The following is a 144,179-nucleotide window of genomic DNA, read 5'->3' on the forward strand; positions in this document are numbered from 1 at the left end:
GCTTACATGTGACTATGTGAGCTACTGCTATGTGTTAGTTCTTTCACATTCTAGTGATCATCACTACAGCACCTAAATTTATATTCAAGCCTTTTTATAAACTAATGACCAACCTTGGCCAGCCGTCTAATCTAAAATCTGTTACTGGAAAAGAATGAGTGAGCGTAAATACTTCTTAATTGTGCAAGGATCAATTGCAAATGAAATGTTATTAATGAGGTAGTATAGATGCAACTCTCTTCTGACAGGTAGTTCAGCAAGATGCTTTTCTCTGATAATTGTGACTGTACCTTAATTTTAATGTTTGGATTTGGTAATATTGATATGATCGTATTGTTAATAATCTTATTTTCTTTGTGAGTGGTACATTTTTAAATACATTTAGCTTTTTTAAAACTGGATTTCTTCCTCAATGCACCGGTTTATGATTATAGATCTGGTGGATTAGTGGCAGCTTAAAAAACATAGGAGCATAAGTTTTAAAGTGGGTTGGTTATGTGGTAACACACAGAACCATACTATCATAGCTTTTATAGGCGCCCCTCACAATAATGTGCAAACTTCCTCAACCATGTATTCATGTGAAGCCTTCCTTAATAATCTATTTCTAGAATTTCAACCAAAATAGCAATTATCAAGTAGAATTATACTCTTTTGGTTGCTAACACTTTATTGTTTGTTAATAATTATAAAAAATTATACCTAATTCCTCTAAAATTATTAAATAATTATGATCTTAGTATAATAATATAATTTGGATATTTACACGAGGCCCCTGCCTTGCACGGGTAGTATGGCTTAAGTAGAGAGGGTAGGAAGATAAAGCCACAATCTTAAGTTCCTTAAAAAAAAAGAGGCCATAATTTTATGGGACTGTCCCTGGCTAACCGCACTAGCACCATTCACTGAGGTTCATCCATTTTGAACAGAGTAAGATTATGAAATAGCTCAAACTTAAGCTTAACTTATTGGGTTTTATATCAAGTAGGCTACTCATCTCGCTGAAAAGTCTCAAGTAAAACATAGGTCTTCATGACGAGTCGATGACTCATTTAAAAGACTAAATCACTATAAAATATCCCTATGTTCTACTTAAGACTTTTTGGCGAGATGAATGGCCTACTTGATATAAAACTCTTAAATTATTACGCAAATGAGAGATCAAAAATCTTATCGAATCTTATCTAATCTTATAATAGTCAGTGTCAATTTGCACTTCCCTGAACCACGGTTCATAAAAGTTAGATATTATGAATCCCTAAAGCCAAGACGATAATACTTATAGATTTAGGGATAATCTATTCATAATGCTGAGTCAGGTTCAACCAATAAGAAGATAGATCGTATAATGTCATATATAAAAGGTGGGCACCATGAAGATCAGTAGATCTCGACGAGTGAATAAAAATTCTAAAAAGGACTAGATTAGACAGCTATACCAATGGTGATCATATACTGTGTTATTGAATTTTATAGTAGGTAGAGTGATACATATATTAAGAAAATTAAATATTTGTAAAAAATACATATATTAAGAAAATTAAATATTTAAAATTGTTTTCATGCATTTATTTTTTGTATATTGGAACTGATAGTGAAGGGGTAAATATGGAAAGATATGCATAAATATACATTGTAATTAGAATGAGACAACTATTTAGAGACAAAATTTTTCTGCAAATGTAACAACTAAAAAGGATGAAGGGAGTACCGTATTTAGATGGGAGATTCGGGAGCCAAAATTATTTAGAGTAACATTTTGATATACAATGGTTAAAATTTAAATATATCCTGGTGTCCTAAATAATATCACGTTCTTGTGAAATTTCGAATTTGGTTATATTTTTCTTAAATATTGAAACAGCTGGTTCATAGTTGGTTAATTTTATAAAAAATGAAGGTGGCATTTGTTGTATTTTTTATGGTTATAGACTTATAGCGTATATTTGTTATAGGTGAGTTTCTATTAGTTCTCATCACATTATTAATAATGGTCTTTTCCATGCACAAAAATCTCTATCAGTTAAAATTAAACTAAATAAAAGGTAGTCTTTAGGATGTGTCCCATGGACACATACTCGAAAGTCGAAAAACCATCCTAATTATAAGAATCACTGAATGCATTTATGTAAGTCCTAGGTTGCGATTGTATTTGATTAATCATTTATGTCTTTACCAAACTCGAAGAATCGTCGACATGATTTTTCTTAAAATATTTTAAATATATGTAAAAAAAATTAGAAAAAGTTAAATGGATCCGGATATCCGATCCGTGATCCGCGATCTTAATGGATTCGGATATGGATCGGCCTGTAAAAAATCCGGCCCCAATCCGAATCTGAATCCGAATTCGATAAAATAAACAGATATGGATATGGATTTAAGCTGATCCAATCCGAACCCGATCCGTTGACGGCCCTAACCTCACCCGATTACGAGTACCCTTGCCTAGTTCAACCAATGAAAGCAAACAAGGAGATGGATATGAACAATGATAATATTTTTTTTATTTGTTAGGCCACACCGGATATTTGATATTTGGATGTTATTATGGAGTATTTATGCTTCATTTGAAGTTATTATTCTATTATATTTTATTTAAATTATGATGTTGATGTGTTTAGTTATATAATATAAATATTGTATAACAATTTAGTGGTTTTTATATATTTAACCTATTATATAATTATCATACATATTTTTATAATAAATATAATCATTAAAATATTCATTAAAATATTTAAATTTTATCATAAATATAGGTGTATGTTAGTCATCTAACTTTTATTTGATTTTTAATTAGTAAAGCTATTACACAATTATATATATATATATATATATATATATATATTATAATAAATATATTCATTAAACTATTTAATTTTTATTGTAAATGTATAACTATACATGTCTAATTTTATTGACTTTTAATTAATTAAGCTATTACACATTATTACACGCGCGCGCACACACATATATTTAATATAAATATAATCATTAAACTATTTAACTTTTACCATACATACATATATATATATAACGCAGGCGAGTCGTCACGGCGACGTGACGAACGAGTGAGACGTCGCGTTTACGTGACGACACGTGCGGCCGAGACGATACTGAGTCTCATTCTAAAATTAAATCTCGTTAACATCTCCCTTAGTCTTGCGAGTCTCGTACCGAGACGGTTTTGAGGCAAGATGATGCGTACGAACTCGTTTGTCTAGCCATCTTTAAATATAAAATTAAGTATAAATGTTGTTATAATTGAAAGCATGCAGGTGAGAAAATCAATATTTAAAATAGTATTGACCAATAAAATAGTGTATTTAAAAATTTGGTGAGTGAAATATACTTATATATAAATAGTTTGATGTTATTTTGAATCCATTAACATAGAAATTTTATTTTAGCATCACAACTTACTTTTTTATCACTGTCATTAGACTTGCTCTTATACGTTGGATCTAGAAAATATGTATGCATACGTTCTTCAATGACTTGTCAACCTTTTATCTGGTTGAATGATTTGTCAACCGTTTATCTGGTTGAATGACTTGTCAACCTTTTATCCGATGGGACGTGGAATTATAGTGCATAGAACTGTTGTGGGAGGAATTGATTCAACACCCCAGAATTATATGCCTTAATTAAAGAGATATCCGGGAAATAGTCACAAAAGTTACACGTGCCTCTCTTTAGAGTGTAGAAATCATGAAAAAGTCTCTTTTACAAGGTGATACATACCCTATTTATAGAGATCAAGCCTAATGTAGTTCTTGAGATAAATATTTCCATGTGATAAATCATTATCCCAACTGATGAGGGATAAACCAGCCATTGATTGAGATAAATCAGCCTTCTTTAGTAGTTATCCATGGAATCCCACTCCAAGTAGGCCACTTGAAGTCTTGATATTTGATATATATCCGATTATATACATGAGATATGGATATTTGTATGAATTATCCTCAAACTAGGAGTATTTGTTCCTTAATTCATGGATAAAGGACGGCTATACCACTCCAAATGTATCTCCAATTCAACCTCGTAGAATGAAGAAAGATGAGTCCTAGCATAACTCTGCTAGGCTTCTGCCTAAGCGGATACATCCTGGTCAGTTGCATCCCCTTAGCTGCAGCCCTGCAGCTACAACCTGGAGTGCACCCGGTGTTAACCCTAACAGGAGTAGCCCCTAGAACTCCTCCAAATGAAGCCTCGCCTTGATGAAACCCTCTTTATATCTTCGAGACAAGCATGCAAGCCCTCTCATATGACCTTAGGGGTTCATGATGTGTGATATTTATAATCATATTTTTCCTCATATTTTAGTTACTTTTGCATGAAATTGGATTTTATTTAACATATATTTTCATGTTTTCTTGTAGGAAATAAAGAATTCTTATAATAGAAGGAATGGAGCAAAAAGTGCATTATTTGAAATCATTTCTAGCAAAATTCGGATTTTGGGATAGATTGTGTTGTGTTCATTGTTTTGATCATAACCGAAGTTCTACAAGTCCGTTTTGGGCCCGCAAACAGTCGTTGGAAAGCTTGCGAGAAGACGTTTAATTCAAGTAAGATTTCAGAATTTATTGAAAGTCCAATCAGCCCATAAAATGGCCAGAAGCAGAAAGTTCAAATTTTCTACTTTAGACTCCTATTCTATTTAGGAAACTCCTTTGTATTATTATTATTATTATATTCAAAATATAGTATAGATTAGGATAGTTCAGTTATAGTTAGTTTATAATATAATGGGCCTGGAAGTTACAGTGATAAATAGTTAGTATAGACACGTAGAACAGATACAAAACCAGAAAACAGAGAAGAGGAGAAGAAACAAGAGGACACTTGGAGAAAGACAACAACATTTGGGAGATTGAAGATTGAAGTCACATCACAACGAGTTTTATCTTTCTTTCATCTTCCTTATTTCATTGTTGTGTCATTATTTGAGATGTTGAATTAATGTTATTCTGGACCTTGATGGATTCTTGAGTTATATATAAGTGTTCTTGATTCTTAAATTTTGTGTTTGTATAATTGATTATATATGTCGGTTTGTGTGTAATGCTTCTCAAAGAGTACTTTGAGATTGATTTGGTAATCTTGGTGATGCTTGGAAGAGACAACCTTGATTAGACCGGACCAATATAACTTGGGATTAACATATTGTTAATTTGTGTTTAGGATAAGAATATACCTGATTACCCCAAGTAGTCAATTTAGGGCTATGTGTTAATGCTACTCATGGATTTAAATTCTGCATGGGATATGAGAGTTAATCTTGTGAGTTAGAGTCACAAAAGATACGGAAGGTCCTTGTGAATATATATGCACCCTAGACTAGAGGTTTTAACATGAAAGTAGAGATGATGGAAGTTACTTGTAAACTCAAGATGAAGTTGAAGGCCTAGATATTTTAAATCTTGTTTCATTCTTAAGCTTGTGTGTATTTTTGTATTAGGAGTAGTTTGTGATAAAAATTTCAACATAGTTTATAACTTGGATTGAGAGAAAGCTAGTGATTGGTAATTAGCAGTTTAAATTAGTCCTTGTGGAGACGAATTAATATACTACTTGTTATGATACGTGCACTTGCGTTAAGGTTGCAAAATCGCTAACAGTTCACCCTACCCAGGTGAAGCCCAACATCTTCTAACAAACAGTCCAAGCAAACCCAAATAAGATAATGGGCTATAAAATAAGCCCATGGGATTTTATGGCACAATAGGAGCATATGGCACGGGTAGGGGAGAGAGATATACGGATCGGTGCGGTTTTTAGGATAAAACTACAACCGAAACTGCAAATCTTCGATTTTTAAAATTGAAAATCGCAACCAAACCGCCAGATCGATTTCAAAAAATCTCCGTTTCGGTTTCGATTTTAAACCGCAATAAATATAAATAAGGAAAATACTTCCAATTTGATTCAATGGGCTCGGGAATTCATATATAACTTAAGTGACACAATAAAAGATTTTTGGATTCTTTTATTAACAGATTTTTTTATCGGATTCCATTCGACTCGTCGTTGGAAATTTTTTATAATTGGATTTCAAGCTAATAACTTCTATTTTTTACTTCCTTTCTTCTTTGTTTCGGGTCGAAAATAAAAGAGTTGAGTAAATCAAAAATTCAAAAGGGGTTCATGGCCAAGGGGAAAGATGTCTAAATAACGGTTATTTTGAAATGTACCGATTATGTTTGAAACGGTGTTAATAAGGTATCAACGGTATTTCCAGATATATTACTGAAAAGAATCGTCACAACACGCCCAATCGCTTGATTTCAATGTATACTTAAAATTTAATAATGAACTACATTGTTATATTATCGATTGTAAACAAAATTAGATTACAGTTAAACTTATGTATTTTGTGGTGATCATGATGGAAGTAGATTTGCGACTCATTTATGGTGAGACTAAAAGAAAGTGAAAGTGTTCGGTGTAGGAACTCGTTCGGATAAAACAATTTGGTGATACTAAAAGAAAGTGAAAGAGTTCGGTGGAGGAACTCGTTCGGATAAAATAATTTTAACAAAATAACCTCAGTACACTTCAACTCATTTCCCAGTAACTTTCATTGCTTCCATTTTACTTTGTTCATGCATATTATATATAAATAATTATATGAATTATGATATATATACATATATACATACATATATAATATTTAGTTTATGTAATGGTTTGTTCAGTTTTTTCCAATCTGATTTTGGCCTAAAACCGAAACCGCAACTGTTATAATCAATTCAGTTTTTAAATTTTCAATTTCTGATCGGTTCGATTTTACGTATACGGTTTTTATCGATTATCATCGATTTCATTTCGATGTCTTGCTCAGCCCTTAGACACGGGGAACCACATGGTTGCATTTTGAGACGAGAAGAGACGCCTTATATTATTATAAGGTATAAAATGTATAATTGGTTGAATAATTTTTTGCCTATCTATAATTAACAAAATAGTATTTAAAACTAGATATTTAATTAATCGAATTGCGTTACGAGTGACATTATTCAGATTCTTTCACCACAGATCAAAGTAGTAACAATCCAGTGAAAGGCTTCTTTTTTTTTTTTTTGATAAAAGTGAAAGGCTTCTTAAAAAATATATAGATTTATTTAAACAAAGAGATAATTGAGCAATTTTTCCACGAAACATTCAAGAAGCTGCACTGAAGTCTGGCATTTTTAGCCGCGCAAATATAATTATTTTGCAAAAATTTAAAGTAATCTGATATTGAACTAAGGCTAAACTCTTCACTCTTTAGCATCCCACTCGAAAGGAAGGAGAGAAAATACAGTCACAAAAGAAACATGCAAAAAAAATAAAAAAAAATGAGAACATATGCAAAGAAAAGAAGCCTTAAATCTTACTAGGCAGATTAAAACACCAATAAATATAGATATAAGTTAGGTCTATCAACTGCCACATGCAATTTACACATGAACAAAGACAACAAGTCTTAAACTCAGCTCAATAAGTTAAAGACGAATAAATATAGATACATAAGTTAAGTTTTCAACAAGTCCCAGTTTCAACCAAAGGTTCTAATCTTGTTTCATATGCCATGGTGGATGACCAAATACCAGTTTCTCTTTATGCCATGGTGGACGACCAACACAATATCCATCAGAAGGATGAAGTTTCTGACCAATCAGACAAAACATACAACCATGGTTGAATTCTGCATCAAGTGCATAGTCAATATTATATAACTTGATCATTCCGACGTACTCATCATCATAAATTCAACACAACATGCAAAAGATATAAGCATATATGATATATTATGTGATGGAAAAAGTAGAAAACTTGACGAGAGAAAAGTAATATGGAGACTAAAACATATGGGAATATTCATTATTGAAACTTGATAAGCGGTGGGTGTGGTTAGAGTGTCAATTATTGAAGAGATTGGCTATAATTTTTACTAAATTTTTAGCTATTACACATTATTACACACACACACACACGGATATATATATATATATATATATATATATATATATATATATATATATATATATATAAGATAAATATAATAATTAAACTATTTAACTTTTATCATAAATATACAACGTAGGCGAGTCAGACGAGTCGTCACGACGCTCCGAGACGAACGAGCGAGACATCGCGTTTACGTTATTTTGGAATGTATCGGGTGTGTTCGAAACGGTGTTAATAAGGTATCAACGGGTATTTCCGGATAGGTTACTGAAAAGAATCATCACAACATGCCTAATCGATTGATTTCAATGTATACTTAAAATTTAATAATGAACTAGATTGTTATATTATCGATCGTAAACAAAAAAATATCACATTAAAACTTATGTATTTTGTGGGGATCATGATGGAAGTAGATTAGCGACTCATTTATAGTGATACTAAAAGAAAGTGAAAGTGCCTGGTGGAGGAACTCGTTCGGATAAAACAATTTTAACAATATAACCTTAAGCACATTTCAACCCATTTCACAGTAACTTCCATTGCATCCATTTTACTTTGTTCATGCATATTATATACTAGCTTAAAACCCGTGCAATGCACGGGCGGTTATGATATTTATTATTTTATCGTATATATTTCAGATTTAACTAATTTTATTGAAATTAAAATTATGATAGAATAATGTGATTAAATAAAAATTTTATTTAACGGCTGAATAAATTCTTAATAGTTAAATCCGTCAAATAACTAATTTAAAATAAAGTCATGTATATATTTTAATAAGAATGTTACAATATATTATATTTTTTATACGTTATAATTTAAGAAGACACATAAACCTAGATATAAACAACCCAATCAACATTTTAATATCTTGTTATTAATAATATAGAACCAATCCTTAAAATAGAATCATAGAAGTATAAAACATATTGTAAGCTAAGAGTATCTCCACCCACTAAAAGCCCTCGGCTAAAAGGTGTCTGGCATACTTAAAATAAAAGAATTTAGTCAACAGCTCAATAAATGCAACTCCAACTCTCCAACCATGATCAGCTGTTGTCTATAAATTTAGCCAATCTCCTATGGATGACTAAATTTGTTGAACCTCTACAGGTCTGCAGGAAATCTGTAGCAAGATTGCACATCATTTATTACCTTATTGAACTGATATATTCTATTTTAACAATCTAAAATATTAATAACATGCTATTTTTAAAATATAGCCAACCAATATAGTGAATACCATTGAAGCAAAATGTCTTACAGGTTCAACAAATATTACATAATCTCTTAAAGGTCACACTTAGCCAACGATTATAGCCAACGCTGTTGGAGATGCTCTAAAGGGAAGTGTACTCATCCATAACACTAACCTAATTTTTAGTTTTGTGGTTTAATAGACAATAAAAACTATATCACAATATGTTATAAAATAAGGAGGTCCATGAATCGAATATGAACCAGTTTATCAAACTCGACCGATCAACTGAACTTTTCATGTTTCTGTTTTAATAGTACTTTTAAATTTAGATCAGTAGAGTATTTAAAGTAACGTTAATATATTTTGATCGACAAATATCACCATTTATTTAATAATAATATTATATTTTTAGATATATGTCGCCCGTATTAATCGTAGAAGATCAATTTTTTCAGTAAGTAAATCTTAGAAAAGATTATGTGTTTTAGTTAAAAAGGTAATTACTATTGCTCGATGTTATTTTAGAAAATTGAGTTTTTTTAGTTAGAAAATATAAAAAAAAATAATTAGTTATATAGATAGGCTTGTATTTCGACCTAAACATAAAAAGAATAATTAGTTATGTCGATAGGCCCGTATTCGATCCAATTATTGACATACTAAACTTTCAATGTTTCGATTTTAATAGCATAGTGAACTTAAAAAAGATAACGTATTTTAGTTAAAAATGTAATAACTATATCGTTCGATGTTATTTTTGAAAATTGAGTTTTTTTAGTTAGAAAATATAAAAAAGATAACATATTATAGTAAAAAGGAATAATTAGTTATATAAATAGGCCTTATTTCGGCTCAAAGTTAAAAAAATAATTAGTTATATAGATAGGCCCGTATTTCGACCCAAATATCGACAATGTTTCGGTTTAAAAGTATGGTATACATCTCGGCCCAATGTTAAAAGAATAATTAATTATACAGATAAGCCCGTACTTTGGCCCAAGTACCGACCGACCGAACTTTTAGTGTTTCGGCTTTAAAGTATAGTATAGATAAATAGTTATATGAATTATCATATATATACATAAATAATATTTAGTTTAATAATTGGTTTAGTTCGATTTTTTCCAATCAGGTTTGGCCGAAAACCGAATCAGCAACTATTATAATCGATTCAGGTTTTAAATTTTCAATTTCAGGTCGGTTCGATTCTATGTAATACGGGTTTTTATCAATTCTCATCGATTTCAGTACGATTTCTTGAGAGGAGACGCCTTATATTATTATAAGGTATATAATGTATAATTGGTTGTATAATATTTTACCCATCTATAATTAACAAAATAGTATTCCCTTTGTCACATTTAATTCTATACGTTTCTTTTTTACTGCTCGACACGCACTTCAATCCTCTTATAAAATATAGTTCTATAACTTATTTTTAAAATTTTCTTTTTCTGAATAAAAATATAACATTCAAACTTTTATTCAGAAAAGAAAAATATTAAAAATAATTTATAGAACTATACTTTAAGGAGCATTAAAGTCCGTGCCGCATCCCCGTCCCCCATTGTATACAACTCAGGGGGGGCGGAGGGAGTATTTAAAACTAGATATTTAATTAATCTAATTGTGTTCCGAGTGAGATTATTCAGATTTTTTCACCGCATATCAAAGTCGTAACAATCCGGTGAAGGGCTTCTTAAAAAATATTTAGATTTATTTAAACAGAAAGATTGTTTTCCACGAAAAATTCAAGAATCCACTACACCATATATTGGATTCAACAACACTTTTTTCAGTGTTACAAGCAAAAGTGTAGCCTTACATGCTTTAAAATTGACCAAAATTGATCTATGGCTACACTATTTTTTATTGTTACCATTAATATGAATAAATGTTACCATACACATGATTCGATATCTATGGCTACACTGAACCCGGTGTAGCTTTTGCTCCTTATAAAAAGTGTAACTAAAGTGATGAAAAATAGGCGGGCAGATAATATTTGTGAAGGCGGGTTAATTAAAATTTTCACTTCAGCAGGTTAATAAATATTTTGACAACTCCCACAATTCACTCTTACACTCTTAAAAACCACTCTTTCACAACTCACGTACATCTCTCTCGCACATCCCTCTCTTACAGCTCTCAACAGCCCACAACTCGATCTCTCTCATATCTCGCTCACAACTCTCTCTCGCTCACTTCTCAACCAACAAGGTTCAACGAGGTATCCCAAACAATGAGTTGTAAAAGGGGGTTCAATTAATTAGGGTTCCTCGGCAACGATTTCAATTTGGGTTCTTCATTAACGGGTTCAATCGACGGTTCTACAATGATGTTATCTGAAGTAGCTAGAGTTCTTCAATGACGGGTTTTGAATTAGGGTTCTTGAGTATTTGATAATTGGGGGTCTTCAGGTATTCTTCTTTAATTACTAAATTGTTGCTTTGAATTGAGGTTTTGAATGTTTAGTTAATTACAGTCATGCTTAATTGGGGCTTTGAATTGGGGTTTGGAATGTTCTGTTAGTTAGAGTCATGTTTAATTGTAGTTTGAATGTTTTGTTAATATGAATTACTGTTAATTGTACATGCCTAGTTGGGGTTTAGTAATCATGCTTCAAATGGTTGTCTCCCCTGTTTTAGTTAACTACATGTCTCAATTCAATTATACATGCCTAATTCGGGTTTAGTAATTTGGTTCCAAATATTGCTTACAGACTATGCGAGATGGCTCAGATAAAAACATTATACATATTGATTTGTTCTTCCTCATCAACATTTTGTAGATAAAGAACCGGCTATCATTAACTCATGGGCAATTTAGTATGAGCAGTAATAAATTTGTGCTTCAAATTATTTACATTGGACAAGTAAAAACTTGCTAAAAATATATTTATCCACATGTGTATGTATGTTTTCAATATCCTTATGTAGTTCTGGTAAAGTAATATGAAGTTCCAGTGACTTGAAATATCTTATTATTGAAGGTAGGACATTTGCACCACATATTACTTGGGATTTTTTGAAAGAAAGTTTTGCACTGACTGAATTACCAAGACAACCTGGATTTTTGTAGAATTGTTCTTGTTCCTATCATCTGAACCTGATCAAATATGTTCATTGGATTTGAGTAGGTTAATAATTTCTGCTCCACGCTATATCAAAATTTTCGCTCTATTTGATTATGTTTTTGTTATATTAACATCTTCGAATGAAACTATGTCACATTAAAATCTTTAGCCCTTGGTTTTTATTGTCCTTCATAACTATGTTCTTATGATTATTTCTTAATTTTGTCCAATCTTGTTGCTTGCAGAGATACATGCCTCTTATATCTATCATTCATCTTCAGTTGTCTAGAAATCAGTTTTAACACGTCGCGGGCATGAAGTATAATGGAGGACTTAAGGAGCTCATACACATGAGTCTATTGGAGATATCTAACTACCACTGTACATTAACAGATAATACCTAGTTACTTTTGAATGCTACTTAAGTTGGTTATTCCATAGTATTTAGTTCTTGGATACTTGGTTTATGTATTAAGATACTTGGAAGTTATTATGAATTGTTTCTATGTATACTGGGAGACTTGACATGTTTTAATGGAAAACAATTATTTTAAATATCATGTTTTGTCTTTTTTATTAAAAGTGTTGGTAATTTTCTTGCAAAAATGTAGCCATTGACACCAAACTATTAAGCTGTATGTGTTGGCAAAAGAATAAAAGAGCGTAGCCAAAAATGTATGTAAGTCTACAACAACATTGTTCTTGGTGTAACTATAAAGAAAATAGTGTTAGCATAAATCTATAGTAACATAAAAATCGGTGTAGCCACAGAGCCCAAGGTGTTGGCATTAGGGGTCTATAACTACACTTTTAGTGGTGTTGCCATAAACAACAAAAAGTGTTGCCCCAGACCCCTATGGTAGCGGCCATTTTTGTAACACCCCCTGATTTGGTCAAAGTGTAGCCATAGCCTGTTTTTTTGCTTTTAGCGACAGTTTTTGGGCTTTTGAACACATTTTTTCAGGTGTTGCTGAAAGCCATATATGGTGTAGTGATCTACACTTGAATCTACCTTCAAGAATCTACATTATTTTACAAAAATTTAAAGTAATCTGATATTGAACAAAGGCTAAACTCTTCATTCTTTATCATCCATTAAAAAGGAAGAAAGAAAGAAAATACAGTCACAAAAGAAACTTGCATGGGGAATAGAGAATATATGCAACGAGAAGCCTAATCTTGATAGGCAGATTAAAACACCAATAGATATAGATATAAGTTAAGTCTATCAACTGCCACATGCAATTATGTAATTACACATGAACAAAGACAAAAGGTCTTAAACTCAGCTCAATAAGCTAAAGACGAATAAATATAGATACATAAGTTATGTTTTCAGCAAGTCACAGTTTCAACCAATGGTTCTAATCTTGTTTCATATGCCATGGTGGATGCCAAAATTGCAGTTTCTCTTTATGCCATGGTGGACGACCAACACAATATCCATCAGAAGGATGAAAATTCTGACCAAGTGGGCAAAAAATACAACCATGGTTGAATCCTGCATCAAGTGCGTAGTCAATATTATATAACTTGATCATTCCGACGTACTCATAATCATAAATTCAACACGACATGCAAAAGATATAAAAGCATATATGATATATTATGTGATGGAAAAAGTAGAAAACTTCACGAGAGAAAAGATTTATGGAGACTAAAACATATGGGAATATTAATTATTGAAACTTGACAAGAGGTAGGTGTGGTTGGAGTTTCAATTATTGAAGAGTTTGGCTATAATTTTTATTTATGGTATGCCGACTAAATTTTTAGCTAAGGGCTCCTCATGGTTGGAGATGCTCTAATGCCTATATTATTTATATTTTCAGACCATTTTTGTTGGAAAGGATTACAATCACGGGATAACTAGTTAACTACAGTATTTTCTTTATATTTAAGGGATTACAATCCCATGAGATTGTAATACAATCACTTTTTTCGACACATTTTCATCATATTATAATCAATTCTCTCACAAGATATTATAATGACATAGAGATGGATTATTACAATAAATGAGATATGAACTCATCAGATTATAATACCTTAAAATTGAGGTAAATAGTGTAACAATTCGGAAATTATGATCCTTTCAAACAAATATGGATCGAGGGTGCTTACACGTTTTTGCTTGTTGGTGAAGATACATTAGTTTAACATAGATTGTGATCTCGATGTCATCTAGTAACTTTTTATCTATATAGCTATACTACAGTTGCATATCTTAGTATTACACTGTTACCATATACACATGATATATTTTTATGTTTTGTTTGTGCAAAAATAATATGGAAGTTGCTTGAATTCGATTGTAATATGTGCCTTACCAGGATCATCGCTAGGCTGAAATGTAGAACAGTACGTGACATGAGTTCCCCCTGAATCTAGATCTCTAAAGAGTTCACCAAAGAAGTGGGTTGGAGAGACATTCCAGTCAGCTTTCCTTGGTTTAGCAATGAAGCTGACATGAAACCATAAGTGGGCACACTCAGAGTCAGGGTGTTGTAATCTCGAACAACTGCTATATAAGACTCTCAGAATCTCAAACTCAGCATCATCCTGTAAACAAAAGGTAAAATTAGAAATGTTGGAGCATAAGCGGTTGATATAAATATGAAAGCGAGCAAATGAGGATACCTGGCTCTTTTCATAGAACTCCAAAGCCATCTTTGCATGTGTAAGATTCATTTGCTCATCGAGTTCAGCTAAGCTGTTTTCCCCGAAAAATTATTTTGTAAATCACAATAACAGCTGAACAGAAGCTAGTAATAACTTTAAAAAATAATGTAAAATTTTAAGTATTCTTAGGCACCTCAGGATTTATTTGATGCTAGAAGCTGTAATTTCTCCTTTATTTTTACCACTTGTGATTGCAAAAGTACAAATATAGATAAATCATTGAAGGAATATGCCACAAAGTTTCTATTACTACTCTTGATTTGGTTCATTCCCAAATGACTCGCCAGATATGACAGATCAAATTCTGTCCAAAAACGAATGTTGAGCTATGGACAATATTTGAAACCCTAACTATTTATGGAGCAATTAATTATACATTAAAAAACTCTGCTACAGGCCTTGTAACAAATAAGGAATTCATCTGTAATCATGCCATGGAATTTGATTCCAAACCCTAACAATTAGTGAAGCAAAATTATATATTAATTAGAAAAATTACCAAGATACACCTCTTATATGCTTGACTCTCATGCGCTTGACTTGGCATTGCTCGGACCCTTCACCAATCTCTCCTTTAGAGGAAGCATCAGTAAATCTTTGCAACCTTTAATTGCACAGCAACAAATGAAATGAAAAGACAAAAAATTATGAGGAATATATAAAGCAAAAGCTTTTTAGAGCACAACAAGAAGATAACGTCAAAAGCTAGTCATGCTAAAGGATGACAACAAGGTTTAATTGACATGAATTCATGACAGCTTGGGGAGTAATCTTTCACAATGTTACCAATCGTTATTTATTAACTAATCAGGAATTCATCTTTAGTCGGACCATGATATTTGATTCGCGAAAAACCAAAAAACTACTCCCTCCGTTTCATAATACATTTCCACTTTTGAACAAATCACACATATTAAGAAAAACTAACTTTTGTAGAAAAACTTCATTTATTATTGTATTTATTGCATTGACCAAGTATAATATGTGGGATATATTTGATCAAGGAAATATAATTTAGTAAGATGTGGTATAAACTTCATCTTGGAAATACAACTATTGACTACATTGCATTGAAAGTTGAAATGGGACAACTAATTTGAAAAAAAAATTAGTTATCAATAGTGGACATGTAATATGAAACGGAGGGAGTAATAGTGAAGCAGAATTAATTATAAATTAGAAACTCTCTTATGCTTGAGTTGGTGTCACTAGTAGCCTCTTTGAGCAGCGTCAGTTTTCTTTGGTCCCTTTAATTGCAGAACAAAGCAAATAAAAACCAGAGACTGGTGCTAAAGATGTTATGTGAAAGCTTTTAAAAGCAGAAGAATAGGAAGAAGATATCGATCCCTACAACCAATTCATACCCAAAAAAAAGAAGCAACAAGGTCTAACTGGCATGAATTCTCAAGTAAAAAATTCACAATGTCATCAATAAATATTATCAAGTAGGTGAGGATTACATCTGCAATCAGGCTCCTTCCATTGCATTTGAATCACAAAAGATCTAAAGCCTTACAAATAAGGTGAAGCAATTGGTTATAGATTAAAAACTTTACCCAGCGAAAGACTCCTCCTTGACTCTTCTCTTGCGCTTGACCCGGTGACGGTCAGAGCCTCCAGCCATATCTCCTTGAGAGACATCAGTTTCTTTTTCCAACCTTTGATTGAAGAACAAAGAAAATTGTAAAGCGGAAGCAAAAAACAACAAAACCTACAAGGATACAACCTAGTCAAAACAGAGATAGATCATAGATGTATATCTAAAAGGCAGGTGGTGGTAAAATTGAATTGCATATAAAGAGGAATAGATAGCAATTGCTGGAAGCAGTAGATAAGGTCAAGACACGATTTTGATTTGCAACACTAAAGATCAAAAAGTTGAAATTTAACCTAGCGGCATGCTTATTCTTCTTCTTCTTCTTGTTGAAGCTCTTACAGTCAGAGCTTCCTTGTGATGGATCGACTCCTCCTTCCACCCTTGAATTGCAGAGCAGAACAGTAATGGTCATAACAACAATAAGGTCAAATTCACCAAGTACATGAGGAGAAGCAATTAGATTTATAAATTAAACAATTTTCCAAGAGACAGACTCAGCATCAGTTCCTATTTGCAACCTTGAATTGAAAGAACAAAAAAGGACTTACAGTAAAACCTCGATATATGTATACGCTGAAATTTTTATTCATTAATCAAGTCGAGAAAAAGAATGCATTGTCTCTATCTATATGTTAGGACTAAGAAAAATTATTCATTTGGCGAGGTTATTAGTTTATCGAATATTCAATTATTGAGTATCTACTGAACAATCAGTTTTACCTAGAGGCGCTATGCTTCATCTTCTTCTTATCGACTCTCTTGCGCTTGACTTCGGGGCTTCCTCTTTTCACCCTTGAATTGCAGAGTAGAACAGTTAGTTCAATTGAAGAAAAGCTTTTGAAAACACATGAAATCAAATTAAAGCAAAGCATACGATTTCTCTTGTTCAGATTCACTTCCTTCCATCTCCCAATTTTAGCCTATAGATATCAGAGGGGGAAACAAAACCTGTTATCTTAAGTTTTAATTCTAGAGTTAATTAAAACTACAGACACAAAAAAAATACAATAATATAACACGAATCAAATCTATATGAAAATACGTACATAAAACACATGCATAAACATAATCGGCGAAAGAGAGGGAGAGGGAGCGATATAACTAAATTGGAGAGAGTCGAGAGTAGACCTGGCAATTCGTGCGGATCGTGTACTTTCGTGTCGTGTACCTTTTCGTGTCGTGTACTCAAAGGCCAAACACAAAACCGACCCGTTTAGCGTTCGTGTATTTTCGTGTCGTGTATCTCCGTTTTCGTGTCGTTCTAGTGTCGTGTTTCGTGTAAAATCGAATTTAAATATAAATATAAATAAATATATAAGTTAATGTAAATATTAGATTTCTAGGCAAAAAATTTACAAAATAGTAAGAAATATATATATTTAAATCATTTACACTTAAAATATTATAAACTATGTATTATTTTAAAAGAAAATATACATATATTTATTATAAATATCCATATTTATAATTAAATATTAATATTTAACTATTAAATTATATTTATTTCGTGTACTTCGTGTCTTGTCGTGTATCCGAAGGGTAAACACAAAATCGACACGACATCTCAGTCGTGTACTTCGTGTCGTGTACCTTTTCGTGTCGTGTACTCAAAATGCAAACACAAACACTAAATTTTCGTGTCGTGTATTCGTGTCGTGTGAAAATTTGTCTGGTCTAGTCGAGAGCAATATTGAACGAGAGAGATGAGCTGCTGAGAGAGCCTTTCTACCTAAATTAATGACAAGTGTTGGCCACGCCCGAGGGCTCCGAGGTAAATATGTATAATGGTTGGCTATATTGATTGGCTAAACTCATTATGTAAATTTTTTGCTAAGGGAACATGTATGTGCTCTAAGAGCACCTCCAACGCCGTTGGCTATAATTGTTGGTTAAATTGGACCTGTAAGATATTATGTAAAATTTGTTGAACCTGTAAGACATTTTGCTTCAATGGTACTGGCTATATTGGTTGGCTATAATTTAAAAATAGTATTTTATTAATATTTTATATTGTTAAAATAGAATATATCAGTTCGATATGGTAATAAATGATGTCCAATCTTCCTACACCTTTAGAGGTTCGACAAATTTAGCCATCAATAGGAGGTTGGCTAAATTTATAGACAACGGCTGAGCATGGTTGGAGTTGAGTTTTTGGAGTTGCTGGCTAAATTTTTTTATTTTAAGTATGCCAACTCACCTTTTAGCCAAGGGTTTTAGATGGTTGGAGATGCTCTAATGGGATTATCTATAATTTTGCCTATGTAAAATTATACATAAGAGCTCACTTGGTTCGATAAATATAGCCAACCAAATGTGGTTGGCTATATATTTTGCTAAAGTGATGGATGGTTGGGTTTCTATAATTTTTAGATAATCTCTATAAATGCCATCTAGACGCCACCTAGATGCCACATGAGAAATTTTAGCTAAGAGTTTTTGGGGTTGGAGATGCTCTAAGCAGTTGGATTAAATATTCGTACTTTAATAAAAAAAAAGGTAGTTTAAGTCTATTAGAGCATCTACAAGAAATTCTTCATTTAGGCTCCTAACTTGAGATTTGAGGAGGGAGAGTAAAAATGTTGCTCCAACAAACTCTTAGTGGCTCTTTAAATCACTAAAAGCCTCTTGTTTCTCACTCCTCTCTCCTCAAAGTTAAAAGCCACCACATTGCTCTTAACTTATTTTTTCACAATAAAAAAATACTTCTTTCCCTCTCTTTTGTTATAGTGGAGCCCAATATATGAATAAAATATGAAATAAAGAAGCGATGTAGAGAGTATTGTTGGAGTTTACACTCTTAACTTTGTCCTAAATCGCTAAGAGCCACATTTTTTATATTATATTTAGGAGCTAACAAGGAGGCTCTTGGAGATGCTCTTATAGCATGTAGCCCTTACATAGCCATCACTTCAAAAAATGTCACTCCAACCATACCAAGCCCTTATCTATAATTATAATAATTATAGCCAACCTTTTATGGATGACTAAATTTGTCGAACCTCTACAGGTCTATAAGAAATCTGTAGGATGATGACACATCATTTATTACCATATTAAATTGATATATTCTGTTTATAACAATCAAAATATTAATAACATACTATTTTTAAATTATAGCCGATCAATATAGCCAATACCATCAAAGCACAACGTCTTACGGATTTAACAAATTTTACATAATGTCTTACAGGTCTAATTTACCCAACTATTATGGCAACACCGTTGGAGATTCTCTTAGTTATTAAAGAGCAATGCTAGCTGCACAAAATTATGTACAGAATATTTGTACATAATGATGTGACAATTGATGTGATGAGTTTTAATTGGTGTTATTAAGAAAAATATAGGGGGTCCATTCCAATTAAAACCAGCACATGTCATTGTGTACAAAATTTTGTATATATTTATCTGCACCAAGCACTTTCCATTATATATTGATCAGTTTTAATAACGGTAATTTTTTCATATTTTAGTGCATGGCGTAAAATCCGCGTAAGACACAATTTTCTAGTTTAAATTACACTTAAAATTCGTTGTTTATTTTATTTAATGATTTTAAATTTAAAGTTAATTTGTTTTTTATAAATATAATTGTCAATTTTCTACTTTTGTAATCAAAAAAGTAATATAACTTGACATGTGAAATTATTGACAAAATTTACAAATCAGATATAACTCACATGAACAAATTTCATATGCTCTTTCCATTTAAGCTATTTTTTATTTATCTTAAACTTAAAGATGAACATTTACTTTTGCTATTGTAATAGTTGAAATATAATCGCATTTTGTTTTAAGTTGACGATGAATTTTTTTTGAAGTGAAGTTGGTGGTGAATTAAAAATTAAATAAAGAGTGATGTTAGAGTAACTAAAATAGGTTCCAAAAGACAAGTCTGACTGTTTTGATTCGTGATATTGATGTACATGCAAGGACGGTCCACTATATTTATGAAAATTGATTCAATCGCAAAATGACAACTCATCTTTTGGAATATTTTTTTATACCTCTTGCATTATTCTTTAATACATGGCATGTCTATAAATCAAGATAAAAACTCGTATCATTTGATCACGAATGTTCCGATTTTATGTTCAATTAGGAATATGTAATACTTGATTAGGTAGAAACACTTTAATTATTTCCGTCTTGTATTTTGTTATAAAATTGTAGCTAATCAACGGATGACATACTTAATTGTAGCATTCGTTAATCAATTTACCCAGCAACGAATAATGTGGTGCTGTAACAAAACATGTAGTATCTTTAGTAATGTATAAGCATAATTACTAGAACTGTATATTGTTCGAGACTCACACTCGAAATTTTCTCTAGTATGTTGTGTTACTTGGTTTTTAGCTTGTTTAAAACAAGGTAAATAAATAAATGCAAAATAGATTTTCAAGTTTGCTAAGTTAAGCTTCATGTTAATGATAAAGAAATTTTAAATACGCAGGAACAGAGAAAAACCTATTGAGCTGCATATAAAGTGTTGAAAAAAATTGCAAGGTTGTCTAAACCCTTCTAAATCCAAAAAACAATTTTAATAGATATAATTCATAGACACGAGTTAGAAGAAAACAAAACATGTCACATGATTTAGCAACTGAGCTGGTTTAAGGATACACCACTCCAAAGCTAACTATAATCATTTTGAAATCAATTAACGACATTTCAGTTACGTGGACAATATATTATAATTAATTTCAAGATGTAAAGAATAGCTCAAGATAATGTATGATTAAAGCATGCAACCAAATATACAACCCACGGTATGGTAGTTAAAAAAGTCGGTACATTTGTAAAGCATTATGGGACATCCACACTCTCGTTAAGCAAAAGCGACCACAAAATATTTGGTAAACATTTATTCTATAAAAACTTATAAAATGACACAAAAATATAAGAACATTATTTCAAAATACAAGAGGAACTTCAACACTTTCTTTCGACCGCATCAAATGTAATCCTTCCAAATCTACTTCGCCCCTCACCCAAACCGTAGTTGTCAAGATACTTCCAGTAACTGACCAAATTGTTGTTTATCTTCCATTTTTTCCAACCAGTGACAAGTACAGGATGGATCAAGGCTGTGCGCGCACCTTACATTTTCAATACCAAAATGATAGCACAGAAAACATAATATTAATATTAATATTATGATTATTTACCGTTTCACAACATAAACTAGTCATGTTCAATACCAAAATGATAACACATAAAAAAAAAAAATTAATATTTATATTATGCAGTTATTTACCGTTCAAAACATAAACAAGTCATGTTCAACTTAATTAAAATGTTCAATACCAAAATGATAACACATAAAACAAATTTTAATATTCATATTATGAAATTATTTACCATTTTACAACATAAAAAAGTCGTGTTCACTTTGATTAGAATGTTCAATACCCAAATGATAACACAAAAAACAAAAATTTAATATTCAAATTATGTAATTTTTTACCGTTTCATAAAAATCCGTCTCTAACCCAAATTTTCATTAAAAAAAAAGGAAGAACCCTCGGATTATCATCACTAGGTCCGTCATCATCGGCAATAATAAGGACTAGAGACCGGGGAATGTAAGAAAGCCGAAAAAAATTATAAACTGCATTAGGCTCATCCATGGGAGCAGTACAATCAATATCATACTGAATACTCAGCCTTGTAGTCCCGTGACATGGATTCAACTTCCACCTATGAATTCTAAGTCTCGACTCCATGCAATTAATTAGCGAATGGTGAAGGCAATAATCACCTGTATCTGAAAATAATAAAAACATAATCAAATATCTAAGAGGGTTTTTACCCGCATGCATTTTAATGCTCTTAGAAAACATAATTTTGTAGTAGAAGAGAGGCAATCTGGATCCTAAATGGCATGAATGCTTTGTAGGAATGTAGATATTATTTTTGTAATTATAAGATAATCCTATTTTATATGAGTTAATTATGAATTATTGAATAAAATAGGATATAATGATATAGTGGCTCATTGATTCACTATATCCATTCCCTTGAATATCCAGGAGAGGTCAAAAAATGACGCTTCCGCTCACGAAGGAGCCCATTGAGTTTCTAGTGGCCCTTGAAATGATACATAATCCACCTCCTTTCTCCATATTTCATCATTTTTTTCTCCATGTTTCATCATCTTTTTCAGGGTTCTCGGAAAACGAATTGAAACTTGTTCGCCATTCTCTTTTTCACCATTCTCTTCAAAAGACTCGCCATTTTTCTGCACAAATACAAGGAATTTTTTAAGAGGGAGAATGGAGAGTATGTTCGATAAAAGACAAACTTACCGGTACAGCTTGCATCAATGGTTAATCTAGCCAAGTATAAAATAAAACACACACAAAGAGAGAGAACCGAACTGGGTATACAAATTATAGTTGATTATAACGTACCTTTGTTGATTGTTTCAATTCATACTCTTGCTTCAAAAATTCTCTTAGCTCAAAAGTTTCGTCAATAGTGAATTTGTATTACCATAATATAATAGGAGATCGAACAGATTTTACATACACGAAGGCAATAGGTCGATTTATTACCGAATACGTAAAAATATTATTTACACGATGAATTGAAACCTCATCTGGGCGCTCAAGCTCGAACTTTCGTTTTCAATGGCGTCTTCCTTGTCTACTTCTACAAATGTGTTTGAACAAGTCCAACAATACCCTAAATTGATATCTTAAATCAAAATTTAAAGTATTTGAATCAAACGAGTGGTACAACAATCTCCTAGTGGTGCCTTAAAAGACTAGGACACCTAACAAGTGCCTTATTTTTGAGGCACTACTATGCATGTCCTAAACCATTTCTATCAATAGAAAATTAGCTTTTTTCTATTTCAAAACATCTCTTTCCTCTCTCCTTTTCATTTCCTTCCGATAATAATTCAAATATAATACTATTTAATAATAATGCACGAGCATGTTATTGGAGTTGATATATTTAAATGATGTCTTAAATAACTGGGACATTAATTTTTTATTATGTTTGTGAGGCACCTACAAGGACATTATTGGACTTGCTCTCAGTGGCGCTTCTTATAATTCCTATGATTCTGAAAAATTAAAATGTGCATGTGATATGTATGATTCAGTGCATCAAAGATCGGATTCTTTTTTTGAATTATCTCTTTCATCTACATTTTATCTATCTAATGCTATATGTTGCTTAATATTTGATCTTTGAGCTTAAAATTAATATTACTAAAATAAGAGTTAAATCAGATAATAAATTTATTCAATTGAAATTCTAACAAATCAGTATGGATATTTTAAACACCAATATAGATACATAAGTTAAGTCTATCAATCATCATTTGCAATTTAGACCAATAAATATAAATACATAAGTTAAGTTTTTAACAAATAACAGTTTAGACCAATGATTCTAATCTTGTTCCTGGACTATAAATACCAGCCATAGTCAGGATGCCCACTCAATTAAACATAAGTGAAGCTTTCGGTCTCAGACTTAATTAATTTTATATCAAATATTAGGGAAGTAATAGGGAAGTGGTGATGGGAGTGGAGCATATAGTGATAATGGAATGCTCGGAAGAAAGATGGTGTGAGGTGGGACAGGATGATGACAGACGTATTTGGGGAGGAGCTGCTAGATTGAGAAGTGGGTGTTGGTGGCGTGTGTGGCTGGTGATGGAAGTTGTGTTTGGTACAGAGGCGTCTTCAGGGGGAGTCTTCCCATCTATTTGCCTAGGGCCTCCATCCATACAGGGGCCTCCTATATATATAGTCCTTTAACTTTAGGCCCATGTAATAAAATAAAAAATAGATAAAAGCCCAATAAAATATAATGTTTTTTAATATTTTAAATCACTTTAAGTCTTTAATATATCCAAAAAGGTAGAAAACCTAATACGCTCAATTGAGCAGATATAGAACCAGAGCAGCAAGCCAGCAAAGGTAATATATAGTGATCTCTTCAATTCTTCTCTACTTTGAGATTTTTAATTCAAAATTAATTTTCTATAATAGATACTACATATTTTTGATTCTTTGTAGTATATTACTAGGGCCTCCGAAATCCTGGAGACGCCCCTGGTTTGGTGGTGCCAGAAAGTAATCACTAGATATTATTATGCTAATTAAGGATGTTTTTGGTTTATTATTTTTTATATTTAATCATATATATGTGTGTGGGTGGGTGGGTGCTAGTGATCAAATACAGAGCAATTCTTAAATACAAACTAAAAACCTCTCATATTACCCTACCTACTAACTCCACTTTCATCTCTTTCAGCAACCTCATTTTCATCTCTCTCCTCCCTCAACTCGCTACTCTTGCCACCATTGTCCATTCATCCCACTGTCTTTGATTTCATCATCATCATCATCAATTGATATGCTCCTTCCTCTACCCCGTCACCACTTCCATCCTCCGTACTTTTTCCACCATTACCACATACGTCATTTTCATTCCCGTCCTCTATCTTTTTGCAACGACCACTCTTTCATTTTGAATGACTCGAGCTTTTTCGTTGATTTTAACGTTGTTATAATTTTGATATAACTGTTGATATAGTTACAGAAATTGATGATTCCTGGTATACAAATTAGTGATTTTCGCTATAGAAAATAGTGATTTTCGCTATAGAAATTAGTGATTTGATGAATTTAGTGATTCTAGTATAGATATTTAGTGATATAAGTCTTCTTGTTGTTCAATTTTTGTGTTTTCTTGAGTAATTCTGTTTTCTTCATCATTTTCATTAGTGTTTGTATTCTCTGACTGGTGGAAACTTGTCTTGTGAAACTTCATTCTTTTTACTTTGCTCAGCCACCACTTCGTCAAACTTCTGGCTTCTCAATCATCCCAATCATCATATTGATTATCAATTTTTTTTTACAAAAGATTGAATTAAAGATGAAAAATATATTCATTAAAGAAGATGATGAATGGTCAATGGAGAGAGTGGGTTTCTGTTAATACTTAATCACTGTGTATGTATAGTGTGTGTATCGCATTTTATTTAATATAAAAAAGCACGAGATGTTAGCAGTAGTGGTAAAAATAGTGGGCTATAGTTTGTAGTTTGTAGATTAAGTTAGTTTGTAGTGGAACAAGACTCTGCGTGTGTGTGATTTATATAATTAATAATAGATTTATTTGTAATTTGTACCCCTTAAATTTTAGCTAAATTCACCCCACATCTAGTAATTTTATGATTAGCATCCCCATTTTAAAACACGCTACATTTAACAACCTCTAGTCATTTTTCCATCATGTTTTAACCATTAGTGTTGGCCAAACACGGGTATTTTAAGACCATTTATGACAAAATGAAGGAATGAAGTTCTTAGTTGTGTTGCTTAAGAAAATGATCTTCTACTACTACTAGACGATTTCAAAGAGCACCAAAATGTAACTATTGCAAAGAAATGGGTCATAACTACAAGACATGGAGCGCAAAGGTAACCGTTTATGTATGTCTGCAGTCTTCGTCTAATGTTCAAATTTTCTCACACTTGCTTCTTTTTTCTTTTCTTTTTTTTTTTGAAAGTTGATAACATGAATAAGAAAAAACAAGCTACCCTTAAGAACAAAGAAGCTGAAAGGAGTAAAAAAATTTGTGGAAACTAATTTTTGTATTGCAGTCAAAATTTAACTGAGAATAGCATTACATTCTTGTCTTTACAAAAAGTAGCATAACATTACATTCTTGTCAAGAAATACATGAATTACTTTGTCTACAATATCATGTTGATTACATATGATATACTAGATGAACCAAGAACAATGAGAATTCCCAGTTTTCTTATTAACTGTTTTGCCCATGCTAATTCCATGGTAGCTTTTTCTTCTTCCAATTGTTAAGTCTTCACAGCAAACCTGGAACAATCAGTTAAGCTCAAGCACATAAAGGCTCTTTCTCTAATTTACAAATGATTTAAAATAAAATGTGACTTTGAGGGCTACACATATAACTTCAAATATGTAAATATAAGAGTTGGGCAAATTTCCCGAATACAAATATTGGAAAGTTTGAAGTTCCGTGCATGATCAGATTCGTGGGCGTCTCTTTCGCTGTCTTTGGACTTCCATTTCATTCATCCAGTCAGAAAGCCTCAAGAGGCCTTTGTAACCAAAATATGCTATAGCAATCAGCGAAATGATGAACACAGCTAGCAGAAATACCCGCTTTATAGTCGCAAACATGTTCTGTTCAAATGAAAAGCTGATGTTATTAAGCAAGCAAATGAAGATTGTTATTGCCGATTCATACTTCTTACATTTAAAGTCTAGTACGAAGCTGGTGTTGGTAGGCAAGGAAATGAAGACTCTTATTGCGATTCATACTTGTTACAACTATGAGTTTAGTACGAACCTGCAGTCTTGAAACTTTCTGGCCTTCCTCTAATCGTGCACGCCTTCTTCTACGTTTTGGCAAGTTTTTCTCGGGTTCTTCCTTCTGGTAAATTATTGACATGGTTAGATCAGTGCCTAATTACATTAATGGATCATCATGATATGTACACAACTTCACACTACAAAACAGCACTTTTATTACCTGCCTATAAAGGTCCAAAACAATAAATGTACTACACTTTTCTGAGTAGGATGCAAGACTAGAAGGCAGATGTACATATTATGATGATTATTCGATTCTAATTTGTATATCAATATCAGGTATGAGTAGTAAATTCCGAAGTTCAGAGAATTCTTGACACCCTTTTTTTAGAAAAATAATTCAAAAATAATCATGAGCACGCATGAACTATCAAAATCAAGGCATCACTACTAATTAAAGTAATTACCGAGTTGGTTGTCCAATATTGATTTTAAGATATTGATCAATATAAATTTGAGGGAATAAATGCAATCACAGATCAGTAAAAAGCAGGGCAACAACGGCAGAGTTAACATTCTGACACTGAACTTAAAAAGTATAGTGTATAACTTATCCTTAGCCAAAGCAACAAAGGAGGCAATTTACCAAGAGTATTTACCAAAGTGCTTACCTCAAGAACTTCCGATTTACGGAATTTTAATTCTGAATCAGCAGGAGTTACTTTTTTTCTGCAATCTGAATTGCAAGGAAGAAGTCCCAATCCAAACTGAGATTTAGGAATTTCTTTTGGATCACGATCATCATGGCAATAAGCCATTTGTACATCCTTACACAACCACTCCTTTTTCAATGTTTGACACCCGCAACGAACAGTAACCTTGCAATCAAAATTGATTATGAGAGAACTTTTAAATATTCAACTATTTTTCATGGAAGACCTGTACTCTTTTCATGGAAGACATTCTGCCAAATAATTGTACTAGTTCTACGATTTTGGAGGCTCTTTCTAGAATTATGTTCTGTCTTACATCCCAAAGTTGCTACATATGCATAAAAGCTGAGGATGCAAAACCTTAGCTATTCCAATTATCTTTTAACTCTAGTTATCTTCTGTTTCCTCTAACTTTCAGTTTACGCAATTTCCATAATACATAGATCTATATAGATGTCTATAATGCATAGATCCAAATAAATATCGAAAAGTATAGATCCAAATAAATTTCAATAACACTTAGACCCAAATAGACTGATATAAATTTTTGCATAGCATCCAATATATATTAAGAACCATTGATCGAGACACTATTTTTTCCAACATTCTTTGACTTTCGGTAAGGAAAAATATTAATTCTTTTCTGCTTAAAAATGTCAGGACCACTAAATACTGAAAACCTGGCATAGCAGTAGGCACACAAAATATGATCATATATGACTATTCAAAAGAACTTATTGGCCTGAAAGTAAGAGTGTAGACAGATTTTCTCTATACTACGAGGTAGTCTCATACTGTGTTTTATTGATTATAATGTTGAATATTTAATACTGTACTGTGATGCAAAGGCTTTGGTTGAAAATATACAGAAACAGAAACAGTGGAGCATCTTCTAATAGGATCTTCCACAACATAGAAGGCCAATACATGATGTAAGATAGAGACAGAGACCTAATTTAATGAAATATTTATACTGTACAGAAACAGAATATAGATTACTGGTGTATTTACCATTTATCTATTTACTACACACAAATTAAACTAGAGGCATATGCAGCAATTCAAAAAAAGAACTCACAAGTATATTTTATATTACCTTTTTCACGCACTTTTCAGGTGATGGGCACTGACCAGGATGACAGGTTTCTGGGCACAGATGTGTACAGTTAGGTAATTTTCTGCATAAGAAATTGAAATGTGGATTTGTTAGTCCGTAGAGAAGTACTGGCATGTGCTTTTAATGGAGCGAAACTTCTTTTCATACAGATGGTAGCAAAGTGCCCGTAATATAGAGTCGAAGGGCTTAGAGCATCTCAAATGGCAATACGTGTAATGTTGGCTATAATACATAAGGGAAATAGTAAATAATCCAACAGGGTTGGCTATAGTAATGAATAATGATTAGGTAACTTTTTACCTGAAGAGAAGATTGGTTCAACAAATATAGCCAATAAAATATGATTGTCTATATGTTTTGCTAAGGGGTTGGGGGGTTGGTGGGTTGGAATGTGTTTTTTTACATATGCTCTAAAACATGTGCCACCTAGATATTTTACCTGAGGATTTACTCCCATTGGAGATGCTCTTAAGTAGCATGGCATAACTAGTTCATTTATAATTGATTGATGAATAATAGATGCAAAAAAGAGACCTGATAACAGTGTGATGATACAGTTCTCAATATAATTTTCGGTGACATTTAGCATGTAAACTAAAACTTGGCATTTTTGATGGTCGGCCTCCAACCTAAATGCCCAGTTAAACCATTTGAGGGACCACGGACATCATAGATTGATAGAAGAAAGAGAATAACTTCAATATTATCTATTTATCTTTACTTCTCTGCAAGAGTCGGACACAAGTATGAATCCAATAGTAGGTTTATTAATGAAGAAGGTAATAGATTAGAATTCTGGAATACAAGTTCCAAAATTTGAAATTAGTAGGGACTCGTCACATTAGTGTGAAATACAGTTTTATTTATTCGTCATTTTAAAGATAGTATCTATTCCTTAAGTCTGTTGCAATTATATATAATTATTCACAACAGACAATTGAGAGGAATAATTGAAAACAGGATGTCTACAGGTCATCGTTTGGTTCACTGAGTGGTATCGGGTTAAGGTGGTACTGGGTTGAAGTATCATTCCTGATAATATGTGTTTGCTTGAGTGATGGAATCAAAATATTTGAGTTAAAATATCTGTGAGTCATATTGGATTAAAATCCATGCCTAAACCCTTGTCATCTTGACATCAAAAAAGAAGAGTTTAGGTTACAGGCAATAGAAAATAAGTCAGTAGATTACGAATAGTCGAATATGCAGCATTCAAGTACCCTTATCCCAACATCAGTCTTCATGATTTATCAATAACCTCATCCTATCTCTTGATAATAAGTATTAAAGAAAGACAGGAATCTACATGAAAATAAAAAAGCAATTAATTTCATCTCAAGATTACCAGTCAGAATGGAAGTTATTACCTGTGGCAGGGTCCACCACATGAACGAACTTTCAGTTGCTCACTTTCAGACAAGCTATTGTAGTATATGCACTCAAATACATGGACCATAGACCCACAGTGACATGAACGCTTGATCAGCACTTTGCATGGAGGACACTCTTTGCCATGACATTTTAATGGGCAATGATGTGAGCATGCAGGGATCCTATCCTGAATAAACGAAGCCAGGAGGTAAAGCGGCAGTGAGTATGTCAATCTATAATTCAAGTATAACCAGTTATGGCTGAAGCAGCACTCAGAATTCTCGTCTGAAGAGAGTAGGGCCATAAACCAGTATTGAATAAAATGATATTGATTAATAGTAAAAATAGCAGGGCATTATTAGAGAAAGTGGCTGTACTATGCTGATTTATTTTATAAAACAATAAGTATTATGCATCATATTAGTTTAGCAGGCAAATCATACATTGTCTTCATACAAAATTTAAGGTGCATTTAGGCATCGCCCTCTCTGCATTCCTGATTTAAACTGGAATTAGCAGGTCAAATCAAGAAGTTACAGTATGTTTGTGAAATTTTGCATGTTGCAGCAGTGCACACTTCAGCTCATGAATTAATTATACACAAATGATGAGTAACATCTAGCTAGTTACTAGATTAATAACAACTAGCAAAATGAATGTCTGCGCAAGAAGATTTCTATGAGAGACGATTGGACCAATTGCGTTGCTAATGTAAGTGCAAGAGGATTATGTAGTGTATGCATGACAAATGTGACTGCCCTACATTTTCACTTATTTAATATAATACCATTCAATTCACATTAGTAAAAACCCTTGAAAAGGCTTAGAACACTTTTATCAGAACTGATAGAACCCATATCCTTGTGGATTTGACTCGTATCTGCTAGTGACAGACATTTTGCACTTATGGTTATATATGTAAAAAAATTCTGACAAACTAATTACACTAGCTAAGATGGGAAGAAAACCCACAACTAGCTAGGTAGATGCAGGGGAATATATGATGCAGCAGCACAAAAAACAGAAGTGCACGCCCTAACTAAACCTCCCGGATCAGAAGTACATTTTTACGACTACTCAAGATTGTTAAAAAGACCTATTAATTTTCCAATACCCCGGTCTATCAGCTCCTTTTATAAAATAGCCATTTTTATACAACATTCTAAGCAGAATACAGATTTCTAACCTTTTGGCAAGGAAGGTCACAATCTTCACAAGACTCGCCTCTTTCAGGTACAGGAGATTGGTTCTTTAATGCATGGCAAATTTTAGTACAATAATGATTTCCGCAACGTAGAAGATTGCCACACAGATTGTCACAACTGAACTCTCTTCTATCTGAGCATACCATCTGTGTAGATAGATAGCAGACGGTTAATATCAAAATATCTATTTATATGTATAGAAATAGCTCTGCAAGTTGAATCTATATTTGAAAGATCAGAAAACTAATACATATGTGCGTGCGTGTGTGTGTGTGTACATGCCCTTGCTCAAAGAAGAACATCCTTGAAAGAACAAAGAACACTATAGAATCGAATATAGAATCTCATCTAAAATTTGAATTAAATTCTCATATTGAGCTAATTAACCGTTTATTATGAATTATAATAGTTCTAACATTTTTAACAATAAATATAGATTAAAAATAACATGATTCTATGTAAAATTAAGGGTGCCAAACTTATATAAACGATTTTATTTCAGATTCTATAATATTTTATATCAATAATTTGGATGAGCTTGGAGGCTAGATTTCATTTATTAAGTTTAAGTGGTGTTTAACTATGTAAATATAATCTTAACAAATCATTTTTTTATGAAAGATGAAGTATTATGATAGGTTCTTTGTTCTTTTTTTAAGGTGTTTTTATGGAGTGCGACCCGTATATATATTGTTCAAAGTTACACAGTGCCACTCCCCCAACCCACAGTATATAAATAAAAATAGAATAATAAACGTTATATATACCAAACAATATCAAAAACAAAAAGAACTAAGCTATACACATCCGATTACAACACACAAGTATTTGTATAACAAGCATACATCTAAAACAAAAAAAAATAATAACCGATTAATAAAATTAAAAAAATATAATAATTTTGAATATGATTAAATGGAGTTTACCAAACTTTTTTAAGAATATAAATAAGAAAAAATTTCATAAATATTGAATTATAAATAATTAAATATCAAGATAATCATGCATTGCACAGGATTTAAGCTAGTCATCACAAACGTTGAAAAATACCATCCTTTCGGCTCCAACATGACGGCCACGACATGACCGCCAAACAAGTTCAGGGCATGGAGGGCAGGGCAACCCAGGTGTGCTTTCACTGGGACGAATATACTTTTTTGACTTCGGCTTCAATGTAAATTCAGGATTTGGAGGAGGTTTAGGACCATGACAGCTACATAGAATATAAGACCAAATAGTACAAAATCAGATGACAGCATACACACCAAGTGGTAAATTAGCATACAAACACACAAACCTTAAATTGCACTTATGGCCACATGGGTATTTTTCTTCACATATCAAACGACAAGGAGGGCAGGCTCCATAATGGCATCTGTGCGGCTGGAGAATGATTCATATAAAAAAATATATGAGACTTGGCTTATGGAAGGCATGAGATGAAGGCTTCATAATATAGGAAAAAATGTGATGCATAGAACAAAAATTCAGGAACATAAACTTGAGGATTAACAGCAAATCCACTACAACAGTGTCAAAATCTACGGTGATTCAACCACAAGAGAAGTACTACCCCTAGAATTTTCGAATTTGAAAAACGAGAGCATATGATGATCGCAAACCATTAAGAAAAAGAATCCAACTCAAATATTCAATTTAGTAAGCTATCGTAGACGATATAAGATTACAGTACTATATAAAAAAAAAGTACTCATAATCTATTTTTTCTTCTAAAAGCAATCCACTATCCGACTACCATAAATAAAGTAACAACTGATTTATTTACTCTACTAGCGGAACCTATAATATTTTTAATATAATTATGTCTAAATATCAAGATACAAAACAATTAGCTTTACGTTTATAACAACAAGATAATAAAAATATTTTATTTCATTAATCCACACCACAGTGCAAGCTAGTATATATCTACCGGTTACAGGAGATTCTGAACACCAAGTAATATCAACATACTGTAACAGCATTACTTAGAAATAAATTTGGCAAAACCCATGAAATTGCTAACTCATTTGCAAGGGATTTCAATGTCTGAGTGACTGAATTTTGGGAGGCATGCTGTTGTATCATGTATGATGCAGTAAGAAATACTACCTTGCGATTCAATCCATGCCTACACATAGAAGCAATGCGACATAGTTTACGACATTTAGGAGGCTTTTGTTCTTTTTCAGTGCCACAAGGAACCTGACACAAAATTGAGGATGACATGAATTAGTTTCAAGAAGTAACATGGTGTCATAAAGAAGCACATTCTTTAGCTTGACTCCGCGATAACTAACTACATTACATGTATATTTTTTTGCAAATATATAGTATGACTCTACCTCTTACAGTATTTTTTTAATTTATTTACTTTCAACTGTCTGTCTCTACTTAATGTCAACATACTAGACATTTGTGTTTATGCTGCATGGAAGAACTAATTACTTTGTAAATATTTAGTCGAAGAACCATGGACGGGTGCAGGTCCATAGTGGGAAAAAAACATGGGTTTTAACATATACAATGATAGAATGTCTCAAATATAGGGAGATTTAGCATATATAAAAATATTGTAAATATATTTGATGTTAAATACAGTATAAATCCGATAATAAACGTGCATTCTTTTTCTAATACATAGGCTGAATAACTTCAAGTTAAAATTTATCCATGAAAATTAATCACCTAAAGAAATTAATATATTATGTAATTCTAAAATATATGTGATAATTAAAGTAAAATTTTCATGTTGTGAAAGCGAATACTAAATGTTTCATAAACATTATTACTTTTGCCCTATGATCAATACTTTAGGGGTTTTTTTGGACTGTTTTCAACACCAATTCCAAGTATAAGTCATAGATCAAAAGATTAATACATACTGGACAGATAAGAAAAAGAGAAGCTCATAATTATTACATAGTTCTGTATGTGAAATAATGAAAATAATCACATAAGATTTACAGTTGGTCTATTTGGATAAGATAAAAAGAGAAAGCTTTGAAAGTTACAGATTATGTCACCGCCACAACCCTGCACACCCTCTTCTCCAAATACGTGGTACACACACAACATGACACACCCTATATGCAACTCAGCCATCCGATATGTGGCTAACCCTATATTCAACATAATCACTAATGAGTTTATAGTTAACATACCTCAAAGTGTGTCTCACCACAGAAACATGAAATCTTCACCATCACAGGACAAGGTGCACAAGAACCTCTACAAAAGTAAATAACAATCATCTAAGTCCTGGCTTGAGTTCGATAATAAAGAGCTCAATAATTATATTCTTGCCCTCTCTCTAACTAATCTTTGCAATGTTTGTGATAAATTGACAATACCCACACTTGAACCAACGAAAAAGGTTCACTGTTTATATCTTCTTTCTAAAAAATCAGAAAACAAGTCTCAATCAAAATCATCAATATATAATATAAAAGAGAAGACAAGATAGATGGTGTTGAAAATAAAAATAAGAGATATATTTTTTGGACTTCAATAAACAATTCAGTCATTTTTAAAATTATATAGTTGCATATGTATTATAGATTTGTTTTTTGGAATCTAAGCATGTCCAATTAATATGCCCAAGCCACCTCATGATATAAGGAGTAAGGACTACCCAATTGGCCAACTTTGTTATTACTATCAATCTAACAACCCCTAACCATGGGTATTTACGGTTTATTATTCTTGTATTTATTTTAAAGACACTATTGTGAGTAGGGATGTCAAACGGATAACTAAAATACGAATCTGCCAATATCCGAATCCGGAAATCTGAATCTGCTTCCGAATCCGAAAATAGTATGAAAAAAATATCTGAATCCGTATATCCGCATCCGTAATTGTTGGAGACGGATACTGATAATATACACTTTATTTCAGATACGAATAATATTCGCTTTATTTCGGATACGAATAATATTCGTTTTATTTCGGATACGAATGCACATATTTTGAACAGATATCAAAATTTCCAGATTGTTTCTACAGCCCTGATTGTGAGACGAGCAGAATTCTATCAAAACTTGATATTCTTTAAAAGCAAGTCATGTTAATTATGCAATTATGAGTATTAATCAAACTTTTATCTTTGAATTCTTAAAATATGAAAATATATTATTTAATAAAATAATTTATGATAATTCACTTTGATTAATACATACAAACAAAATTCGTTAAACTAATTTATATTATAAAAGTATTTTCATAAGCGTTACAAAAACCTGATATGATTAAATAAATCATGTTTTCATGCAAAGCGTTGTTACATAATGATTATAATGTAACAAATCAATCCGCATTTTAAAACACATTTAAATCACAGAACCAATCACCAAAATTGCATTAACATGAACAAACCATTCTTCACAACAGTCGGGCATGTATGCCCTTATACATGTATGATACAACAAGTTTTAAGCTACATAGATAAAGGAAGCGCAGTTGAATTTCCGATGGGTCAAGGCCTGAACAATGGACTACAATGATAAATGTTTACAAAAGCATCTAACAACTTATAGCAAGTGAAGTAGCATATGGTGCAGAGGAATGTTACTTGTGCAACGACAGAATACCTGTGACATGGAGACGGGCATTTGTGGTTCCTACAACGAAGCTTCCTATCACAAATCTAAAACTTCTCAATTAATAAGCATTTTTCAGCTAACTAATACTGTAATGCATAATATAAGAGCTACACCAGCTATCAAAATAATAATACACACCTCTGAACATGGTGGGCAATCCCCATCACAGCAACGGCGCTTGCAAGCATGCCGTCCACAATCCCTTAGACTCTGACACTTTCTTTCACATGCCAAGTCTTGATAACAAGGAACCTATTCTAAATTCAGTCGATATCCAGTAATTTAAACTATATATAAAAACATTAAAGAAAACAAAACAATCTCTGCACAAGTATGCATAAACAAGACAATAATAACTATTTCAAGCACACAGCAAAACTACCTGTTTCTTCAAGCTCCCACACCTGCATGACTTTGTAACAACAGTTCTACAAGTCTCCGCACAAGATCCTCTATGACATCGCTCGGGACACCTGTGTAAACCACAACTTAACATCTTCTCACAAGTTGCTCCACACAATGGCACAACCACATCACAAGCCATTCCTTGATAAACCCTCTTACCACACGGGCACATCCTTCTACCCTGAAACGGACATTCCCCACATTCCTCCTTATGACACCCTTTTTCACAAACATGCTTCCCACAACCAAGCAACTTCCCACAAGCAACCTCACACCTAAAACTCCTCCCATAACACTCCCTCTCCTCTTCCACCTTCCCACATTGACACCTGTAAACCCCACGCTCTCGGCAAGGTGGACACTCCCCGTCATGACAAATCTCACCACATTTATGTCTCTCACAATCCAACCTCTTCGAACAAACACCATCACATGAAAAATCCTTAGCACCGCAACGCCTAACATCACGAATTTTGCCACAAAAACACACACTTTTCACCAATTGAGGACACGAAGGACACGGGCCAGGATGACACAACAACAAACAGCAATGTCCACATTTATCAAACAAATCCCTCCCACAAATCTCACCGCAAGAATGTGGCAACACCCAGGGATCACGAACCGGGTTCTCAACTTTCCCACAAAAACAATAATAAGTTTTAGGTATATTACTCTTAGAATACTCACTTCTACATTTGGGGCAGTTCCAAATAGCATGAGTATCAGAAGCCGCCACGGAGGCGGAAATGGGGAGGCGCGTGGAGGCGCGTGCGGAAGCAAGATCAGAAGACTGACGAGCCCAGCTTTGAATACAGAGCAAATGAAAGACATCAAAGCAACGGGAGGTGCAAGACCAAGTGGGGTCAGTGGGTTTGATGCGTTCGAGGCAAATGAGGCAAGAGAGTGCGCCAGCGCGTGAGGAAGTTAAGAAAGATTGGATCTTTGTGAGGTCTGGCGATGAGTTGCCGCTAATTTCGATGTATGATCGGAAGATGGTTGAGGAGAGATCTGCGTGGCGGAGAGGATTGATGGAGGTGGAGGTGGAAGAGTCGTGATCGCTGTCGTCGGAATCTGATGGTGATCGGAGAGGAGTGTTTGACATCATTTTCCGATTGCAAGTGCTGTGTTATTTTTTATTCGAGTGACTTCGTGCAACTCCTATTGTCTACTTGTAAGTTGTACCCTGTAATTGGATTGGGATTTTAAAACATTTTTTTGCATTCATGAAATCCGAGGGTATTCGATTGGAATTGTTTGAAATCCTTTAAAGCCCGAGGGTATTCGATTGGGATTGTTTGAAATCCACTAAAATCTTGAGGTAATTCAATTGGGATTTTAAATTATGCTACAAAATCTGATGGTATTCAATTGGGATTTTAAATTATGTTTCAAAATCCGAAGGTATTCAATTGGGATTGTTTAAAATCCATTAAAATCTGATGGTATTCAAATGCTGATGGATTTTTTTTCATTTCATAAAATGATGGATTTTGTGGCATTCTTCAGTGTATTTTAAGTTTTTTGAAATCCCACCAAATTCAACGGGATTTTGAAGCATTGTACCTAAATCCTATCAACTCTGCGACATTTCATCGAAAATCCGCACAAAATCAAAATCCCATACAATTCATTAAAATCCATAGACTAAAAACAATGCATTAAAATCCCAATCGAATACACCCCCGTAAGTCTGTAACACATAGTTTCTGCACGGTTGGATCAGATCACGAGAATTTTTATTTTTATGAAAGCCTTTCACGGAAGATTGAGATTTAAAAGTTTTTTCACAAATTTTTAAGACTAGCGTGCAGTGTTTTTTAAACGTGGTAAACATAGACTATACACAAAAATATATATAATGAGTAATACAATAATTATTTATTGCTTAAATAGTTTAAATTTCATTCTTCTTATTTCGAATCCATTCATCACAACCAAATACAGGGTGTTGGTCCTGACTATTACTGTATCCATCATTAATGCCCAAAATATCAAGATCCAGAAAAATGGCATACAAATATCATTTAGTAACGTTACATCTGTAGCGTTTTGGTTAATTATCACAAACACTACATCTCGCTCGACGCTATAGCGTGTAACGTCTGATTAGGTTAACCATAGTAGAACGCTACATAATCTAGCGTCTAATTAGGTTAACCTGATGGACACTATATGGTGTAGCGTTTTGACGAGGTTGAAACATCAAAATGCTGCTCAATCTAAAATTTTCAAGAATATGAGAGATGTTGCGCCATTTTTCATAAATACAACATGATATTCGAATCATGGTAACACTATACTAAAATAAATAAGAGGTAATTGCATATCATACCCCCTAACTATCGTTCAAAAACGATATTGTACCCATATTTTGAGAAACTCAACTCGCACCCTCTATCTTTACATTTCAAGAATGATACGCACCTCCCTCCATTAAATTCCGTTAACTTCCGTTAAAATACTCTCTCCGTCTCAATTTACATGTCCCTTTTGCTTTTCGAGGAGTCAAATTGACTAATTTTTGACCAACTATTAGAAAATATTTATTTATTATTTTAGGAAATAGAAAGTTATATATTAAAATAGACTAGATTTGCTTTTTTGATTATTTTTTTAATTTCTTTTTAATTAAGCTATCCCCAAGTCAAAATAATTTTACATATTAAAAAGTAAATCTATTCTATTTCAATATGTAATTTTCTATTGCCTAAAATAATAAATAAATATTTTCTAATAGTTGGTTAAAAATTATTCAATTTGACTCCTTGAAAAGCAAAAGGGACATGAAAATTGAGACGGAGAGAGTATTTTAACGGAAATTAACGGAATTTAACGGAGGGGGTGCGTATCATTGTTGAAATGTAAAGATAGGGGGTGCGAGTTGAGTTTCTCAAAGTATGGGTACAATATCGTTTTTGAACGATAATTAAGGGGTGCGATATGCAATAACTTCAATAAATAATTAATAACTATACTAACATAAATAATTAATTTTAAATACGATAAAAATTTGTTAATTATTAAATAAACCTTTTTTTGAAGATATATTAAATAAACGGGTTAAATAGCTAATACATAACTAAGCTGTTTAAAAACTTGCAGTTTGATCATGTTGTTGAAAAAGCTTTCAAACACGTAACTTTGCTTCATATAATTTTCAATCGAACAATCTTGCTAGCAGAAACTTACACGAACGTTAAAATTCATTGACTTTTAACGTTCTCCGTTAAAATACCCGTTTACCCGACCCGACCCAATCTTAATTAAATCTAAATTCAAAATAAAACATAAAATCATGTTTCATTAGCCGCCGTGAGTCGAGAGAGAGGTTTGATTTTGTGTATATGTTGTTGTTGCGTGGGGGTTGGGTTTGACAACAAAGGCGTGATTGATGGCGGTGAGTGCCTGATGGCGGTGGAGCTCGGATTAGTCGAGACGGCGCGGCGGATTCCGCCGTCACAGATGATGACGAGATGGGTTTGGAAGGAGATAGAGAGGTGGAGGAGATGAGGGATGGCTATGTATGCATGATAGTGGCGGTGATAGTTGTTGTTTGGGCTGCTCCTAATCGAAGTTGAGGCGGGGTCGGTTGTTGGTGGCCGGAGGCTGGAAGTCGACGGTAGGGGAGTGCATGGCCGTAGGAGATGATGGAGGTTGGTGCTTGTATAAAAGAGGCTGCTATTAGGTGTTGTAACTGGAGAAAGTGATGCTTATTATTTTTGGGTGATGTTTTTGTATTATAATTCTTGTTATTTTTTTAACGGAGTTACCAGTTGAATGTGAGCTTTTTTAACAACATGACCAAACTGCAAATTTTTAACTAATTTAGTTATGAATTAGCTATTTAACCCTTAAATAAACCTTTGTTAACAAGTCCACGTAGTTATTAATTGGGGAAAAAAAAGAGTTAATGACACCTTGTAACCCCTAACTTTGGCCCAAAAACAGTTTAGCACCAAGACTTTGAACTTTGACAGGTTGCAATCCATAGTTTACAATCTCCTGCAGTGTGTAACCTCTGCTCACTTTTCCGTTAAAAACCACTGTTAACGTTAAGTGGCAGAGGGTAGCCTGGTAATTACATGCATGCATGGCAGAGTTTGCAGCTGATGCAAACTTTCCAACTTGAGCAAAAATCACACACAAATACAGAAGTAATGCAAATTGAACACATAACACAGAGCCATTAATTTGAATACATTAGCCAATACAATACCAACATTTCAAGAAATCCCACATTCCAGACTACAAAACAAACTTCCAGGCAATACAAAAGTCAATGCAGAAATAAAGTTGCAGCCAATACAAAAATTCCAATGTTTTGGATGCTAAAATTGACTATATCATATGTCAACAGTCGACAAAATGATATCTCTCAATTTCTGTTCCATTAGTACCTAAACATGGTACAATGTTACCAAAAATAGTTGACTTCAAAAAGATATTAACTGAAAGTGGCATTTATCCATGTGCTCCCTCAAAGTGCTGTAGTTTCAGTGGAGATATGTGAAGTGGCTGGTTTTGATGAGCTACCATGTTCAACCTCCCCATGATCCAATAAGTTTTCATGTTGGAACGCCTCATCAGATTTTTATAAATACAAAGACTAGAATCACCCTCCAATACAACAAGAAAAAAGAACCAATTGCAGAAAATGAAATAGGCTTTCTTACCTTGGCCAAGCATGTTCTTATTGAGTGTCCCGGATTTTTGCAATAGGAGCACTTAGTTTTCTTTGCTGCCTCCTTGTCAACTGCTGCTTTCTTCAATTTACTTGAACTTGCCCCTTCTGTGACACCTTCCTCTGCAGCCTTTTTTGCCTCATCAATTTTCTGCAATGATCACAAACAAAATTTATACGAGTACTGAAATAGAGGGAGTGTTTATATATGATTACCTTGGTCTTGCAGCTCCTGCTATTATGACCTTGCTCTTTGCAGTAAGTACATGACAATGTAGTTCCCACTCTCCTCATCGTTGTAGGATCGTCATGTCTAGTTTCAACAACATCATGTTTTTTGTCCCTTTTTTTTTAGGCCTTCCAGGGGCAACCCTAACAAGTGGTGGTAGTATCTCTTGCTGATTTGTAGCTTCCCAAAACTCCTCACCATTAACAGGTTCAAGCAGATTGCTATATAAATCAATGAACCTCTGCCTTTCATAATAGGGATGAATGTAATCTTGTGGATTTTGTTTCTGAAAGAATATGCAAGCGCAAGCATGGTGGCATGGGATTCCAGTGAGCTGCCATCTTTTGCAAGCACATGTTCTATTCTTTAGATCCACAACAATCTCATACCCCCCCCCCCCCCCCCGCGCAGACATGGTGACATGATATTTGTCACCCCCATTCCAAATGGGATTAGCTTTTGAGGCTAATTTAATTGAGCTACACAAACAAATTAATTGAAATTTAAGTGCAACTAATGTAGCATAAATGGTAGCTAATTTAAATTGCATAAATGAGTGAAAATAAGTGTACCTATTTAGCATTTTCAGTGGATTGGGACAGAATTTTCCAGTCCTTTTTTCCATCTTTGTTTTCCTTTTCTGTATCCTTTGCATGCAGCTAACATGAAGTCCTTTAAACATGCTAATAATTCCCATTTCTCTATATTTTAATATTGCCTTATTAAACACCTCACATATGTTGTTGACAAACATGTCAGACTTACATATGTCTCTAAAACCACACCTACTCCACTGACTCTTTGGTTTGGCACTCAACCAATCATATGCCCTAGGAGAAATCTATTCAAGCATAAAAAAGCACATTTTTTCAATAAATACATGAGTTGCTGAATTACATAAATGAACACTAGTTAATAAATTGTACCTCTTTCAGTGCTTCCATATGTTTGTTGAAATAGTAATCACCGGTTGATCTTGCAGCATAAAACATCAATTTCCTTACTCCTGATCCTCTGTACTCTTTACTCATGTTTGCATACAAATGCATCACGCAAAATCGAAGTTCTGCATTTGGAACATGAGTTTCTAGAGCATTTACCAGGCCCTGTAAAACAAAACAAAAGTCAAAAACCATCATATATTAAGCATAATTCAGAAAATTAACAAGATGAGAAATCTACCTTTTGCCGGTCAGAAATAAAAGTGTATCCACCAGTATTTTGAATCTTCAGATCATCTTTCAGCAATGATATAAACCATTCCCAAGAGTTGTTGTTTTCAGCCTCTACCCAAGCCCAAGCTAGAGGGTAGATACCGTCATCTGGATCAGTGGCCACAGCGGTGAGAAGTATCCCCCCAAACGGTCCTTTTAGGTGACAACCGTCTATACCAATGAGGGGTCTACAACTATGAATAAAACCATCTTTCAAGGGCCCTAGACAGACATAAAACCTCTTGAATCTAACAGAATCTGTCATCCCCACTGCACTTTCAGTCATTACTTTAACTGTCGAGGTTGGCATAGCTTTCAATATTTCATTACCATAATCATAGAGTTTCTTAAACTCATCCTGATGCTTACCTTGTATCGCCATTTTTGCCTTCCTCAAAGCTCTATAAATCATACAGTCATTAATGTTGCACTTCAAGTCATTTACAACTCTAGCACGAAAGGCGGCAGCTGGCCATGTAGGATTCATTCGAATTTCGTCTTCATAATGTCTTGCTATCCATGTAGAATTGACTTGTTTCTGATCCCAAGTAGGGTTACAAGTATGCAGATCACATACAGCCCTGATTTGGAATGTTTTTGAGTTTTTGATTTGTGTTGCATAGACTTTCCAATCACAACCATCAGCACAGACCCATTTTATTCTGTCTCTGTGATTCTTCTTTAGCCTGACAGCCCTCTGATGTACTATGGCATGCTTGCGTACTGCATCCCTAAAGACCTGGCCAGTTGTAAACAACATCCCCATTTCGAATTTGGGATCATCCATCTCTGTGAGCTCATTGAACTCAGGGTATTCATCTTCATCTTCATCACAAGTGCTTAGTGCCATCCTATCCTCATTGCTGTTATAAGCACTTTCCTCTTCACTGTCTAACTCATCAAGAGGAATTTCAGCATTGTTGTATTCTTTTTCAGGCATCTCCTCATCATTTTTAGCCTCCATCCATGCTTCCTCTTGATTCACATCTTCATCCAAATCCTCTTCATTTACATCTGAGGCAACCTCCTTTTCTGCTTCAGTTTCAGTGATCTGGTTCTTCTTCTCTGCTGCAATTTCACTGATCTGCACCCTCTCTGCTGTGGTTTCATTGATCTGCACTCCTTTCTGTTTTAATTCAGGCCCTTCTTGCCCTTCATCTTCTATTATTACTGGTGTTTCTGAAGTGTTCTTAAATAAGCCCTGCAATGAGAATATCAATGCATTTGTCATATGCAATTCATAGTAATTGAACAAGAACAAAACTAGAATGCAAAAGAAAAAAAACACTTACTCTTAGCATAGAATATCTGCCTTTTTTTCTTGTTCTGAATGGAGGGTTGGGGGGAGGAATCCTTCTCTTCTTTTTAGCTGGTTTCTTAACTACATCATCTGCCATTGGAGCTTTCTCTGCCTCAACCTCCACTCTCATATTCTCTATCCTTTCTATCCTTTCATCTTCAAATAATTGAGTGAATGAAAAATCCATAAGCTCATTCGAAAGAGTAATCTTCTTAGTAGTGGCATAGAGCACCTGATGATGACTATAAGGTACCATATTCACAAAATCATCCAAATCAGTCTGAGTTTCTACCGGCAATATACCATGTGGCAATCCAGTTCCGGGGATAAGATAGAACAGCTCTATCTCTTCGATTTTCAGTCCCAACTCACCCAACATTGCACCTAATTCTTCCAATGTCATGTCAACTACACAACACATGTCAAAATAGTCTATATTTCCATCAACATACTCCGTACTGGTCTCGTTCAACTCTCCACCGTGATATAGTTTTATCGAAAAATACAAGGAATCATCTACATATAAAAATATAATATTTTAATCAGTATTGAATTACAATTTGCTACAGCAACAAAGAATGATCATTAAACAACCCTTTTTGGGCCAAAAATTCAATATTCACCAAGCAACTTCAGTACAACGAAAAAGGGGCAACAGTCTTAAATACACTTCATCTACCCTATTTCATAATCAATACATAACCAAAAAAGGACAACAAAGGGACCACACTCATAACCCTAACAAATATCACATGCATGCAAATATTCATCAAATTGACTGTAACAACTACTAAAACGCAAAGAGTAAAAGAAAGAAGAAGAAGATTGCCTGCATAATCCGGATGTTCTGAACCCTCAACTGCGCTCCGATCAGTCGAATCATCATCCGGATGTTTAGCTCGAAGTCGCCCTCTCATTTTCTTTTGCTTTTTCGAACTGATTACTTCTGATTAGGGTTTATCGCAAAATGGGGATTGAGATTGCTTCTGATTAGGGTTTATCGCAAATGGGGGGAAAATGAAACGAGGATGGGAGGGAAGAAGTGCGAGAGTAGCCAGTAAAGGTATACAGACGAGAAGGGGTTTTCTTTTCCAACGTTAAAATGTAACGTTAACTCTTTGTTTTTAACGGAAAATATTAGCAGGGGTTACACATTGCAACGGATTGTAAACTATCGATTACAACCTGTCAAAGCTCAAAGTCTTGGTGCTAAACTGTTTTCGGGCCAAAGTTAGGGGTTACAAGGTGTCATTAAATCGAAAAAAAAAACAAGTCTACGCAGTAAAAGCGCTGAATCTGAAGAATAAGAAGAAAAGGAGTTGACACCCAAAAGCAGAAATGGCAACAGGAAAGAAGCTGCTGACTGCTGTACTTATATGGATTCTTGTTCTTTTCGGAACCTTAGCTCTTATTCTGGTATATATCCATATACATATCTGCTTCATCCTAATTATATCATATATATATATACTCTTCAATTTCTCCATTTAGTTTAGGTCAATCTAATTTTGGGAATTTTCATGGATTTTCTTCACAGAACAGCTTAAATGATCCCGGGGTCTCATCTGATCGGAAAGTTGTTAATTCTCACCTCCCCAAAATGGTAAACACTGTTACTCATTTACTATAATAAAAATTAAAAATGTCATTTTTATTATTTTTAGCATATATGATTGTGTGGTGTATCTCATCTAGGAGAAGGTAGTGGATGGGGATATGGAAAGGGTGACAAACAAGGTTTACTTTGACATAGAGATTGCGGGCAAACCCATGGGTATGTTTCGATTTTTGTTAGTATATATGATCCTCTAATTTTGTGGTTACTGCTATTTGTTTCTCATATTGCATTCGCTTTGTTCAGTTCCTGTAATTCATTCGAGTTGTGCGGAATTAGATTGATTTATGTACCTGCTATTTCTGATGCTTGCTCTCCTGCTTTGTTATGAACTTGCTCCGTTTGTCTTAAGCTAGACATGGAATATTTTATGCCACTCACTCCAACCTTCATTCTACACATGTAACTAGGAAACTTAGCTGAATGTACTTTGTGCTGTAAATATTTATTCTTAACAAATATTACGAGATATTTTTTAAATGAATGTTTGAGTTATTTATGTGTCAAGCTGTAGAAATTATTCAAAGTTTGATTTGGCACAACTGTATGTACCATAGGTATCTGCCTAGAGCATCTCCAATGAGGCTCTTAAATCATTCTTTGAAATATAGTAATATAATATGTGGCTTCTAAGTCCTAATGAGTAAGACACTGAAAAGATGACAACTCCAATGCTCCTCTCTATTGTTGCTTTCTATTCATATTTTATTCATAAATTTGAGAGAGAAAAGTGAAAAGAGAGAAAGAAAGGTTGGATGTAAAGTTGGAGGGAAATTAATATAATATTCATGAATCAAAAGTTGAGAGATACTAGATGCTCTTTAAAAGATAGGAGAGATGATAGACTCTTAAATTTTTAAAGAGCTTCTAGGAGCCCATTGGAGCACTTTTTTTTTTTATTTGCTCTTTAAATTTAAGGATAAGAGCTTGTTTAAGAGCCCCGTTGGAGATGCTCTTAGTATCCTTATCCATCAACATTGGTCATTATCGTAGCCATTTGTCAAAGCAGTCAAATAAATACTTTTTACCCAAGAAAAACATTCCGTGTGCATTTTCTTGATTATTTTCTTATTAAATTCATTAGGACCATAAAGACTTGCCTTGTAACACAGGGAAAAATAAGCTTTTGTGAATTACTGTTTTTTCTTATCTCATGGAATATACATTTTTTTATGCTCGCTTGCTCGTTTTAAATTATCTTCTGCTGCCCATTATGCTGTTATGTAGCTCTAATAGATTGTGCATCATATACATGCTGTTATGATTTGTTACTATGGACTTTATAACTTTAAATTGTGTCATATATCTATATACTTTTTCTTCAGGTCGTATTGTCATGGGCCTCTTTGGGAAAACAGTTCCATTGACAGCAGGTATGGTGGTCCAGTCCTATAGAAAACGAGGCCTTACTTATTATTTTTCCCTTCAGATATAGTCTAACTATTTAATTATATGTTTATTCTGCAGAAAATTTTCGAGCTCTTTGCACGGGTAGCCAAGTAACTCTTGCTCCCTTTCATACCTCTGTCTTAACTGTTTGTTTACTTTACTACAAAATTAATTATTTGGCTACCTATAATTTGCTGAAAGGAACTCTTTATTCTCTGCAACATGTTATCAGTTCATAATAAACATAATACAGAACCTGGTTAAAGAATTATCCTTTCAAAGTGAGCAGCCTTGTAAATGTCTTAGTGCTGGAATGATATACTGTCTTCTACAGGATGTCAAGCTGTTAGATAGACCTTGTAAAGCTTAGTTCGTATAATAATCTGTTGAAAATCTTCCAGTGAATAACTACAGTATAAATGAAAATTATAGAAACAGTAATGCTATATATTATGTATTGCATAAAAATTGTATTTGTGAAGTAAGATTCATAGTTAAAAGTTATCTTATACAAAAACATTCCAGGAACTCATTTTTATTTATCAAGTGCTTTATAATTAAATTGTTGTTTCCTTCTTTAGTGATTTTATCGACAGAGTAAGGCCAACTATCAACAAGTGAATCTGATCTTATCAATCAAACTATTGTTAGAATGTAACTCTTTTTGTGCCTTTCTATCTATACCTTTTTGTCATTGGAGAAGGTTATTAATATGCACAGTTATAAAGTGGATACATGGCGTTATATTATTCTAATAGTAAAAGGTTGCATGAGTGAAGAGTGTGAAGTCAGCTGAAGTTAAAATGAAAGTAACGATAGTATGATAGTGAGTGATCCTTTCCTTGCAGGGGAGAAGGGTAAAGGAAAGAATAGGAAGCCTCTCCATTACAAAGGAAGCAAATTCCATAGAATTATACCCAGTTTTATGATCCAGGGTGGTGATTTTACTCTTGGTGATGGCCGAGGCGGGGAGTCGATTTATGGTGATAAGTTTGCTGATGAGAACTTTAAGCTGAAGCACACGGCTCCAGGTAAAGCTACGATGCCATTCTTATCATTTCTTTTTTGTGATTTAGGATGAATAAGATGTGCCATCTTCTAAGTGATCTTCATTTTTTCCCCTCTTTTGGTGTAGGTTTTTTGTCAATGGCAAATGCTGGACCAGATACTAATGGTTCCCAGTTCTTCATAACCACTGTAATAACCAAATGGTAATCTTTCTGTTCTCCTTTTTCTTTTTTTGTTTATTATTTTGTTTAGTATTCTGCTTTCCTCGGGAGATATAGGAATATATCTGGAGCGCTCTGGATAGTGTTTGACTATCAAACTGCATGTATAATTGATAACTTTCATGTCGCGGATTTTATTATTAAGTTTCATATGTTTACTGCAATAATGATAAGTATGACATCCTGGATTTTATTTTTAAGTTTTATCCATTGGATATCTGTTATTGATTAAAATTAGTGTAATTAACAGATATGGGAATGAGTTTAACAACCATAAATTTGTAATATCTATCAATATCTACAATATATAGATGGTTTCAGTATGCATTTTGAGGTTTATTCAGTTGCCTAAGTGATCTGTATTTTGGTCTCCTGTAAAGGTTGGATGGCCATCATGTTGTGTTTGGCAAAGTGCTTTCCGGCATGGATGTGGTTTACAAGATTGAAGCACAAGGACGGGGAGATGGGACACCCAGAAGCGCAGTTGTTATTTCAGACAGTGGAGAACTACCCATGTAATGTTTAGGAAATTTGTTTGCATTTATGTGAATCATTTGGGTTGCTCTAAGCAATCATGTCTACTTGCCAGTGGGATTTCTCTGTGGCCACTTCTTAAGATGCACTCAACTAATATACTTACGTCCACCCTGTTTTAGAAATTCCCTTTACTCTGAAGTGAAGTATTCATTTGGATTTTGGATGCTCTGTCAGTTTTATCAAGTGTTGCATTTGGATTTTGGATGCTCATCAGTTTTATCAAGTGTTGCAACACAATTTTTTTTAATCAATATTCAAACAGGCATTGGACTTGTTACACAGACATATATCTCAAGGTACATCGAGCCTGTGTGGCTCCTGCTTTAAGCAGGAGGTTAAAGTTGTTTCTGACTTTAGGCTGAAAAATGTCCGAGTTAATTTTTTTAAATTTTCTTTTTTGTTAATTATTATAATTTCAATAACTCATAAATGATTAATAAGTCAAAATTATCCACATATATGATTTTAACTTCCGGGCTCATAGTCCCACACATTAGATGAAAGGGTAAAGGTGGTAAGGTAGTGACAATTGTTGAAAGTGGTGGCGTTTTGAGGATTCGGTGATGGGATCGAAGAGTTGGACATGGATGATTGAGCTGGGTATAAAGAACATGTCATTTGCAAACAAAATGTGAAGCTTTAATTAGCCATCAGTGATCAGCCACTGTAATTATAAACATCTGTTAACTTCTGCGATGATCAACTAAAAAGAATTGGTATTTCTGAATACTGGTCTAGTATAGCACTCGATTAACCCCATTCCTTCATAAAGCATGAAAACATAAACTGGCCAAGTTGGTTACATAAACAAGATGCAACTGCTTTTAGTAACCTGGAAGATATGACCATGTCAACATTGTAGCCTAACAAAACATATATAATGACCACATGTCGATATTGTGGCCTAACGAATCACATAAAATTACACTAATCATAATTGGCAGCAATTTCTCAATTCTATTCCATCCGTATTCCATTTCTTAGGCCCGTTCTTTAGCTTCTGGTGGGAGGTTCTTCAGCAATTTTAGTCCCACTTGATTTCTCTATAGAAAGTCCAGTCGGATGGATCTAGGGTGCTTTTTCCATCTGCACCTACAAGATTGTAAGGCGACCCCCCTGCAAATTCGGTTGGCATGGATTTCCAGTGCAAGGAAGGGGTCCAATCAGCTTCTTTGAGCACCTTTAGTATCTCCTGCACAACTATCTTACTTCCCTCTGCCGATAAATGAAGTCCATCTCTGAATAAGAGAAAACGAGTTATTAAATTGCTTTAGTATTTTAATAGATATCATTCAGTTCTAAAGTTGCCATGTATATTTGATTAACAAGCAAGACACATTACTAGTGAACCACCTCTTTTAAAAGTTCCAGAAAGAAACAAAACTAGAATTTGCTTCACTGTGATTGGTTGATAGATAAATATATAAATCATAAAAGTTAACAATTCAGGTCATGTATGCAGTTTATAATAGTGACAATGGATAGAAGTCATGAACATAATTCGAGTATACAGTTCCAATATACAAAGTAAAGAACAATTTGGTTGTAACTGATGTGTTCAGAACAACTCCGCAAGTCTGCACCTTGTAAATGTATATATGAAAGAGATAGTCAAGTTTTATAGATACATACATTTTCATATAAATGCTTGTTTGCACCAGGAAGAAAACAAACTAAACGTGTACAAGGAGCTCAAACTAGGTTCCGGGTCCCAAAGAGAGGAAGGAGTTGCATATAACTATAATTCTCCATTTGTGGAGTACTGACATAGAAGAAATATTAGAACCAAAAAAATCCTAAATACAAAAAGTCTTCTATCAGAGTTCAGAAATTTCGCCACTTAATATAATTTTCAGCTACGAACTATATAACACTAGATTATGTACAGATTATTTAAAGCTCTCACCAGAATATTGTAGAAGAGAAACCAATAATGTCAAAGAACTTACGTAAAGCAAGCAGTCAACCAATCATCTTTTTGCTGTATTGCAGTCCAAAGATCAATGACTTTCACGCCCTCCTCATGGCACAAGCTTATACAAGCTTCTGAATATTCTCGGCACAACTCATTTGTTCGAATTAGTGGACTTAATGCTGCACTGATTTCAGTAAATAATTTATCAATTTTAATATCATATATAACATATATATATGCATAGCATATATGAGTGAAAGTACCTCTGGTTCTCACGGAGATAGACCTCATTAAGAGGTGGAGAACTAAGAAATATTATGCGAGTTGTATCTGAAAGGCTCTGATAATTCGGAAGTAAGGTTAGAATACAATTCATTAAAAGCCCGATAAAAAAAAATCGAACCATATGTTCAGTAATTATTGCCGTTTTTATGATAAAAATCTGCATAATTATATATTTTCACTTGCCATTTTTATGAGAAAAAGCAGTATTTGTGATCATAACTTTCAAATTTTAGTAATCTGTAATCGATAATGTAGGTCAATTTAGTGTTTATAGTTTAATCTTAGACTTTCCTGTACAGAAAAGTGTTCGCCTTTATTAAGTATCTAAACAAACAAAAACTAATATCTCAGTGCTATGTGATTAACTGCTGTCAAGTGTACAATTACCAAACGAGCCTCTAAATCAACCACGGTACTGCTAAGAAAATGAAAACTGAGCACCTCTTTCGTAAATACTTAAGTTTAGATACCATGCCCGATATTATGTTGCTAGTGTTGCAATGTACCTTTTCCAGTGTATCACATAGCAATTTTCGTTTAGATCCACAATAGAAGTATACTTAAAACATAAATACACCAGATTAGGTACCTTGAGATGAATTGCGATTTTCCTCATATTTTCAACATATTCAGGGAGTGGTACATGAGGACCAAGACCAGATGAATGAGGCCCCATCGAGTCATTACCACCAAAGTAGACAATCACCAAGGAAGGCTGAACGGAAGCATCCTGAAATGAAGAAAATACCAGTTTAATATTAACAATCTCCTTAGCCCCAAAAATTGGAGATCTAAAATTACATAAAGAAAGATGATTTGATTTAAATGTATATTTCAGAATATATATGTGAATGCTCAAAAAATATAACAATATATAGTAATAACATATGTAAATGAATATGCAATTTAATAAACAAGTAGTACAACAATAATCAGCTGAACTGGGTAGCCTTTTTCTGCATCATAGTCACTTATTTTCACAATTAAGATCCATAGTACTTATGCCAGGTAATACTAATATTTGCAAATAGTAAAGAGTAAAGACCCTTGGGCTTAGAGATATTCATTCTAACAAACAAGTTACAGAATTTACTTGTAACATTTGAGATCTTCCAGAATGGAAGAGTAGCAACCACTAGGACGCCACTTGAAACATTTGGGAACTTATCTTGATGTATACATGTTTAATTGCTAATATATACTTCCAGACAAATTACATCACCTTAGGAAAAATTTGATCAAGCACTTCAATAGCACGCCGGGAGTTCCAACCGTAGTATCCTCGCAATATTATGTCTGCCTGCGATGGACAAGAAAGATAACATAAATGGCCAAACATTACACGTATTATGCAAAAGATAATTCCAGTTATGTGTCATATTTAGAGTGATTAAAGGTCGTCCTGCTGACCAGTATATAAATTCATGTGTTGACTTTGCAGTATAGTATACTAATGTGAAGTAGAATCAGAAGCCTGTATAATCCTATATCAAAAAGATTACAACTAAAGAGTTCACAATGTAGTTTTAGGTCTTAGGATACAAATATCCAACTCTTAGCCACGTTTGCTATATCATCTGTGAAAATAAAACCGAGTTCAAGTCTGAAGATACTCAGGTTCAATGAAATATAAATCCAATGTCTCAAAGGATATTGGTATGACAATCACGAGAAATAACATAAGATGCTTAGCACGCCACTACAAGGAAATAATCAATAGCCCTCAAGTTAAGTTGACTAAACTTTATATTGACCATTTCTGTGAAGAATTTCTAGAGGCAGCACCTTAGCTTGTAGGTGGAACTACAGAAACTTTACAGTTTTCATTTGATAATGCACATTTCTTCTAATATTTGCATAACATATTGGGGGTAGATTTTGTAATATCCAATATCCATGAATGTCACATTTGCACTGGGTATTGCAACCTATGTTACTCGGGACCTGGGTATCAAAAGAAAGACAAATGCACTAGTTGAAATGGTAAGGACAAACACATGTTAGAGTGTTGGCTTTGGGATTTCTGGAAATAGGGGTCACAGGGAAAAAATCTTGTTTTTTCGACATGGGTACAGAGACATGTCATGAGTTATTAATAAACAACTAAACCAGGCAAAATATCATATCAATAATTTACAATTAAACTCAAATTAAACATAGTTTTGAAACAAAATTTGCAAATTAGTGGTTTTCTTCTCCTCTCTTTTCTTATTTCCGCTACTTTTCTTCTTGCATCCTACATCATCTAATATCACTATCTTAAAAGAATTTCTGACCTATTGTGCTTTAGTTGTTACTTTCAAACTTCTAAGTTTTTGAAATTTGTTCTGCAAGCTGTGAGATAATTCACTTGCATATTAAAAGAGTCCTCATTGACACCTTATTAATATCTGAATCAAAAACAAACTCGATACAAACAAGCAACAACAGTGAACAAGATGATTTTCAAGATCATCTTTACCACTTGCATCTGCTTTTAATACAGAATATACCATGCAAATTTGTCCCACAGTACACAGGTTTGTTTTAAGCAACAGTTTCAGATCAGTTTACTTTTCAATTCTTTTTTGAGGCCTTCTCCCCCCTCCCTCCTTCAACTCTCTCTCTCCCCCCCCTCCCTCTCTCCATCTCTCTCTCCGTCTCTCCCTCAACCTCCTTCTCTCTCTCCCTCTCTCCTTCTCCCCCCCTGCTTGGCCAAACCATGGTATGATGAAAGTACACAATAAATTCCTACTACTGAACCAAAACAGTACTATCTGATGATGCCAAAAATTTTAAAAAATAATAATAATAATTGAAGAATCTTGATGTAAAGGTACAATCTTTATGAAGCACATGAGAATCCCAGCCAAAAAAAGAAAAGAAAAAAAAAATACCTTCCGAGAGTAGATATCAGAAAGAATGGAGCCCCAGCCACCATGGCTGTAACTCATCTGCACAATGGAGGATCCAAATAACACAATCTGAGGCCTGTTCGGACCCACCATCCTTTCTGGTCTTGATCCTGTTTCAGTGTAGATAATAAAATATAGAGGAGGCGAGTATCAAGGGAGTGAGTTATATTTATATATATGGATGGGTGTTTGTATGTGTATCTGGTATTAGGTAGTTGGTTGAACCATTAAGGATTTACTAGTCACCCAAACAAAACACCTTTTATTTTATGGTACTAGCATCATCATTCTCAGTCACGTCATGTGTTCCAAACTCAATCTAGATACACTGACCATGACTTTTCTATAATGTTGTCCAAAATTACTGCCACCAATAAATCATGTATAATTATCTGAATATCTTTAATATTCGTATATGATTTGATATTTAATACAAGAGATTTTATTCTAGATTTTAAAATTCTTTTCCTTTTTCAGAAAAGAAACTTGAAATTTGTGAAACTTGAAATTTTAAAGTTTCTTAATTTTAAAGTTTCTAACTAAGACTTGAAATTTGTGAATATAAATCTTGACTATTTCTCACAAAAACACTCTTTTGCTGTGTGCAATAAAAATATTAAACATGAACAATGTTTCTGTGTCCCATGTCCGGCTCATGAATGGGAGTAAAAGATCTGAGAGTACTAGTACAATAATATCGTTGTCACGATTAAATGGGTCCTGGCGTCTTGCAGGCTGCTGGTAAAGGAAATGTACTACAGTACATTGCAAGTTTTATGACATGGTATGTAAACCATCTTCTGTGTTTCAATAGTTGGAATGTTAAATACAAATAAAAGTAGTATATTAATTAAAATAAAAGTGTATATTATGAAAAGATGTTGAAAAAGATGATGGATTAAGTCCCAAATTATTAAGTCAATCTTGAATCTTAACTTGAGTGAGTCTCGACTACGTATTAGTACAAGACGTGCTTTAATTAAATTCTTCGTTATGATAGTTTTATAGCACATAATCATTTAAAATGACTGGGAGATGGATAAGTTAAAATGATTCAAAGATGTTTTCTTGACAATGAAACTTTGGAGGCTTTTCAAGACTTTGTGCAATAGAATGCTTGTGTAGTAGTTAGATGTGTTATTAGTGTATTGCTATATCACCACGAAAATAAAAATCACGTTATGTGATGCGAATTGGTGCAGTGCGGGCGATTTATGTGATTTTTTATCACCCTATACTTTAGTACTACTTTAGTATGCTTATGATAGGACTAGTATTATTATCATTTTCATATCATTTTTAGGTCTGCCGTCGATCCGTTCTCCTCTCTCCCCGTCGTCTTTCACTTTGCAACCCCAATTCAACAATCCCGTCACGATTCCTCCACAATTCCACCTCTTTCAACCGGTCATCAACACTCAAAAACTCCGTCACCATCATCTATACACTAGCCATAACCGGTGGTGGTGTGGTGGTTATGGCTTTCATTAGCACGGTTGCCGGCTCTTTCGTGTCGAGAAAAGGAACCCAAACACGTCATTAGACTTTGGAAAAACAACAGACTATCCTCGCAAAAACTTTTGATGCTTATACAGTTTACAATGATAGGAGACAGTCGCCGAAAGAACGTGACAGATTTTATGAGGTCAAGTAATGAGAAAATATATAGAAATCATTAATTCTTACAACATTTTAAGTAGAATATCACTAAATCATGATGGTTTTTTTATTTTTATTTAAGAATTGGTTTGTATTTAATCACAAGCCTATAGACCCACTTTTTCCATATAAACCTTAAAATCTTTTTTTTTTTTAAAGAAATGGAGCACCTACCTTCTCCATGAACATATTTTAGCCTTCTTAATCTATCAAAACAATTTTTTAATCATTTTAAAGTAATTATTTTAACAGGCAACAATAGTATAAAAATAAATTATATATTTGTGTCGCTCATACATGAGAGAAAAAAGATGACACAGTACCAATGCCATAATATTATTGTGACGATTAAAGAACATGTACCACATGTGCAAGTTTTATGACCATTTTCTGAGATTCAATATTTGGAATATGAAATACGAATAAAAATAATGTCTCCAAAAATAATTGGAAAACAAAGCTGCATAATGAGCTGGAGAAGAAAATGGAAGAGCAAAAATTATTAGAGCAACTGCATTGATGGTAAGCAGTGATTTTACCTAACAATTGTGACTAACGACCTCTAACTCCCTAAGCCCATCTTATACACAAACAATTATGGAAGAAATAATAAAGAGAGAGCGCATTCTCTTTCTGGAAACATTCAAGGCAGCACCTCCATCTTCCTCATTCAATCCCCCACCTATAAGTCCATGCTCGCATTTATCCACCGGATCCTCCTGTCTTGCTAAGTACCGTATTCATTACACGCTTTTGCTATATATTTTCCAACCGTGTCAATGTATTTCAACTCTACGATCTTTCTTCTCATTTTTTTCTTGTCATGAACTGGGCGGATCATTACACGCTTTTGCTACATATTTTCCAACCGTGTCAATGTATTTCAACTCTATGATCTTTCTTCTCATTTTTTTCTTGTCATGAACTGGGCGGATTTAGCACACAAATGTCGGGGGACACCAAGCAAAATTTTAAAAAATACCTATATATTTTAAAATTTTATGTGGACATATTTATAATTTTGCAAAATTTAGAATGATGAAAAAATGTCAAAAAATAAATTAGAAGGGTCATCTTCGTGCCTCTTCCTAAATCCGACCCTCATCATGAACAATAATATAATCTTATCTTCTTTTACAAAGAGTTGGTGAAACATAAATCAATCAGTATATTAATTTCTTGGTATACGAATCCTCTATGTCAATATAAGCACAAAGAATAAGCATCTGAAATTTAGGTCATGCCTCCAATCCATCCGATCTATTTTTCAATAATTTTCAAAAAAATTAAATTTTACAAAAATTGAATCTATATTTTCAGTTCTGAATTCACTGAAAATTTTTAGGCAAAAAATACTGAAATCGCGGTTTAAAATTCGAAGGAAATTTTGTTGATTATAAACATATTTTAGAAAAAGAACTTCAGTTATCTTCTTTTTGATTTCCAATTTATTATACAAATAAGTTTCTAATTCCTAGAAATTACATCAATTATTTTTTAAGTTTACAATTTTTTAAGAGGAAATTTCTAAGCGATCAAAAGACAATTTTTTTAATCAGATAATTAATAAATATAAAAATATATAGATACGTGTCAGACTGTCAGGATAGCAAGAATCGGATTTTTTTTCATAGAAAGTCAGCTCAATATTAATATAACTTATAAATAAACAAGCACGTGAAATTTAGGCCGGGCCACAAATCAATCTAATATTATTCTTAAATTAGATTATTCTTAAGATTTAGGAAAAGTTGAATTTCAGAATTCTTGAAACTGGAATAACTTTTTTCAGTCTCAAATTTGTCCAGTCATCAGTAAGGAGAAAACGATATTTAAAGTTTCATGTGATAGTTATATATATTAACAACAAATTTTTTTTATCACATAACGATATTAATTTTTGAAAATATTTGTAAAAATGTTTGCAAAAATACGATCTCCAACCACATGCAACCATATACAATTTACTTAATTGGCCCCGTAGAGATTGCAACTATAGTTGCATCTGATTGCCTACGATATATTTGCAAATATTTTTGCAAATCAATCTTCAACCTCATGCAACCATATACAAGTTTGTCCTTGAGTACATCACAAATGTCTTTAATTTTTGAAATTATTTAATAATATAAGGATATGAGACATCCATATCTGTTGTAAACAGCAGTTACAAAAAGACAATATTTTAAATTTTTAATATTAAATTTTTTAAAAAATAAAAACAATTCAAAAATAACCATAAATACATAACTGAAAATTTGACTACAAATTATAGGAGACTAGTACTATAGTATTTATGTGTCAAGGGTGATATCTACATTATTCAACCTTGAACTTTGACCTTGTATATACGTTACACCTTCCTGACATATCTTTTCTTCTCCATAGCACTTCCTCACATCACTGCTAGGTGGGAAATGAGACAACAATGTCAACGTGGGACTAATATACCAAAAAAGGAAAATGCTCAATATTGAGTACATATTCATTAGAGTAGTAATTAATTTAGTTACACGAGTTTTCAACAACCAACAAATCATTAAGTCTGACTTTATCATTCTAAGTTTCTAACCATTTATTTCGACAAACAAACATGGTGTCATATGTCTTGTCTAAATTAACTTTTTCAAGTTAAAAGGGGCAACCACTTTGTACATTATACTCCGTTTCCATCTTTCTAGTTCGCGTGAAAATCGTGAGAATATTTATATCTGTAACATCCTTATTTGTAACCCTAAGAAAGAATCCAAAGCTCAGAATACATTGTCACATGAACACATTAAACACCAAAATATTGATCATGTGAATAGATTCTACTGCTTCCTCATCTCTTTATAAGGAACATTCAGATTTGATCTGATGCTCCAAAAAGTGTCCTTGTATCATCCTGATGAGTAAAATTATACAACAAAAATATGGCAGAATTTGCCAAGTAGGAACAGCAAATTTTGAATAATAAATCTTTTGTAAAAAGAAAGAATGGACCGGTGACAAAAAATTTGGTCGAGTGAAGTACCTATAAGTAATCCCATTTTTAGTCGGGAATCGAGTATTCGAGTCACTGAGACAAAATGCCATGACCCAACTAAATGAGGGGTTTGCCTAAAATGAATTCTGAGTCCTCTACATTGTTTTTCAGAAGGCCAAAGTTCTGCGGAGTTGAAAAATCCACAACGCTATCCGCATCACAAACATTCGCGCTTCTAGTGACAAATCTTCTAGCCAAGCACTGATGTACCGCAAGAAAGACTTATTTTGTAATAACTTTGCCTCGATAACTGCCTCGGAAGAAACTCTTCCGATGATCAAAAAGGACTCGAGCGAAGATCTCTGCAGCTGTTGGAGAACACATAAAAAAGATTCAGAACAGTACTTGATCCTCCAACTATAAGATACTTGCAAACTCATCACCAATGCAATTCTAATAAAGATAGTTCACGATTTGAATTTCCCTATTTTCACTTGTGCAGAAACTAATGTAATATGCAAGAATTCCAATAAAGGTAGCTTGAAGAAACATATAATTTAGAGTTTGCTGATATGCAACATAATTTAGGGAAACATATACATTTTTTCCCTTCCAAAGAATTTTTGTAATTTTCAACATCTAACTTAATTTATCAATTAAATTCGCTCAGAAGTCGTGATTCTCTACGAAAAGAAAGCCTTTATCTCTGAGAAAGCTGTTGGGGCAAGGTCTATGTATATAGTACATCTCACCCTTCTGAGACCTTACAATGAGTGTGGATAACTAGCTGTGCTTTATCTGGTCTAATTCATGAAAAAAGATATAAAGGTAAACAACACAGTAGCAGCAGTTTTGTAAAAGATGAGTGATGAGTAATAGGTTGAAGACCCATGTGGATGGACGAAGACAGACACAAGTGATGTGTTTCTGAATATTATATACTCAATTGAGTACAAAACACAGAAATATACGAAGTAGAAGATAGTCTCCTATGAAAAATTCCGATAAAGGCAGAAAGAAGAACACAGAGCATATAGTAAGATGAAAGAAGTGGCAAAGGAATCGCCAGAAGTTAATGAAAGTACTGACCACACAATCTTGTGCATGTAACAACTCTTAATATCATACCATGGGGAACACTACAGAAGTATGTGAAAGTTAGATATGTTGTACCAGTGAGTTATTAACTGCTCGTAAACAGTCGTTGGTCTTCAGCATCAAAAGAATTACACGAGGCAGCCTTCGCAGGAGCTCTGTGATTTCAGGGAAATATTGTGATGCATACATCTGCAGAAAAAAGTGAATTATTATAGATGCAAGGAGACACCCAAACACAACTAATATTAATTGATTTGCGACATTAACACCACACTCTTGCTAATGAATGAATGGATTTGTTTGGGTTATATATCCTTGTCCTTTGTTGCCCAGCTATGCTTAAGTTTGATTTGGCTTCAGTTTACTTCTATCTAAGATAATGCATCCAAATCTAACACTTAAATAAGATTATCCTCCTTTTGTATTCTGTAGCACCAGTATTAACTTTGTGTGATTTAACTTTAGGGCCTCTTATGGACCAAATTTCATACCTATCTGGCTATCTCCCTAACAGCACAACAGGTGACTAGGTACCTGGGAAATGATTAAATATACACCCTTTATTTCACAATTACCTGCAATTCTGAATGATCACCCTCACTGCCTCGCATGACTAAATGATCAACAGCTGGATCGATAACCCTCTCCCATGGCCTCATGGTAAGAATCCCTGCAAATAGTGGGTACAGATCCTCTCCAGCACCTAGCTTCACACAATTTTCTTTTATGGCATTGGCATCTGCAAATACTAGTGCCTGTACAGAAACTCTCAAATCAAGGTAATCATAAGTGGAAACAGACAATGATTTGGAAAAGATCTCAAAAATATAGTTATAGCTGATAAACCTTCCACAACGCAGCATAGTTGGTTCTGGTTTCCACATCAAGTTCCTTGTACAGGCCATGGTCTAGCAGTATCAATTGTGGTTTTCTCTTTCCTACATACATGAGATATAATAAGCAGATATTGATTTGACCATCCTTCAAAAGAGAAGGCATCAAAATATATGCATCATAGAACAATTACAAATGGAATAGCAACACTGTACAAGGACTAAGAGGAAAAAGCCAAGGTACATTGTCACGAGGATTGAAGTAATATAACAATGTTGAACAAAGGCATTCCAATGACCATCCCACAGCTGAGGGTTGTCTTTTAATTTCATTTTTACACCTAAAGGCTAAAGACATACAATCTACAAGAAACGCGTATCCCAAAAGAATTAAACAAGTTTAAGAAATTGCTGCAAGATTATGAATTATGCAGAGGAACTTTTTTAACCAGGAGTCAAAAAATTCCACCTTCCAACACCAACGTTCCGCTATGTGCAAAAAAACCCAAATCCATATCCCTTCCCATCAGACTACAAGAGCACATCATTCAGCATGCAGATGAAGCAACATGAGAACTTAATAATAATTCTCTTAAAACTATTTGATATATGGACCACTAAGTATATCAAATCGAAACTCTAAAAGAACATTTGAATTAAAAGAGGAAATGAAAAACATTGGTGGATTTACCAAAAATGCCCCTCTTGGAAGAAGGATGAGGACGAACTATCAAATTGGCTTCATGCGGATCACAATGCACAAATCCATGTCTGAACATCATTTCAGCAAAGGTTTTACTAAGCTGCATAGATTAAATAAGAAAACTATGATGTTTACAAGTTTAAACAGAGTACTTGTGAAAAACACACACTTTGCAGCTACAATAATGTCATATTTTGAATCTATGCAACCAAAAGATTACAGGCACCAGAAAAAGCATGTATATCAGAACTTGGACTGGTTTATTTCAAGTGAGTGAAGCTTTCAGAGACCTTAAAATCGGTAATGTTAAACTAACAGCCCTAATTATAGTTAGTGCATGTACTAAAGCAATTACAAATATACGTTAGCTGAGGAAGTCTGATCTCACCAAACCACCACGGCACCACATAATTTAAAAGGTGAAGTAAAGAAATTATGTTTCCACATCTGCCTTTACAAATCCTTACTAGCTCTAATAAAATGTTATTAGTGATGAAAAATACTTACTAAATTTGCAACGTCAACAGGTCGAAGTCCAAGACCTCGGATACCTTTTAGGTCATTTATTTGTGCTCCTTCGATATATTCCATGGTTAACAACTTTGAAGTACTTAAGTTCCAGTATACCCTTGGCGCATAGACATAATCTGCAATGCTGGGAGATAACTTCCGAAAATTGTCCATACACTTCACACTGTTCTTGGCCTCAACTAAGAAATCAAGTTCCTAACAGTCATCATAAAAAATAATACATATAGTAAAGCCCATCCACACAGTGAACAACTACAACATGGCATACTATGGTCCAAAAACATCTATGCGTATTAATAAATTTAAAAACTAACCTTTGGTAAGCTATCACGCACTTCATCTATCAACCATCTACATTTAAGTTCACGAAATTTCATTTTAAAATTTAATTGAGTAAAATATATCAGAAACTCTAACACAAGTATAAATGGCAAGTTCTAATCAATGATAATATAATATAAGTATATGACTATGCTTGAATGTACTTCTTTCCCATTTCCCATAACGCCAAAAGTTCAACTATCAACTGTTCTTAAACCAGAAAATAATGTTTGATAACTGAGAAGATGACCGACTCAAGACCTGTAATCAAATGATGGGAAGAACTGATGCAAGGTATTCACAATTAACTCCACAGTCGCATAATCTGCAGCTGCACTATCTGTCATGTGAATGTGCTGAACCTGAAAGTAACAACATAATAGAAAGAGGAGGAACAGATTGTCACATTACTAATTTATTCATCTCTATATGCTAGTCTAAAGTTACATTCAGAAGAGAACTTATTAAAAGCAATAAGGTATAAAACCTTCACGGCAAGCTTTTTCCCATCATGGTCGTGAGCAACATGAACTTGTGCAAGAGAAGCACTAGCTATTGGGACAGGATCAAAATCTTTGAAAATCTATACACAGAGAGGAAATAGGAATAAACCTAATATGTTGAAGTACGTCTTGACTAGAGCAGTTAAATGTAAAATATAAATAGTGAAGGCAGCAAAGATCCATCGATCTCCATAATAATTAGAACTCAAGCATATGCAACATACTTTATCAGGTAATTCTCCCAGCTCACTCTTGACAACTTCGCATACTTGCTCATACGAAGAAACTGGACATTTATTCAACATGGACTCCCGCAATATTTCCACATACTCTTGAGGCACCAAGTACTCCTGTATAATGTAAAACAGCCCTCTTAATCACGATACATACAAACTTTAGTTACGAATCAGTTATCATATACTAACTCATGTCAAAGTCATCATTGACATCAATTTCCTTCACAAGTAACAGATTAAATGACTAAACCATACCAGTTGACCAAGATGCTGACCAAGCTTGATATATATCCCACCATTTTTAAAACAAAGTTCTTCAAGCTTACGAGCACCTCTGATGTGAACTTCGTGTTTAACTTTAGACCTCTCGCTGCTACCTTCCGGCAATCCCATTAACGAATATTCGTAATCTAAGCCAATTATGAATTAGCATTTGTTAACATCAGTTTATATATCGTCATATTAAAAAGCTTGCATTGTATTCCATCACATATTATTCAGAAATTTGTTAAAGCAGTTTCTTACTCCATCACATACACTGAAATGACTACATGCCTAAAAAGATAATTCCTTTCCCCAAGTAACACAATCATATTGGTGCAAGATTATATTTTCAAAGACTCTTACAATGATAAAATCTCAAAGCAGTTGATTGAACACTTAACTAGCGAAAAAATATTGAAAACAAATGATTTGATTAACAAAGAGAGGTGAAGTAATTGATTGAATCCACTAAGCTATTAAATGACAATGGAGAGGGAGGAAGGGAGGGGGCGAGCGAGAGGGGGGGGGGAGAGATAGAAAGATAGAGAGAGAGAGAGAGAGAGAGAGAGAGAGAGAGTACCGAATGCAATGGAAGCAGCAGCAACGGAGACACGAAAAAGGCGAAGAGGAACACTCGTACAGAGCTTGATGGCGGTTGCGGGGTCATCGGAAGATACGATCACGGCGCCACCAACGCCGCCGGCCATGGCGGTGGAGGCCAGGCCAAGACGCCAGAGAGATCGTAAAGCCATCAGAATATTGGGTACTACCAACCTGCTGGGGCGCTCTGCTATATTCCAGCCTCAATTGGGTCCGATTACTTTGCTTTCCCTTTTTTATTAGGAAAATCATGAAAAGGGCATAGAATTTTTTTTAACAAAAATATAATTAAATATTAAAGTTTTAAATTTTGAATTTTGTTATTTATTTTTTAGTATTAATCAAAAATAACACTTTTTAAAAGAATTTTTCTAATTTTACCATTTATGAAAATATTTACAAAATATCTTTCAACCGAAAGTAACTAAGTACAATTTGAGTATTTTTATAATGAAATTTATATAGTACATTCGACATATAAGAGCATCTCCAAGGGGCTCTCTAAACAAGCTCTTAAATCAAAATTTAAAGAGCAAATCAAAATTTAGTGCTCCAATAGGCTCTTAGATGCTCTTTAAAAATTTAGGAGCTTATCATATCTCCTCTATTTTAAAGAGCATGTAAGAGCTCTTAACTTCTTTTTGATGAATATAATATTGATCTCACTTCAACTTTATCTCCAACAATTCTCTCTTTTTACTTTTCTCTCTCATTTATATGAATAAAATATGAATAAGGAACAAGTATAAAGAGGAGCATTGGAGTTGAAATCTTTTTCAATGTCTTAACTCACTAAGAGCCAAATATCTTTATATTTATATAAAGGAGGTTCCTCACATGCTGACATGGCACGCTTGATAGCTCTTCTTTCCCATTATCTTCTTTTCTGAATTTTTGCATTTTTAAATTAAATTAAAATTAAAATTGAAATATAAAAGGGTAATGGAAAGATGAACAGCCACCTATATAAAAAGACAAATGATCGCTTAATAGATGTGTATCTCTTCAGTGTCCTTTAGTTTTGCCTCTTCGTATCAAATCAATCAAAATCTCTGGTCATATATGCACACACACTATTTCAACTCAATATCCCAAGTAAAACTGATCATGCCAAGATGATACTCCGAGGCTGCTTCCCGATGCGTTTCTTGATGCCAAAATGGTTGCAATATATGAGTGTGGCTGCCAAAATGGTTGCAATGTGTGATAGTTACGGTGAAGTTAGTTATGTAGCCAAACTGTTTGACGGAATTACTCAACCATCTGTTTTTAATTCAAGTTCACATCTCAAAGCTAGCATCAAAAAGATTTCAGCCGCGTCCACTGCTCTGATCCTGATGGTGCCGATTCTTCCAAGGTCTGTATATATCTTGATTTTTATCCTCATTATTTTGGTCAATTATGTTTATTATTTTTAAGATTTTGAGTGTCTTTTACGTTAGCTTTATGAGCTTGAGGGTTTTGTTTAAAATGATATCCTTCTCAAGAAACTCAAGAATATCTGCAAACCCGATTGCTAAACTCGAGGAACTTTACCAGATTTTGTGAGAAGATATATAGAATGGCAGAAGGAGGATCTGATTATTGTTCTAAAAAATCTGATGATTTCTGTGGAGGTGCTGCTATTGAGGTAAAGATTCATTCTCTTATGATACCAATTGAAGTCTGGAATTACATTGCTGAGACTTTTTTGTTTTGTGATGTTTCATTATACCAACTGATTTTCTCCTGTCATATGTTAAATTCCTGCGAAATGGGGTAAAATTTGAGTATTTAAAATCCGTGGTTTATGATTGTGTGTGTTAATTTTCCAAGTTTAATTCAAAATATTTGAAATTCTGCTTCCATCCATTGGGGATTTATGAAAGCCGAAAGCATATGTTTTGTTTAGCTTTCGCACAGGTGGATGTGCGGAAACAGATTTGTTTGCCTAGGAACTAGGCTGATGCAACTCATGGAGAGAAGGTTTACGTTGATTTATTCATTTATTATATTTTTTATCAGTTTTATTACGTGTTATTGTATTTTTTTCCCAGTTTTGTTGATGTGATCTTTCAAATTTATGCTCACTTTTTTGTTGATCAGGTTTGTGAATTCGTTGCCACCCTGAAGTTTTTTGACAGATTTGTTTCGTTAGAGCAAGAGCTTGCTCAAATTAAAACTTCCGCTGTATCAAATGGATCCACAAAGGTATCTTCTTATTATTGTTGCATATAAACATTACCACATATGTAATTTTGTAAAAAATCTTAAAGCTCACGAAATTTTGTCAATGTTTTTTTTATATGATTCAGTATACCGGCGGTTCATATGGAGCTGATAATGCTATGCAAGATGAAGATTCCAAGTAAGATCATCTTCCTATTTATCCTATTGCAATATGATAACTATAAGTTCCTCCGGAGCAACTATTTGTCTTGCTGATGACAGGGATCATCTTAAGCATGTCTTGGAAACTCAAAAAAAATTGTACTCCGGGAAGAAGAGGCAATAGCTTATGCTGATGCTTTTGGAGCTTCGCATTTAAGGTAGCAATTACCAGTGTTGTAGTTATTTGATTTTGAATTTTCAGGCACAACCTGTTAACCTAAAAAAATTTGTTTATTTGAGTTTAGATTACAAGATTACACCAAGGTCTTAACTAATTCCTTAGCCTTCGGAGGTATGATTACTTGTGCTACTTTTCCAACTCAGGGTAGCATATCTACACTTCAAGGCATTATGCAATAAAAAGAATGGTGACGGCTTGTGGAGGGACAACATACCAAGAATGCCGGCTTTGTGTCATAGGTCCAGAATTCATGATTAATGTCCAGGATGGCAGCCTCTTTACAGGGGAACCAACTGAACCAATCGATGTATCAGCATCAAAATCGACTACAAGTCATGCTAATTTCAACAATAACCAAGGTAATTCGAATTTCTGTTTCTGTATAATCTGATAAGCTTGTGTATATATATTTACTCTATTTGTTTCATTGTGATTTAAACTTTAAACTTTGTCTGAAAATGGTTGGAGCTATACACGACTAGACTGGAAAACAAGATGTTGCTATACAAGACCAAATTAGCATATAGGATGGATCGTTGCTACCAACTTTGCTGTCCAGTTTGGTGTCTTAGTTTGTAGCGCTGTTAATATTTTACTGTTAATCTTTTCTACGGCACAATCAGGGTAGCTTATAACATGGATTATTACACTCACTTTTGTTACGGGGTTTACTATTTTTGCTTATAGGAATAGATGACCAAAGTATAGCATCAGGTAAAGTCCTTTCGTGACCAGTAGTTGTGATACCTTGTGTGAATTATGTTATGTGATGAGCTTGAACGTGTTTACATCCTGTACGTATTTAGGTTTTGCGAGATGTTCGGTCTCTTTTCTCTAGGCAAAGGCTGGCTTTTAAGAAGCTGACTACATGCTTGTAAATTTGATTGTGCTTTTTTGTTTGGTTTTCTTTACCGAGTATACCAAAGAAAATGTGTTCTCTTAATGGCAGGACCCTCTACATGTTTTAAGCGTGACAAGATTACGTTGTATTATGCGTGGTCTAGATTTGAAAATGTATCTCTTGCTACTAATATTGATTCCTACACATGTGCCTTTGGTTTATATATGCACGCTCAAAAAGTTACATTACATACTTGTAAATTTGATTTTTCTTTTCTGTTTCGTATTCTTTACAAAGTGTACTAAAGAAAATGTATTATCTTAATGACAGGATCCTCTATGTGTTTTAAGCATGACAAGATTAAGTATTATGCAAGGTCTCACTAAATTCTTCAACCCTAAGAGTTCAGGAAGTAATATGCAAAGGTGCCAACCTATTCAATATGCTTCCTGAGCAATATATCTTTAAGGAAATCATCAGGATTATGGGTCCTATACCACATTCTTACTCCGCTTTCTATCTTACAACAAATCTTTTGGAGAATTCCAATAAATACAAGTTCCGTTCGCCAGGAAATTACACAAGAAAAGACGGTGGCTGATAACTTCTCAAGGGCATCTGCTTCGTCCACTTCTGAGAAAATTGAAGATGCAGCTAACATGATTGTAAAGGGTTTTTTTTTTGGTCCGATTAGCAGATGACTCCAATATGATCTTCATTTCATTCTTCAAAAACATTCCGAAGATTCTATAAATTCTGGAGTGCGATTCGTATAATTGTATATAACATCAAGAGAGTTGGTTTTGAGTTAGGAATGAGCAGCACCCCCTGTAACAGTGGAATGTTTCCAGGGAATGACTGTGCTGCTATGGCCGGTGTTTTACTGTCTCATGCATCTCTCAAGACTTTTTATCCAATTTTTCTATTTTTCTATGCATTGTTGTTTTTTGTTTGTGTGTCAAGGATTTAAATTAAACATATGTTTCTTTTAATAGGTGTTGAAGGTTAGAGTTTAAAAGAAAGTTATATTTTTTTATATTTCAACAACAAACATCAAATGAAAAGGATTAGAGATTGTAGAAAATAAAGACCTTTTTAAAATATTTTATATTCTACGTGGTTCTCACTCGCGCGAAGCGCGTTTTTTTCACTAGTTATATTATATTTTAAAGAGTGATGTAAGAGCACCATTGGAGATACTCTAAGTAGGTAAAATGATAATGGTAGAAAGGATAATGGTGGAACATATCGTGATGAGTGGCATAATGATTTTCACCTTTTCAACTTCCATCACAGTAAAAACTAATCGAGATTTTTAACTTCATTGAAACTATTTCACCGACTTCTACATACATGTACATACACATGTATACTCAGTCTTACATATTTGTGTAATAAGAGAATTAAAATTCATGAAATTGAGTTTTTTCATGTTGATTGGATTCATAAATGAAATTGGTGACAGGTCTATAATCATTGTGTGGGATTGATGTTTGGGCTGTGGTTGGTTGATAAAGAGTTGGTGACAAGAGATCAAGATATATAAATGGAAAAAGAGTTAGAGAGAAGCATAGAGACTGAGCTGTGGAGTCTTGACCAATAATGAGTTCAATATGTTGTCAGTCTTGTTGATTGCTTAGTCTATTTTCCAGTTGTTTTGTGATATTAGTACTAGATCGTAGGGGCGCTCATCTTTGCGACCTTTACAACCGGTTGCAACTTTTTATAGAATTAAATAAAATTCTAGCAGTTTTCTTAAAATTATATTTGTAGTTGCATATATGTTTACTAGCAGTTGCAGATAAAGTTGCAAATGTAACAAGTATTTTTGCAAAAAAAATTCTGAAAATGATATTTTTGCAAAAATATTTTAAAAAATACAATATTTTTACAAAAAAAAACTTTCTCAACTCTGGTATTTGTGAGAAAAAACCTCTTTATTTTTTGGTTAGAGTGTACACAACAAGTATAAAAATACAATCTAGAAAATAGTGTGCTTACTAGAAAAATTTTATTATTAAACCAAAATACATGTAAAGGTATTCTCATATTAGAGATTTTCAGATTGAAATTAAACCATGATTATATATCAATTAAAATACATGTAGACAAGAGAAGTTTCACGGGTGTGGACAAGATCTCTAAGATTCAAGTTAGACAACATTAAAAGAAAATTCAAGAAAATTTACATGTTGGAAAAGATGAAGAAATTGAAATCATAGCTCTATATGATATTGTCCGCTTTGGGTTTAGCCCGCACAGTTTTGTTTTTGGGCACCTCCCAAAATGCCTCAAGTTATTGGAGTTGTTCTGACGGCGGCTTATATTCTAGTTTTTTACCCCTACCACAACCGATGTGGGACAACTCCTAACAATATTAATATGCTTCTTTAACTTGCTAATTAACATGTGCACACGATATAACTTTTTTGACTTATGGACAAAGTGAAAATACATGTCAATATGTGGACTTCACAATAAGTATATCTATGAGCAATCGTTGATAAGTTGAAATTACTATATAACATTCATGAGACTTCTCGATAAAGGCTTTTCCAGACTCCTCGACATGTAGTAAGTTTGGAATTCTCAATATCTCACTCAACAAAATTTTCAATTCTACAAGTTTCTTCTTCTAAGAAGGCGTTTGGTTCATGGTTAATGAGTCAGTTAATGAGAATCAAAATCTTAAAGACAAATGTTATCGTTTAGATTAGTAATTTTATAACATGGAATGAGAATTCCAATCCCACTTAGAGGGTAAATCATTCCTTACACTCTCTTTGCGGTACTCATTCCCATACCCTTCATACTCATTCCTGATTCTCATTCTCACTCACAATCCAAATGCCCCTAAGTTTTATTTCCAAATTTTGAGACATGAGTCATACTTAAACTTCTTTCAGAATATGGATGATAGTCGCTCAAGCTTGGATCGGGTTTCGAGAAATCTTATAATTGGGTTTTGAAATAAAATAAAGTCCAAAATTTAATATCTAAAGAAAAATGCATTGAGTTTCGAATCGGATAGATTTTTTTAGTTATTAAAAAGTTGAAAATAATGTAGTTAAGTTCAATATTATAAGAGCAAACAATATTAGTTACTTGTTTAACTTCAGTGAGCAACTTGATACTTAACCTCTTTTTATTATAGAGTCATTATGACTTGTATTTAGACTTGTTGTTATAAATGCATGACTTGTACCAACAAAGATTTTGTACAATTTAAAGATAAGATCTCAATTTAATACTTGGAGATAGTAAATTTTTCATTCAATACTAGTTCATGTACCTTTATTTATTCATCTATCATTATTTATATAAGGGAAAGCCATAACATTTTTGTGAGAACACATTTCATAATCTACTAAATTGAGAATTCAAAGTTATAAGAACATAATAACCCATATAATTACATGTTTCATGGCAAAAGTAGAAACAATCAAGTATATTTTTTTAGTTATTTTCTCCCTTCTTCTCTTTGGCAAAGGTATTCTTGATTTCAATGTGTAATAGCAATTTGTCATTCCATATACTTTGTTAATTATTAATTATTAAGTAGATTTCTATATAAGTGCATCATTCTATTTTTGAATGTTGCGTTGTGGTTTCCATTGAGCATAACTAACATATACTTATATTATGTAAAAAAAAACATGTACCTAGATTTTGATTAAATTTATATCTTTTCAAAAGTTTTCAAATTTATTAACTTGACATATACTTAACAAAATTTAAAATTAATATATGTGAACATTCCTTTTTACGTGAAGATGGCGGAATCAAAATAAATATTCAATTTTTATATTAACTTAACAAATCAATTATAGTTAATAGATTTTATTTTTTTTCATCCTATAATCATAAAAAGATCATGAAATTTATTTTGATGTGCAGGCAGTGGTGATTGTTCTCCAAGTCAAGTTGTAGTGGAACAAGTTAATCTTGGAGAAGTATCAGGAATTACAGAATTTCAGGTTAATATTAAGAATCCCGGTACATGCACACAAACGAGCATAGTGTTAGCATGTCATGATTTTAATTCAATTGAATTTCCGGACACTTCGGTCATCGATTGGGATGGAGAACATATATATGTCAAGCCAGATATATCTGATTATGGCTCGGTCAGCTTCAAGTATAGTTGGCCTCATCAAGAAACTATAACCTCGTCATCTTCCAGTAAATGTTGTTAGACTAAAAAAATTATATTAAGATTTTGTAAAAGATGGAATAATATCTTACATTAAGTCATCACTATCTATCTGAAATTCATAAAAAAATAATATGTTATTTCTCATGATTTTTTTGCATTACTATTCGATTAAAGTAAATTGTTGACAATAAAAATTATTTGCAAAAGAAAAAGGTTTTAATAATTTATCATGTACTTCCATTAACATATGAAATTATTTGATCAAAAGAAGTTTTAATTATTTAGATATTCTTTTGATTATAATAAATATTTTTCTAACATTTTATAATTTATGAAAATTAACTCTTATAGGTCATTTGTTAAATGTGATCATATATCTTGAATGCCATATTTTTCTATATGATTGTGTTTGTTGATGACTTAAAGTAGTTTCTCCTTTATTTTCGATGAATTGAATGAATTGATAAATGAAATAATAAACATATTTAATAATATTATATCATCAATCACTTATATAATTTTTAATACAAAGTTACAATTGATATATGTGTTTAAATTAAGTTTAATTATTTTATGGATTATTAGGAGGCCCAACAAAGAAGAAGCCCACTTTATAAGGGATTGGGATAATGATATATTAATTAATTTTATATTAATTAAGGGTCTTTCTACACATTAATAACTACTTTTTATTTAGGTGGATGAATTGTATTAGTATGCAAGGGGCTATCATTGTTAATTAGATTGTAGTCAATAGATATTACCACCTACTTAAAAGTGGTTAATGTGTGCATATGGGCACACACTAGAAAATCTGTCTATGTAAAAGTTCACTAAACGTCCACGGTTGAGGTACGTGGCCTGTCGAACCTATTTGAGGTACGTGGCCTGTCGAACCTTAAGGCACGAACCCCTAGCCTCGCCAGAGCCAGTATTTGGAACTTCTATTCCACCTAGGAAACTACAAGAAGGATCTAAAACTTTATCTCCAAGAGTTCTAGATGGCTTTCAACTACTTAAAGATGAATACCAAGAATTCTAGATAATCACTAACGACTAGAGATAATGATCAAAACACAATTCATTTCAATATTAAACTCTAAAATATACTTATACTCTATCTTTAACACTTGAGATATCTATATAAAGGGTTTTACCCCTCACAATTAGAATTACATTCTTTTCAATCTCAAACTCCAAAACATACTTCTACTCTAGCTTTAACACTTGAGATATCTATATAAAGGGTTTTACTCTTCACAATTAGAATTACATTTTTGACTTGATTCTGTATCTCGGTAAAGATAAGTAGTCATATTGTAAGGACCGTTTGAGTTCAGACTGGCGATAGCAGTCAAAATCATGAGGCTCACCCTCTTTATTTTTAAACCATAACATTTAACACCATTGTTGGGAAGAAGATAACAAACATGAAGAGACCACGAAGATCAGTTTTCTCGAAAGTTCACGTTCCATCATCCAATCAGGAAAACACTAACACGAGGGGTTGGACTCTCAATCTCGACGACATTAAATACTTCCACTACGTTGGCCCTCACCGCATCCTCTAGACATACACATCTAGACCTCAGTCTTGTTGACCTTTGGCTCTATTATGTCGCCGCTACATAACTTCTATACCTCTGTGATAGCAAACTCCCCCGCTGAACATGATTATTTCATTTCCTTTCTAATCAGGGATGAAATTCTAGACCACATGGCTAAAGGAAGTGGACTCAATCGACCTAATCCCCGATAGATGGCAGGGGTCATCAACCCATACATCGCTGGACATAGAGTCACGAATCAGAATGATCCCGGAGTAAGACTGAACGACATGAAATACTATGAATAATACATGGATAATGAGTCCTCTAGTAAGGTGTATATCGCGGCTAATGTCCCTCCATGAAGAAGGAAAGAGCAGTAGAATAATCATGTGTGTGGCAACCAAACTCAGAACTACCAAACCGAAGGCAATCCTAATATGCGAGGGATGTCGATAGGGTAGGGATGTCGATAGGGGGACAACAAAGAGGTACGTGAAGTTATATCAACAGGTTCGAACCCGTGATGAACGGATTGCCCAACTGAAAAAGGATATTGTGCAGTGTGATGGAAGGCAGGATGTAGGGGTGGCAATATCAGACACGACCCGAAACCCGACACGAACCCGACCCAACCCGAGACCCGATTTACTGAGACAGAAACCCGAAAGTGACCGAAAATCACCCGATTGACCCGAAATGACCCGAAATTAGAATTTCATTTCTAATAACTTCAAATTTCAGTTTTATTCAATTTTAAGTGATTTTAGCTTGACACGAAATCGACCCGATTGCTGACACGAACACGACCCGTTACCCGAAATTGCCACCCATGGGCGGGAACATCCGCCCGGAACTAAAAAACCGATTTTCTAAAACAACACATGCAACATACATATAAAAAAGATAATATTATTATATATAATTATTAATATACAACCGATTATATGTTTCAACTAAATACATTAATGTTATTTTTAATTACTACATATTATCACTTTAAAAGTAATATCACAGATCTATACTATCTATTTATACTATATTTATATTATTATTATTATTATTATGATGTTAAAACTAAAATATTAATAATTTTATTGGTCGGACGAGTTTTATTACCAGATCATTATTATTCTACGGGTCTCTTTAATATATAACATGTTCAGATAATTTTTATTATCAATTAAGGCAAAACATTCAAATATTCAATCCGTATGATCGGTTTGTATTTAATCAAACTTAATTTATAGATAATTATATTACAAATATTATAAATCACCGGCTTGAGTTATAATACAGTATAAACTGAAAGTTGATTCATAACTTTTTTTACAAACAACAGCACAGTCTCTTTAATACCAGCCCTCCTTGCGATCTTGATAACGGAGCTAACGAATCTGTGGAGCACTTGAATTTCACCTGTCCGTTTGTGTGATTTTGCAACGTTTGTCCCTTCTCATTTCCACCACCTTGGAATGCGACTCTAAATGCTCAATTACCTTCAACACTTCTTGCAATACTATATTCCTGGTTTGGCAAGAGCGTAAATGCGAGATGCTTCTGTGCACATTCTGCGAAGCATGAGAAAGCATCCAACTGTAAATTTTGTTTTAATTTGATTGGGCCCAAATTTTGCTAATTGTTCCTAAAATAATTCAAATTTTTTAATTGGCTAATTGATACGTGGTAAACTAAGATATTATAATAAATGATTGATGAAAAAAATGATTCGTTAATGTTTTGCCGATGCAAAAAAAAAAACAAGAAGTTATGCTGTTAAAAAGAACAATTACAGATTGACAAAATCATGTGTTGCTGTCTATTCAAAATCATAGAGTTCCACAAAATAATTCACAAAGTAAACATGTTAAAATAGCAGGCAAGCAAGGCCAGAGAGTTGTGATGTTCCCATGTTATTGCAGCATGAATTTCCTTTAGATTCTACCATTATTTTCATATTAATAGAAAAGTCATCATAAACACGCCTTTTCACCCTTAGAGGGAAGGGAACAATTCAAAACAATTTTTACAACCTTCTCTATAATTATATTATATTTATATTATAATTATCAACCTCTATAATTTTCAACGAGGATGATATTTTTTTTCTGAATTAATGAGTGTGTATTTGGCAAAGGGGCTTCTTGGCTTTTTTTGGCATAGAAGTCGACTTCTGCTTAAATCGAGGTGTTTGGCCGATTATGAGAAGCACTTATATTAAAGTTTAAAAGCCCCAAAAAAGAAGTTAGGAAACCTAGCTTATTGTGGAGATTTAGCTTCTTCAATCACTTATAATCAATATATATCCAAATACTATTGATAACTTATAAGTCCAAACCAACTTTTCATTTATAATCTACTTCTTTATTTTAAGAAATAAATCACTTTTTTTAAACCCAGTCAAACGGCCCTGAATGTTAGATAATTTTTTTTTTCTAGAATAGCTATAAAAAGCATGTGGAAATAGCTACCTGGTGTCAGCAACAACGTCAGTTGATGTTACTTTCGCGAGTCCAGTCAAAACCTCGTTCTATATCTCTTCCGTTCTTCCACCACCTTCTCTCTCTCTCTCTCCCACGAACTTTCCCCTCTCTCTCCACTTCTCTGTCTCTCTCACTTATTAATCCTTCCCCACTTGTTTTTATCTCCTTCCATTCCTCTCTCCCAAATGGATGAAAAATCCAAGATTATACTACTCAGAGGAATTAAAACATTTTTCTTCTTCATTTACATGTTGTTTTCTTTCCTCTTATTCTCCGCCCCTGTTCTTCTAGTCATTGCCGACACTCTCATTCCCTCCTTGGCTTTTCTCTCCGCTTCTCCTGCTCCTTTTTCGTTGCCTACCCTTTATTCCCTTCTCGCTGAATACGATTTTCGCAACTCTTTGATCGATATTCCACTTATTTCGATCATTCGATCAGCTGTCATACTATGTAAGTGCGTCTGTTTTTACTGAAACTCGAACTCTCGACCAATGTTGAAATTTTAACTTAATTCATTTCTTTATTAGTGTTGCTTAATGTACTGACGATCAAGTGTGTTTTTGTAGGTGTTTATAGCTTATGCGACGGACCGAGACTATCAAGAGGGCCTTATCTGGCAGTAGTCACAATTTGCTCTGTTTCGTCGCTTGTTTTTGTGTCGCTAAAGGCCTCGTACGTGTTTGACGATTTGAGTTACAATATATATGAACAAGGCGATTATGTTGGAGCGATGGAGATTGCTTTATTTCTTTGCTCCTGGATACTTGCAATCGGACATATTGTTGTAGCGTATAGAATTAGTTGCAGAGAAACAAGGAAGCTTCTTGTTTACAAGATTGACATTGAAGCGGTAAGTCTCTTTAATGCATTCCGCTTGAATGTCACATTATCATTCGTCGCCATAGATATTTTGGTATCCAAGAATCATAGAGGCCGAAGAGCATAAACAAATAGAGGTTGAACAAGTCTTAGAATGTTTTTTTTCGTGTCTGCAGGTTTCCTTGTGCAAAAAAGGGTATCCGAGGTATCAGAAGATTCTGCAGGAGGAACGAGTCAAGTGAGATCATGACACGATGAACATCACCGTGACACTATCAGCTTCATCTTTTATTTCGCCCACCAAGCTGCAGGTATATAATTATCTCAGTACTATTCTTAATCATCTATTTCATCTTCAGGTTCTACAGCATTCAACACTTACTAGTTACTACTGCATTTAATTGACACAAACTTTAGATGAAATGACCTGAAACAGTCCAGGGAAGGCTATCTTACGTTTTTATTCATTAGTTTGATCAAATCCTGAAGCTAACTTAGCCTTTTTTAATGCCTGCGCCTTTACAGATTCCATCCAGGGAAGACGATCTGCAGCGTGTGAGTGGAGAAGAAGCAGAATCACTTGTAGATACAAGTCCACGGAAGAATTAGACTGATAGAGTAGCTATATGTAAATGCATATACTAGTGACAAGCAATTTGTACATGAGTAAAAGAAACAGAGCCATTGGCATTGGGAGGACTAGTATCTATTGATCTGTCTTCCAGCTGTACAGATTTTCTTCTTTTAGTTTTGATGTATATGGTGAAATTTTTTGTCTAGAAATATAAGTTTTCTATGTATCTTTATTCCAATATTGGCACATTGTGGTTTTCATTGCAATCACAGCAGAATTCATTTGCTTCTAGATCAAGTTCCAGGCTCAACTTGAGCATCTTCAAGATATAACATATTCTGCTAATCTGAGCACAGCACAACATCTTGTAAACTTATATGAGTTATTCATATGTTTGATTTTGAATGTGATTATACGGTCTTGTGACTTTGAAGCTATAGAATCATGAAAAAGCATAAAGGCTGGACCCTTCCCCTCTCGGCAACTCTGTACACAAAATGCGGTAAACAGAAGTTATCGCTCCTTCGGTTTTGAAATATATGGACTGTTTGCCACATATTTTTAATTTCTTTAACTGCATAGTTAAAATTATTATTTTAATTTTTTGAATAAAACGGTATAATTAATACAATGATTCGAAAAAAACAAAAACAACCATTTTAACTATGCGGTCAAAACACTTAGAAATGTGTGTCAAAAAATCAAACGAATTATATTTCAAAATAGAGAATATACTTTGCTAAAAACGATCCTCCTAGTAAGCTGGATTTTAATCCAACCCACATTTTTCATATGCTTTTTACATGTGGACTATCTTTCATATTACCAGAATAACTATGTTTCCAAGGATAGTTGGTTCAAGTCTTTCATATTCACATCTTTCTTATCCGGCAATGATGGATTTTACTAAAACATCAACCAAGCCACCCTTGGAATTTTGTGAATATAAAGATATCTAAAGCTCCTGAATAAAGAAAAAATCTGGATTATATAAGACGACATACTTGAGACAAAAAGATTAGGCCTCTCCCAAGAAATATCTGTTTGGCTGGCACCAAGTGGCAAGCAATTGGTCATCCATCATTCCCTGTAAACAAAGTTAAAGAATAAATAAAAAAGCAGGTAATGGAAGAAACCAACTCATTTACAGATAACATTTGCTTGCCTAATACAGGATAAAGAAGCACTCTGGCATCATAAGGCTCTGCAGATAAGGGAATAAGTACATGGACAGGTCAGAGGTCCTCATTTACATGATTTATGGGAGTTGCTTGAGGACCATTGGCTTAACTGAATCAGCATTGCACATGTTTCAGGAACACATCAATTCTAACACCCTAGATTAGTTGTAGATTATATGGACACTATATCAGCAAACCACTTTGTGCTGTCTCATATGTTTCTAATAATAGAGCAGACAGAGCACGGTTGGATAGCTCAGTGGTTAAGAGCTTATCATCTGTCGTCCTACTGTCCTAGGTTCTGTGTTCGACCCTGACTCACTCCACCCTGACTCACCCCGAGAGAGTTTCGTAAAATAGATACTCATTTGTAAGGCTATAAGCCATATTCATCAAAAAAATAATAATAGAGCAGACCTTGGGTTCGACCTTGGCTCACCCCAAGAGTTTCGTAGAACAAATACTTATTTGTTAGTGAAAAATTGTTTAGTAAAGTTAAAATAGCTTTTTCGTATAGCATCTTTTAGCTCAAAAAATTGTTTTTTAGCTTTTGTAGAAAGCAATTATCTGATTTCTATAACATTTTTTTCAATCAACACATTTTTTTATGGTATGATAGTTTTTAACATCATTCTCAACCCGATCCTTAGACACCGCCTGCCTTCTCCGATGCATATAAACATAGAGAAACTTGTGCTATCAGCAAGAGGTATATCTCAATACAACAATATAATCATTCTGCAATAAAAGTGGCATATAAAATACTGTCAAGCTGCTGACCGAGCCCGACACTGTCAAATTCGAGCGGAACTTCACAGAAATGTTTTTTTTTTTTTAAGAATGATTTAATAGAACCATTCTTATATTTGATGTTTCACGAAAGAAACTGAGGATATTTTTAGTACAAAGGATAACGGGACGAACAAAAAGTCAAGAAAAACATTGCAGAATCACTGCGCCAAGCAAAAAGAGTGTGGGGTGGAGGGAGGAAGAGGGGAAGACAGCGGATTAGCATCACAACTCTCATGCAAATCACATCCCCTTTCCCAACTCCCCCAATGAGTAGAATTATTATCACTAAATAAATACATGTAGGGTTTGTCTGGTGTGTGCCCACATGCTAAGCGCGGAATTTGATATGTTTGAGGGGGTTTTGATTGATGTGGTTGTTTTATTTGCAGGGGCTCCATCATTATTAAGATATGAGAGCCAATCAAAATCTCCCAAACTTATAAAATTTCGCAATTAGCATGTGCCCATGGGCACACACTAGAAAAACCGATACAGGGTTTGTCCAGTGTGTGCCCATGGGCACATGCTAAGCACCAAATTCTATAAATTTGGTGGATTTCTATAGGTGTGGTTGGTGAATCTGCAAGGGGATCTACCATTATAAAGAAGGAGGAGCCAATCAAAATCCACCAAACTTATAGAATTTGGTGTTTAGTTTTCTTGTCCGAGAAGTGATTTTCATATTCTAAGGTGCGTTTGGACAAATAAGCAGCAGAGCTTATTTAGAGATTTATAAGCAGAAGTTGGGAAGGCAGGTTTCCTATTTTTTTTTTCCCCCGAGCCTATTTCTACTAGTTTACAGAATCACCGGATAGGACTTGAATCTGATAAGACTTGATGCTTACAAGAAAGTTTATAAGATATATTGTAATATTATTTTTTTTAAAATTATATATTTGTGACTAAGTTGATTTTTATTTTGAAAAGTATTACTAATTTATAAATTTGAATTATTAACAATCAATTAAATAATAAATTATAAGTAAAATTATCCAAACACAAACAAATTTATAAGCTACAACACCCAAACACTTTGATAACTTATAAGTCGTGATTAACTTATCATTTATAAACCACTTCTTCATTTTAAGCAATAAACAACTTCTTTTAAGCCAAGCCAAACGGCCCCTCATAAGCACCTTAGAGTTGAGATTGTTACTCAACATGCATTGTGAATGCAACATAATCTGGACGAAGAACCTGGTGCATGATGATGGAGCAGATATTGCATACATATGAAAGTTCTACTAAAAAGTGGTATATATATTGGTTACAAATTGTTTATTTCTTAAGAATAAGAACTTGAAAATACATAGGGAAGCTGCAATATTATAATGATCGAATTCATTGAACTGTGTAGTATTAGCACATAACTTGCCATGTTAAATTTTAACCGGGATACAACTAAGAGACTAGATGTCGATCTTCTGATTATGAGACTAGATGTCGATCTTCTAATTATGAGAGTAGATGTCGATCTTCTGGTTATATGATATGTTAATCTGACTCTTCTATTTAGGTAGTCATATCCATGTCCAACACTTAGACATTCGGACAATGCAAACCATAAAATAAAAATTCGTAAATTGCAAAATTCCTTACAAAATTATGGTTGATCAGAAAATGATTTATTCTATTTTAAGGTATCTAATTACCATGCTTATTTATTAATGTACTATGTCGTGTCTTCGTACAGTGTCATGTGTACCAAATTTCAAGATTTTTCGAGTCTGACAGTTGGACATGTGTCGTGCCCGACTTTTCGTACCCGAGTTAGTGTAAATTACAAAGGACTCCAGGAAGAAACTGTTGGAAATTTGTCATTTTGAGCACCAATTTGAGTGAGGCTCGGCTACATGCTCGTGGCGGGTTATGCTTGGATTATGTTCTCCTCCGAGAGAGCTTTCCAACGCATGTTTATTCACTCAAAACGACTAAGGAATGGATGAGTTGTGATGATCCAAAGTTGCTTCCTTGGTAGTGGAAAAATGGAAAAGAGAACTAGTATCCCACATAGAAAAGAATATAGGCCTTTAATGGGTTTATATAGTAGAACACTTTTGTAGTGTTTAACTTGTGTTAGTATGTTATGCTCCACCACCTACGTGCGCGCAGGGGGGGGTGCAAATTGTGGGATTTCGAGGGGAGTTTCGTGGCCTCGCAAGCCTCGGGCTTTTCCGCGTGTGCGACCTGCGGACACGAATGCAGCAAAATCTGAGTTTTGCTGAATTTAATTTTCCACTGGGCTTAGGCTCAATTAAATTGACAGAAATTAATTCCGATTTGATTTCGGATTAATTGTTTGGTTTTAAATTAATTCGATTTGATTTCGGATTTAATTTATAACCGTGTGAATTAATTAACGCGTTTTAATTAATTACAAAGCGTAGCGCACAAGTCTTGCATTGCCTATATATATTCATTATAGTTTAGGGTTTGCATTCACGAAATATACACAGCCTCTCACGTCCAAAAACCCTAGCCGCGTCGGTGATAGTTCTCAGTCTTGTTCTTGTTCGTCGAAGGTGCTTACTGCATCGTTCAATCCGTTTTATCCTGGGAGGCGATCGTTCATCACATACGGTGAGGGCGAAATACGCTTTAAGGAGACAGTTACGCACTGGACTCGGATTTCCATTCATATATCCTTCGTTCTGTTTTGTCTCCTTACGCCTGCTGTTTTGTCACACACACACAAACGCACGCACGTATTGTATTGTTGGTTTTTTGCACAGATTGAATAACAATCTTAAAGCGTATTTTATTCTGTTTTACATCTGTGGTTGATCTGATTTGGTTTGTTTGCGTGTTGATTCACAGTATAATGGAGAATGTTAACAATGCTATCCCCACGAGCGGTACGGCTGTTGATCCCAACGCACTGGTTAATCCAGATGGGGGTCAGACGCAGCAGTCGCAGGCTAACCCCAACGCACTGGTTAATCCAGATGGGGGTGTGCCATCTGGTTCTGGACCTACGCCTGCGGGCTCTGGTTCTGGACCTACACCTGCGGGCTTCGGCTTCGGGACTACGCCTCCGGGCTACGGTTCTGGGACTACGCCTCCGGGCTATGGTCCTGCGGGACAGATGACCTTTGGTCAGTTCAGTGTTCCACTTACACACTGTCCGGCAGGACATGTTCCTCAGCCGAATGGGACTGCTGTGCATACAGCGCCTGTTGCGCCTGTTGCGCCTGTTGCGCCCTTTGCGCCAGCTGTGCCTCATGTGCCTACTTCTCACGCTGAAAGGCCAGAAAAGTTCAACAAAACGAACTTCAAACAGTGGCAGCAGAAGATGTTGTTCTACCTGACCACACTGAATTTGTCTCGCTATCTGAGAGAAGAGACACCAATGCTCACTGCTGAGAGCGATGCGCAGGCGGTATTTGCCGTTGATGCATGGAAGCACACCGACTATATCTGTCGGAACTATGTGCTTAATGGTCTGACTGGCCCGCTGTATGATGTGTACAGTTCGAAGGTAACATCTAAGGACTTATGGGAATCTCTTGACCGTAAGTATAAAACCGAAGATGCCGGTGCCAAGAAGTGGATTGTTGGACGCTTTCTTGACTACAAGATGGTGGATTCCAAGACTGTTGACAGTCAGGTGCAAGAGTTGCAGCTGATTATTCATGAGATGCATGCCGAGCGGATGGGTCTCACGGAATCTTTCCAAGTTGCTGCTGTGATAGAGAAGCTGCCTCCTGGATGGAAAGATTTTCAGAACTACCTTAAGCATAAGCGAAAGGAGATGACTATGGAGGATCTGATTGTTAGACTTCGCATTGAAGAAAATAACAGGGGATCCGGAAAGAAGCATATTGCCGGTGAAAAGGCAAATATGGTGGAGCATGCTCAAAGCTCCAAGTCCAAGAAGACCGGTTCCGGGAAAGGGGCTAAACTGGCACCCAAAGGAGGAGTTTCGAAGCCTTCGAAGTTCCAAGGAAAGTGCTTCAACTGTGACAAAGTTGGTCATAGGTCTGCTGACTGTAGGAAGCCTAAGAAGACCAAGAAGAAAGAAGCAAACATGGTTGATGATATCTCCAAGGAGATAGGTGATATAGACCTCTGTGCTACGGTCTCTGAGGTGAACCTGGTTGGATCTAATCCGAGAGAATGGTGGATTGATACAGGAGCATCTAGGCATATTTGCTCCGACAAGGCGACTTTCTCTAGCCTTGTAGCTTCTGATGCTGGTGAGAAGCTCTACATGGGAAACTCTGCGACTTCTACCATTGAAGGGGAAGGCACGGTGATTCTGAAGATGACCTCTGGGAAGAATCTGACTTTGAAGAATGTACTTTATGTGCCTGATATTCGCAAGAACCTTGTGTCCGGTTCTTTGTTGAGTAAACATGGCTTTCGCATTGTAATAGAGTCAGATAAAGTTGTTTTGTCTAAGAGTGGTATGTTTGTAGGCAAGGGCTATGCTAGTGATGGGCTGTTTAAGCTCAATGTAATGTCCATTAAGGAAAATAATGAAATGAAGAATTCTTCTGCTTACTTGCTTGAGTCTCCTAATTTATGGCATGCTAGATTAGGACATGTGAATTATGACACTTTACGAAGATTAAGTGCAAAAGAATACATACCAAAATTAACTATCGATTCAAAACATAAGTGTGAAACTTGTGTTGAGGCAAAATTAACGAGATCATCTTTTAAACGTGTGGAAAGAAACACCAAGGTGCTGGACCTAATACATAGCGATATATGTGATTTAAAATTCGCTCCAACAAGAGGAGGAAATAAGTATTTTATTACATTCATAGATGATTGTACAAAATACTGCTATGTATATTTGCTGAAAAGCAAAGATGAAGCTATAGATAAATTTAAAATCTATAAGGAAGAAGTCGAGAGACAACAAACTGAGAAAATCAAAAGGATTCGTAGCGATCGTGGAGGTGAATATGTTGAACCGTTTGGGGAATTCTGTTCACAACATGGTATAATCCATGAGGTCACTGCACCATACTCCCCTCAGTCAAATGGAGTGGCTGAGAGGAAGAATCGCACTCTCAAAGAGATGATGAATGCGATGTTGCTAAGCTCTGGACTTCCGCAATCTATGTGGGGGGAAGCCATCTTAAGCGCAAATAATATTTTAAATATTACTATGCGCAAGAATAAGGATGTGAGTCCTTATGAAATGTGGGAGAAAAAGAAACCGAGCTACAAACACCTGAAAGTGTGGGGGTGCCTTGCTAAGGTACTGATCCCTACACCTAAGAAGGTGAAGATTGGTCCAAAAACCGTGGATTGTATCTTCATCGGATATCCTCCACGTAGTACAGCATATCGGTTTCTTGTGTATGATTCTAAGATTCCTGAGATTCAAAAGAATACGATCATGGAATCAAGAAATGCCTCATTCTTTGAGACTACGTTTCCTTGTAATCCAAGAAACGAGCACCCTACGACATCTAAACGAACTCATGAATCTGTAGATGATGAAAATGAGAATGATGAAAGTGAAGATGAAAATGTGGGGGTTGTGAGGAGGAGCAAAAGACAACGAACGGAGAAATCTTTTGGGTCAGACTTCATGACCTATTTGCTCGAAGAAGGTGATCCGAAAACCTATAAGGAAGCGGTCACCTCACCTGATGGACCTATGTGGAAAGAGGCCATCAAAAGCGAAATTGATTCTATATTACAGAATCACACTTGGGAATTAGTGGACCTGCCACCTGGTTGTAAAGCACTAGGCAGCAAATGGGTTTTCAAAAAGAAATTGAAACCTGACGGAACCATTGATAAGTATAAGGCCAGACTTGTAATCAAAGGATACAAGCAACAGAAAGGCCTTGATTATTTTGATACGTATTCTCCTGTGACGAGAATCACGTCCATAAGGATGATGTTTGCAATCGCTGCGATGCGAAACTTAACAGTGCATCAGATGGATGTGAAAACAGCTTTTCTAAATGGGGATATAGATGAGGAAATCTATATGGAACAACCTGAAGGGTTTGCTGTCCCTGGGCAAGAAAGGAAAGTCTGTAAATTAGTGAAATCACTGTATGGCTTGAAGCAAGCGCCCATGAAATGGCATGAGAAATTTGATGAGGTCGTGTTAGCACACAACTTCAAGATCAACGAATGTGATAGCTGTGCCTATTACAAGGATGACGAGAACGGTTATGTCATGATAACATTGTATGTGGATGATCTACTTATTGCCGGAAGCAATGATAAAGTGATCAAATCCACAAAGGACATGTTAAAATCAAGATTTGACATGAAAGACATGGGACTAGCAAATGTAATTCTAGGAATCCAAATTTCTAGAACATCAGAGGGTCTCGCACTAAGTCAACCTCATTACGTTGACAAGATCCTTGAGAGGTTTCTTAAGGATGATACTGAGAAAGCTAGGACACCTGTGGATATGACTTTACATCTATCCAAGAATAAAGGTGAGGGAGTCTCTCAGTTGGAGTACTCTAGGATAATTGGAAGTCTGATGTACTTAATGAGTTGTACAAGACCAGACATTGCGTACTCAATTAGCAAGTTGAGTAGGTTCACGAGTAATCCTGGAGATGATCACTGGAAAGCGATCATAAGGGTACTAAGGTACCTAAGGGGAACTCGAGACTATGGATTGCATTATGGCAGATACCCAGCAGTATTAGAAGGATATACTGACGCAAACTGGATATCTAGCAAGAAGGCACTAAAGTCTACGAGTGGCTACGTGTTTACACTAGCTGGAGCAGCAGTATCGTGGAAATCCTCCAAGCAAACGGTTATAACTCACTCCACAATGGAAGCTGAGTTTGTGGCTTTAGATAAATGTGCTGAAGAGGCTGAATATCTACGCCAATTTCTGGAGGATATTCCAAGATGGCCGAGGCCTGTGACTGCAATAGGGATACACTGTGATAGTCAATCCGCTATTGGCAGAGCACAGAGCACAATGTATAATGGAAAGTCCCGTCATATACGACGACGACATAGTTCCATTAGACAATTAATCTCAACCGGAATTATCACTATTGACTATATACCGTCAAAGGATAATATTGCGGATCCGCTAACCAAAGGGTTACCAAGAGAAGTGGTTGAGAAATCATCGAGAGGAATGGGTCTTAAGCCTATAGCTTAACGGCATCATGGTGGACACCCAACCATTGCTGACTGGAGATCCCAAGAACTTGGTTCAATGGGACAACTAAATCATGATGACCTAATCACTGTGGGGGTAACCCCTGGCCTGTTCCTATGATGAAGAAACAGTGAGACCCGTAAGGTACGAGGTTAAGCCTTGAGCTTTTAATGATCTTTGGTGAATACATGGAGTGGTACACGCATGGAATTCAGTTGAGTAAACGCGGGTTACTCTATAAGATAAAGATCACCTATGTAGGAGAGAAGTGGGGCCGCTTCAAAGGAGAATTGCAAGGCACAATTCTTTAGAAACTCCCGCAGAACCAGGACGATGTTCCATGGCCAAAATGGACATACTCATGAGAACTGAACAAGTCAGAAAGGATATAGTGATAAGTATATCATCGTTTACACAAACGGTCGAACAGTTCAAGGACAAGCACGTCCACTGTCTACCAGTAAAGTCGATGTGCTTAATCGAGCGAAGGTTCAAGGAGCATTCTCTACCTATCGTATGCTATATCTGATCGCAGAAACTATCACCAAAAGTCAAACCCCGTGTCTGTCTGTCTGGTGTGTGCTACTGAAAAATCATCAATCTCACCCATGTGGGGGATTGTTGGAAATTTGTCATTTTGAGCACCAATTTGAGTGAGGCTCGGCTACGTGCTCGTGGCGGGTTATGCTTGGATTATGTTCTCCTCCGAGAGAGCTTTCCAACGCATGTTTATTCACTCAAAACGACTAAGGAATGGATGAGTTGTGATGATCCAAAGTTGCTTCCTTGGTAGTGGAAAAATGGAAAAGAGAACTAGTATCCCACATAGAAAAGAATATAGGCCTTTAATGGGTTTATATAGTAGAACACTTTTGTAGTGTTTAACTTGTGTTAGTATGTTATGCTCCACCACCTACGTGCGCGCAGGGGGGGGTGCAAATTGTGGGATTTCGAGGGGAGTTTCGTGGCCTCGCAATCCTCGGGCTTTTCCGCGTGTGCGACCTGCGGACACGAATGCAGCAAAATCTGAGTTTTGCTGAATTTAATTTTCCACTGGGCTTAGGCTCAATTAAATTGACAGAAATTAATTCCGATTTGATTTCGGATTAATTGTTTGGTTTTAAATTAATTCGATTTGATTTCGGATTTAATTTATAACCGTGTGAATTAATTAACGCGTTTTAATTAATTACAAAGCGTAGCGCACAAGTCTTGCATTGCCTATATATATTCATTATAGTTTAGGGTTTGCATTCACGAAATATACACAGCCTCTCACGTCCAAAAACCCTAGCCGCGTCGGTGATAGTTCTCAGTCTTGTTCTTGTTCGTCGAAGGTGCTTACTGCATCGTTCAATCCGTTTTATCCTGGGAGGCGATCGTTCATCACATACGGTGAGGGCGAAATACGCTTTAAGGAGACAGTTACGCACTGGACTCGGATTTCCATTCATATATCCTTCGTTCTGTTTTGTCTCCTTACGCCTGCTGTTTTGTCACACACACACAAACGCACGCACGTATTGTATTGTTGGTTTTTTGCACAGATTGAATAACAGAAACTACTGTACTTTCAAAATCAGTAACCTTTATTTCACGTCCATGATAAGTTCTTGCAAGTACAGCAGCTTTAAGTCTCCAAAACTCTGTTTCCTTCGGCGGTAAATATGTTTTTTTCCTTAAACAAGTAATTATAATTTTGAGGCCCTCTAGGCTCTAATACCAAGTCACTGAGTTCACCTGAAACCTTAAAATATTAGAGAGAGATTTAGGAAAGAACGTTTTACGAGTATCATTATTATATTCAAAGAAGGCCATCTTCCTAATGATGTTGTGCTACCTTTGTTTTACTGTGGCAGATGGCCAGATGCTGCTCTCAATTTCCTTTCTTTTCTTTTTTGTCACTGGCTCTCTTGCACATTCTATGAATACAAAATAAATTAATCCAACAACAGTTTGCTTCTTGCCCGACCAGAGCATGTACTCTGGTTACAACTTGGATAAGCCAGGTATAATCTTTTTACTACTTCCTTAAGAGGGTGGCTGATTAAAAAGACTAACTTTTGTTTATTTCTTAAAAACTCAGCCTTTATATATCTATCGGCCCCACTTTTGGTTTAGACCCGTATTTTAATTTTAGCAATTTCGTTTTAGACGTCTCCCCGCTTAATATAGTCATGTTCCATCACACCTTTTTTTAATTTTCCAATGTGGGAATTAAAGCATTAAATATTACTAGCAATCATAATTTTAAAATTACATAAAAGTTTAAATTTAATGTTTGTTTAGAAGAGCAAAGTTTGACAAAAAAATATTCGGAGCTAACACCTTAAAATCTAAACTAAAATATAACAGCCGCATTTAAGCAGTTTGATTATTTTTTATTTTTGATTATTTTTTATTTTTGATAGCAATAATTTTAAACTTAAATTAATGACATCCATGACATACAATGCTAAGAACTCAAACTGACGAGAACCATCGCATATAATGCTAAAATTCTTACAAATTTAAAGTTCGATTCTCATGCACAATATACTAAAAATTATTCGCATGCACAATATACTAAAAATGATTATTATAATAATAACCGGAGGTGTATTGAATTGGGATTTTAAAGCAATTTTTTCATTCATTAAATCCGAAGGTATTCGATTGGGATTGTTTGAAATCCATTAAAATCTTGAGATATTCACTTGAGATTTTAAATTATGTTACAAAATCTGTTGGTATTCGATTAAGATTTTAAATTATGCTTTAAAATCTGATGGTATTCAATTAGGATTGTTTAAAATCCATTAAAATCTGATGTATTCAAATGCTGATGGATATTTTTTGGATTTCATAAAATGGATTTTGTGAGATTTTTCAGTGTATTTTAAGTTTTTTAAAATCATACCAAAATTAATAAGATTTTTGAAGCATTGTACTTAGATCCTATCAACTCTACGACATTTTATCAAGAATCCATACAAAATCAAAATCACATACAATAAATTAAAATCCAAAAACTAAAAACGATCCATTAAAATCCCAATTGAATTGGTAAATGTAAATCTTAATGGGGATATTATATTCTATTTTGAAATCATTGGAAAAATATTATTGTAATCTTAATTAAAATCACATAAAAACAATAAAACATTTAAAAATAAAACTGAGTTATAAGTAAAATAAGTAAAAAAAACAACTAATTAAAGAAGGAGGTAATATTCAACTGTGGCCCGGTTCTGTCCTATTTTTTAAACATTCAGTCTATTCAATTCAGACTGAATAGACTGAAATAAAAATCGGTTGGTTCCTGATCTTAAAACCTTCTTCCGGTTCGAACAAAATAGACCTAATAGTCAAAATAATATATAATATCAATTTATATTTATATAATATCAATTTATATTTATATTATATATATATATATATATATATATATATATATATATATATATATGGTGACACTCTAGAGAGTACTCCTTATATAGAGTTACATAGCACATTCCAATCTGAACCATTGATTTCAATAAAAAAAATACACGGCCAAGATTAAAACATATCATTGTACAATTTTAATCACAATTAAACTTTCCAGAGAATGCAAACAGTGATAGATACACATACACACGGAGCTCTCGAGTTTGAAGGTCCAAGAAACAACTTTACAAGAACAAACTAAGCTTGTTGCAAGAGCAAATCGAAGCTTTGAAGGTCAGAAACGAAGATATTAGAAGGTAATCTATGTAATTTTTGTTTTATAAAATTAGGGTTCTAAGATGGAGCATTTAGATTTATGCTTCATTAGAGATGTTTCTGAGATACATACCTTATTTCCATTGTTTTAGGCCGATTGAGAAGAGGAATCATAATTACAAGATTTTAAGGTGAAATATGAAAAGAAATCACTTTTCGATTCAGGACATTGCTGTTTTTTTTAGTATTTTGCTCACTTTCTAATATAGAGTAATTGTTGTTTGTATTCCACAGCAGATTAGTAGTATATTATCATATTTTCTGCATATATTCTACTATAGAATAAATATGTACTACAGTAGATATTTCTTTTTAATTTATAGATTGATATAGTCACTTAATGTAGCAATGGATTTAATGTTCTGTATTAGATACATATTTATGTTCTGTATTAGAATCATTTTTATGTTCCTCATAAAAACATTTTTATACTCTGTATTAGAATGACTTCATATTTAGTATTAGAATAAGATTTTTGATATGATTAAAGAGTAAAGATTATATATCTAAGATGATTCTATATCCTAAACTTGGTTTGAAATAGGAACATAAAACTTAGTAGAACACATTATTAGTTTATCAAATTTGTTCTACAGTAGAATAAATCATTGTTTATACTAGAGAGCAGGCTATGTGTGTAATGTGATTGTTTTATGCTTATGTTCAACAACATAATACTTTTTGTTTTATGCTGAGTTGTTGGATCATTATGGGGAATTTTATGTGTGTTTTGTTGGTTGGGTGTGTGTTCAAGGTTTTGATGTTCATGTACTGCTACATTTCTGGGAATGATTTTAATTGATGGGTAGATTTTATTTGGATTCTAAACTATAAGTGGTGATCTCAGGTTCTTGTTTGTATTTGTTACAGAATTATGGTGTCCCAGGGTTGCATGGTGTTCAACTATATGTTAATCTGTGATTCTTTGAATTCTTGCAAGGGATTTGTTGGCCGCATTCTCATTATCTTTTTTAGAGATTGTCGAGACATTTACATGCTACTGGCAGATGTATAAAAAGAATGAAGTTAGGTTCATGGAGATGGGTTTTATGGTTTGCGCACTTTTGGGGAGATTCCTTGCAAATGGAGTATTTTAGTTTTTAGTGCAATTTGTTTTATAATTTTTTATTCTTGTAATATTGCTTGGACTTGTTATTTTATTTCCTAGTTTTTTATCGGTGATTTCTTGGAGAGTGTTTCTTGAAATTTGGTTGGACTTGAGAGTTGTTTTTCCCTCATATATGTATAATTTGTGTAGCTCATAAAATTCATACGAGGTGGTGTCCTCATTTACTTAAAAAAATTTGCTAAAAACATAGTGGTTTGTTGATCTTACTTGCGCATAAAAAGTATGGATCATGAAGTAGAATTCAAATTCTTAATTTAGCATGATATAAGTGGACTTTTGTTGGTTAGATATTTTTTTTACGGCTAACATATTGTAAAATATCAATATCCTGATTTACTTTTATCAAAGACTATATTTATAACATACCGATACAATGTTTAATTTAAGGTTTTATTGTAATACCACGCATTCTACCCGTTAGATTTTCAAAAGCCTTGTAATCAACCGAAGAAATTTAGCACAATTTTCCAAAAGAAACAAAAATTGATAATCATGAATGGCATGGTCTTTAATGCCAAAACTAATATGTGCATTAATACAAACAATTCAATTAGCCATCTGACTAGCTCTATCAAACAAAAACTAATAATCTAAACTAGTATGATATGTTAGGTCCAAAGTATCGTAGAAGGGGGGGTTGAATACGATACTCACTACAATTTAAAATTCTTTCGAATCTTGCGGATAAATAAATTGCAGTCCTGTAATGGGTTTCGTGTTCCGGATAATTATTAGGTCGGTTTCTGAGGATATGAAAATATTAAACCAACACACAATATTTTCCAAGGTATATCTGTATATTGATAAATACCTCGAAGGGTGCTACAAATCCAAACCCGAAGGTTGGCTACAATGACCACTACTCTCAATATTACAAACTCTAACCGCTACGGATATTTCTATTACAAAGCTAGACTAGAGTGTATATATAGTGGGAGTAGCCGTGCAGAGCACTTGGCCATTTCATCCCGAAGGATGATGTGAATTGTGAGAACCACAATCACATATTTATAGACTTTCATAAACTAACCATGGTTAACGAGTTCGTCCTGGACGACTTGAGTTCGTCCTGGACGGATTCAGATATCCAAAATAAATCTAACTCCAAAACAAAGTTGCACCATAGTTGTTGATTAGAGGAGCAACATTTGACCAGGTCAAATGTTGTTCCAATATAGTGCTTCCCTTGTAGAGTTTGTGACTTAGAAAATATTCTAAGTTACAAGGAGTTTGTGCCAAGAGTTGTTGGTTAGAGGAGCAACATTTGACCGGTCAAATGTTGCGCCCGGGTCAAATGTTGCGCCTGGGTCAAATGTTGCGCCCGGGTCAAACCTTGCGCCTTGGTCAAATGTTGCGCCATAGAGTGTGCAAGAGGTATATGGTGACTTAGAGAAATTCTAAGGCAAATATGAACTTGCTCCACCATTGTAATGCTTCCCCTGTTATCTCTCATCTCTTGGGGACGAACTTTGACTTTGGTCAAAGGTTGCGCCTCAAGAGTGCTATGTCTTCACTGTGATGTACTTAGAGAATTTTCTAAGTGAGGAAGAGCTGTTGACTTCGGTCAAATGTTGTTCCTCACATAGTAAGAGCTTTCCTTGTTATCACTCCTTTGACTGAGATTGACTTGAGTTTGCTCCATCCATATATTTATATTATATTCATAATATTATATAAATATATGTATAAATAAAGATATATATAAATGTATATAAATAATATTTATATAAACATATAGTAATATATATATATACATATATTTAAATATATTCTCATATATTTAAATATATATAATATACATAAAATTATATGTAAATATAAATATAAATATATATAAGGATATATATATATAATTATCTATAGATATAAATATACACATATTTATGCACATAATATAATATATATATATACACTTAAATATATAAATGTTTATGTAAAATATAAATACATATACTATATACATATATATTTATTTAAATATATATACATATAAATATACATATACATATGTTTAAAAACATATATACATATATATTATATATATTATATTTAATTAAATATACATATATACATATATAATTATATTTGTACATATACAAATATATAAGTGCACACATATATAAAATGTCACTTCCTGATATGGCTTTCTGTGGAAGCTTTGACATATGGCATTTGAGCAGTAAGCTTTGGCATAGCTGGCATTTGGCTTGACTTGGCTTTGGAACAAATGACTTGATATGACTGGATCAATTCTTCGATCGATAAATACTTTGCAAAGCTCCGTACGTGCTGACGCTTAGTGCACTGGTCTGGTTCACAAGCGACTAACACTGAAGTCAAACATTGTACCTTCTTTGTCAGCAAACATTGATCAGTCGGTTCCGGGTTAGTTTATGCTTCAGTTTGTTGATTATAAATAACCAACCAAGATATATAGAAATATCTTGCTTCAGGGGTTGCACTGAAATCTTTCGAGTACTTGGACAACATCTTCATTGCTTCCACAATCTTGAATACTTCAATCTTTATTCTTCACTGAGGCATGAACATATTAATGAACTTCTTCCAGTGAACTTATTCCTTCAAGACTGTAGATGGCTTCTTCAACCTTTGTCTTCGTATCTTCCAATTCCGGTGCAGGCGTAGTGTTATTTACTTGTCCTGTTCTATTGTTGAGTTATCATCCCTATGTAACAGATAGGGTTGTCTTTACATTTAGACTTACAATCTCCCCCTATTTGTTTGTTAATCATAACAAGCAAATCCTCTGGAGGATAACTCAACTAACACTAGAAAAAGTAAAGTCCTGGATGTAATAACCCGGATTTTAAAAATATTTTTATTAATATTATAAATGATTTTCTTAAAAAGAAGGGAATAAGATTTAATATTTTATTCCAGTTTGATGAGTTTTCAAAGTTTTATATTTAAACCCCGGGTTATTGTGTTATTGATAAATGATTATATTTTTACAACTGATTTTCATATATTGTTTCGAAAATTCTAGATGATAATTATGTGAATATATGTGGTATGTGACTAAGTGTTACTTGTGGTATTGCTCGTTTAATTATTTATGGTGATTTATGATTAATATATGAATTTTTGTGAATTTTATATTATCTGGTTTATTGCGTTAACTGCTCATATGTGTTCGTATTTGAGAGAATTCAATTTCTATATGCTCAGGAGAAAATATAGTTTATTTGGAAATTTTCATATCGATTTATGGAATGTTAGATGATTTTATAATCAATTTACGGATTTAATTGTGTATATTTATATGTATTTATTAATTATTTGACTTCCGTAAAACCGTCCACTCGTAACGAGGTAGCAAATTTTCTTCCCGGAAGTTTCAACAAAACTCACCTTTAGCCTAATTTGAATATTCCGGACATTTTTCGTGTTTTGACTTTTTCGATCCGGAGTACGGTTTTCCCCGTAGTCGGTCCGGCGGAGTTTTTCGGGTATTTTAATTGTTGATAATTATCCAGTTTGTCTCGATAAGCGTGAAACGAGATATTTTGATTATTATATTAATTCTTATCTTGTCATAATTGCAATGGGACCCGCAGACCAATAATTGAGTTAAAGAGCCTCGTTTTGATGATTATCTCGAAAACCAGTACCGATTGGACCCCGTTTTATTATATAAAGCTACTAAATACATATTTTCATGTCATAAACGATCCAAAGGGGTACCAATTATTTGTAAATATAAATAGGCCTTTCTAGAGCTGATTTTCACCCGTAAAATCATTTCACCAGTTTCTCTGCACGAATACCGAGAGAAACCGAGCGGTGTTCTTCGTGTTCTTCATAATCAAACGAAGATTTGAAGGCGTTATTGAAGTCAGAATCAAGCGTGCGAATAGTCAAATCGAAGATATTGAAGAGTAGAACTCAAATCAATCATCAAAAACAACCTGAGATTCACAGGTAGGGAGTAATTGAAGCTTTAAGATTCGAATTATTATGATTTAAATAGTGAATTTTTGCAAACTTGTTTGTTCGATTGTTTTGATGGTTCCATGATGTAGTACATGTTTTTCTCGTCGTTTTGGTATATTATATGTTGATTTTTGAGTTCCATAACACCTAGAAAAGTGGGTTTGATTCTTGAGGGGTGTTCTTGAGTGTTCTTGAATGTTTTCAATTCGATTTTGGGGCTTTGCAAACGGTTGAATCTGGGGATGTATGGAGGGTGAAAACAGATAGAATAGGAGATGAGGAATCATTTGGTGGTCTCAAAAAGTAGGGAGGTTTCGTTTTTAAAGCACGCCGGAGCTTGAAAGCTCGCCGGCGGCGGATGAACTTTGGCCGGATTTTACGGCCAATTTAGACCTTGTTTGATGATTTTGATTTCAGAAACGAGTTGTGGGTAGCATATAGAGTTTATCTGGAGGTTTTGGTGTCGAATGGACGCCAAGAACGCCGAATCCGGCGAAGTTAGTGGTGGCCGGCGGCAAATTGCCGTTTGGTCACCCAACTTATGAAGATGGTGAAGTTTGAGTACTGAGGTTTTGAAACTTACGAAACAGCCCCTGTAACTTCTGAAAGTTACACTTTAAACCCTGAACAAAACTTTCAAAATTTTACACTTTAAACCTTTTGATTTTAATTTTCAAAAATTGTTTTATTTAATTATTTTAAATTTCAAAAATGATTTTTAATTATTTCTTTATTTAAAAAATAAATCTAAATTAGTTTATTAATTAATTTTAATTAGTAATTAATTATTTTAATTGGTCAATTAATTTAAATATTAATTGATTAATTATTTTAATTAATTATTAATTGATTTTAATTGGTTAATTAATTGGATTTAATTAATCCTTTTTGATTTAAAAATTCCGAAAAATAGTTTCGAGCTTTGAAATATTTTTCTAAATTATTTTCAAGGCTCTATTATTGTTTATGAATGATTTCAAGTCCAATTTCAAGTATTTGGGACTTGATTATTTATCCGAAAAGTGATTCTTTTATCGATTTTAATTCCGAAAAATGTTTAAAAATTCCAGAAAATTCCCGAAAAATCATTTTAAACCCAAGACTTGATTTAATATCAATTGGAATGGGAAACCTTATGTGTTGTGTGTTGTCTGCTATTGGTTGGATGTGTTATGTGCCGATAGAAGAGGGAGAAAACTGTTTTGAGCATAACTTTTGATCCGTAAGTCGGAATCGAGTGAAACGAAAGAGAGACAGAAGCTTATAAAGTCTAGTTTGATGTGACATAATCATATGATGGAGTCGAAAATGTGAATAATTGTTGTTAAATGTGCACAATGTGATTATATGTTATTTGATTGCTATTAATTGATGATTACGTGATATACATGTTTATTCATGATAGTATACATGTGTGATAAAAGATTTGGATGACATAGTGTCGTGAGTTGATTGATATTGGATAAGAAGATATGGATTATAATGATTGGATTTGGTTGGTTGATTGTTGATTGAGATAGGATAACAGGTGGATAGTCTAATAAATAGACGAGATGATGTCGGATTATCGATAGGATTTATATGATAATTGATTTGTGATATGTTATGTGGAATATGACTTGACTATATGGTAGAGTCAAAGCATGATTACGTGTTAAGTGATATGTGATAAGTTTAAAGGGGTATATAAGTGGGTATCGATATACGTGATATGTATATGCGATATATTATTTAGTGACTATAGTATTATCTTATTCTCGTTAAGGATTTGGACGAGACGAGGATGACCAAAGACGTTCAGAAGGACAAGTGGTGTTCCAAAGCGAATAAAGAATGAGTCGAGTAAGCGAAGTGGTGTGGCGAATAGGGTATAGCCAGAGATGGTCTAGAGACTATGATATGCATAGAGTATGAAGGTGGAAAGATGAGAATGAGCTGAGAGACGGGAGTCAGATTTAAGGCAAGTATCCTATACCCTTCTTTTGGATATCTTGCGATTATTCTGATCCATTCTTTTCGTATGTGTTGCAAATATTCGTTCCTCTCTTTTTCATATTTGGCAAGTGCAAATATTTTTATCCATCCTTTTCTGATCCTCAAAAATTCAGATAATTCCAGTTTTACAAATTAATTCGAAGTTCAGATTGTCATTGAAGCATGTGTTGCTCAGTGATGATTAGAACCTAGAATGACTTGGGATCTTCTTGATTATTCAACCCGCCATTGTCATGCTGGTTTAGCAGGCTAAATTCAGTTGCTTAGCCGATAATGGAGGATATTGAATAGTTAAGGATTTCCTGAACTATGATTTATGGAAGGATGGACTCTGGTTTATGAAAAGTTGATTATTAAAGTGTGATTTGGAATTATTCTATCATTGATATTGATTGTGTTTATGTTCTGTTGTTATACGTTGACCTGTTATTGAATTAGAGAATTGGATTATTATTTTTTTTGATATAAACCTGTGGACCAGATTCGTGGTCATGTTAGGCCAATGAGTGCCTTGGATCCAGTGATAGAGCATGGCGGGGCCTGCTCGGGGTTAGTGCGGAACTGATCAGCTGCCTAACCTTGGTTTTAATTAAAATGAGATAGTCCAATTCAATAATTCTCTTGTGAAGGATTGAATTCCTCAGTATTCAATTGCCGCAAGGTATTGTGGTTTTCTTATACAATACCTAAACTCGTGAACTCAGGTTGAATCCTTTTATATCTTGAACTCGTGAACTTCTGTTATATCATTTCAGAATTTTCATTGTTTATTACTACTTGCTGAGCGTTGTTGCTCACTCTTGCTATTCCTTTCTAACCATTTCAGAAAGGCTTAAAGATGAGATGATTGATTGAGATTGTGAATAAGGCTAATGCTAGGCGAGGAGACAGAGTTGAGGATCCAGTGGTCGAGGAGTGTTCAGGAAAGTTGATGAGGTTGGTGCAAGCTGGAATAGTTGACAGTGATTCTTCTTATCGAAGATGATCTGATTTGGTAAGAGATGTTGTGTAATAATAGTGGTAGATTCTAATTTCAATACTGTAACCTGGAAGCGATCCTGTTGTTTTGGGGGTGAAGATGTTCTCTTTCAAATCTTTCATTTAACGTCTTTCAGATCTTTTATTAAATGTTTTCAAGTTTTAAATTCTCTGAATTTCACGCTTTAAATTCTTTTGGGTTTAATTATCTTTAATAAAAAAAAAAAAAAAATACAGGTTTTCAAAGTGTTTTAAAAAGGTTTCGTGTGGTGACGTCAGAATCCAGACCCCCGGATTCTCGGGCTGTCACAGTTGGTATCAGAGCCACAGGTTATCAGTTATTGAATTAGAATATAGATTATAGTTTTAAGTTCTATTGATGAGGAATGTTGTGTGACCTCATATAGAGGTATGACCAGACTATCTAAGAATAGTCTAAGGATGAGAGAGAAGAATAGAGTCTAGTTAGACGATTAAGTTGAGTGTATAGGTTTAGAGAGATTTTGATTCCTAAGTTTAGACATTTCATTTCTAGCGATCGAGTAACCGAGAATGGTACTATTGTGAGAAAGGTCAAGATTAGACCTAGATAGAAGAGTTTGATAATGAATGATTGAGTTGAAAATGGTGAAAATGCAGTGTTCAGATTATTCTGACTATACTGCATAGTTGAAAATGGTCTACTGTATTGATTTGAGAATGATAAAGATGCATGGTTCATAGTATGTTGACCATGTTGGATATTTGGAAAAGTATATTGTTGTGTGAGATATGAAGAGTTAGTGTAAGATATGAGTTGTACTGAATCAGAAGGAGAGATTTGTAGATAGAAGTTGATAGATGAGAAGTGCATGATAGGGAGTATATGGAGTTGAGTCCAGTTGTTAGAGGTGATGTATGCGAGTAAGTTAGAACGTTAGTCCTCGACGACGACGCTTCAAGCTGATCGGGACTTCAAACGATATCAAGGTGGGCCCATAACCCACAGGTTGGCGATCCATACAATCGATGATATGCTACGTGTTTTGCTAGTGACTTCACAGATAATGGGGATGAAGTGGAGGCCAAGACTTATTACGAACGATAACGTCTACTATGAATTTTACGAGGCTGCTACGAACGAACGTCAATCGACTATCGAGAACGTTGAAAGGATGACATAAATCCAATAACGATTTCGTAAAGTAGAGTGGGAAATTGAGAAGACCTTGGCAATACCTCTCTTCAACTAAAGATTCTTTTGATTGTTTTCTCATCAGTGAGATATTATCATGGTATCTTTTCTACGAAAGTTTTGATAAATGAGATCTTTAATTTCTCAAATTCTAAGATGACATTGATATTGATTATTGGTATGAGTTGGAAAGCAAAGATGTGTGATAAAGGTTTGTTGTGAAGAGATAGTGATGTTCCTTGATATTGTTTGACATTTCTTGACATTCCTTGATACCCTTTCATCTTCCTTGATATCCCTTGATGTTCTTTGATATCTTTGATATTCCTTGACATTCTTTGATATTCCTTGACATTTCTTCAATCTGATTGGGATGAACAACCCTATGTATAGGGGACACAAGGTATACCTGTCTGTGTGATAGGAGTTGGATGGGACGCCATCACTTGTGTGTGTTGTGATTACAAGAAGGTTAACAACCTTTAGTAGTGTCTAATATGGACACGCAACATTAAGTTCATTTGATCGTATTGATCTCCCAGTCACTCTTGTATTCCAATGTGACCTATTTTGAAAACATCTTGTTCTATTCGAAAATTCCCAAAGATCGATTCTTGGCAAATGAATTTTGCAATCGCGAAAGTTTGATTTTCCTTTTCCATTAAAGTTAAAGGTATGCCAAGATCAATCAAAGGTGGATGACGATATGATATTACGAAGTGTGTACATTTTAGTTTCTTCGAAGGATTCCGAGGACGGAATCCTTATAAGGGGGGTAGAATGTAATATCCCATATTATTAAATTTAGATTTAATTATTATAAATCTATTTGTCTAAATATTGTTGTTGGCTTTAATTGAAAAGTGAATTGACTATGCGAATAGTTTTATGTGATTATACTTGTTTTGCGGATTGATGTGGATTTTACAAATTATGCGTTTACAAATTATGCGTCCTCCTTCTTTTTCTGATTCCGAGGACGGAATCCCTATAAGGAGGGTAGATTGTAATAACCCGGATTTTAAAAATATTTTTATTAATATTATAAATGATTTTCTTAAAAAGAAGGGAATAAGATTTAATATTTTATTCCAGTTTGATGAGTTTTCAAAGTTTTATATTTAAACCCCGGGTTATTGTGTTATTGATAAATGATTATATTTTTACAACTGATTTTCATATATTGTTTCGAAAATTCTAGATGATAATTATGTGAATATATGTGGTATGTGACTAAGTGTTACTTGTGGTATTGCTCGTTTAATTATTTATGGTGATTTATGATTAATATATGAATTTTTGTGAATTTTATATTATCTGGTTTATTGCGTTAACTGCTCATATGTGTTCGTATTTGAGAGAATTCAATTTCTATATGCTCAGGAGAAAATATAGTTTATTTGGAAATTTTCATATCGATTTATGGAATGTTAGATGATTTTATAATCAATTTACGGATTTAATTGTGTATATTTATATGTATTTATTAATTATTTGACTTCCGTAAAACCGTCCACTCGTAACGAGGTAGCAAATTTTCTTCCCGGAAGTTTCAACAAAACTCACCTTTAGCCTAATTTGAATATTCCGGACATTTTTCGTGTTTTGACTTTTTCGATCCGGAGTACGGTTTTCCCCGTAGTCGGTCCGGCGGAGTTTTTCGGGTATTTTAATTGTTGATAATTATCCAGTTTGTCTCGATAAGCGTGAAACGAGATATTTTGATTATTATATTAATTCTTATCTTGTCATAATTGCAATGGGACCCGCAGACCAATAATTGAGTTAAAGAGCCTCGTTTTGATGATTATCTCGAAAACCAGTACCGATTGGACCCCGTTTTATTATATAAAGCTACTAAATACATATTTTCATGTCATAAACGATCCAAAGGGGTACCAATTATTTGTAAATATAAATAGGCCTTTCTAGAGCTGATTTTCACCCGTAAAATCATTTCACCAGTTTCTCTGCACGAATACCGAGAGAAACCGAGCGGTGTTCTTCGTGTTCTTCATAATCAAACGAAGATTTGAAGGCGTTATTGAAGTCAGAATCAAGCGTGCGAATAGTCAAATCGAAGATATTGAAGAGTAGAACTCAAATCAATCATCAAAAACAACCTGAGATTCACAGGTAGGGAGTAATTGAAGCTTTAAGATTCGAATTATTATGATTTAAATAGTGAATTTTTGCAAACTTGTTTGTTCGATTGTTTTGATGGTTCCATGATGTAGTACATGTTTTTCTCGTCGTTTTGGTATATTATATGTTGATTTTTGAGTTCCATAACACCTAGAAAAGTGGGTTTGATTCTTGAGGGGTGTTCTTGAGTGTTCTTGAATGTTTTCAATTCGATTTTGGGGCTTTGCAAACGGTTGAATCTGGGGATGTATGGAGGGTGAAAACAGATAGAATAGGAGATGAGGAATCATTTGGTGGTCTCAAAAAGTAGGGAGGTTTCGTTTTTAAAGCACGCCGGAGCTTGAAAGCTCGCCGGCGGCGGATGAACTTTGGCCGGATTTTACGGCCAATTTAGACCTTGTTTGATGATTTTGATTTCAGAAACGAGTTGTGGGTAGCATATAGAGTTTATCTGGAGGTTTTGGTGTCGAATGGACGCCAAGAACGCCGAATCCGGCGAAGTTAGTGGTGGCCGGCGGCAAATTGCCGTTTGGTCACCCAACTTATGAAGATGGTGAAGTTTGAGTACTGAGGTTTTGAAACTTACGAAACAGCCCCTGTAACTTCTGAAAGTTACACTTTAAACCCTGAACAAAACTTTCAAAATTTTACACTTTAAACCTTTTGATTTTAATTTTCAAAAATTGTTTTATTTAATTATTTTAAATTTCAAAAATGATTTTTAATTATTTCTTTATTTAAAAAATAAATCTAAATTAGTTTATTAATTAATTTTAATTAGTAATTAATTATTTTAATTGGTCAATTAATTTAAATATTAATTGATTAATTATTTTAATTAATTATTAATTGATTTTAATTGGTTAATTAATTGGATTTAATTAATCCTTTTTGATTTAAAAATTCCGAAAAATAGTTTCGAGCTTTGAAATATTTTTCTAAATTATTTTCAAGGCTCTATTATTGTTTATGAATGATTTCAAGTCCAATTTCAAGTATTTGGGACTTGATTATTTATCCGAAAAGTGATTCTTTTATCGATTTTAATTCCGAAAAATGTTTAAAAATTCCAGAAAATTCCCGAAAAATCATTTTAAACCCAAGACTTGATTTAATATCAATTGGAATGGGAAACCTTATGTGTTGTGTGTTGTCTGCTATTGGTTGGATGTGTTATGTGCCGATAGAAGAGGGAGAAAACTGTTTTGAGCATAACTTTTGATCCGTAAGTCGGAATCGAGTGAAACGAAAGAGAGACAGAAGCTTATAAAGTCTAGTTTGATGTGACATAATCATATGATGGAGTCGAAAATGTGAATAATTGTTGTTAAATGTGCACAATGTGATTATATGTTATTTGATTGCTATTAATTGATGATTACGTGATATACATGTTTATTCATGATAGTATACATGTGTGATAAAAGATTTGGATGACATAGTGTCGTGAGTTGATTGATATTGGATAAGAAGATATGGATTATAATGATTGGATTTGGTTGGTTGATTGTTGATTGAGATAGGATAACAGGTGGATAGTCTAATAAATAGACGAGATGATGTCGGATTATCGATAGGATTTATATGATAATTGATTTGTGATATGTTATGTGGAATATGACTTGACTATATGGTAGAGTCAAAGCATGATTACGTGTTAAGTGATATGTGATAAGTTTAAAGGGGTATATAAGTGGGTATCGATATACGTGATATGTATATGCGATATATTATTTAGTGACTATAGTATTATCTTATTCTCGTTAAGGATTTGGACGAGACGAGGATGACCAAAGACGTTCAGAAGGACAAGTGGTGTTCCAAAGCGAATAAAGAATGAGTCGAGTAAGCGAAGTGGTGTGGCGAATAGGGTATAGCCAGAGATGGTCTAGAGACTATGATATGCATAGAGTATGAAGGTGGAAAGATGAGAATGAGCTGAGAGACGGGAGTCAGATTTAAGGCAAGTATCCTATACCCTTCTTTTGGATATCTTGCGATTATTCTGATCCATTCTTTTCGTATGTGTTGCAAATATTCGTTCCTCTCTTTTTCATATTTGGCAAGTGCAAATATTTTTATCCATCCTTTTCTGATCCTCAAAAATTCAGATAATTCCAGTTTTACAAATTAATTCGAAGTTCAGATTGTCATTGAAGCATGTGTTGCTCAGTGATGATTAGAACCTAGAATGACTTGGGATCTTCTTGATTATTCAACCCGCCATTGTCATGCTGGTTTAGCAGGCTAAATTCAGTTGCTTAGCCGATAATGGAGGATATTGAATAGTTAAGGATTTCCTGAACTATGATTTATGGAAGGATGGACTCTGGTTTATGAAAAGTTGATTATTAAAGTGTGATTTGGAATTATTCTATCATTGATATTGATTGTGTTTATGTTCTGTTGTTATACGTTGACCTGTTATTGAATTAGAGAATTGGATTATTATTTTTTTTGATATAAACCTGTGGACCAGATTCGTGGTCATGTTAGGCCAATGAGTGCCTTGGATCCAGTGATAGAGCATGGCGGGGCCTGCTCGGGGTTAGTGCGGAACTGATCAGCTGCCTAACCTTGGTTTTAATTAAAATGAGATAGTCCAATTCAATAATTCTCTTGTGAAGGATTGAATTCCTCAGTATTCAATTGCCGCAAGGTATTGTGGTTTTCTTATACAATACCTAAACTCGTGAACTCAGGTTGAATCCTTTTATATCTTGAACTCGTGAACTTCTGTTATATCATTTCAGAATTTTCATTGTTTATTACTACTTGCTGAGCGTTGTTGCTCACTCTTGCTATTCCTTTCTAACCATTTCAGAAAGGCTTAAAGATGAGATGATTGATTGAGATTGTGAATAAGGCTAATGCTAGGCGAGGAGACAGAGTTGAGGATCCAGTGGTCGAGGAGTGTTCAGGAAAGTTGATGAGGTTGGTGCAAGCTGGAATAGTTGACAGTGATTCTTCTTATCGAAGATGATCTGATTTGGTAAGAGATGTTGTGTAATAATAGTGGTAGATTCTAATTTCAATACTGTAACCTGGAAGCGATCCTGTTGTTTTGGGGGTGAAGATGTTCTCTTTCAAATCTTTCATTTAACGTCTTTCAGATCTTTTATTAAATGTTTTCAAGTTTTAAATTCTCTGAATTTCACGCTTTAAATTCTTTTGGGTTTAATTATCTTTAATAAAAAAAAAAAAAAAATACAGGTTTTCAAAGTGTTTTAAAAAGGTTTCGTGTGGTGACGTCAGAATCCAGACCCCCGGATTCTCGGGCTGTCACACTGGACTAGTAAATAATGCTACAAAGTTTCTGGATCATATAATACATTTCCAGATTTCATGAATAGAAATAACAAATGTGCATATCACCTTTATTTCTCTGGTTCTTGCTTACCTGCCTGATAATCCTGATAGTCTGTCTTGAAGAGAATTCAAAACATTCCATTATGCAAAGAACAATCAGCAGCTTCATTGAATTCTTCAGTGGTAATGAATGAGTTCATGTCTACCATTTACTGAAGAATAAATGTATCACCTTATACTTCTCCTCCCGTTACCTTGATCAGGTTCCCCTTAGTGATAAGTAGTTGTCTCCCCTTAGATGAAAGATCAATCCTCCTCCTTAGTTGAAAGAAGAATCTCCCCCTCAGTAGTACACAGCTAAAGAGTAGTTTAATCCCCCTTACTTTTTCTTCCCCCTTTCATATATTCTCCCCCTAAATATATTCTCCCCCTTAGTTGTGGAATCCTCCGAGGATATGTGGTATCAAATATGGTCAAGGAACGTGTCCAATACATCCTGTACCAAAAGATAATATCCCCGTAGAGAACTAAACAACGCTAAAGCTGGGGTCGAAGAAAGAGTTCAGAAGAAGGGTTTACTTTGATTGGGTTGGTGCCTATGCTGAAAGAATAGGTTCCAAACGGAAAAGTAAGGAACAAAAACTGACATTCCAGTAACAACATCCACTATGTCTGTAGGTATAAATTTGGTAATTAGTGGGTGTCTCACTAAAATGTTCTGCAGGTGTATCACTCAACACTCAATTTTCTCTCGGTTTTTGGGTAAGGGTGTCACTCACGAGTTCTGTAAGTGTATCCCTCCACACAAATACTGAGCTTCCAAAATACTGAGTACCTGCAAGAAAATCACCTTAGCCACCCTTAAAGGGGGTCACCGATGGTGCAATGGGAGTTCGTAATTCCCAGTCCCTATAGACTCATCAGATAAATCCGAATCATGGTCCACAAGTTGCCAACCACTAAGTGGCTTATCCAATTAAGGATCCAGAGTTGTTTGCTCTGGGAGGTTAGACAAAGGCTTAATTATGGCAAAGGCCTAAGTCCTCCTCAATGTCTGTGAAGACACTTGATTCAAGAGAATCATCAACCACAAGTTCACACCGTGAAATGGAATGAACCGTAGTTGCTTCCGTCAATTCTTTCAACAACATGTGAGTTTTCGATACTAAATATTATAATATGTACCTCACAAGTGTTTCACTCTTCTCAATTTCCTATGTGTTTGCACTCACTCATGCTCACAGATTTCTCATTCTGATATCTCACTGGTTCTTCTCAGAATCGCACCAAGTGTTTAGCTCTCAGTGTTTGGCTCATAGTGTTTCTCTCAGCACTCAAAGTATGGTCTTCTGTACCTGCATGAGAAAATCACCATAGCCCCTTCAAGAGAGGTCACTGGCGGTGCAATGGGGTTTCGTAAATCCCCAATCCTCAACTGACTCATCAATAAACTGACTCATAGTCAGAGAGTTGCTGATCTCCTATAAATAGGAAATCCATTCCGATTGGATCCAGATCTGTTCTTATCTGGGGAGGGAGACGAGAATCCTGAAGATTTGGCAATTGAGATCCTCGTTTCCTCCTTACACCTGTAAAGGCATCAACCATCTTATCTACCGTAAAATGGTAAATGAAGAAGTTGCTTCTAGAACAAAACCTTTAACCTCACTGTGCACTCTCTTGTATTGTGTCCGTAAGATTTTTTGTTTAGGCTCTTCATCAGAGTGATTACTGATGATGTGCTTGACTCAATACAAGATGCTCTGGCTGACGAGCGAATTTCAATGGACTCATCCTGTTGAGAGAATGATTCCAGAGACTGTTGTATTGCCTTTTCAGCTCTATATTCTTTTGAGAGAATACAGATGAGCAACAGTTACCTCAATTTTGAAAACACCTTTTCTCCTTGAGAGGTAGAGCTGTGGGTACACTATCCCTCACATCCTTATTTGCTGTAACAAGTACAGTTTCTCCCTCATTGACCTCTAGTCTAATAAGTTCCTTATTACTCCAGGGGGAAAGTTGGGATGTGTTCTGAATTTGGTTTTATAGTCTGGGATAAAGATTGTTGGTTTTCAACCTTATGACTATCTAGGAAAGCCAATAGGCTAAAAAAGTTCCGAAGAACAGAAAGAGATATAAATGCATTTTTGAAAATCTATGATTTTGAATGATAGCAATTGCATTTAATCTTTTGAGAAAAAAAAATGAATCAGTTGTGATTGTAAAAATGATTTGCATAAAGAATGACAATCACAACAGATGAAAGAATCAAAGTTTTCCATTAAAAACTGGTTTGAATACGAGAGTCTGAATCTATGCATAAAAGGTTTAGATGAACTTGTCTTTGAAAAAGACACAGACTCCTATTTCTCACCACAATTTAAAAAGGAAACAAGAAAATTTATGCGCTACAGTGTATAAAGCACTCGCCACACTAATTAGTGAAAAGGCCTCATACTAGCACATCGTCAAAACAGACGCTGCAAGTGACAAAGATCACCAAGTACACAAATACAAGATAATCAATGTCTCGTCCTATGACGCTACATGTATAGATGCAAAATATTCTAAGAAATATTTATGAAATATAGTAGTGGATACCAATTGTTGAAATCAATTGATAAGAAATTTCTTGACAGAAACTCACCACTCCAGAACATAAATACGAGACAGAATAAAGATTTTGTTGTCTCCCTTGTACTCAGAATATTAAACACCTAATATATATTTGCACTAGTGGTTTTAAGAAATATGCAATAATATTTCACCAGTGCTAATACATCAAAATCAATTCACAAATAAAACATCAATAAAGCATCAAGAAATAGATACCAATTAAATATTTCAAAAATGAATCAATCATGCTTCTATTATTCTATCAAAGTCAATCATGAAACAAATAAGCATATAATTGTCATGGATCACAATTTAACTAAGATAAAATAATAATTACCTACGCAATATCATATAATTATCAAATCAGCATATAACAACTAAAATCATGACAATCATACAAAGATATACGCAAGCCCGAGGGAAAGTTGAAGAAAAGTTCACGAGTCTTATACATGTAAGCATTGAGTACAAGTAAACTCACACAACTCCTCGCAGAAAGTATTAACAATTAATATTAGTGATGTACATATAAGCATCCAAAATATCACTAACACTAAAAGTATCACAACTATATGTAGTTAGACATGAAATAAAATATCAATTAATAAATCATCAAATATCTAACACAAACAGTTATGCTTCAAGTATATACACTAATATAAATGGATTCAGCCTAGAGAGAATCTAAGTAACTCCACAAATACTAGTATATCATGACTAAATTCTAACTAGATTCTAACCACATACCAATTACTGATACAAGTCACAAGTCTAGAAACAAATAAGTCATGCTTCAGATTTTATACCTATAAAAATGAATTCAACCTAGAAAATAATCCTAAGTATGTTCACAAATACAGATATATCACGACTAGATTATGACAAAGTTCTCTACTAGATACCAATTGTTGAAGAGGTATAGATCAAGAAAAATAACATAATTAAGTCATGCTTCATGTCATCTCTAATCATTTAAATCATGAACAAATAAGTCACTTAATTGTCATGCAACACAATTTAAATAATTGAAATAACAAACACTCATGCTAAAACATATAATCACCATCTAAGCATGCAAAACAATAAACATGGCAATCACATAGAATAGCAAAAAGCACGAGGTACTGGATTTTAAATAAATTCACAAGTCCTATGTATAGACAATTTAATACTCATGAATTTATTCAAGAAATATGATAGACATGCTCATGAAAGAAGTAGTACCTTATAGAAAATATAGTATGTGATCCACTTGCAGTTGAGTAAAGTGATGAGTTGAATGCCTCTGAGACTTGACATTTCAGTAGATGTACATTTCTTGTACTGATCAAGTCCAGTGGTTGTTGGCATAAGTCTTGGCAGGTCTAAAATCTTCCAAAATGCGCATATTTAAAAGATCCTTGACTTCTTTTTATTGCCATCATTCTTTAGGCTAACTAGTAGACCATAAAGAATTGCAACTTTCCAACAAACTCATCATATCACTAATCTGCATTCACTTAGCATTTATCTTGCACAAGTGACGTTACTCCACATATAATATAATCATGGTATCACAGCACAGATAGTTGTATTGTGTGTGCCTTATATCATGAGAGGTAATAATTTGGATACCAAATATGACTCTAGCAAACAAATATTAGAATAATATGCTAGTCAGAAGTCATACCATATCCGTGACTATCATCAGGTCTTGGATAAGAACTCATAGAGAGCTGGTGAAGAAAGAGATATACAAATTTTGTTGGATCTGCAACTGCAAAGTCCTTGAAATGTTGCATGAAGCTTCATCTTCTAGCTCACTGTAATATCCTGAACCCGAGTCTCGTCAATGGTGCTTTAGTTCAATCATGAAGGTCGTTGAGTCCCCTAAGATGTAGAGTCCTGAACTTGAAGATTCCATTTCCATCATCTTCATAACCTTCTCTTTTGTAGTAACCCTAAGCAACCAAATTGGCTTGTCCCTCGTAACAGAGCCAAAAACATCCAGTTGGAATCTAAATACCCGACAAGTACTAAGTAATGAATTGTCATTAGGTCAGGGTATCAGAATCCGCACAATCTGCTTTCAAACTGATTGAGATCATCTTGCTGTGCAATTATTCAATCTGGATCCCTTTAAGAGCTTCTGAATCTTCCTCAAGTTTCACTTCAGATTGAAATCCAAAGAAGCAATATCCTTTCACAATAGCTCTCCTAGTCTTCACTTCACCATTCGGAACATTTAAGAACTAGAACCCGGGAATGATATTGACTCCAAACCCTTTGTCTAGGCAGATACGTTCTTGATATGTCCTGTTCATCTTCAATGTGGTGTTGAGTTTGACTAGTGAATCCACTAAATGCTCCCCCTAAGCTGTTGCTGAGATTTCTTTAATAATCCTTATCCTTGCAAAGAGATTCTGCTTGGATCTGAATTATCATTATACCAATAATATCACCTTTAACAGCTTGGAGCAAAGTGTCGTTCAACGTCCCATCCAGACTTACAATCACCTTCTGTTGATCAATCATAATCACCCTGTAGACTGTAGACTCCATTGAGTAGCCGAGGAAAATATTCTTTGATTTTCAAATGCAAGACTTTCAAAGAGGCATTTTCCTCCAAACACATACCAAGAGTTAGTGTTTGCTTCTGATTGGCCACTGGAAAGAATGGTGTCTTTCTAGATTTATCAATGATCAGGGTTCATCTTGATCAACCTTCATTTGTGACATCTTGTCCTTCGAACACATATGAACAACACGAAAGAATCTAGAGCAGTCAATGATCATCGCAAAAAGATATCTAGCTTTGTTTGCAGACATGACATTAGCTGATCCGTAGAAATCCATACGTATCATCTGAAGCGGCTCAGTAATGTTAGTCATATCTTTGCTTCTGTGCGATACTCCTTCGACTTCCCTATTGACATACCTCATGAGCTTCATCCATATAGAATCCCAGATGAGGTAGTCCTCTCACCAATTCTCTTCTTACGAATAGAAAGATCTCCTTGTTTTGACATACAAGTGCGAGAGCTTCAAGTGCCATAGCTAATACTCATCTGATGAGGCTTCACTATCAAAACAGCTCACTCCATCTTCAGTTGAAGTTCCATATTAGCTACGAGCAAATTCAAATCCTTCCTGATTTGAGATAAAGCACTATTCCATGAACTGACATAATGTCCTTTGTCAGAGAACAGTCTGATACTAGGAATTTGTGTGCTTTGACTCTTCCAAGAAAGATATTCTTCCATGATGACATTCCAGGAAACAGGCATGTTCCGTAAGAGAATCTTTGTTGTCATCTTTCAAAGATTATTGACGGAACTGCTCACACGATCACATTTGCTAACAAGGTACTTTTTGTGAATCATATGATTTCAGCTACTCAGCAAACAGAGTGCACCAAAAATCATATGGATCATATGTAACCTGCAATCACAAATGGAAAGAGTTCTATGGTCCCCAATCATAACTGGGTCCGGATGGATTAGAGATTTTTCTTTAAAAGTGGTAACAACAGAAGCAGCCTTAACATGCTAATTCTTATCTAGACATTGCCCTAATGTAATTCTCAAACATGCTTTTCTAAATTCAATGCAAGTACAAAGAAATGCATTCATGACATGAAAATAAGCAGACATGATGTTGAATACACATGGCAAACAATTAAAGATAAGACAAGAGCAAGACAGGCAGTTATGCAATTCAGAAGATTCAGTACTCTCTACTTAAACCAATTAACACAAGTGCAACAGGTATAAAGTAGAATTACATATATTCAATAATCTTCTAAGAGCATAAGGATCTGATTCCAATCTGTTGTTATATGGCATTATACTATCTCTATTACCTAAGTCAGTTTTAGATCTAACATGAAGTTCTAAAAGTTCGACTGACATAAGATAGACATTCCATCATAGAACAAATAAATTCCTTAACAAACAATTCAGATTAGATAAGCAAATCTAATTGTACTAGGGAATCTGAAACAAAGTGTTTTAACAAAGTTATACATGCTAGGATCATAACCCCTAAAACTAAGAGTCGTGTTCCAAAGGAAAGCTTCTAATCTCACCATTGCAAATAATCAAATCCTAAATATTCATACACATGTTAAGAATCTGCTAAAGACACATGCACAAGATTATCATCAATCCTAGTTACCAGAATAGTGATCTAGCATACTAGTCCAATCATTATCTATTGTGATGCTATCATGCTTGTGCTTGTGTGTTAAACAATTCTACTCAGAGATTTATAACATGCTTTGAATATAAAGAAATATGTATTGCATAGTTAGAAAGAATTCGTACCTGAGATGTGCGAGTTGAGTCATCTTCAGAGAATGCTAGGATAGCCAGATAACCATAATCATCCTTCTCATCAGCAACTGATCCATCTCACACCTTTCCTTATGTAGCATAAGAACTTGTGATGTTTCTTTCAAAATATCCACTTGAATTTCAGACAAGCCCTATCATCCTTGTTTGTCGAGGCTTCAATATATATAACAACCCTTTTCACTAGTGATACCAATCAATATTGTGTGTACTGACCAACTCAGTTTTGAAACAACCTGTCGAACTAAACCCCGAAGAGTCTCCACTTGAAACCAATGGATTCCATCTGAATCTCACATGACTAAACCTCTCAGACAGTGTAATGCTAATCCTTGAAGTTCTGTCCTCACATTCTTCAAAAGTGTTAACTTTCGTCGACTTGAGCTTCGTCAAATTCAGCAGTTACAAACTCTTCTGTTCAATCCTAAGGTTCTGACATAAATGCACGAAACTGATTTGGTGCGGTAGTAACTCGATAATTATATCCTTAAACCTCCACAGTTCTCTGTCTTTGGTTCAGTTGATTCTGGATGGATTTAGCATTGATACAATTCACTGTGTAATTGTATTTCCCTGAATCACTGAGTTAGATTGAAATCCTTTGAAGATTCTTCTGCAAAAACTTCTCTTTTCCTACTACTAGTGGTGCCATTCAAAGTTGACATTCTGAGCCCTGGAAAGATGCTTCATTGCAGATGTAGCAAATTCCCATCCTGATCTGGTGATCTGATAATCAAGTCGGAGTAATTACTCAGATCAAGGCCTGAAGTACCTTCTTCAAAATCCACTGTTAGTAGTACCAAATTAGTCTTCAATGGAATCTTCTTCGAATCACAATCATCTTTGTCGAACATAGAAAACTGCTTCTAATAATCCTTTGAGTAATCAATTGGATTGGGTCATCAATGTACTTCCATTACCGGTTCTGAGAATTTGGTATTTGAAAGCCCGGTGTTTGTCTTGTAATCTGTCAGCCTGATCTGTCTCAACTAAATGTCAATCTGATTTGTCTTGGAGTAGAATAATAAAAAAAAATTACGGGACACTTGATTATTTAAACTAAGTTTAAATTATAAAGAAAATAAATTTAAAAATAAGTTTTAAAAGATGAAAGAAAATAAAGTATAAAATAAACTTAGTTAAATATATAAAGTAAATTTAATTATATTTAAAAAATAAATTCAAATAAATTCATAATAAACTGAATAAGTTTAGAATAAATTTATTTCAAATTCATTTAGTAAATATATTAAAATTTATTAGATAAATTTAATTTTTGAAAATATTCAAGTGTCTCGTCTCCAATTAAATCATAGCTTCCAGAACAAATGAAATTGAACCCTTGAACTTGAACTTATATCCATAATCAGTTAAATCCTCTTAAATTTATATTTTATATTTTAACTTAAATTTAAATCATAAACTATACAAATTTAAATAATAAATTTATAAAAATTTATGATAAACTTGATAAAGTCTAAGAGTAAACTTTACAAGTCTAAAATAAATTTAAGCAAATTTATTAAATGAATTTAGCAAAGTTTATCAAGTAAATTTAATTAAGTTTATAAGATAAATTTAATTAATTCATAATAAACTCAATTAATAAGTTTAAAATAAATTAAGTTAAATTTATAAAATAAACTTATTAAAATTTAAAGTATAAATTTATAAGTCCCGGTCCAAAGTTCAGTATCCGACAGATAATCCTTGGTTAGGCCTACGGACAAATTCAGCAACACAAACCGGAAGAACATTTCCCCTAATCAAATATCAAAAGCTAGGTTCTTGATTTTCCGTACGATAAGGATCCTGATTTGTATATCAATCAACCTGCTCTGATGCCAATTGTTAGGTCCAAAGTATCGTAGAAGGGGGGGTTGAATACGATACTCACTACAATTTAAAATTCTTTCGAATCTTGCGGATAAATAAATTGCAGTCCTGTAATGGGTTTCGTGTTCCGGATAATTATTAGGTCGGTTTCTGAGGATATGAAAATATTAAACCAACACACAATATTTTCCAAGGTATATCTGTATATTGATAAATACCTCGAAGGGTGCTACAAATCCAAACCCGAAGGTTGGCTACAATGACCACTACTCTCAATATTACAAACTCTAACCGCTACGGATATTTCTATTACAAAGCTAGACTAGAGTGTATATATAGTGGGAGTAGCCGTGCAGAGCACTTGGCCATTTCATCCCGAAGGATGATGTGAATTGTGAGAACCACAATCACATATTTATAGACTTTCATAAACTAACCATGGTTAACGAGTTCGTCCTGGACGACTTGAGTTCGTCCTGGACGGATTCAGATATCCAAAATAAATCTAACTCCAAAACAAAGTTGCACCATAGTTGTTGATTAGAGGAGCAACATTTGACCAGGTCAAATGTTGTTCCAATATAGTGCTTCCCTTGTAGAGTTTGTGACTTAGAAAATATTCTAAGTTACAAGGAGTTTGTGCCAAGAGTTGTTGGTTAGAGGAGCAACATTTGACCGGTCAAATGTTGCGCCCGGGTCAAATGTTGCGCCTGGGTCAAATGTTGCGCCCGGGTCAAACCTTGCGCCTTGGTCAAATGTTGCGCCATAGAGTGTGCAAGAGGTATATGGTGACTTAGAGAAATTCTAAGGCAAATATGAACTTGCTCCACCATTGTAATGCTTCCCCTGTTATCTCTCATCTCTTGGGGACGAACTTTGACTTTGGTCAAAGGTTGCGCCTCAAGAGTGCTATGTCTTCACTGTGATGTACTTAGAGAATTTTCTAAGTGAGGAAGAGCTGTTGACTTCGGTCAAATGTTGTTCCTCACATAGTAAGAGCTTTCCTTGTTATCACTCCTTTGACTGAGATTGACTTGAGTTTGCTCCATCCATATATTTATATTATATTCATAATATTATATAAATATATGTATAAATAAAGATATATATAAATGTATATAAATAATATTTATATAAACATATAGTAATATATATATATACATATATTTAAATATATTCTCATATATTTAAATATATATAATATACATAAAATTATATGTAAATATAAATATAAATATATATAAGGATATATATATATAATTATCTATAGATATAAATATACACATATTTATGCACATAATATAATATATATATATACACTTAAATATATAAATGTTTATGTAAAATATAAATACATATACTATACATATATATTTATTTAAATATATATACATATAAATATACATATACATATGTTTAAAAACATATATACATATATATTATATATATTATATTTAATTAAATATACATATATACATATATAATTATATTTGTACATATACAAATATATAAGTGCACACATATATAAAATGTCACTTCCTGATATGGCTTTCTGTGGAAGCTTTGACATATGGCATTTGAGCAGTAAGCTTTGGCATAGCTGGCATTTGGCTTGACTTGGCTTTGGAACAAATGACTTGATATGACTGGATCAATTCTTCGATCGATAAATACTTTGCAAAGCTCCGTACGTGCTGACGCTTAGTGCACTGGTCTGGTTCACAAGCGACTAACACTGAAGTCAAACATTGTACCTTCTTTGTCAGCAAACATTGATCAGTCGGTTCCGGGTTAGTTTATGCTTCAGTTTGTTGATTATAAATAACCAACCAAGATATATAGAAATATCTTGCTTCAGGGGTTGCACTGAAATCTTTCGAGTACTTGGACAACATCTTCATTGCTTCCACAATCTTGAATACTTCAATCTTTATTCTTCACTGAGGCATGAACATATTAATGAACTTCTTCCAGTGAACTTATTCCTTCAAGACTGTAGATGGCTTCTTCAACCTTTGTCTTCGTATCTTCCAATTCCGGTGCAGGCGTAGTGTTATTTACTTGTCCTGTTCTATTGTTGAGTTATCATCCCTATGTAACAGATAGGGTTGTCTTTACATTTAGACTTACATGATATTATCTTACCCTTTCTACAAAAAGGCTAATACAATCAAAGTATGATTTTACATTCGAAAGTCCATCACATAAACTACTGTCTATAAAAGAAGCTACAATCTTTTCACCTTCTTTGTAAAATGTTGCATCACAACTTCTCCGCTAACATGCATATAGTTCTTGGGAGCTCCAATTCATTATTATCTGGGAGTTGTTTTATCATTGTCTTGCCTGTTTTTGCCCATGTAACCAATACCACTTCATTATTGCTTAGCACATCCCAAACCTGCAATTTTTATAACTTGTTAGTTCGGTAGAATGGTTTTTTTAATGATAATTTGAGATATAATTTTCACTTGTTTGGGAAATGCAGGCTTACACCTTCTGTTGCAGGCACCACATACTGTTCATAGCAGTTCATATTAATTATAATGCGTATAAGCATTAATGTATTCATATTAGTGTCAAAAATCTAGGTAAATAATCACATGTTTCATAGTAATAATAGCAGTGGTTTCACTGTAAGTGCAGTCCAATTTTTCATAAGTTTAATCTCCTTGTCCATTATGCTGAATCCACTAACACATCCTCTTTCCAATTCTCAAGATTTATGTCGTAGTTTGATAGTGAATTGTACTTGAAAATATCATTTCTTTGATTCATCAGTAACAAAGGCAACCGGTTCCTAACGAGTTTACTAAATCTATGATCATTCACTCCGTGCCCATCAAAGACTCCACAGAAAGTTCTCATTTCCATTCCATAGCCCTTATAAAGAAAATAATAAAAGTAACCAGAAGGTTTGCAACTATAATCATGAAACTGATCAATAAAGAAAAAAGTATCTTTACACATTTGCACTCTTCATTTTCTTCATTTTCCATCTCACATTGCACATTTTCGGTTTATATTTTGTTCATAATTTTTTGTTCCATTCCTTACCCTGAAACCAAGAGGGCCAAACAATACCAACAAGTTCTTTCAAGTTTGGTTCAGCAACATATCAGATGACACACTTACTGGGCAGTCGACAATGGAGACATGTCTCAGTAGTTTCATCCTGGTATTCTTAAAGTCAGGTACATCGCACATAGGAGCATCTTATTTTCCACTTCCATATGCCCTGTTAATAAGAAGCACAATAATCATGATGTGAAAACTCAATATATAAAAGAAGTGCAGTTCCCAGTTTATTAGCTCACTTGTAACACATTGGTCGAGGACATCCGTCATCTTCACATTTATATATTTTGCATTTGCATACCCAGCTTGATTGTGATGTTCCGTTCGAACTCATTTTTGAAACATATAGTCTGCAGAGAAGACAAAAAAGTTGCTTTGGCTACTACTTCTGACAGAACATTAATTTATATAATCTTGCATTATAAATGGGTAATTATAATGTAACTCCTCATTCTTCAGAGAAAATTTTATACTTAAAAGTCAAGGATACGCTGTGATTCTCAACTGTTACGAGTTACATAAGTTAGAAAGAGCTATACATAAAAAATCTGACCTGGAAACTAAAGAGAAACAATTGGTTGCTCATGTAAGTTCTGATGTTGACAATGGGACACTTTCAACAATTGTGTATTCTTTGTATTAAAGGTCCATGACTTAATTTCTGTAAAGATCACCATAGAGTTAAATTAAAAGCATTAAAGTTGTAAACCAAAACAAACTAGACAATTTATATTTTAAAACGGAGGAAATATGATGGAGAATTGGAGAATCATACAAGAATCTTAACACCAAACCATGCAGTTACGTTAATTAGAAAATGACAATATTTTTCCCCAAAGGAGGAGAGCGAGCGAGAGAGAGGGAGAGAGATTGAGGAGAGAAACTCACATATCTCACTTGCAGTTCGATCAGCTGTGAGATGAGCAAAATGCTGCGTAGCCCATAAAGTTTCCCCAAATATTTTTCCCTGAATCGTAATCGTCAATATTTCTCGATTAGTATGTCGATTACGTGGTTTAATGGTTTCTTCACGTTTTGAGATCATCATCGCCGTCCAGATTCGCCATTACAAGTGAGATGGATAACACCGTTTTTTGGTTTGTATTGGGGATAACAAAGCTACCTAGGATTTAAGCTATTTGCTGCCGTTGATGGAACTAATCGGATATGAGCCAATCACCACCGCAACCATTCAGGTCACCACTCTCTCTTCTTTGTTTGTACGCATGTATCTGTATGTATCTATCACAACTCAATTCTCAATTGTGTGTTTAATTTCTTTCTTTCACTTTTGTTGCAATTCAAGTTTCAATTATAGTCAGATCTGATATTGATTCATTCAAGTACTACTATCATGCATGTTTGTTTGATTTTATCTATTAAACTATCGAGATTCTCATCGTGTGGTTTAATTGTAATGTTTTGGTGATGGTGATTGGTGAGCATGAATCTAGGTGATATGCAATCGTAAGAAATTCTATTTTAACTTTTTGATAAAACTGAAATGGAATTGCATTATAATGTTTTAACTTCTGTTATCGGCGTAGATCTATGATTGAATAAGTACAATTTCTACGAGATATCTGTTTCACTCGGCGTAAAACTTGAATTTTCTGTTTCTGAAAATACGAGATTGATTTGGGAGATAGTTCATAATTATGTGGATTTGGATGTTGTGAATCATGGTGTAACGGAGGTTACGTTTTGAATCCATAATTATCATGATTGTTAGATATTTAGGCAATAATTTATTCTTAAATTAGATTGGCTTTAATTACGAGATCTCTTTTATTCTCTATTCATTATTTGTCTCCATTAGCTTTAATTAGAACAGTTACATTTTAAATTGTAATTGTGATTGGATAAATATTCTTTATGAATATTTAAATACCTTTAAGTACCATTTATGGGAGTCATTAATCATGACTTTATTGTGCCTTTAATGGCTTTATTGTGCCTTTAATGGGGCTTTATTGTGCCTTTAATGGCTTTTTGTTCCAATTTGGATGCCATTTTTATGGCTTATTTGACTTGTTGATGATTATATATAATATATTTAATCATGTTTTAAACTTTATTTTATTCATCACTTAAATTATTAATTTTTAATGTGTCTAACCAAAGGATTTTCCTTTGGTTAGAAATTAGTTTATATTTCTATATTTTTTAATTTATTTTTGTTATATATACTCTTTTGTTTTGTTTTTATTAGATTTTCTATCATTTTTACATTACATTAAATATATATATATATATATATATATATATATATATATATGTGTGTGTGTGTGTGTGTGTGTGTGCGTGTGTGTGATTTACTTGTATACAGATTTATGTTTTTTTGGTTTGTTTTGTTTTTTTCAGGATAATTTGGAAGCGAGCTGGTTCGTGGCTTATGGGTGTTCTTTTCTCATTCATTTAAGCTTTATTGTCTAAGCGTCTGGAGTTGTGCTTGCATGACTTTCGGTTAGATGATAAACTTTCTTGAAAGAAAGATATCCCGGATGCGGTTTATTGTATTTCGATACAATTCATCTACGTATATGTAGACCTTACAAAAAAAAAAAAAAAAGCATTAAAGTTGTAACATGTTGTTTTGATTGTTAGCTTAACTTAATATTTAACTTAATCTCAGTATTATCAACTACAGATGGTTGATATCCATGCATAGCTCAGAAATCAACTTCACATCTTCAAGATATTAGTAACAAAAAGGAAATACAAAGATATTTGAAAATTTTACAAGAGCTGGAACATCATAGTGTTCCCACAGCTTTATAATTTTATTAAATCAAATGATCACCTGCACACCTGATATGGCTTTTACAGCAGTTGATTTTCCATGTGCCAAATGGCTGGTAGTGCCTGAAAGAACACATTACTTAGGTCACTTGAGTAACAGTGCATGCGAGTGGAACAACATCATCACAATATTAAGAGCTGGTGACAAAAATTAGAGCAGAACTCATATGATTGATTCAACCACATGCACTTGATATTCTTTCATTTTGCTTTGTGAAATTTATTGTCATTTTTTATTTCATCACGAAAAAAGTCTAAAAATGTTGAGTTTTACCAATATTTATTGTAGCCTGTCGAGATATAACTTCAGGTGAGAGCGGATGTAATGTTATCACATCCAGGTTGCTCAAATCCTGCTCCATTAAACCTTTCTGTGACAAGTTTACTCTTCCTTAAATAACTGAAAGCAGAGAATCTTAACAAGGTCGATTTACCAAAAGAATTTAAATTACTAAAGACTTTTTAATTAGTGTATAACACATGTTCCACAATAAAATTTAAATCTTAAAAAAAGGATTTACTAAAGATTTTTTAATACTTTTATTCGATAGTAGAACCTAAATCTTGAGAAAGAATTTACCAAATCAATAAATGCATAAAAAAATAAAGCATTTATACTCCACAATAGAATCAATTATTATTATAATCAAAACCAATACATGAACTAGTTCTTATGGAATCATAATTTTAACAAAAGAAACAAATTTGAAAATTAAAATAACTAAAAATATTGAGATTAAAGATAAAACTTTGACAATATAAAGGAAAATCACAAAATAAAGCAAAATCACAAAATTTACATCAAATTATATTGTATAAAAACCAAGATATATAGCATACGCTAATTATAAAACAACTTTAACTAAATGCATTGATTACTAATTTGATTCTATAGTAGAATATTAATGAAAAACACTAACTAAGAAACTGAACTTGATAAAGTTTCACTTAAAGAAAAAGATTTCATAACTGAGCTTGATTCATAGATGATATTATCATTGTCTTAGATCAAATCACCAAAAGAGATCAAGAAATCGACTTGTGTGTATCATCGAGCTATACATACAATCACTTATACAAATATGAAGCACACATTCAAAATTAAATAGTCATTGGAATCGAAATTAATGAAAAAAGAGACTAACTTTAGGAAATTAGCTTATACATATTATAATTCTACAGTGGAACCAAAATCTGTAGTTCAGAATCTACTAAATCAATTGATAAATTAACGAATTGAGTGTTTATATTCCATAATGGAATCATAATTAAAATCAAAATCTGTAAAGAAACAAGTTCATAGATGTATAATCATATCACAAATTAATTATATCTTACAATTAACATAGTAATGAAAAATGAGACTAACTTAGGAAAGCTTATACATAGTATAATTCTGCAATGGAACCAAAACTTGTTGGTCAGTTTCTACTAAATCAAATTATTAATTTAAAATTCAGTGTTTATATTCCACAATAGAATCACAATTACAATCAAGATCTGTAAAGAAACAAGTTCATGGATGCATAATCATATTACAAATCAATTATATCTTATAATTAAAATAGCTGAAAACAACATGATTAAGGATAAAAACCTGATTAACATTGAACATCAAAAACTGATTTGATAATCTCAGCTTGATTCGAAGAAGACTTCATTGCTTTTTGTCGCGCGCGAGAGTAGGTGGACAGAGAGGGTGTGACGTGTGGTAGAGAGAGGCCAGAGAGCAGGGAGAGTGAGATGTTACAAGATAATTGTTGCACGGAAGAATGGCACGAGAATTGTTTTATTTTTTAAAACATTTAACAGCCGTTAGATTAACTTTTAATCAATGATCGAGATTAAATATAGGGTGTACTATGGAACTCCATATAAGATGTCCCTCCTTAGAATTTTAGCCTATATATATATTATAGGCAATAATTATAATATCCAATTTATAAATTTAATTATATCCGTCTTTAGTGAATTGGTAGTGATTAATAAATATTATTTTTTATATATTATGAATTTTAGCTGAATTATTCCAATTCAATCAAAAAAAAAGAAGGAAATTTCAGTCTTCGATCTATTCAATGCAGCCGACCGAGCGCTCACCCCACACACACACACACACACACACACACACACACACACATATATATATATATATATATTCAGTTTGTTCAAAAGAAGTTAAATATCAAATTGGTCACCGAAGTTAAGGCTAAATATCACTTCTTGATATTTTAGATGTATCATTTTGATCATTAAAATCGTATAAAATATCAAATAGATATCTCTAAATATGTGTCGAGAAAGTAAATATTTGTTTTGTTAAGTTATGCACATTTTTCTTCAACGCTGTAGTAACCAAATGAATAGTGGTGAATTCTAGTATTTTGGGTTATATATCTAGATTTTTAAAAAAAATGTTTACTATATATTTTTGTTTAAATAAGACTAAATAATTGTAAAATTTTAAATAAATAATAAATATTTTTTAAAAATCCAAATATATTATCTAAGATACCAGAATTCACCACTTTTCATTTGAATATAGAAGCGTTCAATAGAAAAACGTGTATAAATTATCAAAAAAAATATTTACTTTGTCGACACATATTTGTAGGTATTTATTTGATATTTTATAGTAAGATTTTAGCCATCAAAATAATACATGTAAAAGTTCAGAAGTGATATATGGTTTTCACTTAAGTGGCAACTTGATAACCCTGTTCAGAAGTATTTGAACTTCTAAGCCCCTGCTCATTTATCGGGTGAATGGATAAATAACTGAAATTTGGAAGGCTTGGGAGAGTCAAGATGAAACTGTTATGCTTCTTCAATCACCATAGGATGGGATATGTACAAAAGCGTCTGATGACCTCTTTGATGATTTAGTATTTGGAATTCAAAATGACAATCTGCAATAATATATACTTCAATTATATTAATTTCAAAGTAAAAATCATGGTACTTTCTCATCATTGCTGTGTAGTGCAGTTTCCAAGATGTAAAAAACTGGTATAGCGAGCTTGACACAATGTTATAGAGTACGTCATGTGTGAAATTATCCAATACCAAGTGTCCAAATGTAAATTTTACCAGCTACTGTACACTGTACAAGCCATTTGTGCTCATATAAACAACAGGCAGGAGAATTTCTCCTTCACCAGCACCAGCTGATTAATGGCAAATTCCTAGTGTTGATTATACGATGTTGTTTGCATAGTTTCCGCTTGCACGAATTTTAGAACCATTCGACGTGGTCTGTCGAAACCTTGCTTTGCTTTTTCGGTTTCTGCTAACGATCATTCTCAAACTTGGCTTTAACAATGAGTGAATAAAGCAACCATTCTTATATTTGGTGTTTCATGAAAGAAACTGAGCATATTTTTAGTACAAAGGAAAACAGGACAAACCCAATAGGTCACGAAACATGCGCATATATGAAACAAATTACGGCTAAGCTAAGATTAACAAGAACAATTCAAATTAAGTACAAACTAGGGCAAAATAATTAAATACAAACTAGGGCAAAATAAAAAGGAAGCAAAAAGAGTGTGGGGGTGGAGGGAGGGAGGAAGAGGGGCAGACACATGAGGCGATAGGGGTGTGCATGGTGCGGTTTGGTGCGGTTCCGGACATTAACCGTAACCAAACCGATGAATGCGGTTCGGTTCGATTAATGATCATTAACCGTAACCGCACCAATTAAAACGGTTTTTCGGTTGCGGTTAACCATTAGTCGGTTGCGGTTTTTTTTCGGTTTTTCCACTATTATTTGCTACTCTTGTGCATAATGATTTTTTTAAAAAAATATAAAATTTTCTTCAACATGTGCAATATGTTCGGTTACTATTTACTACTGTTTTTATATGAAGATATAGGAAACATTACATACTTTCATCTAAAAAACCTTAATACACAATAAAAACTAAAACACATACATATTTTGACAAGAAATTAGATGATGTCAAGTCAATAAAATTACCCAAAATCAACTAATCATGAAATTCAAATAAAAAGTTTTCAAAACGTACATAAATAAAAAAAGTAGAACATGTTTCATAATAAAATTTGATCAGCAGATTAAAAGCAGAAATATTTCTGCTTTGTGGCAAATCACAATAGCCTAGTTTTCGATCAAGCGACCTCCAAATATTTGGGTGCCCGGTTATTTAAGTGACTCAGCAACTATGCAAGTACGAGTCTCTGGAAGAAGAACCTCCATATAAAATTAGATGTGAAGTTTAAAAATGACTAAGATGCTTTATTACTATTATTAATATATATATATATATATATATTAGTCGGTTGCGGTTTTTTTTCGGTTTTTCCACTATTATTTGCTACTCTTGTGCATAATGATTTTTTTAAAAAAATATAAAATTTTCTTCAACATGTACAATATGTTCGGTTACTATTTACTACTGTTTTTATATGAAGATATAGGAAACATTACATACTTTCATCTAAAAAACCTTAATACACAATAAAAACTAAAACACATACATATTTTGACAAGAAATTAGATGATGTCAAGTCAATAAAATTACCCAAAATCAACTAATCATGAAATTCAAATAAAAAGTTTTCAAAACGTATATAAATAAAAAAAGTAGAACATGTTTCATAATAAAATTTGATCAGCAGATTAAAAGCAGAAATATTTCTGCTTTGTGGCAAATCACAATAGCCTAGTTTTCGATCAAGCGACCTCCAAATATTTGGGTGCCCGGTTATTTAAGTGACTCAGCAACTATGCAAGTACGAGTCTGTGGAAGAAGAACCTCCATATAAAATTAGATGTGAAGTTTAAAAATGACTAAGATGCTTTATTACTATTATTAATATATATATATATATATATATATATATATATATATATATATATATATATATATATATATATAGGGATAGGATCAAATAAAAACTTTTTTAAGTTTCAAACTTACAAACTTTTTTTTATTCTCCTATCGTGTTAATCCTTGGTTATATAAAGTATCCATGTTGAAAATTTTTCAAAAAACATCACAATTTTTAAAAATAACGCATAAATAAATCGCGTTTTCAACACATTTATAACTGGGGTTCAACATCGGGTGTTGAACACTAATTATCATTGTGTTGAATATATCTAAAAATATGTTTAAACTATACCTCTAGGGTTTGGGTAGGGTCTAGAAACATAAATATTAGTTATATAACATGTTTACCTTAGTTCTTACATTTAAAAATTGGTTTATGTACTTCTCCACCACTATTTTAGTCAATGTTCAACAAAAAATGTTGAAAAAATGTTGAACTCAAGTTATATATGCGTTGAACAAAAAAAGTTTGTAAGTTTGTAAGTTTGTACCAGAACCCTCCCCTGATAGGTTCAAATAAAAACTTTTTTAAGTTACAAACTTACAAACTTTTTTTTATTCTCCCATCGTGTTAATCCTTAGTTATATAAAATATCTATGTTGAAAATTCTTCAAAAAAAATCACAATTTTTAAAAATAACGCATAAATAAATCGCGTTTTCAACACATTTATAACTGGGGTTCAACATCGGGTGTTGAACACTAATTATCATTGTGTTGAATATATCTAAAAAGATGTTTAAACTATACCTCTGGGGTTTGGGTAGGGTCTAGAAACATAAATATTAGTTATATAACATGTTTACCTTAGTTCTTACATTTAAAAATTGGTTTACGTACTTCTCCACCACTATTTTAATCGATGTTCAACAAATTATGTTAAAAAAATGTTGAACTCAAGTTATATATGTGTTGAAAAAAAAAGTTTGTAAGTTTGTACCAGAACCCTCTATATATATATATATATATATATATATATATATATATATATATATATATATATATATATATTTTGGTTCGGTTAATTTCGGTGCGGTTTTAGCATAAAACCGAAAATAAAACCGCATCACTAATTTCGGTTTTTTATCTCGGTTATTTGTGGTTTGGTTTTTTTCGGTGTGATTTTTCGGTTTCGGTTTTTCCAACTCACCCCTATGAGGCGGATTAACATCACAACTCTCATGTAATACACATCCCTTTTTCCAACTCCCTCCAATGAGTTCAATTATTATCACTAAATAAATATATGTATTAGCTTAACTGTAGCCTCGATGCGGGATAAAAAAAAACCACATGCTTTTATTCTTGTTAAATTACCAGTTTACAGGGGAACTCATATAACAGAAATAATAGGCTAATATTGTTACTACATAAGGAGTCGTATGTGGAAAAGAATCCGGCAAAAAATCAAGTGGTTGACTATAACAGCACATGACTACATGAGGTGAGTGAAGGAAAAAAACGTAATTATGAGTTAACTTTAGAAGAGTAGTGATGCAGGAATACGTAGCAGTAGATATGATAATACATCGTACAATGATAATTATAGGAATCACAGAAGGACCTTAAAAATAAAATGCAAAGTAAGCAATAGAGAGAAGAACAAAGAGTAATATACTTTTATCAGGGAAGACACATGAGGCGGATTAGCATCACAACTCTCATGTAATACACATCCCCTTTCCCAACTCCCCCCAGTATCTACAATTACTATCACCAAATATATACATGTAGGACTGAGCAAAAAACCGAATTAAAACCGAAACCGAACCGAAACCGAAGAAAACCGGGAAAAACTGATCCGAACAAAACCGAACCGAAACCGAAACCGAAAATTTTAAAACCGATCCGAACTTAATGGTTGGGTTCCGGTTATACGTCTCAACCGAACCGATAAAACCGAACCGAACCGGTTATTAAAATATAATCAAATAATAAATATTTTATATATAATTTATATATCCTATATTATAATACCTGAGTCTACCACACTCCAGTTAACCAATAAAAAAAGAGGAATTATTTTAGGTTCAATAAGAAATTGATCCTAAAATTTAGACCAATCAAATTATAACACTCCTTTAGTTAATTAACTTGAGCTTCAACCATGGTTAGTGGTAACCAATAAAAAAAGAGGAATTATTTTAGAATCAATAATAAATTGATCCTAAAATTTAGACCAATCAAATTATAACACTTCTTTACCAATTAAAAAATATGAATTATTTTAGAGTCAATAAGAAATTGATCCTAAAATTTAGACCAATCAAATTATAACATTTCTTTAGTTAATTAATTTAAGCTTTTAACTATGGTTAGTGGTCACCAATAAAAAAAGAGGAATTATTTTAGAGCCAATAAAGAATAATCCTAAAATTTAGACCAATCAAATTATAACACTCCTTTAGTTAATTAACTTGAGCTTCAACCATGGTTAGTGGTTAAATTTTAATTTTTATTAATAAAAGACCGTTCTAAAATTTAGACCAATCAAATTATAATATTCTTTCTATTAATTACCTAAAATTTCAATCATAATTAACATTTAAATTATACCAGTGAGATGATATTAATAAAACAATAGTAATTAACTCCAATGCACCCCAAAACTGTTTTACACCAACTCTTTGGAACTCCGTATAATAAACAACTTAACATATTCCTACACAACTTCGAATTCAGGTGGCTCACGACAAAACAGAGATCAACTAAAAAGGTAGAATATATCAGAGAGGCTAACGTTCTGATAGCAGCAATTCTAAGACAAAATTTTCATTATATCGGTGGCTGAAAATAGATATAATAATCAAATATATTTATTTTTTTTCAAATTTTATTTACATAAGTGAATTTTTATAAATTTATACTTTTACGGCATGCTCTATTTATATTTTTACTACATGCACTACTGAGTTTAATAATTTATATCGATTCATAAATAAGTTAAGTGCATACAAATTTTCTAAAATATGTCTATAAAGACTAATCATGCAGATCGAAACAAATTTATGTTTGCAAACTAAATAAATTATATATAATAATAATAATAATAATAATAATAATAATAATGACTCATATTAGGGGATACTTCCACCCGATCCGATTAACTTTAATCTGACATTACTTTATTCAATACGGGAAATTAAAAAAATTGTATATGATATAAAAAAATTTATATATAAATATTACATAATTGTTGAAAATAATATAATTTTATATGTGCATTTTTTGTACTCTTATTAGTTTTCAATATTTCATATTATAAAAACGAATTAGTTCAGGTCAGCATCGGTGCAAATTGAAACTAAACCGAGATAATTCAAATTTTGGGTCCGAAACCGGGAGCATGGATTGCATTCCGCGATCTCTAAACAATAGTCGATCCTTATACTCCCTCCGTCCCGGCATAGTATACATTGGGGGACGGGGACGCGACACGGATTTTAATGCTTCAATAAAGTATAGTTCTGTAACTTATTTTTAAGACTTTCTTTTTTTTGTATAAAAATATAACGTTCATATTTTTATACATAAAAAAGAAAATTTTAAAAATAAATTATAGAACTATATTTCATAGGAGCCTTGAAACGTGTGCCGAGTAGTGAGAATGAAACGCGCACATTCGAATGGGACGGACAGAGTATGATATTTGATTGAAAAGAAAATAAGGTTATTTCATTAATATAATACGAGGGACATTTACGGTTAATCAAATTAGAGTATTTAAGAAACAATATTATTTTTTATATTTTTTAATCATACGATAATTAATGTTAATTTATATTTGAGTAATTAATTAATTAATTTTAGGAAAATTTTAACAATTCTTTTGGGGAATTTTAATTCCATCGGAATGGGGTTGAGGAATGAACTTATGCCTAATTAATATTCGGGTGAATTCGAAAATTGAGAGGATACGGAATATATATTATAAAAATTTTGGGTTACGAAATTAGTAACGAGGATATCATTTTTGATCAAATAACATGATCCCTTATTAATATAAAAATAATTTTTAACATCTGATTTGATTGAAAAGAAAAGTATGATTTAGTAACATGATTTGAGCATCGGTGCAAATTGAAACTAAACCGAGATAATTTAAATTTTGGGTCCGAAACCGGGAGCATGGATTGCATTTCACGATGTCTAAACGATAGTCGATCCTTACACTCCCTTTGTCCCCGGCCAATAGTATATATTGGGGGACGGGGACGCGACACGAATTTTAATACTTCAATAAAGTATAGTTCTGTGACTTATTTTTTAGATTTTATTTTTTTTTATTAAAATATAACATTCATATTTTTATACACAAAAAAGAAAATTTAAAAAAATTATAGAACTATATTTCACAAGAGCCTTGAAACGTGTGCCGAGCAGTGAAAATGAAACGCATACAATCGAACGGGACGAAGAGAGTATGATATTTTATTGAAAAGAAAATAAGGTTATTTCATTCAATATAATACGAGGGACATTTACTGTTAATCAAATTAGAGTATTTAAAAAATAATATTATTTTTTTAAAAATATTATACCTATATTATGTAATAAAATTTTATAAATAATATCAAAATAATATATACTTGATTTATAAATATACAAATTTATCTCTATTTTATAAAAATATCAATTCGGTGCGTAGCACGGGTAAAACGCTAGTATATATAACAACTGAGATTTGTTATATCCAATTTATTTACTCCACATCTGCATTAGTTTATACTTCCAGGCCCCTGCTTACTGAAATATTAACCTGACATTATGATACTTTTTATTAGATAGTCCATCACTGGTTTTGGACCTTTTTATTTTTATATCTATGATCTAGGATGGGGAGGCAAGCAATACACAATCCTTTGTGATTTTGGCAGAAGTGAAATATTTAGCTAAATGTGGAAACTTAAATCATCTTTTTATGAAATTCTAACTTGATTCTCTCATCTGCAAGCCTGAAACATAAAATGCATTCCTCCTATTATTTGTGTTAAATTACGATGTAAATTTATATATTTTTGTATTGCAATTATCAGCCTATTTTGTATTTATTTTGTCGTTTATATATTTGTCGGTTTTGTAACCGAAACCGAACCGTTTACAACCGAACCGAGGTTTTTCAAACCGAATCCGAACCGGCGGTTGCGGTTTTCGATTTTAAAAACCGGAGATATATGGTTGCGGTTCCGGTTTTATCCAAAAACCGGACCGAACCGACCCATGCTCTCCCCTATATACATGTATTAACTTAACTGTAGCCTCGATGCGGGATATCAATAATAGGTAATAGCATATGCACCTTAGAGTAAGATTGTTCCTCAATATGCATTGTGATCGGAACATAATCTGGACAAAGAACCTGGTGCACAGTGATGGAGCAGATACTGCATACATATGAAAGTGCTACTAAAAAGTACTCCCTCCGTTTCAATAAACTTTCCCCGTTTAATATGTCGGCACTGTTCATAACATGAGAAAATTACTAATTTATGTCTAATCTATAAGACCAAATATAGTCATGAGTGATTTTGTTAGATTCGTATTGATGAGTACTTTAATACGGTGAAATTTTTATATTTAGTACCAATACGAAATTAAGGATATTAACAATTAAAAATGTGAGTTGGCTGGCGTGATAAAGAAAAACAGGAAAAGTATTACGGGACAGATGGAGTAGTATATTGGTTACAAATTGTTTATTTCCGAAGAAAAAGGACTTGAAAATACATACTCCCTCTGTCCCATATCTTTACACTTTTTTGCATTGCTCGACACGCAAAAACGTAGTTTCATAACTTTTTTTGAATTTTTTCTTTTTCGTATAAAAGTTTAGATAGTAAATTTTTATTCAAAAGAAAAATGGTTCAAAATAATTTATCAAATTATATTTTATGAGAGCATTTGAATGCGTGTCGAGCCCCCGTCCACCGATGTAAACAAATTTAGCACGTACCTTGACATATTAAATTTTAGCTGGGATACAACTAAGAGACCAGATGTTGATTATATGAGTATGTTAGTCTGACTCTTCTATTTAGATAGTCGTATCCGTGTCGGACATTTGAACACTCGGACGTGATATTTATTCTGTCGGATTTCTTAACTGAAATGTGGATATATTGACCAACTAAAAGACCACATATAAGTTGAATATATAATGCGAACCGGAAAATAAAGACAAAAAGAAAAAGGCATAAACATAAAATAAGTAGAGAAGATCCCTAAATTGTAAAATTCCTTACAAAATTGTGGTTGATTAGAGAATGATAGTTATTTTATGATAAAGTATCTACTTAACATGCTTGTTTATTAATGTATTATGCCGTGCCCCGGACCCGTGTCCAAAAAATTGGACAGTGTCCCCGTGTATTTAATTTTAAGATTTTTCGAGTTCGGAACCTGAATATGTGTAGTGTCTGACATTTCGTACCAGCATACGTGTCGTGTCTGACATTTTATACTCAAGTCGATGTGAATTCCCAAGAATGACTTCTGGAAGCAACTACTTTTAAAATCTCCAAAACTCCGCTTCCTTCCACGATAGATATGCTTTTTCCCCTTAAAACAAGTAATTACAATTTTCAAAACCATGAATTCCCAAAAATGATTTCAGGAAGCAACTACTTTCAAAATCTCCAAAACTCTGCTTCCTTCCACGGTAGATATATTTTTTCCCCTTAAAACAAGTAATTACAATTTTCAAAATCTCAAAATGTTAGAGAGAGATTTAGGACTTGCATCCTTTGGTTGGTATCTTTCCGATAAGGATATCGTTACTCTTTCTGGCAGCCACAATGTGGCAGTCTGGCAGATGCTGCTTGATGTTTCTCAATTGTAGCGCATCGTTAATATAAAATTAAAAATCCTTTTGGTTTAGGCCCGTGGTTTAATTTTAGCAGTTCCGTTTCTGACCTCTCCCCCGCTTAATATGTCATGTTCCTTGACACCTATATATACTTTTCCAATGTGGGAATTTCAAGCATTAAATATTATTATTATTTAAAATTTAATTTTTGTTCAAAAGAGCAAAGTTTGACAAAAAAAATATTTGGAGCTAACACCTTAAAATCTATACTAAAATATAACAATCGAATTTAAACAGTTTGATTATTTTTATTTTTAGCTATTTCTTTTAATCACAACAGTTAAATTTTTTGACTCAAACTAATGACATCCATTACACACAATGCTAACAACTCAAATTGACGAGAACTATTACATATAATGCTAAAATTCTTACAAATCTAAAGTCTGATTCTTATTAATATTTAATAATATACTAAAACTGATTTTTATAATAGTAACTTTAAATATATTGATAAATGTAAATCTTAATGAACGATAGCTTGACACAATTTAATAGAGCACGTCATTTGTGAAATTATCCGATACCAAGTGTACAAATGTAAATTTTACCAGCTACTGTACATTGTACAAGCCATTTGTGCTCCTATAAACAACAGGCAGGAGTATTTCTCCCCATATGTACTCCTATAAACCAAACATATGAAATGCATTCAATTTTTATGCTAATCATTTAATTCCAATCATGTATATGCATAAGATGTTACCATATATCTACATAATTCGAATTCTTAATATACAATACTGTACCTTTTAGCAATAATGAAAATGCCACCAGTACGATTTAACGTTCACGGCAAAAATCCTCCTTGACCAGCACCTGCTAATTCAATTGCAAATGCCAAGTGTTGATTATACGATGTTGTTTGCATAGTGCCCACTTGCCCAAATTTTAGAACCAATCGACGTGTTCTGTCGAAACCTTGCTTTGCTTTTTCGGTTTCTGGTAACGATTGTTCTCAAACTTGGCTTTAGCAATGAGTGAATAAAGCAACTCTGCCTCAGCTGAACAGTCGAAAGGCATGTTCAATATGCTACAATAATAAAAATAAAAAAAAAACTTAACTTTTCTGATTATACAAATAACCAAGTCTCATAACTGTTGCCTATGATGCCCTCATACCCAGAATATGAGCAAGTATGAAGAAAGAAAAATTGTTTTTTTTTATCATCATTTTTAGTTATATAGGCTATAGCTGATATAGTGATATTGTACTAATTTCATTCCAGACTAAATTGAGTCATTATTCTCAAGGTTTCATCTAAATACCATATAGTTTCTGACTGCAACTCATTAGCTCCAGACTCTTCTATATCCAAAAGGATCAATACATAATAACTAGACAGACACATTGTACTGTTTAAAAATATAAGCAATTTATGAGTTTCATTATTCTGTTATACCATAGATTACCTACCTGTCAAGTAGCTCCTCCAAAATGATTCTCTGTGAAGGTGTAACATAATGAATACAATTTCGTGGGCACAGGCCAACAGCAAGCTGAACTTGGTAGTCTTCTTCATGTCCTGATGCAAAAGTACACCAGGCGGGATAAAGTTAAGGTACCCTGTTTTAGTGAAAATAAAACTCTATTTACAACCAATGTGCATCCAGAGGTACTTTTAAGGGAGCATGAGGCAAACGCCAAATTTCTTTGCTTACTCCTGAAGCCTTTTTGATGGTTGCTTGCCTTTAGTGATAATATATATTAATTTATTTGTTCCAAAACTTCTAATATTTTAGTCTTTCATTAACAGTGAAAACAGCAAACTGAAAACAACCTTGAGAGGATGCACGTGCAGTTCCTGTTGTTGAGTCATATTTAAAGGCATTCGGGGCTCTCATTACGCAGGAAGAAGGACATCCTGCACATACATTACAACATCAAAGGATCTCATAGTGTGCTTACTATAGCAGGCTCATCCTTGACGTCTGGTATAAATTGAGATGCACCAAATTATATTTTTGGGCTGTGAATACTGAAACATAAATTGTGCGAATAAATTTTTAGGTAGAAAAATATTATGACAATAATTTGCATCATATACCAAAATAAATACCCAGTAATGAGTCAAAATTTTCCTATACAAGATAAATTATCATTAGAAAATTTAGAGTCGCGTAGATATGGCAGTGGGACTTCGTAGGACAATCGAATCCCTGAGATATCAACATAGCCAAACTAATGTATATTCCAAGAGTAGTTCATGCTTTACATAATTCCATGCAAGGAAGATGGAAAATACAAAGTCTACTTCTAGTCATTGTAATGCAGAACTATCATTTAATATCAAAATTTTAAAGTGGTGGGAATACCTTTACCAGCACAAAGAGTCTCATTGACAAAGAGATCAAATGCCTCACATTCTGGTGTGTCAAAGGGATCTAGACATTCACTACAACATCACATTCAAGGTCAAGATGGTACACAAGTAAACATGAGAAGTTACTATTCATTATCTTCATACCGCTAACAAAACTATCTTACATAACAATTACCTCTCTATAATTTCTGATTTCCTACATTGGGATAAAATCTGCACATCCAAACATTGTTCATGGTCAACAAGGCAGGCTTCTCTACATAATAGGCAAGAACCGATGTTTTGCAATAGAAAGTGCCGAATAAATATACCTTCTACAATAACACATCTAATCTCCATCACAGATCTACTTGCATCTAATGGTTTTATAGGATAGTTAGACGATACTTCAACTCTCCTTCCCAAATCCGTAAATTAATCATATTAACCATGTTAGTTCATAGTAATGGTATGATACAGAAATCACAATGCATAATGGCATATGTAATTTCTATAGAGTTTTGAGAAACCATGTATGTGATGTAATGCCAACCTGCATTATGAACATTTATATGATACATATTTTGAAAATTTTGTTAACTAATAACTTTAATCATAATCATTTACCTTTACCTTTCCTAATTTCTACACATATGCTACAATCCCAACTCCTGAACGAACTTTTTTGGTAGGAAATCAGGATTTTAGCAGAACCCTAACTGTATACCCACACTCATGCCTTCACCGAGGCTCGAAAAATCAAACAAACAACTCCTGCTACCAAGAAAAGAGAGATATCCACTATGCAAGGGGAACTAGGGATATCCTAACCAGCTAGATCATTTCATATACAAAGTTACTATGAAATTCTAGAAAAATTATAACCTCATAAGCTTGGATCACCCGACGTATCATTATATCTGAATCTTCCCCATCTCTCCTCACATCTGGATGAAACTGCTTAACCTGCATAAAATTTCATATTTACCCAAACAACAAAAAGTTAAACAGAGTCCTAAAAAAGCCATATGATTCATATCCAACTTCTTAAAACATCACAGGTGCCTTAATTTAGTACAGCCAGCACAAAACATAATTTATATCACACTAACAAGTAAACTACTGCACTTAACAAATAAAACACACATATACATGCAAAGTTACTGATGGGGTTGAATTAACAAGAAAGAAAGGTTCTAACTTTAGTTCGAAAAGCAGCTTTGAGATCACTTGGAGAGCAATTTGGAGGAACCCCAAGAAGAGAATAAGCTGAAGAAGTCGAAAGGGTTTCATCTCCAATGCAATTAAGTGCTGTAAATCTACTACTTGTTGCTGAATAAGAAAGATAATTATTAGTATAAGGTTTTTGGGTTTCTTCAATATGGGTTTTATAAAGGAATACTGATTTGTTGTGAAGGGAGAACATTCTCAGCTTTCTCTCTTCGTTCTTCGATCAACAGATTTCCGGAGGGAAAGTTGTGGCTCTTATCGCTCAGCATTTCTCTTATTTTAAAAATCTATACTGTACTGATCTGGGATTTGACACATAATCTTATATTTTTCATAAAATTATTTTAATTTCTTTTCTTTGAATAAAAATTTAATTTTTAAATTTTTAAAATATATTTAATGTTTAATAAACATAAGCAGTGTCGTAAAAGACAATAATCAAAAATCAGCAAAACTACACGATAAGAATTCATCAAAGATAAACTACATTAACCTATAATTCATCGAATTGATTAGAATTAATCGAGAATTTAATCGGTTCAATGATTTATTTTATCTATTTTGCCAGAAGTTCAATAATTTATAAAATCTATATTATACTATACTATAATAAGCCAACATGGGTATAATTTGTAATCTAAAATTTTAGTTAAATTTTTTGGTTTGGTACTCTCCTTTTGGTAGTACAAATCTACAAATGTGGAGTCTATTAGTATTACACTAGTGAATAAAGCCGCGCTTCGCGGCGGCATCATAAATTTTGATACGAATTAATATTATAATAACATAAAAATTATTTTGAGTCATGTTTCCGTTAAACATATTACTAATAAAAAAAAATAATATATTTAGTAAAGAAATTTGTTTGAGTGGCCATCTTGTCAAACACAATATTATTAATAATATTAGTTCGAACCCCACAATATTAATCATAATTATTATTTTTATGATAAAATCAAATATTATAATTTTGATCAAAATTCATTTGAGCCGCTCTATTGTCAAACACAATACTAATAACAAAATATTATAATTTATATATTAGTTTGAGTCGCCATACTGTCAAACACGATACTAATAAAAATTATTCTAATTATGATAAAGTTAAAGATTATAATTGGATAAAAATAATTTTGAGCCGCCGTTTTAACAAAAAAAATATTATAACATAGATAAAAATTATATTAGCCACTTTCCCATCAAACATAATACTAATAGAAAATTATTATTATTTAGATAAAAATTAGTTTGGGCCGCCTCCCGTGCCCATCAAACACAATACTAATAAGAATCATTTACTTTATTATAGAATCAATATATGATTTATATTTTATATATCCTAATTTTTTTGTAATTATTTTGAACCTCCGTTTTAACAAAAAAAATATTATAACATAGATAAAAATTATATTAGCCACTTTCCCGTCAAACATAATACTGATAGAAAAATTATTATTATTTAGATAAAAATTAGTTTGGGCCGCCTCCCGTGCCCGTCAAACACAATACTAATCATGAATCATTTATATTATCATAAAATCAATATATGATTCCTATTTTATATATCCTATTTTGTTTTATTAACTATTTTTATTTTATGATTCCTATTTATTCCCCGCTTCGCGGCGGCGTTATAAATTTTGATATGAATAGCATAACAATTATTTTGAGTCATCTTCCCGTTAAACATATCACTAATAAAATAATATTATAATTAGTATAAAAATTTGTATAAGTGGCCATCATGTCAAACACAATACTAATAATAAAATTAGTTCGAACTTCCCTCCCGTCAAAGTCAAAGACAATATTAATCCATAATTATTATTTTTAAGATAAAATTAAATATTATAATTTAGATCAAAATTAGTTTGAGCCGGTCTCTTGTCAAACACAATACTAATAACAAAACATCATAATTTAGATATTAATTTGAGTTGCTTTACTATCAAACACAATACTAATAAAATTATTCTAATTATGATAAAATTAAAGATTATAACTGGATAAAAATTAATTTGAACCGTGGTACCTTTTTAACAAAAAAAAAAATATTATAACATGGACAAAAAATTATTTTAGCCACTTTCCCATCAAACATAATACTAATAGAAAATTTATTACTATTTAGATAAAAATTAGTTTGGGCAGCCTCCCGTGCCCGTCAAACACAATACTAATCAAGAATCATTTACATTATTATAAGATCAACATGATTTCTATTTTACTTTATAATTATTTTGAACCGCCGTTTTAACAAAAAAAATTATAACATAGATAAAAATTATATTAACCACTTTCCCGTCAAACATAATACTAATAGAAAAATTATTATTATTTAGATAAAAATTAGTTTGGGCCGCCTCCCGTGCACCTCAAACACAATACTAATCAAGAATCATTTACATTATTATAAAATCAATTTATGATTCTTATTTTATATATCCTATTTTTTTGTTAATTATTTTTATTTTATGATTCCTATTTATTGGTTAAAACTTGATTTTTTAAATATAATTCTATTTCTTTTAAGATTACTAAATAAGAAAAAATTGTATTATCTTTAGAATTCAATAAGAAATATCAAATAAAAAGGAAAAGAGTTGTATTATCTTTAGAATTCAATAAGAAAAGAGTTGTATTACTTTTAGATTCTTTTAGATTATTCTTCTATATATCTTATCGAAAATAAAATTTTATAATATAAAGTTCAACTACATATTCTATATATCTTATCGAAAATAAGAATTGTACATATTAACTTACAAATCTTAAATATAAATTATATTTTATCTATTATTGTTAGTTTGAATAAATATAATCCTATTTCTTTTAAGATTGCTAAATAAGAAAAGAATTGTATCATCTTTAAAATTTAATAAGAAATACTAAATAAAAAAGAATTGTATCATCTTTAAAATTCAATTAGAAAAGAATTGTATTACTTTTAGAATTCTTGAACCTGATTTTTTGAATTATAGAAAATAGAAATTGTAATTCTTTAATAATTTGTATATTAATGTATAACTAAAAAATAAGAATTATATTACTTTTATGATTCCTAAATATCTAGATTCTGGAATATTAACTTTAAAATCCAATGAAAAAAGAATTGTATTACCTTTTAAAATTCAGTAAGAAAAAAATTGTATTACCTTTAAAATTGTATTATATTATCGGTCGACTTTGGCTCCGATGTAAATTAGCGTATTAACATCGGTTCAAAAATAACCGATGTTTATGTTATAAGTTTTTGAATTTTGAATTTTTTATGCTTTCCAATTGTTTAAACTTTGGATTGATGTATTGTTTTTAGTTAAGTTTTGATTATTCATGTAAAGTTGTTATCCTTTTTTTTTCATACAGTTTTTTAACCGAAATCGAACAGATATAAACCGAAATTGAGATTTTGAAACCGAAACCGAAACAGACGATGAGGTTGCGGTGAGATTTTTGATTTTTAAAATCGAGGATACGCGATTCCAAGTACGACTTTATCCAAAAACCACACCGAAACCGGACTCTCCCTTAGGTACTGTAGCCTTGAACGGCTACATAAGTAAACATCACAGAACATATTGCAGATTCAGTTTAGTAGGACATCATGCATGCGGACCATGCGGTGTCGAAAAACAATCACAAAACAATCATAGATAAAACTAAAAGAAAAATCACCCTATACCCAGGGCCGTTCCATACCTTTTGAGGGCCCAGGGGCGAAAGAAGAAAATGGGCCCTAATTTTTTTACTTAACTAAATTTGATAAAATATGACCTTGTAGCAATGCAAACTCAAATTTTAGTCAACTTCCGTAAGAAAATAACTATAAAATAATCAAGTTTAACGATAAAGTGTACAGGATGTAAAAAAAAGAAGATTAAACAAATATTTGATGACATTTATCTGTTAGTGCATGATCGATGGTCCATTAGTTTATGTACGGACGTAGTCACTTAGGATAGAATAGGCTTACAGGACTGATATATACTGATAACAATACATAAATTATAAGATTTTTGGGCCCCTAAATTTTTTGGGCCCTGGGCGGTCGCCCTGGTTGCCCCTCCTCTGGGCCGGGCCTGCCTATACCTAAAAACATCTTGCAATCTTGCTAGGTAATCCATAGAACATATTCCGCACTTTTTCAATGAATTTTTGGATATAAGACTAAATTTATAGAGCATGTCCCGCATTTTTTCAATGAATTTTTGGATATAAGATTAAATCAAAAATAAAAATTGTATTACGTTACAAATCTTAAATATAAATTATATTTTATTTTTTTTAGGATTCCTGAATAAGAAAAGAATTGTATCACCTTTAGAATCCAATAAGAAAAGACTTGTATTACCTTTAGAATTCTTCAACCTGATTTTTTGAATTATAACTATATTTTTTCTCCGAAATTTAAGAAAAATCAGAAGACTGAATCGAACGATTCTAGAGGCGCCCACATCCTCCTTTATATATATATATTGATTGTTAAACAGTTTCAAATACTAAAAACACTCATAACAATACATTATCATATAATATTTTATAAAAAAAAATTATAATGATGTTATAAATAAAATTATAAATATACAATTTTGAATATCTTTTTTTAACAACAACCTTCATATAACTCTTTTTAATTTTAACGTGTTCAATTTCAAGATAAATACGAACCATTACATAACCCTTTCTAACTCTAATTTTAAAAGTTATTGTTGTCAAAAAAATCAAGATTACAAAATTACGTTGAAATTCGATTGATTAGATTACTGAATCTTTCAAAGGTATTACACGGTCGGTTATGTTTGGAAAAAATTTGAATTTTCTGATTTTTTTTATTTTTAAATCTACGTGTACTAAATTCGGATTAAATGTACTAAAATCCTGATATGAAAATATAGTCAGTTGAATAATATAATTTAATTAAAACTAAATCCATTAATACTAAAATATTAATAAAATGATGTTAAAATTTAAATTATAAATAATAAATTACGAACTATATATCCGCCCGTATTTCGCACAGGTTAAAGAGTATAGATTAATAAGTAATTAATCACCATTAATTCTTGAGTTTTAGGTTAGAGAATATAAGCCCGGAGCGCAGTAGGAGTCCAGCCCATTAATAAACTTAAGGCTGTGCTGAGTTTCAGGTCCAGTACTTTCATGACAAATTCTCTGTGTCACGATCTAGCTCACCCTCTATATTTTGAACTCTTTTCATCATGTTCATGTTCGGTCATTAATGTCAAAATTATTAGGGGTAAAACTGTTCATTCCAGTTTTAACAAATTTAATTTATTAATTTATCAATAATATGCATCTCTTTGATTTAAAATGAATACATATTACAATAAGATAATTTCTTTAACTAAATAATTGTATAAAAGCTCTTTATTGAGTGGGTAACACAACCAAAAAGAGGGGGAGGATATGATCAGTACTTTAAAACTTTTAGCATTTGGAGTGGGTACGGTGTTTGTTTACCCCCTTAAAAACCCAGCTTCTCTGTTATAAGTTAAAAGCACTTATTTGTACCATTTGTGTAATAAGTCAAGAAGCACCTATAAAAAGCTAGGAATGATATCTTTTGTTTCAGGACTTCTACTTCTTTGCCAAACACTTTAATCACTTATAAGTCTTAACTAGTTTCTAACTTCTACTCCATTTTTTTATTTTAAACAAGAAAGCACTTGTTTTAAACTCATTCAAACGGCCCTAAGTCTATCTTCAAACTCTCTGATCAAATACATGCAAGTCAGTCTCTTTTGTATTTAGAGTAGCTGTAGGATTCGATCTCGTATGAGAAAGATTATGACCTCTTTCTTTAATTGTGATAAAAATGATGAAATGAAAATCAGTTTGGTGAAAATAAGTGCCATCGATTTAAAAAAGAATTTAAATCTTCATTTTCATACAAAAATACGTTGACATATTATGGGGCCTAAATTTTTCTTAAGAAATAGGATGTGGAACTGAATTATTATGATTGTATTATATTATATGAGTGTTGCATTAATGATTTATTCTTTAAAAATACTAGCATAACAACTATCATCTGACCCTAACTAAACTAATATAAATTATGCTTCAATAAGTAAATTTGTTGTCTTACAATAACTAAAACAAAAATAAATTATTCGTCAATAAGTGTGGTGGTTAAGTTTAATCTGATTAAACAAGTAGGTGCCAACTTTAACACTAGTTAATTAAGTATCCAGTCATACACATACTCGCTTTGAACTCTTAACTTATTCGGCCGACAGCGTGGTTATTACATCTAACTAAACAAGATGGTAATAAAACAAGGGTTTGTTAAGGGTTTGTCTAGTGTGTACCCATGACACATGCACTGACGGATACAGAATATTATAAATGGTGTGTCACCGACTTTAATAATCAAGATATTAAAAATACATTTTTAATCTTTTGTGTTAAGATTATATATTACTTACGACTCTAGTAATACATTATGGGGCTGTTTGGGTAAGCTAAACAAAAATGTTTCTCACTTAAAAAAAAAAAAGGAGACTAGAAGTGAAAAATAAATTTAGGATCTGTTTGGGAGTGCTGTTACAAATTGTTGTGCTGTCAGAAAAAGTTCTGGTAAAAAAAGTCAAGAAAAGTAGAAGTCGGTTTCTTTTTGAAAAAAGCCATAAGCATCATTTGCCAAACAAGCACTATATTTAACCGCAAATTAACAAACTAACAAGCAACTCGAAATAAAAATAATCTCTCTTTCAGAATTTCACAAACATATGAGATAACTTTGGAAAATGCAACAAATGAGATAACTTTGGAAAACAGGCGAAGAGCACAACCCTCAATTGTATAAGCTGCCAAAAAAAAAAATAAAAAAATCTTTAAACTAATGGTGTGTCGCGTGACAATATTGAATTTTGATTAGTTAAATTCTATGTTATAGATATAGTTATTACGTATAAATAAAAAGATAAAATTTTGATTTATGTGTTTAGATATTTATTAGTATTTATTATTTATAAGATATGAAAAGTAAGATATAGGTTTTTATAAAATCAAAACAAGTGTAACATTAGAAATTGTCTTATTATCCTTTATACACAAGTGACATGAATGGTCAAAGTTGATATGAGCTTGTAGTTTTGTGGAATCAGGAAATCACTCAAGATATTGATCTTAAAAAGTAGTGATTTATTTTATAAAAATTGGTAAGAACTTTCGGTGAAAACCTCCAAATTTGTTCATGTTATTGATTTTGGTGACAATGATTTTGACCGTGGTGAAAACAGTGGAGGTTGAACGTGGTGGAAATAATGGAGGTCGAAATGGAGACGGTAGAAGAAGGGTGGGGCATGGAAGAGATGGGATGTAAATGATTGAGGTAGGGATTAAGATGGTGAAGGTATGACACAGGTGAAAAATTAAATGATGGTGATATGATAGAGGTAGGGGTTGAGTTGGCGGAGGTGCAGACGACTGTGGCAGAAGTGGAGATGAAGAAGTTTTATATATATATAAGCCCGTGATTAAATACAAACCACTTTTAAAATATAAACTAGAAATCAATACAAATTAGTGATATTCTCAATACAATTTAGTGATTATTTTTTTAGAATTTAGTGATATGTGTTGCAAAATTTGGTGAAAATATTCAGTAGTCAGTGAAACTTCCATATCTGTGCTTGTTATCGATTCTGGGAGTAATAACGATGATGGAGATAGCGGAGGAGTTGGACATGAAAGGACGAGAGTGTAGAGAGTGCGGGGCGGCAGATGAGGCAGCTGAGATGACGGATGAGGTAGGCAAAGGTATGAAGTTGTGGTTTCAGGCGGTGTAGCTTCGCCGAGCTGTGGAAGACAACTGGGGTTGCAATTAAAAGGCGGCGGTAGAGGTGAAAGAGGCGGAGGAGAGGAGGCGGCAGCGGTGGAAGTGGAGGCAACGACGGAGGTGAAAGTGGAGGTGAAGATGGAGATGGCAGGAAAGATGGAGAATAAGGTATAAGTCTCAGTGATATGTGGTTTAGAATTTAATAATATTTGAGGCGAGTTTTTAGTTTTTAGAATAAGGAGGTTTCTATTAGAGTAAGATTCTCAATGTATATACAATGATACTCCCTCCGTCCGCTTGAATAGTATATTTTGGAAAATGTTATTTTACACAAACTATGAGAAAGATTGTAGAAGGGGGGGGGGGTTGAATACAATCTTTTACAAATTTAAAAGATTCAAGAACAATACACTAAGAACACAATAAACAGAAAAACACCAAGTATTAAAAATACGGGTGGATTGAATGATCCACCCGTGAGATTTTATATAGAAGAATCTGTGGATTGTTTTACAATTCGCACAGCTGCTGGTTCATCACTCAAACAAGTTCTAACTCTCAGATTTTTCTCTCAAGTAATTTGAACAAGTTCAACTGATGCTACTAACTTGGTTATATACTCCAAGTTTTACAAAGCTTTTAGCTAGATTACAAAATGCACTCTAATCTAAAAACAATGCTGCACAACTTTGTCTTATGCATGCTTTCTGAGATGTCTTCATCTTTGACCATCACCTTGATTTGATCCAGATTGCACTGCATGAGATAAGTATGTTTCTGCTTCTTCTTTATTTTCCTAATTAGGCTTCCATGTCTATTTTAGTGTAATTCGATCCATGTGATTTGTCAGACTTAAGCTCTAGTCACTTTCAACTGCTCTTTGCTTCATCAGTTGAAAGTTCTGGTTGCTTTCAACTGCTCTTGACTTTATCAGTTGAATGCCTGGCTCATCAGTTGAATGAATTACAAACTCCATCAGTTGAATGCTGTTCCAGTCTCATCAGTTGAATTCCTCAGCATCATCCGTCGAACACTTTGTCTTCAGTTGAATGCTTGATTTTCATCAGTTGAAACATCATCCAGTCTTCATCAGTTGAACAGTTACATCTCATCAGTTGAATATCCTTCACTTAGATAAAATTACATGGCATTGGATATTTACAATTAGCCATCCTATTCTACCCATCCGTTGATAATTCCCAAAGACAAGAAATGTAACAATTACAACTGAAATTTGATAAAGATTCTAAGTAAGACATGTTACAAAATGTTTATGTTATCATCAAAAATTATTGATTCCTAACAATCTCCCCCAATTTATGACTGGAGAAGATGCAGACATAAATTCTACACTTGATGATAACAAAACATTAATAAAATAAAATGCAGAATTTAAATACAAGAGTTAGAAAAGATTACAGATGATTATGCTCCTCTAGACTGAGCAGTTACTTGTTCCTAGAAGATCTTCTTCTTCTGGACTTAAGTTTTTCTTCAAGAATATTAATCTGCTTCTGAAAGATCCTGTAGAACCATTCTTCATCACTATCTTGTCTGTTGAGCTTGGATTGGAGAGTCTTCAGAGTATTCAAGCTAGCAACCCTTGAGTTGATCTTTAGGTCTGAAAAATCTCCTAACACCTTGATTGTCCCTAAATTCCATGACTGGAGTAGGTTCATGATGAATTTTCTTTCCAGTGTAGGGAATTTTCAGCCTTCTTTGTAGACTAGCATCTGAGTTCCATTCCTTCCTGATCTCAAGGATTCTCTTTAGTACCATTTGCTTTGCAGGTGGTGTAAATCCTCCAGTCCTCTTCATAGATCCATATATTTTTGTTAGAGAACTGAATCCCTCAGAATTCAGAACTCTGTGAAGAGGCCAGATGACATCACCCTTGTTTTTGTAAGAGAATACCAATCTTTCAGGTAACTTTGAAGTTGCTTCTATTCCTCTTACTTCTTGAAGACCATCCAGCTCCAGATCCAACTCAGAAATTTCTTCAATGTTAGCAATGATGAGATAGTCATCAGGATTTTCAGGTTCTTTTGGAGGTTTAGGAGGGTTAGCCATCCTCTTAGCCACAGACTTGACTTTCTTCTTTGGCTTAGAAGATTCTTGAACAAGAAAAGCTGGAATTGGGATATCTTCCAAGTCAATTGGCTCCTCCTTTGGCATTATTGGCTCATCATGGAAGTTGACATCTGGATGTACTACTGTGGTATCCTTGATTGGAGAAGAAGGCTTTGAGATAGGCTTTTCTGGCACTTCTTCTCTTCTCTTGGCTGCCTCAGGCATCTTAGTTTTAGATTTGACTCTCTTTTTCTTTGGAGAAGATTCAAGAGGCAATCTTTTCTCATTTAGAAGCTCAGCTGCCAACTCCTCTTCCAGCTCAATAGCATACCTTTCATCCACCTCTATTTGGTTCAAAGAGAGTTGGGATTCAAACTCCTCTTTTTCACATTCTCTGGCCACCTCTTCAGCTTTTGCAAATGAGTAATGAGGATGGCCAGTTCCAATAAACAGCTTCTGGCCTTCTCTGTAGATGATGGCAAAATGAGCCTTTAAGGCCACATCTGCACAATCTTTATAACTTTTGATTTCTTGGCCCAAAAGCTTGTATTCATTTTTGTCAGGCCTGGCTAGTGGAAAGTAGATTGAGCTTGAGTCTTTTCCAGGCCTGGAGTAACC

At 33.3% G+C, this 144,179-nt stretch overlaps 9 protein-coding genes and 2 long non-coding RNA genes across 32 annotated transcripts; 5 read left to right on the plus strand and 6 right to left on the minus strand.

Annotated features, from left to right (window-relative positions):
* Positions 1-13,405: 13,405 nt before the first annotated feature.
* LOC108193226 (uncharacterized) lies at positions 13,406-17,523 on the minus strand. Its single transcript, XM_017359803.2, has 8 exons — positions 17,399-17,523; positions 17,245-17,316; positions 16,818-16,904; positions 16,484-16,585; positions 15,427-15,531; positions 14,886-14,958; positions 14,576-14,807; positions 13,406-13,746 (listed from the first exon to the last, which is right to left on the minus strand). Exons 1-8 carry the CDS (start codon positions 17,428-17,430, stop codon positions 13,610-13,612), a joined length of 840 nt encoding a protein of 279 aa, XP_017215292.1. The 5' UTR covers positions 17,431-17,523; the 3' UTR covers positions 13,406-13,609.
* An 8,657-nt stretch (positions 17,524-26,180) lies between these two features.
* LOC108196201 (NF-X1-type zinc finger protein NFXL2) lies at positions 26,181-37,459 on the minus strand. 3 transcript variants are annotated; one of them, XM_017363374.2, is made up of 13 exons: positions 36,249-37,459; positions 36,005-36,118; positions 35,855-35,910; positions 34,427-34,493; positions 33,375-33,467; positions 32,560-32,645; positions 32,313-32,475; positions 31,244-31,408; positions 30,054-30,244; positions 28,666-28,747; positions 27,528-27,734; positions 26,894-26,977; positions 26,181-26,727 (listed from the first exon to the last, which is right to left on the minus strand). In XM_017363374.2, exons 1-13 carry the CDS (start codon positions 37,377-37,379, stop codon positions 26,569-26,571), a joined length of 2,598 nt encoding a protein of 865 aa, XP_017218863.2. In that variant the 5' UTR covers positions 37,380-37,459; the 3' UTR covers positions 26,181-26,568. The 3 variants fall into 3 exon arrangements, with proteins under 3 accessions (XP_017218863.2, XP_063937339.1, XP_063937340.1); XM_064081270.1 differs by having other exon boundaries at positions 26,608-26,743; XM_064081269.1 differs by lacking the exon at positions 33,375-33,467.
* Positions 37,460-44,954: 7,495 nt separating this feature from the next.
* LOC108193718 (peptidyl-prolyl cis-trans isomerase CYP19-4) lies at positions 44,955-48,636 on the plus strand. Its single transcript, XM_017360507.2, has 8 exons — positions 44,955-45,114; positions 45,236-45,301; positions 45,394-45,472; positions 46,639-46,686; positions 46,781-46,804; positions 47,551-47,733; positions 47,838-47,913; positions 48,312-48,636. Exons 1-8 carry the CDS (start codon positions 45,037-45,039, stop codon positions 48,448-48,450), a joined length of 693 nt encoding a protein of 230 aa, XP_017215996.1. The 5' UTR covers positions 44,955-45,036; the 3' UTR covers positions 48,451-48,636.
* A 567-nt stretch (positions 48,637-49,203) lies between these two features.
* Positions 49,204-53,766, minus strand: LOC108193589 (GDSL esterase/lipase CPRD49). Its single transcript, XM_017360308.2, has 6 exons — positions 53,545-53,766; positions 51,891-51,968; positions 51,258-51,398; positions 50,647-50,723; positions 50,418-50,567; positions 49,204-49,706 (listed from the first exon to the last, which is right to left on the minus strand). Exons 1-6 carry the CDS (start codon positions 53,653-53,655, stop codon positions 49,493-49,495), a joined length of 771 nt encoding a protein of 256 aa, XP_017215797.1. The 5' UTR covers positions 53,656-53,766; the 3' UTR covers positions 49,204-49,492.
* Positions 53,767-58,000: 4,234 nt separating this feature from the next.
* Positions 58,001-63,500, minus strand: LOC108196937 (putative ABC1 protein At2g40090). Its single transcript, XM_017364442.2, has 12 exons — positions 63,259-63,500; positions 62,670-62,824; positions 62,403-62,528; positions 62,163-62,258; positions 61,937-62,037; positions 61,669-61,705; positions 61,331-61,549; positions 60,812-60,923; positions 60,134-60,225; positions 59,863-60,042; positions 59,363-59,476; positions 58,001-58,557 (listed from the first exon to the last, which is right to left on the minus strand). The coding sequence occupies exons 1-12, from the start codon at positions 63,428-63,430 to the stop codon at positions 58,357-58,359; spliced, it is 1,605 nt and encodes a 534-aa protein (XP_017219931.2). The 5' UTR covers positions 63,431-63,500; the 3' UTR covers positions 58,001-58,356.
* Positions 63,501-64,134: 634 nt separating this feature from the next.
* On the plus strand, positions 64,135-67,662 carry LOC108195665 (uncharacterized). 3 transcript variants are annotated; one of them, XM_064080918.1, is made up of 7 exons: positions 64,135-64,635; positions 64,766-64,908; positions 65,364-65,468; positions 65,573-65,625; positions 65,709-65,806; positions 65,973-66,188; positions 67,001-67,662. In XM_064080918.1, the coding sequence occupies exons 2-5, from the start codon at positions 64,840-64,842 to the stop codon at positions 65,770-65,772; spliced, it is 291 nt and encodes a 96-aa protein (XP_063936988.1). In that variant the 5' UTR covers positions 64,135-64,635; positions 64,766-64,839; the 3' UTR covers positions 65,773-65,806; positions 65,973-66,188; positions 67,001-67,662. The 3 variants fall into 3 exon arrangements, 2 of the variants coding, with proteins under 2 accessions (XP_063936988.1, XP_063936987.1); XM_064080917.1 differs by having other exon boundaries at positions 64,140-64,635; positions 64,818-64,908; XR_010285430.1 differs by having other exon boundaries at positions 64,149-64,635; positions 64,818-65,243.
* Positions 67,663-74,908: 7,246 nt separating this feature from the next.
* Positions 74,909-76,515, plus strand: LOC108195224 (uncharacterized). Its single transcript, XM_064080802.1, has 4 exons — positions 74,909-75,306; positions 75,423-75,706; positions 75,852-75,986; positions 76,201-76,515. The coding sequence occupies exons 1-3, from the start codon at positions 75,042-75,044 to the stop codon at positions 75,915-75,917; spliced, it is 615 nt and encodes a 204-aa protein (XP_063936872.1). The 5' UTR covers positions 74,909-75,041; the 3' UTR covers positions 75,918-75,986; positions 76,201-76,515.
* Positions 76,516-93,073: 16,558 nt separating this feature from the next.
* LOC135148077 (uncharacterized) lies at positions 93,074-97,259 on the plus strand. The gene is made up of 2 exons (XR_010285950.1): positions 93,074-94,154; positions 95,932-97,259. It is a non-coding gene; the product is annotated as an uncharacterized LOC135148077 (long non-coding RNA).
* A 99-nt stretch (positions 97,260-97,358) lies between these two features.
* LOC135148076 (uncharacterized) lies at positions 97,359-103,554 on the plus strand. The gene is made up of 2 exons (XR_010285949.1): positions 97,359-100,449; positions 102,227-103,554. It is a non-coding gene; the product is annotated as an uncharacterized LOC135148076 (long non-coding RNA).
* Positions 103,555-114,072: 10,518 nt separating this feature from the next.
* LOC108193900 (uncharacterized) lies at positions 114,073-120,201 on the minus strand. 14 transcript variants are annotated; one of them, XM_064080798.1, is made up of 8 exons: positions 120,031-120,201; positions 118,708-118,804; positions 118,443-118,496; positions 116,520-116,598; positions 116,185-116,292; positions 115,871-115,981; positions 115,689-115,791; positions 114,073-114,954 (listed from the first exon to the last, which is right to left on the minus strand). In XM_064080798.1, exons 1-4 carry the CDS (start codon positions 120,046-120,048, stop codon positions 116,540-116,542), a joined length of 228 nt encoding a protein of 75 aa, XP_063936868.1. In that variant the 5' UTR covers positions 120,049-120,201; the 3' UTR covers positions 114,073-114,954; positions 115,689-115,791; positions 115,871-115,981; positions 116,185-116,292; positions 116,520-116,539. The 14 variants fall into 14 exon arrangements, 7 of the variants coding, with proteins under 7 accessions (XP_063936868.1, XP_063936866.1, XP_063936864.1 ...); XM_064080796.1 differs by having other exon boundaries at positions 118,435-118,496; XR_001801308.2 differs by lacking the exon at positions 118,708-118,804.
* A 10,440-nt stretch (positions 120,202-130,641) lies between these two features.
* LOC108194067 (chaperone protein dnaJ C76, chloroplastic) lies at positions 130,642-133,970 on the minus strand. 5 transcript variants are annotated; one of them, XR_010285285.1, is made up of 8 exons: positions 133,659-133,970; positions 133,343-133,423; positions 132,654-132,691; positions 132,471-132,550; positions 131,936-132,019; positions 131,572-131,721; positions 130,904-131,158; positions 130,642-130,780 (listed from the first exon to the last, which is right to left on the minus strand). XR_010285285.1 is itself a non-coding variant. In XM_017360964.2 (7 exons), exons 1-7 carry the CDS (start codon positions 133,881-133,883, stop codon positions 131,155-131,157), a joined length of 621 nt encoding a protein of 206 aa, XP_017216453.1. In that variant the 5' UTR covers positions 133,884-133,970; the 3' UTR covers positions 130,784-131,154. The 5 variants fall into 5 exon arrangements, 4 of the variants coding, with proteins under 4 accessions (XP_017216453.1, XP_063936836.1, XP_063936837.1 ...); XM_017360964.2 differs by lacking the exon at positions 130,642-130,780 and having other exon boundaries at positions 130,784-131,158; positions 131,572-131,680; XM_064080766.1 differs by lacking the exon at positions 130,642-130,780 and having other exon boundaries at positions 130,784-131,158.
* Positions 133,971-144,179: the final 10,209 nt, after the last annotated feature.

This window comes from Daucus carota, chromosome 7, assembly GCF_001625215.2.
Source record: "Daucus carota subsp. sativus chromosome 7, DH1 v3.0, whole genome shotgun sequence".
Taxonomy (NCBI): Eukaryota; Viridiplantae; Streptophyta; class Magnoliopsida; order Apiales; family Apiaceae; genus Daucus; species Daucus carota.

Bases quoted from the DNA above. Each gene is read 5' to 3' on its own strand.
- LOC108193589 (XM_017360308.2), bottom strand. From the start codon at position 53,655: ATGGTGGGTCCGAACAGGCCTCAGATTGTGTTATTTGGATCCTCCATT. The intron at 50,568-50,646 runs GTACTTTCACTC...TACTGAAATCAG, and splicing joins TATCTCCGTGAGAACCAGAG to TGCAGCATTAAGTCCACTAA. The intron at 49,707-50,417 runs GTAAGTTCTTTG...TCTCTTATTCAG, and splicing joins TGGTTGACTGCTTGCTTTAC to AGATGGACTTCATTTATCGG.
- LOC108193718 (XM_017360507.2), top strand. From the start codon at position 45,037: ATGGCAACAGGAAAGAAGCTGCTGACTGCTGTACTTATATGGATTCTT. The intron at 45,115-45,235 runs GTATATATCCAT...TTTTCTTCACAG, and splicing joins GAACCTTAGCTCTTATTCTG to AACAGCTTAAATGATCCCGG. The intron at 45,473-46,638 runs GTATGTTTCGAT...CTTTTTCTTCAG, and splicing joins GATTGCGGGCAAACCCATGG to GTCGTATTGTCATGGGCCTC.
- LOC108193226 (XM_017359803.2), bottom strand. From the start codon at position 17,430: ATGGAAGGAAGTGAATCTGAACAAGAGAAATC. The intron at 15,532-16,483 runs GTAAAGTTTTTA...GTGCAATTAAAG, and splicing joins AAGGAGGAGTCTTTCGCTGG to GTTGCAAAGATTTACTGATG. The intron at 13,747-14,575 runs GTAAGGCACATA...CACTTGATGCAG, and splicing joins TCAGCCTAGCGATGATCCTG to GATTCAACCATGGTTGTATT.
- LOC108196201 (XM_017363374.2), bottom strand. From the start codon at position 37,379: ATGATGTCAAACACTCCTCTCCGATCACCATCAGATTCCGACGACAGC. The intron at 36,119-36,248 runs GTAGTTTTGCTG...AATTTAGAATAG, and splicing joins GTGGGAGCTTGAAGAAACAG to GTTCCTTGTTATCAAGACTT. The intron at 32,646-33,374 runs GTAGTATTTCTT...ATCATTCTCCAG, and splicing joins GGCATGGATTGAATCGCAAG to CCGCACAGATGCCATTATGG.
- LOC108193900 (XM_064080793.1), bottom strand. The intron at 116,599-118,434 runs GTGATCATTTGA...ATTACGATTCAG, and splicing joins AAGCCATATCAGGTGTGCAG to GGAAAAATATTTGGGGAAAC. The intron at 115,982-116,519 runs GTGAGTTTCTCT...TCTTCTCTGCAG, and splicing joins TCGAACTGCAAGTGAGATAT to ACTATATGTTTCAAAAATGA.
- LOC108195224 (XM_064080802.1), top strand. From the start codon at position 75,042: ATGGATGAAAAATCCAAGATTATACTACTCAGAGGAATTAAAACATTT. The intron at 75,307-75,422 runs GTAAGTGCGTCT...GTGTTTTTGTAG, and splicing joins TCGATCAGCTGTCATACTAT to GTGTTTATAGCTTATGCGAC. The intron at 75,707-75,851 runs GTAAGTCTCTTT...TCGTGTCTGCAG, and splicing joins ACAAGATTGACATTGAAGCG to GTTTCCTTGTGCAAAAAAGG.
- LOC108195665 (XM_064080917.1), top strand. From the start codon at position 64,394: ATGATACTCCGAGGCTGCTTCCCGATGCGTTTCTTGATGCCAAAATGG. The intron at 64,636-64,817 runs GTCTGTATATAT...GAACTTTACCAG, and splicing joins ATGGTGCCGATTCTTCCAAG to ATTTTGTGAGAAGATATATA. The intron at 65,469-65,572 runs GTATCTTCTTAT...TATATGATTCAG, and splicing joins TATCAAATGGATCCACAAAG to TATACCGGCGGTTCATATGG.
- LOC108196937 (XM_017364442.2), bottom strand. From the start codon at position 63,430: ATGGCTTTACGATCTCTCTGGCGTCTTGGCCTGGCCTCCACCGCCATG. The intron at 62,825-63,258 runs GTACTCTCTCTC...TAATTGGCTTAG, and splicing joins TGCTGCTTCCATTGCATTCG to ATTACGAATATTCGTTAATG. The intron at 60,043-60,133 runs GTTTATCAGCTA...GTTTCTGTACAG, and splicing joins ACTATGCTGCGTTGTGGAAG to GCACTAGTATTTGCAGATGC.
- LOC108194067 (XM_064080766.1), bottom strand. From the start codon at position 133,883: ATGTTCTCCCTTCACAACAAATCAGTATTCCTTTATAAAACCCATATT. The intron at 132,692-133,342 runs GTTATAATTTTT...TTGGATGTGCAG, and splicing joins GGGTGATCCAAGCTTATGAG to ATTTTATCCCAATGTAGGAA. The intron at 131,159-131,571 runs GTAGGTAATCTA...TCGACTGTTCAG, and splicing joins TTGGAGGAGCTACTTGACAG to CTGAGGCAGAGTTGCTTTAT.